Source organism: Camelus bactrianus, chromosome 2, assembly GCF_048773025.1.
Source record: "Camelus bactrianus isolate YW-2024 breed Bactrian camel chromosome 2, ASM4877302v1, whole genome shotgun sequence".
Taxonomy (NCBI): Eukaryota; Metazoa; Chordata; class Mammalia; order Artiodactyla; family Camelidae; genus Camelus; species Camelus bactrianus.
Window position 1 is genome coordinate 70,087,890 of NC_133540.1, and position 144,179 is coordinate 70,232,068.

Genomic DNA, 144,179 nt, shown 5'->3' on the forward strand with positions numbered 1-144,179 from the left:
CAATGAAAATTTGAAGAGTTCTTGTAAAATTATGAATTGTGAGGAAATAGAAATTGGGGTCATTCATTCATCAAATATATATGAGTGCTTACGATGTGCCTGGCACTCCTGTTGAGACTGAGGACACAACACTAAATTAAACAATGAAGTGCCCGCCTTGGTACAGCCTATATTCCACTGGGGGGAAGGGGGGGGTGAAAGCAAACAAATAAAATACAGTAAGTTGTCAGACACTGTGATGAATAAGCGCAGAGCAGGTAAAGATGAGGCTGTCTGAGACGGGTTCCGGTGAGGAGGTGGTCAGCCAAGGATGCACCAAGGAGATCTAGTGAAGTCAGGCAGCAAGCCATGTGTGTATTTGTAAGGATGGTGTACTTGCCCTCAGTTTTCATTTCCTCCACGTGCCTGTAGTTCTAAGACTTTAAAAATAAATGTGTAGCAAGAGGCACACTTCAGCACCTATAACTTTGACTTTACCAACTGTATGCAAATATTTTAAGTTATTTATACACAGAGAACCTATAAAATTCCAAGAATAACTAGAAGTCTTTGCAGACTTGCACATTTTGGCAGGCATATTTCATCTAAGACATAAAGGAAGAGACTTATGTGGAAGTCACCTCATCTCTCATTGGCTTGTGACTGTATCTTACTCATCATATAAACCCAAGATACAGTCCCATACGAGGGCACAGAAGATACGAGAAACCCCACAGAGACACAGCCCAAGTAAGTGATATGAATGAGCTGTACAAAGACTAGAAATGAGATAGTTTTCACTCTTCATTTTAGGGCTTATTTTTATGACTGTCATATTCTGTGCATGTCTAACTGCCTTGTGACCTGTTTTTGGACTGAATTGTTAGTTTCTTATCTGTAAGCTTTCTAGCCATCAAAATTACTCCTAAAATTCTTTCCCTTTTTTCAGTTACCTGTTGAAATCTTTAAAGTGCATAACAAAGTAATTGAATGTTAGCCTCTTTTGCTACAAAATTGAGTTTGGATTGTTGTCACCTTTCTGGCACAGACACTAGAATTTTTGAGATTATGTTTTTACTGTGCCCTTACAGCAATATATAGATTAGAATATCAGCTTAGTTAAAATTCAATGGTTTTATTATAATAGCTTGTATTTTCAATGACTGCATTAAAATCCCCTCTGGGATTCCTGCATTTTGTTGTTAACCAGCTAAAATATGTTGGTATCTAGTAAAAAGAGCTACAAACCTAGGAGAAATGAAATACCCGAGATAGAACTTTTCAAAAATATTCTTACTTTTTATGTAAAGCATTTAATTTTTAAATTAAAAGCTATATTTTCTTTTGCACTTAATGACTATGTGCATATGAGTTCACACGTGAAAATTTCTATCCAGGGTGTTTGTTAGCCATGCATTCATTTGTTCTTCAAGAAGATGTGTACCTTATTTTCCAAACAGAAGTCTAAGTAAGTTATTTATCTGCTGAATCAGGAACTTCACACGACTTTCTTTGGGGTGGAAGGAAACCAGTGGTTAGTGTTTTAGGTGTAAAGGAGATCCTAAGCATGATCAGACTTTTTACTTCTTGTTTCTTTATCATTTCACAGAATACATGCAGATTCCTCTGCATGGGATTCCTAACACAGAATGACAGTGGTAGGGCTCAGAGTGTGAAGCTAACAGGGAATAAGAGACCAGCACGACACTGGAGTTTGCCTGGGTCAATCAAGTCATGTTTATGTGTTATTTCTATGTATTATGTGAAGTCGGGGTTTCATTATGTGTATTTTTCCTCTTTTGTCTCAGAACCACTTTAAAGTCTCGTCCTCGTATGCCCCCATGGTAATGTCTTGTCTGTTGTACACCTGAGGTTCTGTTTCGAGACTCTGTGTACCCCCTATATCTAGTCCTGAACAAACACCACGTTACCATAAGTACAAGGCTTTTAAAGTCTTGCTGTCTGGTAGGTGAAGCCCTCTCTTTCTGTTCTTTTGTTTGGTTGGTTGGGGTTTTTTGGCTGTCTTGGTCTTTAGCATTTCCTTTTTAAGTTTAGGATCAGGTTTTTCTGTAAAGTCTCTTGGATTTTGAATATACACAATCATTTTAATTGCAAATAAGGACAATTTTGTCTCTTCCTTTCCATTCCTTACATATGTTATTTACTGTTGTCTAATCTTACTGAATTAGCGAGGTCATCCAGACCATGCTGAATACTAGGATCATAGGGATCCTTGTTTTTCCTGATACTAAAGAAAAATGCTTCCATTGGTCCTCATTATGTATGACGTTTGCTTTGTGTCTTTTCGTAGAGCCTCTATTAGATTAAAGAAGTTTCCTTCTATTCTCAGTTTGATAAGTGTTTTGGTTTTTTTGGTTTTTTTTTTTTTTTTTTTTTGAGTTTTGATCACAAATGAGTGATTACTTTTATAAATGCTTTTTTAAAAAGCATTTATTTAGCATCCATTGAGAAGATAAGATGGCTTACAGTTGTTCTCTTTTAACCTATTGATGTAGTATAGGATACAGATGAATGTTTTGGTGCTGAAATACCTTGCATTCCTGGGATAAACCCTATTGTGCCATTACATGAATGGTCAGGACACTCATGATGGTTGTTCTCTTGCTCTCTACATCCCCTGCTCTGCCAGGTCTGCCTCCCTCACACGACTATCCAATCCTCTTAATTAGATGGGCTGAATTAGCAACTGCCTACGTGCCTGTCCCCCGCCCCAATTACTGGTTTCCCTGTAACTGATAAGCCAACCTGTTATCAATTCCCTTTATAAATGGTAGCCTCCTCCTTCCCAGAGCAGTGAAGCGTGTTGCCGCATCCTGCTTGTCGTCTGCCGTGCACGGTGGGATGTTGCTCCAGGACCTTTCACTTCAGATGTGTGAGATCCCCTGTCCAGTAACCACTGATGTCTCTGTCAACGTCTCCGGGCTCTTTCTTCAGTCTCGAGGCTGGGCAACTACAAGGCTTACCAGCCTGCGGGGTGCAGCCCAACATTACATTTAATTTTATACACTAAATTTGAATAGCTAGTACGTTTTTTAGGATGTTGTCAGCCGAGGGAGGCTGAAGAGGGATTCGAGGAGGTGAGCTGCCCAACTGGAAGAAGGCGCGAGGAGTGACGTGGAGCGCTTTACCGCAGGACGAGTGGGTGCTACGCGCGCGGCCAGCCCTCAGGTGTACGCACTTGCCCTTTTATAATGCTAGGGGCGCATGCGCATTGTTCATAATGCGGACTCATGCTCCTAGCGCATGCGTACAGTTACCTCTTACCAGGTGTAAGTTATTGTGAACTTTGGCCTGGGCCCCACGGCCCACTCACTTAAGGCTCCCGACAGATGTTTATATCATATTTATAAGTGAGATTAGTCTATAATCTTCCTCTTTTAACATCTTTGCACTTCTGTCGTCTTTCTAGTCTTTGAAACTACTTCTAAAAGATAAGGATTACTTTGCCTTGAGGATTAAGTAATATTCACCTGTAAAATCATCTGGGCTTGGTGTCTTTCATGGGTGTGACTAATTACCGATTCCATTTCTTTACTCATTATCAGATGCAGGCTTTCAGTTTCTTTTAATTGGACTATGTTAATTTTTGTGTTTCTCAGGGTTTCCATTTAAGTGTTCAGATTCTGTGACAGTTATTTGTAGTGTTACCTTATGATTTTTAATCATCTATTTTATTTGCTATTATGATCCCTTTTTATTTGTAATTTAAATTATTTGTGACTTTCCATATATTTTCGTCTTTAGCAGTTTTACAAAAGGTTTGCAATTTGACCTTTTTAAACAATTTGTAGAAAAGCCTGCGGGGTTCCGGTTTCCAGCAGTATGTCTCTCCACTCTCCCATCTTGCGTGTGTGGAGGATTTTCATTCCCCGTTATTTTGAAGAAGCTAAACTCCTGGCTGACCACGGCTTCTCTCAGAATTCTGAGTTCTGTTCACGGCATTTTGTTTCTATTCATTTTGGTCCAGGCTAAGTTTATCGTGCTCTTAATTCTAACTTTATATTTTCTTTTTATATAACTTTTCACTTTTGTGTCCCTGCCACAGAAAAAGTGGATGAAAGAACGTGGTCTTTAGGATTTGAGTCCAATCAAACGACACAAGGCTGGACTCTCATCTCTGTTAGGGAGGGAACTGTCCCTCCCTCACTTCCTGCCTCCTTCTCTTCCTTTTTATTCTCTTTTGTTTTTCAACAAATACTATGTGCCAAGCACTGTATTTTCACTACCATCTCACAGGTGAGGAAAGTGAAGCCAGGAACAGGTGACTTGTCCAAGGCCATCCAGATAGTGAGTGGCAGGGGTTACTCCAAAACCACGCATTCCTTTCAATCAGCCTGCTCTACCCTGAGCTTGATCCTCACTGGGAATGAATGCTAACTTAACCCGTTTAGTCCATCAGCCTTATGAAATAAAGGCTTTAGCAAAGTGAGATTACTGTACCAGATACATTGCTAAGTGCAGTGAGGGGAAAACTGTTCTTCCGGACACGATCCTCTCTGCTTATCTTTAGACTGTATTGCACATTTCCTTGTCTGTTTTCATTGGCCATTGAAACATTTACTTGGAATTCCTCCTGTTTAGTTTTTACACAAAGGCTTATAAAATCCTGAAAGGATTTTTAGAATTAGTAAATATTTCCAACAGCGTTTACCTTTAGTACTTATTTTTCATGTTATAAAATGTGCACATGTACCCTGAAGGACAAGTCTTCAAGGGTGACGTTTTGCAGCTATAAAAATCAAGAAACTGGACTTCTGCTCAGTAGAAAATATAATTATGCAAGTAAGTACAGAAATATGATGTACAAGTACAGCTTTATTCATGAGTTATGACTGTTGAAAGGATGTTCTAGAGGGAAAGATAAGCCTGTCAGATGTCCATAGGCCTGTGCCAAATCTTAAAGATCTATTTACTGAGTAGACAGCTGCCAACCCGTGTTAAGAATTTTTAAATGTTTCCTTTACTTGAGTGAAATACAATATAAAATAGCATAATTTTGCAAATTAACAACAAACAACCCCTTCATTTTTATGTAGAATTATGTGATATTTGACCAAATGAGAGAAAGTTATGTTTAATTTTTAATGTTGATCATATGGACACAAGTGAATCTATATACACATAAAATGTTTAAAGAAAAAATACATAATTTCTTTGGAAGCACTGACCTACAACATAAAAATCAATTAAAAAATTGTGTAGAATGCTTTTCAAATAAAGAAGTGCAACTGATAGACACTTTTTCTACTCTGAAGACTATTTTTGTTCTTGAGATTTAAAAAAATTGACCAAGGAATTGTAACAATTACATTTTTTACATCCTACATCAGTGTTCCCTTTATTTTGATTATGTAAAATGTTTACTTTTTTTCAGAAGGAAACTTGTTACTTTATATTTTTTATTTACTATTTTTGTCTTGTGTATTTACCACTACTTATTTCTAAGCTCAACATTTCTAAGAAACTTGGAAACTGGTTCCATTTCTGATGGGCACTTCATTTAGTGTCCCAAATGTGAACTTCCTATATGCATATTTCTCCCTCAAAGGAATTTGGGGCTATAAATCTTGGAGCTTTGTTAGTTTGCTAGTGAATTCTTCTTTCTGCAGAGAACATTCTCTCACATATTGATACAAGTGGCATGTGCCACATTTCACTTGGGTGGGGACTAGAGAAGCTAATGGGAGAGGACAGGACACGGAATGACTAGGGTCTCTGTCTCTAAAAGGAGCACCACCTTCACAACATCTAGGCGTGGAAAACCCAGGCTCAGAGAAATGGGTTTCTAGGAATCGCCATCACCATCATTTCTTCAGCCTGAGGGGGTCTAGATAAGCAATCAGACAAGTCATTTCCGGTCCTCCTCTCCACAGATGGATGAAATATGCATGTCCGTGAAATAGGAGCTTGGCAATCTAGATTTTTATGATTTGCATTTGATCTTTTATGAGATGTGATTTCAGATGGAATTTTGTTTTGCGACTTGAGCCCAACTTTTCTTTTTATGTAATATTCTGTTAATATCTCTGAAAATATTTCCTTAGGAGAGAATAAACTATTTAAACTCACCACTTTAAATAAATGTCATTTATGATTTTTATTTACTTAATACTATAAATATTATTTATTTGCAGTGTGCTGTATTCATGGTGTTTATTCTTGACCGTAGAATGAATTCAAAGTTATTATTAATAACTAATAATTATTAAGTGTTTAGCATTGTGCTAAATGCTTTACATGTGTTACTCATTAACCCCCAAATCCACATTAGTATCTCTGTTTATAAGAAGTGGGCTTTGACATTCAGAGAGATTTTGTTGACTAGCCAAAAGGTACACAGAAACTAAGTGGAAGAACTGAATTTCAAATGAAAATGTTTCTTTCTCAGTTGCCTAATCATTATAAAATGACAATACATCCTACTCTTAGTGCTTAAAATCATTCACTGTGTGTAGACAATGGAAATGAAATTATATGAATCACAGAAAACTCACAAAATTATAATGACCTCCGTTAACCAATATCGCCAGTATTAGCTAACTTTCTGAAATGTAAGAAAAGTTTGTTTCCTTTCTTCCGTGTTCCTCTGTAGAGGGAATAAAGAAACATGCTCATCGTTGTCCCATCCCACCAGAGGTCCCCAAGATGGGAGTATGTTGTATGGTGCAAGCAACCCAATAAACCCCAGCGCCACTGATGCAGTAAAGGAGAGAAGACAACACCATTGCCATAAGCCTTTGAATCCTAGAGGGAAAAGCAACAAGGGAGGGAAGGGAGGGGATAGCAGGCTGACATAGCTCGTTCCCATGCCTGTTGTGTGTTCCCTGCCCTTGCAATCCCTACCCAGCTGTTCTCACAAACTCAGCTGTGTCACCAAAGCAAAGGACAAACCAAATGTCAAACACCACTCACAAGTGGCAAAAAGCTGGACAAAAACATCTTAACATGGAAAGCTTCTGACTCCATCCTTTGAAGGTTGGTGTATTGATACCCTCTTAGTCTTATGTCTTTCTATAAATAAAACTTGACTTTGGTTATTTCCCTGGAACATTCCAGCTAGTTCTTAAACAGAGAGAGCCATGATCTTATTTCAGTCGAGTTTTCCCCATATGTTATTAGGATCATGATTTATAATACTCATTTTGAAATATCTTCTAATTATCTCCAGTTATCCCAGAAGATTCCATAAAGTTTTCAAAAAGTCCCCCAAGAAAAATGTTGAGACATCTCTAGAGGGATGTTTAAATAATCCTTCTATTTTTCTCTTTCCAGAATTACATCATGCCAAACTACAAACTCATTTACTTTAATATGAGGGGGAGAGCAGAAATTATTCGGTACATATTTGCATATTTGGACATAAAGTATGAAGACCACAGACTAGAACAAGCTGATTGGCCTGAAATCAAATCAAGTAAGTAGCACAAACAGTAGTTCATGAAAATGTATGTAGGGAAAATGTTTCTAGACCCTCTTGTCTTTCCTCAGGGAAAAGAAAAAAAGGTTTTTTAATCTCATGTAGCTTTACATTGAGAAGCAGCAGTTCAGGAAAGTTAAATAAATGCTATGTGACCCAGAAAATTCTATTTGAGCTGAAAACACAAACCTGACAGAAAAGGAGTATAAAAATAACCCAACATGAAGCCCCAGCAGCAGAGCTGAAGCGGGGGAATACTGAAGGCAAACTTGTGATCATTGGAATTGGATGGGCTTGCTACAGATGTGGAAAATGATTTGACAACGGGTCAGAAAAGCTGCTCTAACAGAAAAACAAACTCAAATGCCTTAAATAACAAGGAAATGAAATGTGTCACATAACTGAAAATCCAGAGGAAAATCTAGGTTTCAAAGGATGGCTTTATCTGTCTTCCTGTGTTGGCTGCATCACAAGGCTGGCAGCAACATATGCCTGCTGCAATTCCAACCTCACAGCATGCAGCCGCAACACTGAGCCGAGTTAAGAGGAGGCTCTGCTTCCTTAAGTGTTCCCAGAAGGATGAAGAAAACTTTTCCGCAGAAGACCTCAGCAAACCTCTTGTGTCTCACTGGCTCAATTGGGTCACATGTCCATTTCTGAACCCATCACTGGCAAAGGGGGTGGGAAGAAGCTTAGAACCATCTAGTCCAACTCTGAAGCTGGAGATGAAACCAAGTTTCATGAGGCCTGTGACTATATGAGAGAGAGGTGGATACCTGAATAAAACTGGGATCTCTTTGATCAGAGGAAAGAACAAATTTACAAATTGGCTAGGTAACCCAATGAAACATGCTACTTAGCACTGAGAACAATGAGGAAGAATTAGAAATATGATTACATTAAACAACAGGGTGTGGTTCTCAGTAAGTTGTAAGTCATCTAGATGCTTGCCATGTTACCTAGAAATACTAACTAAAAATTATATATTTAAAATTTATATTTTGAAGACTAGATGATTAAAAATGTACATAAAGATGAAGCTGAAGAAAACAGCTGTTGAGTACTTGTAGACTATCTACGGCTGGCAGATACTCTCCAGACCCTATTGCATTTAATTTCTCTAGCAGGTCTACATGGGATGTGTTATTGTTTGCATTTTACAGTTGGGGTACCTGAAGCACACAGTGTAGGTAACTTTTCCAGGTTCGCAGCTGTAGCAAGGTACAGCTGATTTTCAAACACAGGTCCATTTAATGCTATGGCCCAAGTTATTTGCACTAGATAATGCCAGTAACAATCATATAATTGATATATTATCAATCATGATAATTTATATATTAACAAAAAATATTGCCACATGACTTTTGGAAGCATGAATTCCTTTGAAGTCATTGCCCCTGTAACTACTCTTTATCTTATCAGAGAACTCTTCTCTGGTGGGATAGAATATCTCATTTCCTGTTCTTCTGAAACTTTACCATTAATATCCAAGCATTTCTCCTGATATCAGAATTTGTACATGAGCTTTTTAATTCTATGGACATAAAATAGGTGGAGTATTCATTTTAGCCATTAATTAAGTCAAGATGGATAGCAAGTTGTGGAGATCTTACATATGACAAAGTCTGCCTTTTAGTTTTTAGATATAATTTGTTTGAGTTATTCATTCCCTACTCTACCTTAACTTTTCATTATGTTATTAAAAATGGATCACTGCATTTTCTTAATATTTTCATAGATTCTTAGAGTTGAAAGTGATCTTAAAGTTAGTGATGGTTAAGATATAGTTTCAAACGCTTTAACAGACATCCAACACAAACAATGCTTAAAGAGAATAAGAATGTATTTCTTTTGCATACAAGCCCAAGTTAGCATAGTGGCTCTGCCCCATGAGCTCTCAAGAACGAGGCTCCCTCTCTTCTGTTCATTTGCCACCTGTACTGGGTTCTTATTCACACCATGTAAATAGTTCACTCTCCTTCCGAATCCCAGCTCATGGAAAGTGTGAAAGAGAGACGAGAAAACACCTCTTCCTCCCAGCAAAATGACCAGAAAGTCGCCCACATCACTTCTGCTTGTATTGCCCTGGCAAGAACTTAGTCAGCTAGTCATATGCTACTGCAAAGGAAGCTGGGAAACATTGACTTTATTGTGGATAAGCATTTGCCCTGCTAAAAATTCAGGATTTTATTACTTTGAGGAAAAAAAATCAAAAAATAGATATTGAAAAGCAGTTTCTATTGCAAATTATATCTGGTCTCATCTATTTAATTTAGGAATACTCTCTGGTGTTTGAAGCTCTCTGTGACATCCCTCCTACTGTAATCTAGAATATCATTGGATATTTCTATTAAAAAATTCTTCCTGGTCAAACCTAGTAGGTTGTGCACAGGTTTTATATTTTCTCTCTCCTTTAATAATATTAAAGTACTTTTTGAGAAAAAGGCACCCCTCCCCCACCAAGAGATAAAGAAATCAACCTTAAATATGAGAGCAAAATTCTGGAAGCTAGAAAGCAGGTCAAGGAATGGTAAGGTGACTTAGTAGGCTAGTGATGCTCAAATATAAGCCTGGAAGGGGAGAAGGAAAGCTGAGTGACTCCAGAGATGCCCCTAAAGGATCAGAAATTGGTTGCAACAGATAACTCTAAGAGCTGAGCTGATGGAGGACTGCCTAGAAGAATGTGAGGAAGCAGTGTGACAACAAGATCCTCCTGTCTCCCTGGCAGAAGTATGGAGATCACTTTCAAGAGAGGATGGACCAGAGGATTCTAGGACACCAGGCATGTCTGAGGACACAGTGCTATAGGGAAAGTGGCATTCAGTGGAAGTCCAGAAGGAGAAGCCGTTTCCCCTGCTCTACAATCAACTGAAACCAGGCTGATATCTCTCAGGCAGGAAATAGGAGGAATTCTCTCTGGGAAAACTGACCAGTCCAAGAAAAATGCCTAACAGATGGGGAGATCTCAGTGAAATGGTCCAGCCCATGTTGGCAAGCCCTTCTCATCCACCCTGAGATTCCAGTTAGCTTTTATTTCTTTGTTCTTTGAAACAGAAATGGCAAGTCAAAAATTAGTCCATAATGTGGAAAGCTTCTAATAAAACAGACCTAAAAGCAAACCTCTCTGAGGGTGTCAAGGTGATGTAGCAAGAAAAAAACTTCAAAAATATGAAATCCTCAGAGAGAAAAGAGAAGATATTCTATACTTTCTTAACAAGAACAGGATGCTGTGAAAAAGAATGTTAGGGGATTAAAAAGTTCATGAAAATTAATATTTGACAAAAACAAATCAATACAATGAAAAATAAGGAACTCCCCCCAAAAGTACAATAGGGAAAAACAAAAAAATAAGAGAAAAAAGATAAGGAAAATTGAGAATCAATCAGTTTAGGAGGTCCAACATCTCCATGAAATTCTGGGAAGAGAGTATAGAAAGCAGAAGGGAGGAAATCTTTTAAAAGAAACTTCCTTATCCAAACAGCTTTCATACATTGGTCTTGGACTTTAAAATGTTAATTCATGGATAACAAACTAATATTCCTCTCACATCCAATTGTCTGAAGAAATTTAGTATCTTCAAGACATCATAGAAAAAAAGCCACTGCTATGTAGTCCGTTCAATGAAAATGCTCTGATTGAGGATAAAGGTCTTTGGCTGAACTCAGAATTGAGTCCCTAGCTAACTCATGCTCATGTATACTTCTATTTAGATACCGACTTCTGGAACTTCCTTGATTGTTTCTCTGGTCATCATTGTGAAATTCAGTTCAGCCTTCCTACCCCTGACTCCTCTTCTTGATTAAAATTCTGTTTCCCATGGACTATCTGAGATCTGCAATTACATTTTGGTCCAAGGCGCAACTCTCTTCTCTTGCTGGAGTGTTCCATTTATTTCCCCTGGTTTGGGTTTCCTCACCATCCAAGTAAAACAAGCTCCTGTTAGACTGTGTCTGCCATTTTATGTGTGGTGCCTCTAGAGGAACACAGTGTTCCCGGCATAAAAACTGCACAGAGCAGAGTGGGACCATCACTTCTGGCACAAGCCTTGACATTATTTTGAGACATTTTACCAAGATCACAGTAGCTATTTTGGCAGCCAAAGCACACTGAGACCTTACATTCAGCTTCACTAAATCTCTTAAAGCTTTTTGACAGGTGTTCCTGTTAAGTTACAATTCCAACACCCTGAAATTATTTTTTTTTGGAACCAAATAAAGGACTTAGCATTTGTCTTCTTAAATTTCTTCTTGCTAAATGCAGCCCAATATTCCAATTGTTGGCAATTATCCCAAGCTTGGCTCAACGTTTCCAGTAGCTGAAAGCTTACCATCTCATAAGAAAACACATTCCATTGTCAAAAGTTCCAATGGTAACATTATTTTTCATTTTGAGTTAAAATCAGTCCTTTCAAAAATTACTTCTTGGTTCTAGTCCTGCATTTTACAGATAGTCAGAATAAGAAAAGTTTTTCTTCCATTTGATAACTATGCCATATTGGAGGTGGCTTTTATGTTTCACTTAGTTTGTTCTGTCTTCTTCAGTGGAAAGTGTTAAATTTTTCATTCAATCCTCATATTAGATGGTTTTCAGACCCCTCTCTAATTTGGATACAGTCCTCTTGGCTTGCTCTGATTTTTAATGTCTTTCTCAAAACATGGCTCTTAGAACTAGAAAACAGCTGAGCAAAAGTTCTAACTGACCTCAGTTTGGATCTCACCTTTACCAGGTGTGTGATCTGGACTATTTATGTAACTTCTCTTCATCTCATTTCCTTACCTATAAAATGAGATAGTAATTAATTCCTACTTCACAAGGTTGTTGTAAGTACCAGAAGACCTAATGGGCATGTTAAATATTTAGTATGATGCCCATGAAGAACCACCCCCAAATGTTAGGCGTATTAATTCTCCCCCACTTTTTTTTAATGGGGATACTGGGGATTGAACCCACCGTGCTAAGCACACTCTACCACTGAGCAATACCCACCTCCCCCTGCTAATTCCCTCTTGATCACATACTTTGCTTCAAATAAGGGATCACAATTCATGTCAGCTTCATTTGGGACTTTGTTTTGTGCACTGCAGTATCTCAGACATTCAGAATAGTATGTGGCCCACTTATAGATAAATACTCAAAGAAGTTTTTATTCCTGGTGTGAACTCTAGTTCATCTTGAACTTACTCAGTACATATGAAAGACACCTGAAGTTTGATTCTAATAGCTGTGTCAGTGTCATAGGATTTCAAGTGGAACTTTATTCTTTTCTGTCTTTCAAAAATAATTGTATGTCCCAAGCTAAGCCACTGGTTAGGGAAATTGTGATGATTCATATGGCAAAGTATCTATCATTAGAAAGATGGTGTTTCATTGATATAGAGAAATTTCAGAAAGGTATTATCGTATGAAAAATGGTTTACAAACACTATATACATTATGATTTTGTTTTTATACATATAGGGAAAAATAATTAAAATATTGAAATGGTATAATTATGTAGTGCTGCGTCCAGCGCAGCTCAGGGCCGTGTCTGAGGACAGGTGACACAAGACTTAAGAAAGAGACAAAGTAAAGAGCAAAGATGGGACCAGGGGACTCAAGATCTCGTGGATCTAGAGCGGTGCGAAAGCCTGGTCGAGTATACAACTCAGAAAAAAATGCGATCAAAGAGGTGGGGCTTTAGATATTCCACGCCATAAGCACTAAGTTCTGCCTGCTGGTTAACTGATTAATTTCAGGAATTAATTTCCTTCCAGGAGCAATCACCCTCCTCAGGGTATGCAAATTTTCTAAGTCTATCCTGTTATTGCCTCTGGGACATCTTGAGATAGCAAATACTTCCCTCGGGTTAAACAGCATGCTTTCAGGCCAGGACAAAGTTCTGTTAATGGATGATCTGGCTTTCCAGGACCGGCCATTGTTTTACCCTAAGGAAATATCTGCCCTCCTTCATGCCCTTATGGTCAATCTCGGGATTTCTCCTTACAAATTTTCTTTAGCATAATAGATGTTATAGGTCATCTACTGCGTAAACCATTAAAACAAAGCAAGCATGTGCATTTTAAGCAAGTAAGTGTGAATATAATATTTTAAGCTCATGGAAATTTAGGTGTGGCTTGTTTTCTAGTTGCTTGTTTTTCAGCGGCTTGTTTTCCAGCAATGTGGTAGAATTATTTTTATTTATCTTATAATTTTTCTATACTAAAGAATAACAAATTACTTTCTGACAAAAATATAATAGGTTTAGATAAGAAAAAAAGTAAGATTTACAGATAAAATAATAACACGCTATGAGTCTGTCCTATATCTATCCAGATACGCTATTACCTTACTATGTATGTCAAATAGTCACTCATCAAAATAATAATTTGGGCTAAATTCTTTACCATAACTCAATATGTAAATCAAACTTGCCATATTTCTCAGACTGTATTTTTAAAGAATAATTTGATCTCTGATAGAAGCCAGAAAAGTTAATGAAGCTTTAAAAGAAAATATTTTCAAAAGTTAATTAATAAATTTATGAGATGATATATAGTATGATGTATAGCGTCACCATGAGCCTGGTTTCTAGATCTGGTTCTGTCACTAACTCTGTAACAGATCTTTGAACGACTCACTTTACTTGTAAAACATAAGGATTCCACTAGAGGGTGCCCAATGTTCCTTTTAGAATAAATATTCAAGAATTCTGTAACTTAAAATCATGCTTTGTTTCCACCATTATCAGTAAAATGGAAATATTCTGTCTTGATTTTGCTCTAGAAGTTGACTCTTTGCTCACTTTATTTTAAGCTCTTCCATTTGGCAAAATTCCCATTTTGGAAGTCGATGGACTTAACCTTCACCAGAGCCTAGCAATCGCAAGATATTTGACCAGAAACACAGGTAATACATTTATTGTGTTTAAGATTTTTGATAACTGAAAAAAAGGCATATATTTAATATTCATTAAATAACTTTATTATTTAACCCTATACTACAAAGAATAGGATTAAATGGGATTAAATGCCAGAGAAGTATACTTGTACTATTGCTATCAGTTTAATTTTCCATGAGTTCCCTAGACAATAATATAATTTTATTTTATATGACCTACAGACTCTCCTGAACTGCACTTCCTTGCTCCCAATCCCTTGTTGGAATTCAGCTGAAAAATTAGACATGTCTGAACCCAAACTTTTGCTAGCATGTCTGACTTCAATTGTAGGTTTTTAACCTGGAAAAGCAACATAACCATAGCTATGAGCTTGGAAGATTATTCCGGCCATGCTTTCTATCAGTTTGGCATGACTGCAGGGATGCACATATGGATGTCATTGAAATAGTCCAGACAGAAATGGAAAAGAACAAGGAGTAAGGAAAATATGAGAAAGTTTGTGAAGACAGCATCATCACAGGGCTAGAAAGCAGGGTTTGGCGTGTGGAGGGCACTGTTTTGGAGTAGGAAGAGTGAGGGCCAGGCAGATGGCAGGTTGGACATAGTCTGTTGTTCTCATGGCTCCTTCTTTTCCTCTTCTTTATTTAAAAAAAAAAATTCCTTTAACTTGCGATATCCTTTTCATTGTCTGTCCTCTCCAGTTAGCCATAAGTGCCACGCAGGCAAGGGATTCACCTCCTTTGTTCACTGCTGGAGCCACTGTTGGGGCCGATGCACAGTTGGAGCCCAGTAATTATTTGTTGAATGAATGAGGAAGAAGAGCTGGTTTGCAGTAGGACAGGATGACTGCACTTTGGGATTTGCTGAAGGAAGTTCAGGGGCCAAAAGGATACACAGAGGATTACCCAAAAGGAGGCTGAGGATATGGACCTGGAATTTAGGACTAAACGTGTTGAATACAGAGTCATCTGCATAAAACTGACTGAAGCCTTGCGCGTGGAAGTCAGAGTAGGGAGTAAGGATGAAAATGAGTGAAGAGAACCTATGATACAATTCGGAAGGACTTTCCAAGGTCAGAAAGAAGAATCAGCTTTTGAACATCACACACTCACAAATATAGATAGTTTACAGAAGAAATCAAATTACTGAAGCATTTTCTTTCACTTTTAACAGCTTTCTTGAGGTATAATTAACATACAACTCACCCATTGTCAGTATATAGTTCCTTGATTTTTAGCAAATTTATACAGTTGTACAAAAGCAACCTATCTTAAAATGCTTCCACACTGAAGCATTTTAAATTGACACCAATGGGAAAATATTTGGGAAGACCAATGATTCCTTAACAAAATGATAATCAATGAATGACAGAAAAAAAAAAAAACTCCTCTATTATTTTAAACTTAGTTTCCAAGAAGAAAACAAATGCTCCTGACAAAAATTATCTGCAAAATAAAAATAATTCCTTCTACAAGATAAAAGATAACAGGTTATTCATTGTAGTATTGCTTGTACTAGCAAAAGACTGGAAACAAACCTAATCTGTTGAGGATCATAAAATAAATTTGCAGCATTTCTGCTTAAAGATATCCCATGTAGCTGAAAAAAGAGCAAGGATGCCCTTAAGGGACCTGTAAGAAAGGCTCTCTAGGACATATGGGGGAGGTGCGTATTGAGTGGGATATATATTCTTATTTTCACAAAGAAACAATGGAAGAATACAAAATAAACTAATGAAAGTGGTTACCAGTATGGTGGGTAAGGAAGCAAAATGAAGTGGGCGGGGGCAGGGGTGGAAGTTAGTCCTCAATGGATACTATTTTATATTGTTTTGAATTTTTGAACCATGTGAATATATTGCCTGTTTAAAAAGTTTTACTATAGTAAGTTAAATTGAGCATATTCTTGGTCTTAAAATGGCCTCTCTCTATTCCATAGATTTGGCTGGAAAAACAGACTTGGAACAATGTCAAGTTGATGCAATCGTGGACACGTTGGACGATTTCATGTCATGTTTTCCTTGGGCAGAGAAAAAACAAGATGTAAAAGTAATGTGATCAGTTTGCTATTACTGCTATTAATCATTTCCTCTTGCCAAACATTATGTTAGGTGCTTTTAAAAGTTCCTTTTTTAAAAAAATCAAAGTAAGACATACCATGGTTTTAAAATATCCAATTATATTAAAAAGTTTCAAACAAAGTACTACAGTGATTCCCAGTCCTACCTCTTCATATTAACCCTTCCTCAGATGCAACCCTCATTTTAACACTTTCAGCTGTTTCTTTAGGATTTCCATATCTTCATATTTCTATAGGATATGTAAATATGGCTTTCTTTGATTCACTAATTTTAGGTCATTTCAGTAGACTAAATTAATGAGAATTTATTTCTTATGTAGTCATTCTCTCTGCTCCTCTTCCCCCAAACTCCCAATATAATATTAAAATTTTGTGGTGAAATCCATGTTCAGTCATTACATTAATATGCCTATACAAATAGTGTGCAGAATCGTGCATGGTAGTATACTTTGATTATATTTCCTTTCTCACTTTCTTCCTCAAATTAGTAATTGCCTTTTTTCACTTGCTTAATTCTTCCTACTTCCATTGCTGAACCTTCCCACACTACTCAATGCCTGCCGATATAATTTTCCACCGAGTAAATGATACCAGGTAACCTATTATTTCCATTATTTTCTTGGAGCTGGCTGGCCAGAGATGTCCTTTTCCCTTTGGAGAGCTGTCTAGGCTTTTTGCCCAGCTGTCATCATTGGACTTCCCTTCACTGCCATTCCAGGAATGTCTTTCTCTTGAGCTGGAGTCCTGTTTCCTGGATGCCACCCTCTGTTTTTATTTACTCCTTTGTTTACTTGGGGCACATCCCCAGTGTTCGTATCTCTTATCATCAAGCCTTCTTCACTTTAATTTTGGAAACTTTCGTTATCCTCGTCTTCCAGATGAAGAAATTAAGGTTCATGTACTGTAAATAACTTGCCTAAGGTTATTTAGCTGGTGGGTGGTGCACAAGGAATTCAAATCCCAGACACTCTGACTCAGCCTCCACGTTCTTAACCACCGGGTGTAATGCCACGGGGCCAGCAGCCGTTCAAAACAGCTGTGCACGAGTATTTACGTGCATGTCATGGTTTAAGACCTATATCCAAAAGCCCCAACACAAAACAAGTGGCAGTCTTATCAATGTACTTAAGCATATTTATTCTAAATACTGTTTGTTTAATAGGACCCTCTGATTTGAATAGAGATATTTGGAACATAAAAGTATTCACATGTACTGATTCCTTGACATAAATGTAAGGTGTGTGTAGAGACACACACACACACACACACACACACACACACACACACACACACACTCACACACACACATCTGAGTAACCAGAACAAAGTCTTACATAAAAGCCCAGCTTTGATGATAGAAATACATTTGGGCTCTGGAGTCAGACTGCCAGGCTTGAATCCTGATTCTCTTTTTACCAGTTGTCACTTAACTCCCTATCAAATTTTCATTCTTTGTCTGTAAAGTAGAGAGATCACAGAATCTGCTTTGAAGTATGTTGGGAGGATGAAATGGTTGCATAAGTACCTGTGGCTAAGTAGAAAGTGTTCAATAAATATTAGTTGTTATAATTAATACAGTGTTATCATACCATTCAGTGCTCATTGTTTTTATTTGTCAGTCATGACATTTATATTTCACATATCTTTATAAATGCAGAGACAAGTAGATGCATAATCCTCAATTTAGAAAAAAGTATCTAAAGCTTTTTGTTCCACATGGGCTTGCCGATCTCTGTTTCTCTGCTTTGTACCTTTCTGGGGCAGAGGCTCCACACCAGAGGCTACCTCCCAGAGGAAAATATTCTTTGAATGTTTATGTTAAGAGGAATGCTTAATGTTTGAATTACAATGCTGTTACATACCACCTACCTTAAAAAAAATTCGCAAGACATAATCCAAGTTCATGAATAAACCATCAGAAAGCGGGACATGTTGCAGAAATATTGCAGATAGCTTGGCTATCTGATTATCTGATTAACAAGAAGAACTTGCAGTAGACAATGAAACACGCACACTTCTTTTGTATCGCATCAGCTTGTCTCTCCGTAGTGGGTTGCTTTGCTGCCACCTTGTGGTCAGGTAAAATTTTTGAAAGCAGAATATTGATGCAGTAAAGAAGAATGGATAGTGAAAAAAGTCCTCTTATTCTATGTGTTTAAAAAAACTACCAAATACACGATTATAAATGTTTCAGTATTGGTTGCTAAAATTCTATTTCCAATTAACATTTTAAAGTTAATTTAAATTTAATTTATAAGGCAAAATATGTCTCTCGGCATTGGTCACATTGATAATCTTTGCACTTGGCACTAGTGTTTCTGTGGTTAAACTTTGCATCTGTTTCAGGTTCCTCATCTGAAGAACAGGGCAGGGGGTGGTGGGTGGGGAGATGAAGGATGAGCAGGATTGAAGGAATGCTAGTGGCCCATTTCCAATACTAAATGCTTTTAGTACTGTGAATTTTAAAATGGTGCTTTGGAGAAATACACAAACCTCCCTAATTCTGCTAAAGATCATTTGATAGAATACTATAGCAATGACTTTTCAGGGTGACAACCTCCTGCCTTATAATGCTCTGGAGGAGGTAGGAAATTTCTGAGTCCACCAAGTTAAGAGTCCACCACTAGAGTTTATCAGAAAATGCACTTTAAAAAGGATGTATAATTAAATTTTATCTTCTTTAGGTTATTTTGGTGAGTTTTAAAATGATTCTTAAATACTAATAATTATGCTGTTTAGCAATTACATTTCATTAGACTGAGATGATTAACCAGACACATAAAGAGAACCTGGCTAAAGGAGAAGTCAAGAGTGCAGAGAAATTTCTATTTGGAATTGCATATACACAGCACTGGTGTACTTTAAATTGTGGAAATGCACATTAGAAAAAGTAACAGAATTACCCAGGTGAGTATTCAGGAGTTTTTGGAAAGCCGTCCAGCAGCTACATCCTGCTCTGTTTAACTCCCCCCTGTTTCTAGCTATTCTAGGACAGCCAAGCTGGCTGTTACCTCCCCAACTGATGCTCAGCTGAGCTGTGGGAAGTGCCACTTGCTTCTGGGCCCATTGCACCTCAGCTCACAAATTCTGTGTAAGGGGCTGAAGGACTCGCACTATTTTATTTAGAACTATGAATATATTCACCATAGAGAGAGAACCTTATATACAAAGGAGGTATAGAACCGTGGAGAGCATATAAAATCAAAATAATGACAAGCTTCCAAAGCTCCAGTTTGTGAAATCTGGCACATGTATGTAAATATATGGTGATTCTTTAGCAAACTGTGCTCTACAAATAAAAGACAGTATGTTATAGTAATCTATATTACCTGGCTAAGTCATAATACTAACAGGAAGTAAATCAGCAAATTGGTGAGAAACTTATCCACTAACTGACTTACCTCAATAAAGGCTGGATTTTATTATAGGCCACTTATGAATATTAATTAATGTCATATACATGTTTTATAATTTTTTTCAATTTGGCTTACATTTCACATCCATGATACAAACTAGCCCAATATAAACAAATAAGTATTTCTTACCAAGAAAGAGGCCATGAATAAATCATTTGGCCATCAGAGATCCAAGTAAAAACATAAAGATAACTTTTTAAAATAGATGTATCTGTAAATTTTCTTCTGAGGATATTCTTTGATTTGTGATGATACCTTACATATTATATTAAAAGTGGGGCATCCAGATGATGGATTTTATAGATGATATTCAAGGCAGACAAATCTCACACTAAGGCACAATGTCAAGAGAGGAAATCCAGAAAGCACCGAGAGCGTAACGATTTATTATGAATTAACTTCTGTTAAGCACAATGGTGAGATGAAAGACTGCCAAACTGGGGGAATCTAGCCTTATAAATTAAAATTAATTTCTTTATCTTCAGTTACATTATTTTACTTTAAAGAGAGGGAGGCTAAAAAAAGGGGGAATTTTAGAAATGTAAAAACATAATGGAATAATTTTCATTAACAAAAATTAAGATAAAAAGCATGTAAAGATTTTATGGATGAAATATTTAGTCATTATATGCAAAGAAACTATAAGAACTGATGATAAAAATATTTATTTTTTAATCCATGAGTAATAAAGGGGGAAATAAGGTCTGTAGAGAATCAAACCTGAATCTCTATGACATACATTTTAAAAAACAACCACCCACCAATAACATGTAGCTTCTCCTCTTCTTTTTTGAACTCACGGGAAAATGAAGATGGAAAAATCTACTTCCTCTTCAAATCGTATTATTTATTTTTCTTCCTATTATCCTTCAAGTGGTCTTTTTCTCTCTCTCCTAGGATCAGATGTTTAAGGAGCTACTTACGTGTGATGCACCTCATCTTCTGCAAGATTTGGACACATATTTAGGGGAAAAAGAGTGGTTTATTGGTAACTCTGTGAGTATGTTTTACATCTTAAAAAATACAAGTTTATATCTTTATCTATATATCTATATCTATATCTACATACCAAAAACTTATAAAACCTTATTGAAAAAAGTGTTGCCCATAGGGAGGAGGGAGGAGCTTAGCGAGTAGGGACAAAGGCTAAATTTCTTGGAATAAACATTTTTGGTGGACTTAACTTTGGAAACACAAACTAAAATATTTTATATAATTATATAACAACAAAATCATTTAAAAAAGCTGTCACTGCAAAACAAAAGCAAAGTGAAACAAATGAGATTGTGCCAAATTGATGCACAGTCTGTGGAGAAGTACCTGTGTACTCTTCTTAGTAAAAACTAGTTTAAGAAAGATTATTATTTGTAAAACACAATGATTTGAGTAGACATCTCATTATAGATATTCTGTCAACAAAAAAGAATAATCATACACCATTTTTGGTTCATGATGTACTTTATCTTAGGATAAAGAAAAAAAGCATTTTGCATCTCATTTTCTTGAAAAAATGACCAACCTTGCTGTTCTGGGTACCCTAGGACCCAGATTCTGGTCTCTGAATACTAAAAAGAACCAGGGCTTCTTGAAGAAATAGCTCATTCTCATTTTGGGGCAGGAAATGTAAAACATGAGCTGGGAATACTTTTTCATACCAGAACCAAATAAATTATCAAAACAAACAGACAAACAAACCGACTGGGGTTGTATCAAAAGAACTCAGCAGCCACCTCAAAGAGATTCCCACTGGCCAAACATGGGACAACTCAAGCTTCAATAAGAATGCTAGCTGCAGTGGATTAAAACAAATCAAAATGAATTAATCCATGAGTGTATGATAATCACCGCCACCAAATACACACACACACACACACACACACACACACACACCTCAAAACCAAAGATTCTTTGGTGACTTTTAGAAGATGCTATGGAGCCAAATTATTACAGATTTTCCTCAATTAACAGTAAGGTTACATCCCAATAAATCATTCATAAATTGAAAGTATCTTGAGTCAAAAAATACACATAACCTACTGAATATCATAGCCTGGCCTAGCCTACCTCAAATATGCTCAGAACACTTACAGTAGCTTACAATTGGGCAAAATCATCTACACAAAGCCTATTTTATAATAAAGTATTGAATGTCTCATGTAACTGGTAACCACTAGTTTGTTCTCTGTATCTGTGGGTCTGCTTCTTTGTTCTGGTTATATTCACTAGTTTGTTGTATTTCTTAGATTCTGCATGTAAGTGATACCATACAGTATTTGTCTTTCTCTGTCTGACTTCTTTCACTAAGCATAAATGGTTTCAAACCCATCCATGTTGCTGTAAATGGCAAAATTTCATTCTTTTTTGTGACTGAATAGTATTCACCTGTCAATGGACACTTGGGTTGCTTCCATATCTTGGCTACTGTAAATAATGTGAACATTGGGGTGCATGTATCTTTTTGAATTTGTGTATTTGTTTCTTTCAGATATATACCCAGGAGCAGAATTTCTGGGTCATATGGTAGTTCTATTTTTAGTTTTTTGAGAAAACTTCATACTGCTTTCCACAGTGGCTGCATCAATTTGCATTCCCACCAACAGCGTACAAAAGTTCCCTTTTCTCCATATACTTGCCAACATTTGTTACTTGTGATCTTTTTGATAACAGCCATTCTGACAGGTGTGAGGTGATAATACCATTGTGGTTTTGATTTGTATTTCCCTAATGATTAATAATGCTGAGCTTTTTTTTACGTGTCTGCTGGCCATCTGCATACCTTCTTTGGAAAAATGTCTATTCAGGTCTTCTGCCCATTTTTTAATCAGATTGTTTGTATTTTTGATGTTGAGTTGTATGAGCTGTTAATATATGTTGAACATTAACTCTTTATGGCTTATATCATTTTGCAAATATTTTCTCCCATTCAACAGGTTGCCTTTTTGTTTTGTTGATGGTTTCCTTTGCTATGCAAAAGCTTTTAAGTTTAATTAGGTCCTATTTGTTTATTTTTGCTTTTATTTTCTTTGCTTTAGGAGACAGATCCAAAATAATATTGCTACAATTTATGTCCAAGAGTATTCTATGTTTTCCTTTAGGAGTCCTATCATTTCCAGTCTTATATTTAGGTCCATAATCCATTTTGAGTTTGTTTTTATATGGTAGTAGAGAACATTCTAATTTCATTTTTTTACATATAGCTGTTCTGTTTCCTCAGCACCATTTATTGAAGAGATTGTTTTCTCTCCATTGTATACTCTTGCCTCTTGTTGTAGACTAATTGACCATAGTGCATGGGTATATTTCTGGGCCCTTTATGCTTTTCCATTGATCTATGAGTCTGGTTCTGTGTCAGTACCATACTGTGTTGGTTACTGTAGATTTCTACAGGAGCATAGCATGGTTCCTCCAGCTCTGTTTGCCTTCTCAAGACTGCTTTGACTATTTAAGGTCTCTTGTGTTTCCATACAAATTTTAAAATTATTTGGTCTAGTTCAGTGAAAAATGCCAGAGTACTGTTCTGAATTAAGAAAGTTAAAGAATATAACAAGGTGAAATGCATGGTCCTGAGATGGATTCTGCTTTATCTTATAAAGAACATTTTTGAAATAGAAAAGTATTGATTGGGTATTAAATAAGATGAAAATGTATTATCACAGAGAGGCAGAGACTGAATCAAGTTACAAGAGTATGTACTGTAAGATCTCATTTTAGTGAAAATACACACACACACACATGCATAGAAAAATACCATGCACAGAGGTATTAATATGAGTAACCTCTGTGCACTGGGAGTCTGTAACTTTCTATCATATACACATTCTGCTTTTGTAATTACAGATTATTTTCACTTACACTACTTATTATTATTTTTACTGAAGTATAATTGGTTTACAATGGTATGTTAATTTCTAGTGTACAGCACAGTGATTTAGTTGTGTATATGTATATGTATATAGTCCTTTTCATATTTTTTCATTAGATGTCATTGCAAGGTATTAAATATAGTTCCCTGTGCTATACAGTGGGACCTTATTGTTTATCTATTTTATATGTAGTAGTCAGTATCTGCAAATCCCAAACTCCCAATTTATCCCTTCCCACTGCCTTTCACCCTTGGTAACCATTGTTTGTTTTCTATGTCTGTGAGTCTCTTTCTGTAAATAAGTTCATTTGTGTAATTTTTTAAGATTCCACATGTAAGTGATATCGTATCAATATTTGTCTTTGTCTGGCTTAGTATGACAATCTTCTGGTCCATCCACGTTGCTGCAAATGCAACGCAAATTCTTTTTTTTATGGCTGAGTAGTATTCCATTGTATAAATATACCACAGATTCTTTATCCTGTCATCTGTTGAAGGACATTAGGTTGCTTCCATGACTTGGCTATTATATAGTGCTTCTGGGAACACTGGGGTGCATGTATGTTTTTGAATTAGAATTCCCTTCAGATACATGCTCAGGAGTGGGATTGCTGGATCATAAATCTATTTTTAGTTTTATAAGAAATCTCCATGCTGTTTTCCATAGTGGCTACACCAAACTACAATCCCACCAACAATGTAGGAGGAGTAAACATTTCTGAACACCCTCTCCAGCACTTTTCATTTGTGGACTTTTTAATGATGGCCATTCTGATTGGTGTGAGGTGATACCTCATTGTAATTTTGATATGCATTTCTCTGATAATTAGTGATATTGAGCATTTTTTCATGTGCCCATTGGTATGTCTTCATTGGAGAAATGTTTAGGTCTTCTGCACATTTTCTGATTGGGTTATTTGTTATTGAGTTGTTTATATATTCTGTAAATTAAGCCCTTGGCAGTTGCATCGTTTGCAATTATTTTCTCCTACTCTATAGGTTGTCTTTTCCTTTTGTTTATAGTTTCCTTTGCTGTGCAAAAGCTTCTAAGTTTACTTAGGTCCCGTTTGTTTATTTTTGCTTTTATTTTCATTGCCTTGGTGCACTGCCCTAGGATAACACTGCTGTGATTTATATCAGAGAATGTTTTGCCTGTTTTCTTCTAGACTTATGGTGTCCTGTCTTATGTTTAAGTCTTTAAGCCATTTTGAGTTAATCTTTGTGTATGCTGTGAGGGAGTGTTCCAATATCATTGTTTTACATGGGGCTGTCCAGCTTTCCCACTGCTTGTCATACACTACCTTCAGATTAAGAAGTTAGGCCTTTTATGTTCCAATGAAAATTTGCTTCCTTTAAACTAGGTAACTTGGGCAGACTTCTACTGGGAAATCTGCAGTACCACACTTTTGGTCTTTAAACCTGATTTGTTGGACATCCATCCCAGGCTGGTGACATTACGCAGGAAAGTCCAAAGCATTCCTGCCATAGCTGACTGGATACAGCAAAGGCCGCAAACCAAACTCTAGGTGATGCCTGCTGACTCCAACTTCATTATTCTTCACAGCATCACTCCCAAAAGATGATAAGCTACATCAACGTGCCACATAATCTACACACTTCCCTCCCCAGTTCCATCAAGGTTTTGACTTTTGCATATTCTACTTATAAAAACAAAATAAAAAAGGAAGAGGAAACCAAGAGTTTTGTTTCTGGCACCTTTTTTTTCAGAATAGCTTCAAGTCATTTATAACTGAGGAAAAATAGTTTACAATACGGGCAGGCCTTGCTTTGTGCTGCTCTGACATGCATGCATCTCAGTCACAATGGTTTAGTTACATAACACATTTTCTCCCCCAAATGGTTTGTACTTCAGTTAGTATAGCATAACTGTGACTAACACATAAAGTATAAATTTTGCTTCTAGCTCTTCAGTCCACAAATCACTATGTAAATAACAGATGTATATCACAACCAATCACGTCACTTCTTTCAGAGTTTGGTAGTCTTGGTCACTGCACATCTGTCATTCACACACAGTCAGCAAAGTGTGTAGTTAAACTGCTTGCTTCTCAGTGAAAAACCCACTTGACACTTTACAAAAGTGGATAATTGAAAAAGTTATCAAGCCATGAAAAGACATGGAGGGAACTTGAATGAATATTACCAAGTGAAAGAAGCCAATATGAAAAGGCTGCATGATTTCAGCTATACTAACATTCTGGTAAACGCAAAACTACAGAAACAGTAAAAAGATCAGTGGCTGCCAGGGGCTTAGGGGAAGTGATGAATAGGTATTGAGAAATTTTAGTGCAATAAAACCATTCTGTATGATACTGTAATGGATTCATTTGTCAAACCCATAAAATGTGCAACACCAAGAGTGAACCCTAATGTAAACTATGGATTTCGATGATTGACAATGTGGGTTCACTGATCATATCAAATGTGCCATTCTGTGTGCAATGCTGATAGTGGGGGAAGCTGTATCTCTGCACGGGGGCAGGGGTACATGGGAACTCTGTACTTTGTGCTGAATTTGCTGTGAACCTAAAACTCCTCTAAAAAGTAAAGTCTACTTAAAAAGAAAAAGAACAGAGATATTTCACAACATTAAAAGAGTAATAAAATGTTGGAAGCTGATCCAAATTTAGGATTATGACATTTGTTAAGATATGAAAAAAAAAAGGCTAACTTGCTAGTTTTACAACAAGAAGGTACTGTTCAAACTACTTTTGATTAATTTTTTACAAAAATGATATCTCTTCAATGTTTCTAATATTTCACAGTGTACTGAGTATTGGTTTTTACTACTTTGTTCATTTACTTACACATTTATAACTGACATTTTATATGTGCTGATTAAATTTTAAAGGTCACTGAACAATCATTTTCCCCAATGATTATTATTATTTTGCACAATTTCAACTTGCACTCATTTTTACAGTCCTGGTCTACTGTGGAAAGCAAGAACTGCCTGTATAAACAAGTCATTTGAACAGGAATAATATTTAGTTAGATTACCCTCAACCTATTTTAAAACATAATTACATTGGAACATCAAATTTTAGTTCAGTTTATGTTAATATTACTAATATTGAACTGTCTAATCTTAGTATATCATATCAGGAAACAGATTAATAAAATAGATGATCTTCTACATGAAATGCAGAGCAGAAGGAGAATGTAGTTGAGAAGCCAAAAATGGGGAGAGAGTGTGGGAGAGGAGAAAGGAAAGAAAAAGGAAAGTCCATATAAGTATGATCTTGTTTAAGGTGTTTTAGTTCCTCCCAACAATGCTCTATGAAATTTGGAAAAAAATGTTAAATACCTTATACATTATTAAGGATTACACACAAAAACAAAATGTATTTCCCAAGTACCTTACTTCTTTGGATTAATTTTCTTATCATTAATGGCTGTTAATAAATGTTGATCAGTTGTAAGCGACTCTCACTGCAAAGTACTCAATCTGTCATCAAGACAACTAAAGAAAAAATTACCTTTCACAAAATAAATTGAAATAATACGCTAGATAATGAGGTAGAAACATTTCTTCCCTCTTATGCATGTTCTTTTTCCTCCACATAATTACATTCTGGCAAGCCTTAATGAAAATAGAATTTAGTAACAGTGAATAATTAAATGCTTATTTAAATTATAAAAATAAGATAATCATTCCCGCTTGTTTACACAAATCCTAATTCAAATATAAAATGCAACCACAGCAGGTTTCATAAGGAAATATTTCAATCATAGCATCATCATAACTTTCAGGTCATCTTTTTCCACTGAAGAACAACACACTCCATTACCCTATCCTGTACCTAAATTTAATATCCCCTCGATGAGCAAGTAAGCAGGTGTGAGAGAGAATGAATAAATCAGAGAAGTTGAATTGCATATTATACTTACAATCAGGAAAAAAAAGTACCTTTAAGAAGAGTTAAAAGAATCAATTTTTAAATTTTATGGACCATTTAAGTGTCTTTTGCTTAATGTCACATTATCCAATATAATGTAATGTAATATAATATATATTATAATACATAATATAATATAATATAATATAATCCAATCTCCTAATATTCCTATCTAACCACTACACAATAACACCAACAACTAGGAACAACATTAATGTTTCAACATAGATACCTACTAGTATAAAGTTACAAGTCTACAGGGTCAGGAATACAGTTATAAAAACACATATGTCCTCTGTCTCTGTGTGACTTGTATTAAAAAATAAAAGTTGCTTCAGTTGGCCAAGATATTACTCCAACAACTGTGGCTTCATATGCTCTCTTTACTGATAATGGATTATTGTGATGTTTAGAGACATCAGTCCAATAAAGGGACTAATGAGAACACATCCAAACTATTAAGTTCCAGTTTACTGAGAAACGGATGATATTAAGCACACAATATCATCTCATCTGTATTCAATATAATGTATTTTTAAGGGTAAAGGGAGGGAGGGTTAGAAACTATTAAAAACGGGTGTGAAAATACAACTTATGATCACAAATATTTTTATTAAGCCCAAAACATAATAGAGCATTACTGGGAGAACCAGTATGTTCAGTATATTTTCAAAATTGGTAAGTCTACTGAGTTGTGAGTTTTCAGAGTCTATAATATCTGAAGAAACACTGTAAGAGAGCTTCACTAACCTTCTAATGCCAGAGGATTATATTACCTTAGAAACTCAAGAAGTCAAGATGCCTTGAAAGTATAATCTCTAACAATTAACAAATCTTTGATTTATAAATAAGTTTATTTATAATGATATTTACATAATAAAACAAAACACATGAAACTCACAAGTTATACAAAGAAACTGATGTATAATAAAAACAGCAATATAGACTGACAGGCAAAAATTTAAAGAAAGATTTAATAAAGAGTTAAGTATTAAGTAGACAACTTTACTTCTAAATTTCACTTTGTCACCCACACTGAATTGGAATTGAACAATGGCTCTCTCTTTAGGAGGTCCTGTACTGGAAACTCTGGAAACTGGTAAATTATATTTTGATAAGAATTTAAAGTTAATGATCTATTTCCATGCAGTACCTAATGCTGCCTTAATACGAAGTCACATTCAGTCTGCTTTGAAGTGAAACAGCTTGTTAATCTGTTCTGCCAGGTTAGAAAAAAGTCACAAACATTTTGCTGCTGTTGGAGACGTGGCAGGAATATACTGTTTAGAGAGTAAAGAGAACTGGAGCAAAAATGACTGGGCAACAGTTTCAAGAGAAGCAAAAGCCAGGAGAGGGAAATCAATGAAAACATGCACAAGAATAGGCAGAGTAATAAGCACAGTTAGTGCAGTTGGGAAATGAACAGAAGGAATTAATCCATTGAGCAAGATAAAGGCTTCTTTAATTACTTACTATTCACTGGAAAACAACTTAGTGCCTACCCAAACAAATTCGTTCTAACAGAAGTACTTGGGAGGACCTGGGGGTGTTAGTATATGGAATGCCACCTTAAATTCAGGTTGAGTTCTTGTTGACAGTGGTGAACATCTGTTTCAAATAGCAATAAAATGAAAGCTATATAATCTATACAGCTGCATCCTTAAACATAATAAAAAAAACTTCAAATGAGACAAGCAAAAACAAGACATAAGCATTGTCAAATAAGGCACATGTAAAAATCTACACACATTATCCAGTGAAAGACAATATATATATATATATTTGGAGGTAGAAATAATTACAAAAATACTGACATTTCTAAAGCATTAGCATATTTGTTACAAACAGTCACCAACTAATCCCCATTCAGAAAACTGTTTTTTTTGTAAAATGATTATTCAACATCTTCAGGACTACCTATTTGTGGCCTTTTTTTTTTTTTAATTTCACATGTAAGCATCTGAAGAATTCAGTTAGTGGCAAAAAAGTTGTCCATACTATGAGAAATGTAATATGGAATTTATAAAAAGTTATAAATGTTCATAAACCCCACGGTCATCATAATGTAAATGTCCTTGAGTGCACCAAGTTGGTATTTCCTCATCAGTTAGGATTTAACAATTCTTTATTTCACAGGCCCATTGACGTTTTTAGTAATGTGGCTATATCTGCTGGCATACTCCCTTCGTCACCTGCAGGTCAGAAAGTGGTGTCAAAAGTTTGATAGAAATATCTTATGAAATAATTTTTTTCTCTCAAATTTTCCCTACTTTTGTGAATTCTTAATCAGCTTTCAAGGCCCAGTGTGATTCAGTGTCACTTCCTGCTAAAACCCTTCCCAAATCCCTATCTGTATTAGGGTTACGTCCCTCGAGCTCATCTTTACACTGCCAGCACAGCACCTACAGGTTATGCCGCTGATCTGATACACAGATACACAGAGATACGCAGATCTAGACCGTCTGGATCATATCCTAGTCATACAGCACACGTTTACTCCTCAGGTTCGCTAAATAAAAACATTCATGTAACAAACTGAATAGTGACAATGAAGACAACAAAACTCCTTCGTTCCAACCAAACAGAAATCATTTCACCTACACCCTTATTTTCAGTCCAAAGATACAATCATTGACTCTTTTTTTCTTTCCCAGTTAAATGAGACCCCAGAATCTAGACACTTATCCAGGTGTCTCTCTCCCTCTCTCTTTCGTTCACACACACAGACCTCAGTTATAAACTAAACTTGTGAGGCTACTTTCATCTACTCTTTTCCTTTCAGTAAAAAGCATGCATAGGAACACATACTGCAAAAATTCTCAGGGAATTCACTGACATGCTTGCCTCCAAGTTTGTCCACAGACTTGAAAACAGATTCAATTTTAAATTGAAATCCCAATTTAATATTAAATAAAAAAGCAAGATGAAGAAGACTGCATGTTAACTTGTGTAAAACAGAGAAAGAATACATATACTTACTTTCATCTGCATAAAATAACTGGTCACACACTGAAAAAAACCCTAATGTGTCACTTTTATGGGGAAGCCAGGTAATAGCGTGGGAAGGGGGATTTTGTTTGCCTTTTTGTATCTTAGGAATTTTGAACTATATGAACATATTATCTTTTCAAAAATATTTAAATAAAAAAATTTAACTTTTAATACTTTAAAAATTACTCTCTTCAAAAAGATGGAGTTGGGGAAGGGTACAGCTCAGTGGTAGAGCACGAGCGTAGCATGCAAGAGGTCCTGGGTTCAATCCCCAGTACTTCCATTAAAAAAAAAAAAAAAGATAAACCTAATTACCCCCCACCAAAAGCTTAAAAAAAAGAAAAAAAAAAGGAAAAAAAACATGGAGTGGAAAGAGTTCCTTCACTTGATGGTTCTTTCTTGTTAGTACCCAACTGCTTCAATCTGAAATTACGAAATTTTTGAATAAATGCATTTTATTACACTCTGGCACAATTAATTGCTAGTCGAAATGAAATTAATGTAAATGTTAAAGAGTTCTTAGTAAGTTAATATTATGCCATGTATTTTAAATCTTTGGATTCATAAATACTACTTATATAGCAAGTACATCATAAAATTGTGGATAAAGTTACAGATCCAATTTTAATTTCTGGGGTGTTTTTATGTCAGAGATAAGGAATGGAAGAGACAGACATTTTCAAAATCAAACTATTTATGTCAGTTGTGGCAAAATGAACTTAGTTATTGTAGCACATTTGAAATAAGTATGCCTATCCTCTTCTGTGCTATTAAATTGCAGGCCAGTTGAGGACTAAGACCACCCTTGTTATTATCCCTTTGCTAATTTGATGTCTTTCCATATAAATAAATATTAAAGTTTATGCTTACAAACAACTTACCTTCATCTACTGTGGTCATGTCTTGTTCTAGTTTCAATTTCTGTTGATTAATTTTTAGCATGGATTCTTCAATCGTCCCCAGGCTTATTAATTTTATAACTAGTACTTCTCTAAAGAAAACAAGATATGTTCATTGGTTACTTAATAAAAAATTATTTGATATATATAAACTACATTCATCACCAATAAGAATAATTTGAAAATTGTATAACAACTATATCTATAAATTTAAATTCTCTTTTCATTCAAACTACTTGAGATTGACATTTTCTGAGTACATCACTTTAAAATATCCTTTCCTATTGATGCAAGAGATGAGAAAAAGATATTTAGTCTTTAAAAATTACTGGTAAAATTGTATTACAACAAACAGTTTGGGGTTCAGGTAGGTATTCCATTTTAAAAAGGAATATGCTTTGCTTATCAAGTTCCATGAAATAATTTAGTACAAAAAGAAGGTGTAGAAAAGTATACAGATTACATGGAAGGTTTTAGTTCCACAATAAGTACTGATAAACATTTGGTTTATAAATAACATATCAATGTCTTTTGGAAATACAGTAAAATACTCTACGAAGAAAACACTGGTTGTCTGCTTACATGTGAAAATAAGAGCTGAATTATAGGTATTGTCACCTTTTAATGTCTTGTGACCAATGTCTAATTTAACCTTCACCTAAACTATCTATAACTCACATAATCCTAAAGGTAACAAGGTAACAATAGTATGCATTATTACCAAGTCTATTTGGGTCTTACATGGTCTAACAAGCAAGTTTTTTCAATTTCTAATCCTTTTCAAAGGGGCTGCACCATTGGTAATATTTCATTTTCACCAGCTGCAGAACTATTTGGACTGGGAGGTGGGAGGTTATTTTGTTTTAATTACTAGAATTTGAACAGGTTACTTAGTGGGGTTCATATTCAACACCATTGGTATAAAATACAGTAGAAGCCATGTTTTGCTGAAAATATAAAACCTAAGGGCAGGATTATCTGACAGACCATATTCCAATATTCTATGCAAATTAAACTGGCATTCGATTAAAAATGTATGTCAAGGGAGAGTACAGCTCAGCAGTAGAGTGCATGCTTAGCATGCACAAGGTTCTGGGTTCAATGCCTTAGTACCTCCACTAAAAAATAAAATAAAATAAAAAATTGATTAAAAAAATACATAAAGAAACCTAATTACCCCCCAACCCCAAAACAAAAACAATAAAAAAGAATTTCAACTGCAAATACTTACTTAGTCTGGCCCACTCTATGGCATCTATCTTCTGCTTGTTTGTCATTGTAAGGATTACAGTCAATATCATGCAGTATAACAACATTAGCTGAAGTCAGGTTTATTCCTAGGCCACCAGCTTTTGTTGACAGCAGAAACACAAAGATATCCATATCGGTGTTAAACTCGTCAATTAGATGAATCCTGTAAAATAATATACTGGGTTAAATCTCACAAAAAGGTATATAATTAAAACTGAAAACAATCACATCACATGGAAAATAAACTTGAAGATGTAAATACATGCTCATGGCATTATTTATTTTTCCTGCAGCTGTTTTATTGAAAAGACCTACCCAATTCACCAACTTTTTTCTATACCATTTATCTCCCTATTGATTCTTACTTTTAACTATTCAGATTTGATTAATCCCTAAAGAACTATTTTGTACTTTGTTTAGTGACTTCTGGCTTTTCTAAAGTCTGCATATGGCTTTTGAATCTTAACCTTTTCAGAGTCTATCAGCTACAACTCATAGACAATGTACCTGATGAACTAAGAATCTCAGTGTCAAACTATATTGGTGTATAATCTTTAGCATGACTTCTATTCTTATTTTAATGCAGGAAAAAAATTTTACTCTGGCTGATAAAAAAAAAAACCAAAGATATAATGCAGTTTAAACATACTAAAAAAAGCATTCCTCCCCCACCCCCCAATCTTTTTAACCTTTGGGGATTAAAAAAAAAACAAAAAAACCTAAACTTATTCAATTACCCTTAAAATATAAAAAGCCCAAGATTTTAAAATAATCTTGGTTGAAAGATAAAATGCTTTAGACTTAGAATGATTTTTAAAGGGGAAAACATTGATATACATATAATTTTAGCAGCTGTTTCAAAATATATTTGTATGTAATTTCAGATGAAAATTAAAGTTTTCTCATCTTAAGGTAATGAATAACTTAAAATAACCAAACATAAGACTCAAAGCAATACAATTCTATCAAATACTCTAGACATTTAAAACTCTAACATGTAATCTGTTTTGAGGGTAAAGTGGAGAGATTTTCTGAAACTAAAGTAAAGTATACCAACCTTTCAGATATCTGAGTCTTTCCATCTAATCTGAGGTACCTATGCTGATGATGTTTTAAGAGAACCTCTAAAATATCCAGCATCATGGTAAATTGGCTAAATAATACAACTCTATCACCCTGTGGAAATACATACATTAATTAGATACATTAAAAAGTTATCTAATGAAAAATTGCTTCTTTAATTTAAAAAAATCAAGTAATCATAGCTAAAATAAATTTCTTATTTTAGATTATATATAAGTAAATTATCTTCTAAACTTCAGACCTAAAATTTAATTTTCAGTTTTGATTTTTTAGAATATTTGGGAATAGCTACAAACAGTACTATTTGGATTGTGATCTTACAAATTTAAGCTAATTCACATATAAGTTGTAGTATTAGTTTACTTTACAAAGTATCTTCAAATACTAATTTTGAAGTAATACAGATTGTCACCTATGAAATATTGACAAGATTATTTTTTAAAAACATCAATATAGATGTATTCTACTAAATTCTATTAAATGGAGGAAAAGTATTCAGGAAATATGCCCAAATATATCCAAAAAATGCTCAAAATGCTAGTTTCTATAAGACTGTAGAACAGACATAGACTAAAGCTTTAAGAAAATCAAATCATGCCAGAACTGTTTTAAAGAAATGTAACTAATTGGGAAGACACAAAAGGAGGAGCATTCTTCTTTAGTACCTTCTGTTTCAATTCAGACAAGATGCATCCTAAAACTCGAAATTTTCCAGAATCTAAAATCAAGTCCATGTCTAATTGGAAATTATTAATGTGTCGATACTGTTTACAAAGTACATGTAATTCGAAGTCTGTCATAACTTCCATATCTTCAAAGATCAGGTCAGGGTTAGCCTCACAATGTGTAGGTTCCTCAAAACAAAACAAAATAATATACACTTCAAAATGAAGGTAATTTATACCAAAATCAGAACAATCTGATAAAATTGTTCACATCTGATAAACTATCTCAATCATAAAATATTTTAGTGCAACAGATACAGCAAAGGAAATTAATATTTATTTTTTAGGTACAATAAAGGGGAGGGGAGTTCTTATTGTCTTAGAAATAACATACTGAAAAATTTACAGATGAAATAATGTCTAACATTTGATCCAAAATTGTTCTGGGGAGAGTTCTAGATGAAACAAGAGCAGTAACATTGCAGATGATAACTGTAGAAAAGGGGTGAAGGTTATGCGGGCAGAAAATTTCATTATACAATTCTCCCTACTTATATATGTCTGAAAATCTCTGTAAGTTTTAAAAAACATTTACAAAGCAAATGGTTGCTTTAAACACAAAGATCTATAAGGAGAAATACAAGCAGGTGCTATGGGAGAATGAGACAAAAATAGAGGGTAACGGCTAAGACTACTGACAAAATTCAATAAAGAAGAAACAAAATTAAAAAAAAAATGGAGAAAAATGACTCACTACCCAGGACATATATTCTGAAGGATCTTTTGGGTGAAAAATAAATAAATGAAGTGCTCTATAGAAGTCTAGATCAGAAGCTGGCAAACTTTTTCTGTGAAGGGCCATTTAGCAAATATTTTTTAGGCTCTGTAAGCAAAAATGATCTGTTTTACAGCTACACAACTCTGCCTTTATATTGAGAAAGCAGTCAATACAGAAACAAAAGGGCGTGGCCATGTTAGAAAAAAACTTTACTTGGAAAAACAGCCACTGTTCTATTGCTCCTGAGGTAGACTGTCACTCCTCATTGGCTCTTATGTCTCCAAAATTATTTTGAGCTTTGTCTTAAAAATGTTTTCCTTAATATGTGGTTAAAGGGTTAATATGCTCATTAGGTTCAACAGTCTGATTTTTAGACTGACAATGAACCTCATGTTTAACACTGTTAATAAAGACTAGTGCTAGCAAAATGTGAAATTCTTACCTTTAGCATAAGCTGAGACATTTCCTTGAGTTTTTCAGCTGTGTAATACTGGCGATGTAATAAAGGATGATTGGCCATTTTTCTCAATTGCATCATGACATTGCACATTTCTGTGTTTTTTTCTGTGATCCAAAAAGTACACATTAAAAAAAAAAACAAAACAAATAACCAAGCTGACAGCTGTTTGTTAAAATACATCTCAGTGCAACAAGAAGTTTAATAATTATTTCTTCAAATTCCAACTAACTTAAAAAAATGAGCAAATCTCACTATCATATAAGTAAACAAAATGTAGCCCCAGTACAGGATTATTTTTTCACATAAAATCGTGAAAATCAAGTTATACCCATGTTATTGATAGATTTTTTCAATCTGTTGAAAAGACCCAAATAGAGTTGCTCCTGCTTCTCTGACATTGCACACAGCTCAATTCGATCTTTCTTTGGGGGTAGTTGCTTGAGAACCTGAGAAAGGAAAACAGTTAAAGCAAATAAATTCAAATAAAGAGGAAAAGATATTTTAAAAAAGCAATCATAATAAAAAATATGCAGATAATGGTTACCTCTTCTTTTACTCTTCTGAGAATAAATGGTTTTATAATTTGTTTTGCATGTGCTATTCTCTCCTTTTCATATATACTTTGCTCATCTGCAGATTTCTAAGTAAAATAAGAACATGTCCTTTTAAATTATTCATTTAAATGATCACAATAACATTACACAACCTGAAAATCTCCCTCACTACCATCTGTAGTTATTTCCCACAGAAACTCAATTTCATTCGAGATGAAACTTCATATTTGAATTCTGGGCTATAATCTACTTCTTAAAGCTTCATATTTATTTTGAGGCTTTGTGACATGTAATTGTGAACTCTGCATAGGTAATGAAATTAAACTGAACTAGGATGGTGTTCAGAAGTAATAAGCTGATAAGTCGTTACTGATTACACAGATAACCTTCATGAAAAAAAGGTGTGTGTTTAAGCAGGTAGGGATGAAGGGGAAGAGAGAGGAAAGGAGGAAGAGAGAGACAGACAGTAAAAAACTTGTGTTTATGTGTTGAAAATGGCCCGAAAAGAAAGCTAGTGCAGGTGATGCAAATCATATCATCTCAAGAAATGTGACAGTTCCTGTTATTTTGGAGAAGTGAAATTTTATTCTGTGATGTAAAGGAGTCCGCCATACGCTATGATCTGCTAGACCATCAAGCGGGAGGGAATGTGTTAGTGAGAAATTAGAGAGGCAGTTAGTTTGCAGTGGAAGATTATCACATAGAATTCTTGTAAAACACATGTGATTTGAGAGAGAGAGTAAGAATCTAATAAACAATGCTATAAGGAAAATTTGAGAGTTCTTGAAGACTACTTTTTCTAAGCAATAGGGAGAATATTAATCAGATTTTCTTCTAAAGAGTATTTCTTTACCGTGACTTTCAAAAATTGTTACTTTTGTATTTACAGAGTTTTATTTCAAAATATATTTCCTAATATAGGAATCTTCTAGATATTCTACTTTTGCCCAGTTCTATAGTTTACCTATAAAGAAATGCTGATTTTTAATGAAGAAGACATAGTAATCAAACTTTCCCCACATATTATATATCTGAGCCATCCAATAATTTAAAATTGTCATTCTTCAAAAAATTAGAATAATAAAAACCAAAACTTTTAGACACTGATTATAGAAGTCACCTATTTAGTTCCCATTGTATTTCAGATGACTTCCCAACTCATCCAAGTATAGGGATATCAACTACTTAAAAGTTATTTCATAGCACGTATGTACCACAAAAACAAGAAAAAAAGACAAAATAGGAAAGTGGCCCAGGTAAAACACAAAGTAACATATTTGAGAGAAAATATGAATTTATGCTTACTGTCTTAGAAGAAAACATTCTTCGTATTTCACTGGTGCTACTACTGAACATGTGTGGCATAACAAAATTCAATAGCGACATGAGTTCTAACAGATTATTCTGCACAGGTGTGCCTGTGAGCAGCAAACGGTTATTTGCCTGTGAACAGTAAATTTTAGATTAGTGGTTTTTTTTTTAAGAGCCACATCCTTCTTGTCTATACCACTCAGTGAGGAGAAAAAGAAATTAAAACTATTATTAGTAATGTAACATTCTGTTGAAAGGTAAGTAATTTATAAAAATTATCATCCATGTACTTTAAGGTACAATGTGTAAAACTAATACTCTCATTTTATAAGTAGATAACTGATGTTCTCATATTACTTTTATGAAGTAATGAAAGAAGATAGATTGTATCTGTATTCATAAACTTTATCTTATAGAACAAAGGTCGGCAAGTTGAAGCTCATGAACTGAGAACGGCTTTTAAATCTTTAAAGGTTGTTAAAAAAAGAAAAGAGAGAAAGAAAAGAAGAAGTGACAATAGCTGAATGGCCACAAAGCATGAACTGTTCACTTATCTGGTCCTTTACAGAAAAAGTTTGCTGTTCCCTGATATAAAGTAGTATATACATTGAAATACATAATTCAAAATTTCATCATAATTGGAAAAATTCACAGAACACCCTTACATTAATTGTCATAAGGTGCTGGTAGCGGATGGAGCCCATGTTCTTCAGCATATGCCCCTCATCAAAAATTGCATAATTAAGTTTCAGCCGACGAAACAGACTACGGTCATCAGAACTGCTGATTGCACAATTATACCTGTCACCAAAAGGAAAAACAATCTCTAAGGTTATACCTTTAAGAGTGTGGACTCAGGTGAGATGTAATATTTTCTAAAATTATTTTTACTGATAAACTTCTAATAGCCACTACCTAAAAGATACCACTAGACACAGTTGGTATTCAAAGAAATAATGATGTACTTATAGCCAGTAATTATTGATATACATGTAATTAGGTTACAAAAGTGGCAATTTATAGTTAAAAGACAATTTATATGTTATAATGTAATTAGACAACTTCTACACATCTAGGAAGAGGCCAGTTTGGGTATAATTTATATGTAATCTGCAAGTGTTATACACTTTGCCAATTTATGAACTGTTGTTATTTTAAGAAGCACGGAAAAAAAGGACACGAAGCTAAGATATTTCTGTTAAGACTATAATATCACTGCATTAAACTAGTAGAGTGAATCCAAGAAATAATAGTTAAGAGCAGCCGGCAGTAGAAGACTATCTATATATGAAAATGGAGTCCACTTTATTAAGAAAAGATGAATTTTGGATGAAATCTTTTAATCATGATCTCTTACAGAACTAGCAAAAAAACTGCTATCATAGTAATTATACACCAAACTGAAAAATCCTGAATCTTCAACATAAGTCATTCCATTACTTTTGTTGCATAGTTCTTAGCATATACTTTTCTTCATTTTACTACTAATATTTCTAAACATAATTTTTTTTAATACTTACGTGGTCACAATTACATTATATTCTTCATATTTACTATGAATGTTATATCTAATCTGTTTACGTTCTTCTTGAGAACCTAGAATTTAAAAATGATACACACGTATTGATTGTATTTATTGTACTTTACTGTATGTTAAAGTTTTAAAGAAATTTCCAAAGCTAAAAGCAAAATGACATTCTTACCATAGTAACAGAGTACCTTTAAAGTGGGGCACCATAAATTAACTTCCCTTAACCAGTTATCTATGAAACAAAAGAGATATTACTCGCATCTGCTACAACAGGGTATATGTGTGTAATGAAATGAACACTAAAGTTTGACAAGTTCTATCAAGAAATTTTCTTTTATTAAATAATACAAAATGTTTTTTAAAAATCACAGACCCTTCACAATTTTATTCCTGATGATTAAAATGACTTTGAGATTTTGAGGCATCAATGAAGAGCAGAGGGCCAAATATTCTATTTATAGTTGATTATTAATTTCTAACTTAAAAAGTGATTTCTTTTTTGGTTATGTTCATACGTACAAACATTCTCTTACTCCGATCAAGCAAGAATGAAACAGTAATCTAAGTGGATATGAACTGCATACTTTCTCAATAAATGTTTAATTATAAATTTAAAAACATTTAATTTATCTGAAATTAAATTAAATAATTTTAAAATAATTTTAAAATATTATAAAACAAATGATCTTATCAAAGGGTATTTGATCTATAATAACTTATAAGCTGTATAAATTGACTTATACTGGAGTTATTTTCTTTAAAAAGACTATCCAGTACAATCACACACACATATACATACACAAAGGAGGGAGAAGTGTAAGGAGACCACAGAAATTGATATTCACCTCCCCAAACTAAGAAACTGCACATACACACAGTTTTTCTTCTCCCAATATAAAACACTTATTCAGTCAAGCATGACTGTCCACAGTAGTACAAACCTATAGTTGACGCTGGAACAACGATCAGATGAGGACCTTTATTACCCTCCTGATACAGGTATGCCAGGAATGCAATGGCTTGAATAGTTTTTCCAAGGCCCTTAAATTAAAAGTTTAAAATATATTAAATTTTGAAACAAATAAAAAACCCAAATAAATACTGGAAAAATTAAAGAAAAAAGAATATTTCTGGTTTTATTATGATTCCTCATAATACAACTGAGAATTTCTACCATGTTCTTAGTTCTCAGTAACACATAAAACATATCATAATCTCCAGATGAGACTACAATTTAGTTTAATGAGTAGGATGTATCTCAACTGCTAGTTAATATGTGATACACATTAATATGGATGACCTCTGCTTGCATAAAAGGATATAACTGTTAATATAAACCAAAGTTTAATACGTACTGGATGGATAGAGAATGATGTTCCAATGACTACTTGGAGTTGTATATATACCTATTACCTAGCAATTTCACTCCTAAGAATATATTCAAGAGATGAGAGTGTATGTACATAAAAAGACTTGTGTAAGAATGCTGATGTACTTTTATTATAACAGTCACACACTGGAAATAACCTAAATTGCCATCAACTGGAGAATAAACAAATTGCAGCATATTTATACTATGAATTACCACATGCCTCCCTTCCCCTACCCCACAAAAAGAAAAAGGAAAAAAAAAGCACCAAACTGCTGATAGATGTAAGAACACAGATGAATCATAGTAACTTTATGATGCACCAAAATGAACCAGGATCAACCAGTATATACTGTATGGATCTATTTATATAAAATTCAAAATCAGAAAAAATTATTCTGTGGCGATAGGCATCAGAATAGTAGTGGTGGTAATGACTGAAAAGGAACATGACGGAACTTTCTGGGATGATGGAAATGCTGATCTCAGAGGCATGTACATACGGGTGTACATATACATATAAAGTCATTAAGCTGAATATTTCTGTATTTTATTTCAAGTAAATTATACATCATTAAAGTATCATATTAAAAAAAAAAAGGCTATCGAGGAGGTGAGCTCCTCAGGAGAGCTAAACATTACCAACTGTTAGGAACTGAATTGCCCCCTACCCCAAATTTACACCAGGGATGTGTGCATAGAGAAAAAGCCACATGAGGACACAGCAAGGTGGCCACCTGCAAACCAAAGGGAGCGGCCTCAGGAGAAACCAAACCTGCCATCATCTTGATTTTAGCCCTCCAGCCTCCAGACTGTAAAGATTTCTGTTGTTTAGGCCACCCTGTCTCTCGTATTTTGTTATGGCAGCCCTGGCAGACACGAACTTATTACAAATATTGTCCTTTACAGGTTACAAAAACAGTTTCACATAATATACCTTATTTGATACCAAATATAATCTTATGGTACAGAAGTTACCTATGTTTTATTAATATTGACTCTGAGAGGTTAGGTCATTTGGTAAGGATTAGACAGCCCATGAAAGACAGAGCTGGGACCCAGAGCCCAAATCTACTTCCCAAGTCCAGTTTCCACAACTATACTATTCTATATGTTATATATAATATCTAACTATTTTGAAATCCTGCATGTATTATTCACTTTTCTATCAGAAAAACAGCATCTTTGTTTTAATGGAAGTATGAGGTCTGTGTGGGAACTGCCTTAAAATACTAAAGATTACTTTACTAGAAGCTAACTAGAGAACAAGGGTTATTATTTTTGCTATTTTTATTTTGCAAATCTAATACAAAATGTAATACATATATATTTAATAAACATTTTCTCCACAGAACATAACTCATTTTTAATAAACACTTTTTAAAAAGTATAGCTAGAAGAAGGAGGGTAAAGTTTAGATTAAAGGTCAAGTTTCTACATGACAATACCTAGATTATTAGCTATGATGAACTTCCTAAGTTTAGCTTCAAGTAAAATATAATTTGGAAAAGAAAAGAAACTCAAGAGACATCTAATAAAAGGAAAATGGCTGAAATGATGTTGATAATAAATGTGTAGATTTATTTATTGACAAGAACATGTATCTATGATAAAGTTTAACAGCAGCTATAGAAAAGCGCATATAGTAAAATCTCACTTAGTGTAACATATGTGTACGTATGTACATGCACGTATGTATGCATACACACACACCCCAGCAGAAGAAAATACTCTACAAAGATATACACCAAAATAGTACTTATTTTAAGGTGGCAGGATTAAGCTGATTTTGTTTTTTTCTTTCTATTTTTGTGTAATATTTAATTTTAAAAACACATATGTTTATTACTTTGATAATGAGAAAGACAATAAATCTATTTTTACTTTTGAGGGGCGAGCAAGGAGGTAAGAACTAAGATAAGCAATAGAAAACCAGAAGGGGTGAGAAAGGTTACAACATACTTTGGTAAGAGCAGTAAACTAACAGGGTCTAGGGAAATTTTCATTTTTTAAATGACGCCAAGGATGCCTTTTAATGACAAATACTAGAAATAGAGTTCTACTTACCATTTCATCTGCCAAAATGCCATTAAGTCCGTGTTTATGTACCAAAGCCAGCCAATTCAAACCAACCTTCTGATAGGGCTTGAGTGACAAACTGGTAAAGAGAGAGTTAACCGAATATTATAGATTTATACTTCTACTAGTTTTCTCTACTACTTTTCTGAGAAAAGGTTTAGGTTTACAATGAAGTACCTAACTCTAATCTTACCTTTTAATTTACTGTTAAGAGCTATCTACACTTAGGAAAACGAACTCAAAACATAACACATTTTTTTGATCTCTCAAGTATTATTTTGTATTTGATTCATTTCTTTTGGCAATAAGAATTACAAAGATTATGTTCATATTTTATCACAATGTAATGCCATCAAAATTACTACATAAATGACCAGAATATTAACTATGATAGATAACATATTACTAACCTAATGTTTATACTAGAAAATTGTACTGAACTGATTTGAGTATTAGCACATGGAGAAACTTAAAGTATTAGGACCAAAACATAAACATAACTTACTACTTTGTCAGACTGACTTAAACCCTTTCTGAATGAATGCTAATCACTTCTCATATCAGTGGTATGTATAACTCCAGAACTTGTAGGCATATTGGTATTTATGTTTAAACTCTGTATAAACATAAATTTGCTAGGCAACAACAAACACCAGTCAGTGGAAAGCAGCAGGGAAGTGTCCAAAATCTTATATAATCTGCAAACACATAAACAGACTAATCCCTTGCTTCGAAGGTAACATGGAAGTGTTATAAAGGGACAAAAACAATATATTTTTTTAAAAGTTTAAGTGGTTAAAAACTAATAGCACTTATTTATTGAACATCTATTACACACATATACAAAGATAACATTTTGAAGTATAACTTCATTCAGTCTTTTAATATCCTATAAAGGTAGCTATTACCATAATTTTAACAGATTAAAAAAACCCAAGGCTCAGTAATTTGCCTGAGGTTGCAAAGCTACAAAGTCTTACAGCTAAGATTTTAACTCAGAAAGTCTCTCTCACTCAAAAGCTCATTCTTATACTCACTAGGACAGCATACACCATATGAACATGAAAACCTAGGACAAGGCCATGCTTCCCATTCTCCAGCTTTTATCCTGCCCCTTAATTTCCTGTTACACCACCCTATCTGCACATAGGGAAGGGGTGTGGACACAGCTATGGGTGTGATAAATGCTAGGAGTCAAATTCTGAAACCACGAAACCTTAATTAGAACAGGGTAAAAGAGGTGGGGTAGAAATATATCTTAATCTACATTTCAACTGCGGAGTGTACAGTCTATAAAACATGTCTCATTTGAAAAATTAAAAGTATAGGCAGGAGAAATCAGCAGTATTGCTGAAGTCTTTACAGTTCACTCTTAAAAATGTCTTTGCCTTCTTGCCCAATACAATTTCTATGCCACTATAGAAATAATAATAAACAGAACATATTATCATAGATACTTTTCAGATCCAAATAAATTCTACTATACTAGTGGTGAGAGTAAATGCTAATCGTGGAACTCCAGACACTATACAATGAGCTTTCCATGCCTCATTATTTAATCTATACTATAAAGTGGATACTATTATTATCATCCCTATTTTACAGATGAGAGTTCTCTGGGATTCAGAGGAGTTAAGCAACTTGCCCAAGGTCACACCTATCCAAATCCATGTCTGCAGTGGCAGAGCTGGTATGTAATCCAGGTCTAATCCAGAGCTCAGCCCTTAACCATGTAACAACATACGTGAAAAAGCTCTCTCTCTGACCCACCTACTCTACAGTCAAAACTATTTTTAAATAGAATTCACTATTATTTTTCTGAGTCCTTCCTAATGCTGTTGGTCACCCCCCACACATTAAGGTTCATATTCCATGAAAATGATGAAACCCGGTAATGCAGGCATATTATATCACTTATAAATGCATCCAAGGGCCAACATCCTAAACCAATGTAAATCTATCACAAATAGCCAAGAAATTAACCAACAAAAATTACTAAATTTCTTTATCACCAACATGTTGAGAAGTAAGTCTATTAAAATATTCTTCACTATACACACAATTTTAAAAAGCAATGAAGAAATTTTGAGAATCATTTACTACATTACCTTTTTCATTCAAATAAAACTGCTTCATCCACAATCACAAAGCAACTCTGGTAGTTGTTTTGACCAGGACATTAAATACTTTTGTTATATTGAAATATTTGTTTTAAAAATATGTGAGTATGTGTGTGTATTTGCTCCTCTGCTAGATTTACTTAAATTACACTTAACGTTTTGTTGCTTAGTATCCCAACAGTGCTACCCATAACATATGCTTTCTCCAGAATGCAGAAGGATCAATGAAAATGCAGTTTTGACTAAGTACCTTTTTAAAAAATTCAATTCACTTATTAAGACAAATTTTTAAAACAGGGCAGCTATATTCTTTCTCTAGCAGTCTCTAATATTTAGATGCCATACAATCATATTTTCCATTTATTTTGACATTCCACAGTTTTCTAAAAATTTTCATGACTGCATATAAACTCCAACCACTAGTTTATACATAAGAATGTAATTTGCTCAGGGTTACCTGAATGATAAAAACAACAGCCCAGGTCTTCTGAATTAGGTAAGCGATCTCTTTTCAATAGGGGACTATAATATCTATAAACTGAAAGTTTTCTTACCTCCCCCTAAGAAAAAAATTGATTTTAAGATTTTCTGAGGTCATGAAAGAAAACGAGGCAGAATGCTACTTTAAAGTTACTTGTTTTGTTAGAGGGAAAAAAATCCTTCCAGACAGTTACTATGATAATCTTTCCAGAGTAAAAATTAAATTGGGTTTAAATTTCCCATCGGAGAAATTACTATCAAAATTATTTTGAAAGGTGAGAAAGGCCTGAAACAGGAAACCAGAGTATGTACAGTGTGCTCAATTTGAGTTTAAAATGCAGACGGTTAGGGATACTTTTTGAAGTAGTTCATGTGACAGAGATTAGGGATGCCAGCTGACCAAAAATTTATGCCCTTTAAGTATAACATGGGTGCAGAAAAGACTACCACAATATTAGTTTGAACTAACAGAAGTATCCAAACTACTAAAATATTTACATCATAGTACTCTGAGTTAGTCAGATCACATCTGCAGCACTGGTCTGCATTTACATCACTGTCAAATGGTTTCACAGCAACTGTTTTAGGAGCAGGTATGAAACCATCCTGTCAGGTTGAGGACGAATAAGATCAGAAGAACCTTGGCAGATTTAGCCCAGAAAAGACAGGACACACATGATTAGATATTAGTTTATACTGAACATGTCAGAAATCGTTTCAGTTAAAACAGGTTAGGGCTGATAAATCTTAGATACACCACTAAAGCTTGAGAGATGGCCACATCTATGATAGGAATAAAGTAGGAGAAATATTGAGGTTTTCTTCCCAACTTTTCAAATCTCACTGTATTCTATTTTAACTTTAGGCAATTTTAGCTTTGATATTTTAAAATAAAGATTATGGATAATGTTTTTGAGATACATATGAGAATTTTTTCTCCCTTGCAAGACTTTATTTTTAACAAGGAGTTACAGTATGTCTGTATTTCTTTTATGTCTAAAAGGCTATTTTCCTTCTGTTGGGATTCTTATAACAGGAAAATAAAGAGCTAATATAATTTTGCTTCAAAATAAACTTTGTCACAAAGAATTTGTTCTGTTAAGCAAAAGTTTAACAGATTATTTATCAGGACAGTGTGACATTTTCCTTTGTGCTAATAAATCCTTTCCCAAGGCAAGGAAAGTACTTTAAATGCTTCTATACTAAGCAGCCATTATGCCTGGCCAGTTTACCAAGTAAAAATTGCTTGTGCAACTTACTTTGGCTAAAAACAAAAACCAAGACAACAAATTTCACCCCCTAAAAGTGCATTTAAATAAACTCTAGAGAGACTATACAGGTTTTCAGAAGTTGTACTTTGGACTAGATCCAATAAGCATTAAAAAAAAAAAAAACAAAAAAACCCAAACTATTTTTCTCATCTATTCAATACTTCATTTAAAAAAATCCTCATTCTAATGGAAAAGATAGCTTATTACCTTATCATACTATTTACAAGTAACAGGACTTTGTGGACGTGGGTTTAAGAAAGAAATTTTTTTAAGTGATGCAATAAAGGACTTGATTTTTTAAAATCCAAATTATGATAAAGTAGACTCAACTGAGTAAGCCTTGTAGAGTGAAGAACTCCCCATATCCAATGCTGTAGAACAAGAAGGAGCAGCTCCAACTACACTTTTAGGAGATGAATTTGCTGGCATGGCCATAGTTCTTTCTATGCAACAGAGAAAAGAGCTTCTTTGTGGGAACTGCATCACGTTTCCCTACACCATCCCATAGCACCCTAGAAGGGCACAGAAAAGATTGTAGCTTACTATTAAAGGCCAGTAACCATATCTTGATTTTTAATTAACCAATGATCAGCAAATATGCTTTGATCATTAACTTAGAAAAATACCAGAAGTATATAAAATCACCAACTAAGGCAATTAATTTTAATGAGACTCTAGTGCTAATCTTATTAAATACCTATCAGAAATATTCTGAACAGATATAACTCATTTTTAAAGTTACATAAAACTGCAGAGTATGGATATACCATAATTCATTCTAACTAGCTTCTGATTTTAGAAACTTGGATTGTTTACATGCTTTTGACTCTATATGCATTATCACAATAAACAATTTTATACATTCTTTAAAAAAGGAAGTACTCTGAACAGTTCTGAGTTCCCAGACCACTTAAAAATAAACAAATAAACTTTTAAAAGAAGTTTGAAACAACGCCCTCAATAGCCCCAAATCATGCAAAATAGGGATGTTTACAGCTACAAAATACCATTTTAGTATGTGCTGGCTGTTGGGACAAATTTTTTAGTGAAAATGATTTAGTGTGTTTATTTTTTGCAAGAATTTTATTGGAAGTAGCAGTCTTGGGGAATATACTTTTTATTAGCATGCTTTTTATAATTTTTCCTTATAAAATCTATTTAATAAAAGTATCCTTTTCATTTTTGATGTGTTTCTACCTCAAAAAAGATTTAAAAATTTGGGCTTTTGAAAGCATTTAAAACATTTGATCACATATATGGGATCATTTCATTTATGATTAAAAATAAATTGAACCAAGACAAATTTTTACATTGATGCAACTGAGCAGCTGACTCTTTGAAGTACCAAATTAAGTAAAGAGGTAGCCAAAACAACCTTTTCAGTTTATGTGATTATGAAATTATCTGTCATCAGAAAAGGAAAACATAGGTTATGTAAGACCACAACATTTCCTCCCTCGAATTTTTAATGTGATAATGGAGTAAAATAATGTGATTTGGGGGTTGGGGAATCAATGAAAAACAATTCATATACCACGTATGTGCTGTTATAGGAAACCTTGGGTTTCCTTTTAAACATTAGTTTTCCTATCACTTCCATATTTAAGTTCCCTAGGCAAACTACAGAAATAAGTTCAAAATTTTTATACAACTGAGTTAAAATAATGAATAGGTGCATACAAGTATTACCTTTGGTTTAGAATAGAGGGTTGTTCTATGTTCCATCCACCTCCATTTCCAGTGAGCATAGTGACTTGCTTTGTCAATTTATTTGAAATATCTTCACATTTGTTCATCAGCCTTATAACTACATCCCTTTCTTGGATCAGTGTTTTACAGTTCCATATCAAATCTTCTGATAAGCCATTTGTTTTGGACATCTTTGTGAACTATGGCGTGAAAAGAAAAATAATTTAACAGTTCAGATCTAGTAAATAGAAAGCCTATCTCAATTCCTTTCTTTGAGAGAGAAAAAAGTTTGTTAAACTTCTACTAATGACCTTAATCAAGTGTGAACAGAACCTGCACTTGAATTTTCATGTTTCACTTTAATAAATCCTACTACCACCTCAAATTCATCGTGTTGAAATAAAATATATCTTTTTCCTCAAAACGCAAGCTTGTTACTTTGTCCCTGGTAGCTATTCTTTTATAGGAGAAACTCTAAATTGTTAATGTCTCCTATCAAGATTTGTCTTCAAAACCTCAGATTCACATCCATTACCAAAGGTAATAGTACCAAATGTAGTAACTTCATACTAGATCGCTCGCCTCCATTTTTGTCACTTCCTGTGACTATGACATATAGTAATATGAATAAGATGGTAACATTGATTGTGCTAAAACATATCTTCCCTATCTATCATCAAAGTACAACCCTTCAAGCTTTCAAAATTCCAATTATGTCACTTCATATTTTACCCTAAACTGAGACTACAACTTCGAAAAATACTGCATGAATTAAGTTAACTGTTACCAATTCAATAATTTGATAAAACTTAAATATAATATCAATTTCAATATAACACTTATATAAATTGGTTCGTGAGACTTTCTTTCAGAATGTATTTGTATTTATTTTTCTAAAGAACACACTGAATACTTTACAATTTAAAAGCTGTAACAGAATTAGAAGTTTCCCATACGGCTAGCTGAAAAAAAAATATACCCTAAAGAACTATACAAAAATACACTTCCAGTGAAAAGATTAGAAAAAAGCCCAGTGGCTATCTGAAAGCTGTTTGTTGGCAAAAAGAAAAATCCCTAGTCCAAAACAGAATAAAGGAAACTAAACTAAAACCATCTGTCAGGCTAAAACCACACATGATTTTGATTCATAATATCTTATTTAGCATATTCTTTCAAGTTATGACAAGAATCTCATTAACAACTTTAAATAATCCCTCTGATCACAGTATTTCTAAGTTCACAGAGAAGCTCAAGCAATAGAAATAGAACACTTACGGGATATAATAAGAAAATTCCATTAAAAATGTAGTTTATACTAACACATACTTTTTACACCTAACCTAGAATAGGCTGCTAAGAAAAAAAGTTTCCAGTCTATTCCAAAGCCATGTTATTAATGTACTGCACGATTAAAAAACAAAATAAACCAAAAACTTGGCATGTCACAAAATGACACTAGGACACATGAAGGTATCTGCACACTATATTTTCACATCCACAATGTGACCTCCCAATTAGTGCTTTCCAGGGAAAAGATTTATACATAAAAAACAGAATATGTAAGAATCTGTGCCTTGAAGACTTTAATGACTTTCTTCTAGAACTTTCAGGTAAAATTTTTTATTTAAAAATGAAACCCTAAAATTATAGGCCAAAAAAATCAATCTCACGTCTATTGTGGGGTGGGTGTATGATATGTATGTGAGTGTAAGAACCAACAAGAATAACCAGGGGAAAAAAAAGGAACATATATTATGTGCCTTGTATGTGCCAGAAACTACTAGGTGTCTTTTGTTCATTAACTCATTAAGCTCTCACAACAACCGCAAGATCAGTCCACCAGTTCTGAATGAGTAAACCAAGGTTCAAATTTCAAGGTCACAAAGCAGGATAAAAGATTCTAAAGTCTATACTCTTTTCACTAAAACTAGTACCGCCATAAACAAAAAAACAAAACTTAAAAGTCAGGGAGGGTATAGCTCAGTCGTAAAGTGCACGCCTAGCATACCTGAGGTCCTGGGTTCAATCCCCAGTGCCTCCATTTAAATAAATAAATAAATAAATAAATAAATAAATAAATAAACAAACAAACAAACAAACAAACCTAATTACTCCCCACCCCCGCCAAAAAAAAACCCAATTAAAAATTAAAAAACAAAAACTTCTTATTTTCTGTAACCAACTATCATTTATTATGTTTTTTTTTTTTCTTAGCAAGTACTACAGGGGCTAGTGAAGGTACCCATTCCCTGTCCTTGTGTGGTTTATAGTCATTTGGAAAGACATGCAGCAAATAATTTTACGTGTAAGGGGAAAAAACAAACTTTTCACAAGGAGACTATCAGAAGCTAGGATATAGGAATCCCTTTCAAAGTAGTAAGACAAGAAATCGGAAAGAACTGTTTTGACTCAAAGAAGATCAATTTAATATGTCAAAACCTAGAGAAGAGATAAAGGTACAGGACAAAAAGAACCAACCAGACATTACTGTTCCCCAATGAAAGAACACATTACTGACCATGTAATGGTACTGGTGGGAGTATTTAACCTTCTAATCATAATTTCCCAGAAAACAGAACCAGAAAAGCCCAGACTGGGAAGCTGTGGAACAAATGATTGGGAGAAAGTGACAGTGAGAGAGTGAGAGAGATGAAACAAAATCTGACATGAGCTGGTAACTGAAGCTGGTGATGTGTACATGAGGGTTCATTATACTATTCTAATTTTTATGTTTGAAATTCTTATGGGGCAACGAAGGAGAGTGCAAAAAAGCAACCTTTACTTTACAATGCTGCAACAGTTTGACTGAGACTTCTAGTGAACTTGACATTCTGGTTATTTTTTAAGTCAAAATTTCAAAACATAACTCCCTGAGGCTTCCCACTCTCTTTACCTCTCTTCCCATACAATCCAATCAACATTAGAGATGATCCAAATTGCTGCTGCTAGTTTAGAATTTAGATCTATCTGTAGTGATACAATGTCCATGAATGTAAGACATCAGTAGACAGATTTTCAAGGAAAAAGTTTCATTGTTAATAAATCTGTTAGAATTAGGTTCAGTTACGAGTGATAGTAAATCCAAAACATCAGGGGTTTAAATAAAACATAAGTTTATTTCTCTCTCATGTAAATTAAGACCACAGGGGGCAGTTCAGATCTGGTAAAGTGGTTACAAAATCAAGGATTCTTCTACTTTGTTGCTTCAAAACCTCTATATGTGGATCCTACCATCACACTGACATCTCAACCAACAGGAAGAAGGGATCCTTTAAAGATACTTTCCAAAAGTCACAGTATACTCCTGCTTACATCCCACTAGACAGGAATTTGTCAAATTACCAAAGGGAGGCTGAAAAAACGTAGTCTTAATACATTGTGGGAAATGTAACCAGCCATAAATCTGTTCTAAAGCACAGATGGGGTTAAAAAGAGAGAGAGAGAAACAATTAGATCTAAAAAAGTTTGATTCCACATGACTAGAACTGATATTGAGGGGTGAGTAGAAAACTACAATTGATTCTTAACATTTCACTAATGATATATACAGCACTTCTAATGTAAAATATTGTGGATATCTGCAGCTAACATTTTTTTAAAAACCGGCTACTGGACAGTTATTTTATTTAATCCTTGGACTTTCCCACTAATTACATCCTACTTACAGATGAAGAAATACAGGAACAGAGAAAGAACTTGCTTTAAGTCATGTAAATTGCTAGAAAATGTCAGAATTGGGATTCGAAAGCAGGCCATCTAGGCAATTTAGCTCCACTATATTATTCACCCATCTCCTAGTAGGTATTTACAAAACCAAGGGGATAAATAAAGAGGCAGGAATGGAACTCAGAAACAAGAGATCCAACACAAGAGAGAAAAACAAGATTTTTCAAAACGCTGGGGAAATGAGATCCCAGTATCACAGTTGATAAGCTGGTCTATAATATGGCCAGTCCAAAGTAGGTCATAAGACTCCAGAAGAGACTTGCTTCAAGATGATGCAACTGATAAAATACTTGAAGTGTCTAAAATTTGACGGGAAATTTAGACAACTGGAGAAGAGTTTAGAGTTGAACTTTAAGTATACAAAAAACTAAGAAAACAGAAAAACCAAGACAACTAATAACTAGAGAGAACACAATGCTGAGCAAGAAAAAAAAAAGTAACCATGTAGTATATTACATGGCTCAGCTATGAAAGGCATTTGCATAGTCTAACAATGTAGATACTGAAAATTATTTTCAAAATTACCACATTAACATACTGTTAGAATTGGGGAACTGGAAATGGGCATAAGAGGTGAGACAGACAGTGATAAGAGAGCTAATCCTGCCAAAATGTTAACAATATTTATGTCATGTCAACAGATAAAGCCTACAACTGAAAAAAAATTTTAAAGCATTGTTTAATATTATCCAGAGATATCCAGAAAGTATTAAGAAACAGACAGAATAAGAGTTTGAGAGAGGAAGAAGCAAAGTTTCGAGTTCCTTAAAGAGGTCAAGCAGAATAAGAATTTAAAATGTCCTTTGAACTGGGAGGGGAGGTATAGCTCAGTGGTAGAGCTCATGCTTAGTACGCACAAGGTCCTGGGTTCAACCCCCAGTATCTCCACTAAAAATAATAAATAAAATCCCCTAATTACCACCCCCCACAATAATTAAAAAAAAAAAAAAAGATGTCCTTTGAACCAACAATCAGTGGATCATTGATGATGTCACAAAAGCAATTTCAAAGGTGGTGGAAAGAGTAGAGGCATCACATAGGAAAGGGGAAGGCTAGCTCTTCAGACAGCTTTTGTAAATTTTTTTTAAGTATTATGAATCATATCAGGAAATATCCCAAAATACCTCACAGTGGTTCTTTTGTATAATATCATAATATCCATTTTCTAGGGAAAAAACTAAATAATTTTAAGCTGCACACTGGTCAAATTTTTCTGATCAGAAGGCTAACATTTGATGCCTTATTTACAGACTTCTTTTCAAGAAACTTTTGTTGAACATTAAGGCAAAATTTTACTAGAAATTCTTAAATTTTTTAGAGAAAAGCAAAACACCTGACTTACTCCAGAGTCCTTTCCTACTTTAAGCAAGAAGTATTATTAACATCAACAATACACTATAGATTAACCTGACTTGTCAATAAAGAATGTACTTTTAAGGGAAAAAAAAAAGAATCAGAAGAAGTAGAAGCAGTTATCTGCAGTGTGGGAAATAGGCTAGAGAAGGGGATGGATATGGATTTTCAGGGAGAATAAGCCTGTAGAATTATTTGTTAACTTAATATATGCATAAATAATAAAAAAAATTAAAAAATATTTAATTTCACAATATCTTCATTAGGTGTGTATAGGGACAGAGAACATGGTGACTTCCCTCAAAGAAAGGTGTAAGAAAAAGTCTACTGTTATGTTACTGTTTTCTGAAGACAAAAAGCATTTAATAATCCTGTAAGTTAGCTTTACTAAAACAAGATTTAATAAAATGTAGAGTATAAATGCGGGATCTACAAGTAAATCTAAAGTTATTGATGAATATACAAAATATGACCTTATGAGGGATAAATTTGGAATTTGAGATTACAGATACACACTACTATAAATAAAACAGATAAACAACAAGGACCTACTGTACAGCACACGGAACTATTTTCTACCTTGTAATAACCTATAATGGAAAAGAGTACATATCTATATGTATAACTCAACCACTGCTATATACCTGAAACACTGTAAATCAACTATACTTCAATAAAAATTTTTTAAAAATATGATCTTGTTTACATAATATGACAAATACAAACATATGCATAAGCAGATGGTTGCTCAATAAAGCCTTAAGTGGCAGGTATCTAGTAGAATTTTAGCTAAACTTGACTTTCTTCTTTGTTCTTGCATGTACTGTTTCAATTGTAGACAAAGAAAACAAGTCATTCTTCAAAAAAATGATAAAGCTATTTTTTCAGAGGGAAGAAAGAAAAAAAAGTAATTGGTACTTACCGGATAATTACATGAAAAAAAAAACAAAACCCATCAACATGGCCCTGATTACTTTCTCTTTGATTAAAAAATCAAGTATTACTTTAAAGCCTTAATCTTTTAAAAATAGTCATTAACTGAAGTACCTATCTCTTGCCACAGTGTGTCACTCTTATAGTAAGAATAATTTTGAATTTCTATAGGAACAGAGAAATTGTTCAAAAGCAGATTTAATTCCCCACCTGAAAAGTAATATTCTTAAGCACAGAGTCCTAATCTTATTCACTGCTATGAAAACCTGGCAGCAGCCTATAAAGTACTCAAAATGTATTTATAATTTTAAGTAAATATTTACCAAAGTTATAAAAATGAAAACAAAGCCTGAATACAGTAATCCTATACCCAAATTTACTGAAGCCACTCTATCACGAAGGAAGGAGTAGGCATTACAATACTTCAAGTGACAAATTTAGACAGACATTTCACAACCACCAGGAAAACACAGCAAAAAGAAAACCTATGGTCTAAATTACTAGTAGATGGGAGCAGCACATGTTTCCATATGAGCTAAACCTGGGCTGCTTGGTTAACAATAAAAAAAAAACAAACTGCATTTATGCTGATCTAAATGTTAAGGAAGTAAATGCACATAAGAAAAGTTTTTAGGCTGAGCCATTTCTGAATAAGCTATTCATAAATCTTTAATTTGGTCAGTATATACTACTATTCTGATTAAAGTATAAAGATTAATATAATACGATTATCATAGACATAATAGCATCCCCACCTTACTCTGCACAAAGCTAGGTAAAAATTCAGTAAGCGGTTGGTGAACTGATGCCATTAAATGTATAAAATCTGGTGATAAAAATCCCAATTTTACCATATTAACAGTACATGTCTTTAAACTAATGATATTTTGACTTGCTGTATTTCCAAAGTCTACATGAATTAATGCTGTGGTTTCTTATGATGAGCATGCACTTTTTGCTCTTAAAGCAGAAAAATAAGTGAATGGAAAACTATGAAAACCTGACAAACATTTAGATTTTAAAAAAGGGTATAAAGCTGCAAACATAAATATCCCTATATAATGCACTTATTTAGTTAAATAACCAAATTTTCCTCATGTAAATAAGGGTGACTAGAATATCTCAGAGCATTTTAATTTTTTAAAAAGTATAATCCTCTGACAGTCATAATAATGATGTTCAATTTTTCAACTTCTGTTTTAAAAGGCAGTTACCATAATTTTCACAATCAAATGAATTTTTTAATAAAATAAGACAATGAAATACTGATTACATTCAATTTACCAATGTTATGGTGACTTCTATTTCAGCAAAAATCATAATTAAAATATATGCAGATACTTGATTTGTTGGCTCAGTATGCACTATAATGAAATATTTATGAATTTTAAAGTTCTGCCAAATCTCCCAATCCTTAAGACTGAAAAAAAAAAAAAAAAGCTTCCACAATAATGTTAAGTGTTTACTAGACATTTGCACACTGTTCTTAATATATAATGCCTTATAATTTCCAGGAAAGTATGACTGAGGGACATAATTAAAACTTCGACTAATTCTCATAGGAATTTTTCTAAAAACAGTAGTTTTGAAAACAAAAGTAAATGTTTTTTTTTTTTTGGATGGGGGAGTGATTCACAGGTACATTACCAAGCCTCTGATTAATAGGGAAGGAGCAAATTGACTTCAGTAAATATACATATTAAAAAAATAGGGAAGGAGCAAATTTATAGTTTTTTTTTTAACCAAAATGTACATAATATGACCTTTCCTTTGATGACTTTAAGATATTAAATTGCTCTTTAAATCAGTTACATTCAAAATTCTAAAGTAAATGAAAGCAGAAGCTTAAAGTTCTAAGCAACTTAAAACTTAAAAGCTTATAAATACCGACTTGCTAATTTTAACTGTTCATTTCCAAAAACTTACATTTACTAACATTTTCAGGATAGCAAAGCCTTATATTCGCTGAACTCAAGTATCAAGTTTACTTCTTAATTATCACATAAAATAATCAACATTTAGATGAATGGCTAGCAAAAATAGTCTCCATATTTAACTTCTAGAAAGGGGGCAAGATGCTATAGGAGGTTTAAGTAGGTAATGCATATCTATCTACAAGTTCATGTCAAGACTAATTTAAACTACGCCAATTAATTAGTAGGGGAAATATGCTTTCCACATGTTAAGTTGCTGAATATTTTTAAAAGCATCTGGCATTCACAACTCTGGTATAATTTATTTTTACTATGAGATATGTGGGCAAGTAGTTACAGTGATTAAACACACTGGTGCAGATAATTGCATTCCTTATTAAACAAATTAAAATCCCAACAAGCCTGAGCAACCCGACTCTGCAATAACATAGGAGACCATTAAAGATTAAAAGAAAGAAGAAAAGGAAGAAAAGAAGAACAAGAAAGCCCTTCAGCAAATACTTTAGCAAATAAATCACTCAGGCAAAGCCGAACAAGTTTTGAAAGAGCCTGCTTTGACAGATGTTCTCTGGAAAAGCAAAGGCTTTAGGCAAAACGAATGGCTTATTTATTTTTTTAAAGGCATGAAATACCAGTAATGGTGTTTCTGTATTTTTCAAGTATTTTAATTTTTTAAAAAATGCTATTTACAACCATTGTTCAGGGACCTTCCTACCCTGACACTTTAAGATACTCATCAAAGGGACTTAGGCTCATACAAATTTGTCACAAGTTTAAAATTAATCACAAAAGCAACTTTACTCCTTAAGTTCGGGAATAAAACCTCCTAAAAATTTATAAAACATCGAGTCACTTCATATTCTAAAGCTGTAAAAAAAAAAAAAAGATCCATATTGCTTTCACAGCAGGGCCTGCTTAGAATTCATGCTGTAAAAACTCACATTCTCACAAAAGTTGAAGCAAAATTTAAAAGACAGAGTCCTTGTATTTTTCTGTATGAATAAGATTTGCTGACTGTTGACATTTATAAAACTCAAAATACAGCTTCTTTAGATAAAATTTGTTTCTAGAAAACAAAATTCCAGAAAATGATCATGCAAAGTGTACTTACCAGTGCTTATGCCTTCCCTTCACCTAACGCTTGAATTCTAGGCTTCCACACACTTTTCTATCTTTCCAATTAAAAACGCTGCAGCCTGCTACACTCCATAAAATGGCCGCGTTGTTTAATCAAGAAAAACATGTTAGAGATTGAGCTGTCACTTATAAAAGAAAAATAAAATAAACAATTGCTTCTTTTGTGGTGAAGCATAAAACACTTAGGCTGGCATTTTGAATCATGGAGCTCCCCTGGACGTTGCTATTGCTCTTCAAGTAGTTGTAGTAAAATTTCTGCCACATTCTCACTTTTTGCATGGTGTCTCAGCAGTAACAGATCAGAACAGGCTAGCAAACAACTCCTTCCTAAATGTAAGCTCTAATTTCTTCTTCTTCTTCAGTGAAATGAACCAAGTTTCTATGCAAAAGAATGAGTGACAGTATGCCCAGCCAATCAGCTTGGGTTTTTTCAGGAAAATCACCCCTTAATTCATTCAAAATTAGGTCATATGACACTATTTGAAATACTATTGGCTTACCATGAAAATAATGTTTGACTCTACACAGGATAAGGCCACCCATCTATGCTTCCCTGGGCTGAAGACACCTTGACTATAAACGGTACTGTGAATTAAACACACACAGGGGAAAAAAAAAAAAAAGAATGTAGCCTTACCAGAGCTTCCCAACTATTAAAGGGCCGGAGTTCTATTATCTTCTGAGCCTTTTTCTGAGAGCACTGAGGAATCAAAGTAAGTTCACCAATTGAAGCATCTTGAAGGAAGTGAAGAATTTTACCTTTATAGCCATCCTCCATCACTTCTTCACCACTACTATAGTCCTCATCCAGTGAACTACCGACATCAGAACCTGAATCATACTCAGAGTCTTCAATAACTCTTTTAGGATTAAATATATTTTTTTTACGTTTCTTGTTAAAACCATTTTGTGGTTTCATGGAACATTTCTGTTTCAGTTTTGTTTTAGCTGCATTTTTAGGATAATTTTGACTTCTTGAAGAAACTTCTTTTCCATTTGGAAACTCACTAGGTGAAGGATATTGCATATCTGTGTACAGAGAAAGTAAAAATAACTACATTAGAGATATAAATTGAATATAAATATAGATATATGACCTCAAATAAGATAAGAAGAATGTTTAAATATATCTACCTTTCTTTTCAATACAGAACTCAATTATGATTTATTGTTGAATCTTGATATAAAGAGAAATACTGAAGTAGAATTAGAAGTTATACAATGAGTTGAAATAGTTTCAAAAACAGATAACCTTTTTTTTAATGAATTAAACTTAAATCCTCATTTTCTAACAAAGACTCCAAGCACCTAAGTGGCAGATGCATATATGTAAGATGTCCCAGATGTTATTTAGCAGTCCTATCCCCAGGCCAACACTGATGGGTGCAGTAAAAGCAACACTCACCCTAAACTAAAACCATCCAAATTAAAATCAATTTTTTCCTCACCATCTCCACTATCCTAGGTCCATCATTACTCTAAAAATCATTTAAATACATTAGTATTGAAAAGCACGACTACTTTATAACTAATTAGTCTATCATAGTCCACAGAGTTCTAAGATGCCTGTGGTTGGAGGTACACTGCTATTTTATGTACCAGCAAGAAAATGCAAACCATTAACCTATAACCATATTTTATTATTTAGAATGTTTATGTTTTACTTACTCAAAGAGCTTTTAGACTTGCACATTGATTATCGTACATTCATTCTTATACATATATAAAAAAGTAAGCAAGACAAATTGATTAAGTGTTCCTCAAATTTTTTCACACTCATAATCTTTCTCTTCTGAATCATTTTTCAGACTCAGAATTGGTGATACTGGTGGCTTTCTTTACTCCACACAATATCATTCTCTTTGCCATCAAGAGCACTTGTTGTACAGCATTTCCTAAAATAATTCATTACCAAACAAACAAAACACCTAAAGCCACTGTGTTGGGCTTGTAAAAAGCTGGTGTTGCAATTATGAAGAGCTAGTCTACTTGATTCCTGCTTAAGGATGTTATAAAGATGTGTGATTCAACTCCTTTCTGCTACTTTTCTCCTACCACTTGGTTCCCAAAGTTAAGAATGTTTCACTATGAGATCAGGGACTTTGTTCCATGCCAGTGATATCCATCTTATATGTTTCTGATACTGGTGCTTTTGATATTCATTTAAGTGCAGGCTAGGACATCTACATTACAATGATTTTAAGACACCAGCAATTGTTAGATCCTTTCTGGCTGAGAGCTGTTTAACTGTAAAAAAAAAAAAAAAAAAAGTTTCCTTTGTACTCCATAAAACATGGTAGTTTAAAAGTAGCCTTAACTGTAACAAAAGTTAGCCAAGTAGAAAAAGATGTTTATTGTTTGATTTTACACTGCACTAAAGAACAGGTTAAACCATTTGGGAACTGGTCATTTAAAACTTTTGTACATCATTATTTCCAACATCTTTTGCAATCCCATTCTCTGATTATTAGCTAACAGGATTACTATTTTTTTATATACTAAAATACAATATATTGGGAAGCATGAAATTTCTATAATGACATAAAATAATTACCTTGGTCTTCTGCAAACACTTTTAAAGATTCTAAAGCCTCCGTGTACATCCATTCATGTTCCTTGAGTACCTCCCTTAATTCCTAGAAATAAGTCATTGATCTTTTTGTTAAAAATCTAAAATTAACTTGTTGAAAAAACCTTTATACTCTTTTATAAATAAGTAAAGCACCTGAAAACTTACTAGAATTCATATCAGATTATTTCATAGTTATTTTTATGTTGCTTTAAAAATGCTTTCTGTGTATATAATTTCACCTCTGCAAACATACAACAATCTTTCTTCAGAGGGAAGGAAGCCTAACTGTTTTTGCATTTCTACTCTGACTAGGAAGTGCTCTGATACCAGAGTACCAAAAAAATGTTTGCTCAATTAAACTTCAACATGCAGCTAAGCTTTTATACTTCAACATGAAGCTAGGCTTTTATAAACTGCCAACTTCAAAGCATGTAATTTGAACATATGTAAAGAACGAGTACAGCAACAAGATTTTGCATTCAGCTCATCAGAATTTAGCAGATGTACTACCTGCACATGTACCTGAATAAATCAATACAAGTGTAAATGTATTCCCAGTGTTGAACAAATAATGTGCTTCCATATACAATCTTGTGATTGAACAAAAGTCCTTTTAGCACTGGCATGCTTGGCATGGGTCTTTACCGACTCTGAAAGCATTTTTCCTATCTAGCAAATAGACCAAAGCTTATGGAATACTACACTGCAATGCATTATTACACTCAAAAAAAACTTCATGAAAAATTTAAAGGGTGAGAATATGAAAAAAGCTAAAACAGGTGACTTGGGGTTATAGATGGCATCATAAATGATTTACATTTTATATGAGTTCACAACTGTTACTACAGCTATGTTTGTTACGATTACAATGCTGATACTATAGCTAGGAAATAAGATAAATAAATAATGTAAAGAATTAACAAGCAGTTCAAAAATATTTTATAATATTGATAAAAAAGAATATTTAATCAGAAAAATGCAGAACTTATCCTAAGCTTTTCACATGGTTGATCTCAAACACTATTTTGTAATATAAACATTTAGCACACACATTACATTCCTATACATGACTACTCACCTCTTTATCAAAATTGGGAAATTCCTTTTGCAATTTCAATACAATACTTTCCTGCTTTTCCCAATTACTGCTAGATTCTGCAGACTCATTTGATTCCTCTCCCTAAAGGAGAGAAAAAAGAGAACCAATTTAAGAGATCATCAGTAGTCTTAAGATAATCACATCTATATTTTGACTTGACTTGGAAGTTACCACATTTGATCAGAAGAATTCAAAAATGTTTCTTTTTGCTCATGTGAAAATTGACAAATTCATATCTTAAGGACAAAAAAATTTTACTGGTTTAAGATCACTGAAAGACCTTTACTGCATATCCAATAACTCATACTTCATACAATGCTCAAAATGAGATAAATGTGCTAAATAAAACAACTAGAATGATCCTCAAATTAACTCAAAATTTTCAAGTATACTGAAGCCTCTTCAAGCTAATGGCAAAACAAACTCATCTATGCTCACGATTTTCTATCCCCCTACAAATTTTAAATACTGAGAAAAAGAAGTCTGCTTTTACTTCGGTCTTGATTGGCTTAAATATTAATTTTCAGTCACAACACAAAAATGACACAATGATAAAGAAACTTATATGAAACTAAATAATATATAAACTAAACATTAATTTGGGAATAACTGTGGCTACTCATACATACTTACCTCCATCTTTTCTGTCACCTAATTTCATTCGAAGAAACTGGTTAAAATTCCACATTTAAGCAAAAGAAGGTTCCTTGGGTTCATATATAAGTAAAATCTTGCATTTTAGTTAATCTAAAAGTATTTATCTACTTTGCTTAGAACTGTACCACATGCTATACAAACAACAGAGAGAAAAGTACAGTTTCATACTTTCTCTTCTACCTCCTTTCTTATACAACAACAATGCTGTTTTTCCCTTTCGTTACTGAAGATAGAAATATCTAACCTGTGAGTGATAACCTCTCTTGCACACAGGAATAGACGAAGTTCCACAAGACAGAGACATACAATGCTACGGAAGTTAGCGGTAGGAAGAAGAAAACTGGATGTGTTTTTGTAATAGTAAGTGGCCTATTTGGGTTGGAGCACAGAGACCATGGATAGGCTATAAGGCTAAAAAATTAAACCAGAGCTAATACTGCTTAAGGCCTAGAGTACTAAACTGAGGTCAGTCTTTACTCTGAAAGCAGTACGATTTTGAGAAGGGGAATAATAAAACAGTAATATTTAGAGAAAGCATTTCAAAGCCCTCAAAAACTTACTGCTGCCTTGCTTTATAGTTGAAGACAGTCAAACTCCAAGAACAATCCTTTTAAAGGTCACAGATGGACAATAATCAGCTGAGGTACAAAAAGAAACTTAGGTGTCTTACTCTAGATCAGTGTTTTTCCACTGCCTAAGTGTTTCCTAAACTTTAGTCATTTATATAAGCACATTCATGGTTTTAAATTAAGTCTAATGTCCATCAAAGGATGACTGGATAAACAAATTGTAGTATTTCCATAACATGGAATATTATTCATTCCTTAAAAAGAATGAAGTATGGATACATGCTACAACATGAATGAACCTCAAAAATATTAAGCTCAGTGAAAGAAGCTAGACACAAAAGGTGACATATTATATGATTACATTTATATGAAATATTCAGAATTGGTAAATTTAGAGACAGAAAGCCAAGTGGTAGTTGCCAGGGAGTAGGGGAAAAAGAAAAAGGGGACAAACTGCTTAAAAGATACAGCATGCTGTTACTGGGTGAAAACATTGTTTTGGAACTAGACAGGAGTGGAAGTTGTACGACACTGTGAATGTACTAGATGTCACTGAATTTTTAATGGTTAGTTTTACACAATGCGAACTTCACCTCAAAAAAAGTGAAAATATTTAGAAAACCGTAAATATCTTTTGAGAATTAAATACACGATAGCATGTAATTTGGGCTCAAATCTGTCTCACTGGGCTCAGGGGTTATAAATTAATCCTATGGTTATTTCTCTGGTTCCAGAAAGCAGAGTGAGACGTGACATATTTGGCACTGACAGAAATCTGACATTAGCTCCTTGACCCATAGAGTAAGGGCCACAATTGTAGAAAACACAAAATCTAAGTCGCAAGAATTACCCCCTGAAGAAGCAGCAGCAGCACCAACACCACATTTCTGAAGAAACTGCAGAGACTGACAGACCCCAGATCCCAATGTAATGTGCCTCCCTGGCCTACGCAAAAGCTGAATGGGTCTTGGAGAATTAGTTTAAATCATCATAAACAAATGAGTGATGACTCCAACCAGATGTGGCAATCCCCAGTAGGAAAATCGTCGCAGAGACCATATGGTTACAAGGGAAGTCATGTCCTTTTCTGCTGACAACTATAGTCTGTTATGCTATAACAGGACACACGCATTTCCAAAAAATGACTGTGCCATGCAAAATCATGAAAATTAAAGCTACAATGTTTGAGAAAAACTATGTTAGAGCTACAACATTCAAAAACTTCATTAGTGACACATTAAAAAAAGAGAAAGAAACCTTAAAAAAGGGTAGCATAATTTTACACATTAAATCATTAAGAGATAAATACTACAATAAATATGGCATAATAAATATGAAGTTTCTTTGGGGATGTCAGCATTGGAAGAGTTATAGCTTTGGGAAATTCTTTTGCAGCTTTCCCATCTGCATTCATGATTCCATGTGTAACAGCTGATAGCTTAGGGATTTGTAACATTGTTTGAAATTACTACAGCAATCACGACTGGCACTAAGAGAAGCCAGTTCTGCAGGATACAGTGCTTTCCATTTAAGGTGTTTAGATATAAAGGTCCACGTGAAAACAGTTGTTCCTGATTTTTTCACCCTTTGGTCTTTAATAAAAATGCTCCATATTTTTTCCTTTTCTTCTATTTCTTTATGCATCTTTTTATTGATTTCATAACATTTTAAGATGATCCAGTCATACACTTTAATTTTTGTGGCACTGTCTCTGACAGTCCACAATGTCGATTCCTTTATGCCTGTATCTATATCACATGTTTTCATTTCTTTCCAAATGTTTGTTTCAAGCTTCTCAATATTTCATTTTCCTTTTGTATGCACTGTGTAGTGTTTTTGAACCAGAATGCTTAGATATGTTTGGGATGCTGAATGAGTGCTTTTTTCAAATAGAAAATTTCACAAACATGGAAGAATAGCATAACACAAACTTGTGAGATAACAAAGTTGGTGAAATGAGGCAGCCAGTAGATGTCTGAGGTATGCTCATTTTATTCTTATGTGGCCTAGTTTAGCTGGGTGCAGTTTTCTGTGTTCATCTATATAGTATTTCTCATGGACAAACTTGTACATAAACAATGCAAAATTCAGGTTATACACAAACTGTTCTCTAACATATTTACTGCATTGGGAACAAACTGACATTTTAAAAACAGAATGAACTAATCTTTTTGTGAAATAGTTGCTGGCTTTGAAAGGGAGTCCTGACAGGACCAGAATGGCTGACTGTGGGACCTCAAGTGACCAGGAGACGAGAGCTGTTATGTGACCTGGGTATCTGATCTCCCAAGACTACCCCGAGGATAAGCAGAGCAACCCATCCTCGAGTGGAAATGCTATATTTGAGACTGGACTTGAGCAGGTTCAGGAAGCATAAGTAAGCTGCATGCACAGATGTGTCTCAGACTCCCATGGGATTTACTTCTCTGCTTTACTTCTTCACCTAATATCTACTGCACTATGGGAAATTCTTTATGATTATCAGATAAAGTGGGAGAAAAATCTTAAACTTGCTTTATAAAGAGTTTACATAATTGTTTGAACCAGCTAAAAATGAACAACTACTATAATATAATCACATTAAGAAAGCAGCCCTATGCACAACTTTGGGAAGTACAACTTGCTGTCTATTTTGTATAAAAAGAAATGGCCAGAGGTACAGATCAATGATATATCATGGACAGTAGCTAAGGAGAAGAATGAGAGTGGAAGATCAGTGACCAGAAGTCTACAGAAGAGGTATACTGTTCAACTTCTTTTGTTGCTGTTGAAGTTTTTCTGAGAACAGAATATAAGAATAACAGTTTTCCATGTAAATGTTAAGCAAAAGGCATCTACTGCAGAGGAGTTTTTTAAAAAATCAAGTGGATAAGATGAGCCATTCTGTGAACCAAAATAAGACCACAGCCACTTGGATGCATGCTCAATAGGTCTATATACAAATGGCCATGGCAACATGCACTGAGTCTGTGCACAGAGATTAACAAGATAAGATTTTCTCATCCCAAGATTTATCTGGCTATTGCTACTGGTGAGTATTCAACCTGCCAAGAGTAGAAGCCATCAATGAATTCTGGTAACAGCACCATTCTTTGGGAGATTTAGTCAACTGTTTGGTGGCAAGTTGATTACATTTGACCTTTCATCATGAAATAGACAGTAATATAACTATTTTGGATTAGCCTTTCCTATCCACCTGCATTTAGTAAAAGCAGTTATGAATAGAATTCTCTTCCTCCAAAATTCCCATGCTGAATAACGCCCTCAGAATGTGGCCTCACTTGGAAACAGGGTCTTTACGCAGGTAATCAAATTAAAATGAGATCATTAGGGTAGGCCCTAATCCAATGCCTGGTGTCCTTATAAAGAAAGGAAATCTGGAGATAGACAAGCACATGGGGAGTACACAGTATGAAGACGAAAGCAAAGATATACAAGCCAAGGAATATCAAAGATTGCCAGCAAATCACCAGAAGCTAGCCAGAGAGGGATGGAACAGCCTTCAGAAGGAACTAACCCTTCTGACACCTTGATCTTGGACTTCTAGCCTTCAGAACTGTGAGACAATGTATTTTCATTGTTTAAGCCACTGTTTGTGTTCCTTGTTACAAGACCCTCAGGAAAATAATGCATCATATGCAGGTATATAGAAAGCTTAATTAAGGAACAGTACACTATGACACAACAATCAATGTTTCTGACCAGGGGAGTTAATTTCACTGGAAGAAAAGCACATCAAATGGATTCAAGTCCATGGAATTCACTGATCTTATTATGTGCCTCAATACCTAGAAGCAGCTGGCTTACAGAACAGCAGTATCACTTAGAGAAAATTCAGAATGTGAACTTACTGATAATACCCTCAAAGCTAATATGCTGTTCAACAGATGTACAAGCAAAGTAAATGCTTTGAATCAGCAATTAATATGATGCTATTTCTTAAATAAAATAGAGATGAAAATAATAGGGAAAAATCAATAAAATCAAGAGCTGGTTTTTTGAAAGGATAAACAAAATTGACAAGCCTCTGGCCAGGCTCACCAAGAAGAAGAGAGAGAGGACCCAAATAGGCAAAATAAGAAATGAAAGGAGAGAAATAACAACTGATACCACAGATATAAAAAAAAAACTGTAAGAGAATACTATGAAAAATTATATACCAACAAATCAAACAACCTAGAAGAAATGGACAAGTTTCTAGAAACACAGCCTACCAACACCCAATCAAGAAGCAACAGATAAGGGGGAGGGTATAACTCGATAGTAGAATGTGTTTTTAGCATGCACAAGGTCCTGGGTTAAACCCCCAGGTCCTCCAATAAAAATAAATAAATCAATAAACCTAATGACCACTGTCCAAAAAAAAAAAAAAAAAAAAAAAAAAAAAACCAGAAATAGATAATTTGAATAAACCAATCACTAGAAGTGAAATAGAATCTGTAATTAAAACAAAACAAAATAATACTCCCTGCAAAGAAAAGTCCAGGACAGGATGGCTTCCCTGGGGAATTCTACCAAACATACATAAAAGAACTTATACTGATCCTTCTCAAACTCTTCCAAAAGATTGAAGAGAAAGGAACACTCCCAAACTTATATGAAGCCACCATCACCATGATACCAAAAGCAAATACACTACAAAAAAAGAAAATTACAGGCCAGTATCTTTGATGAATATAGAAGCAAAAATTCTCAACAAAATATTAGCAAGCGGAATCCAACAACACATTAAAGGGATGATACAGCATGATCAAACTGGATTTATCCCAGGGTCACAAGGATGGTTCAACATAAACAAATCAGTGTGTTATACCACATCAACCAAAGAAAGGACAAAAACCACATGATCATTTCAATAGATACAGAAAAAGCATTTGATAAAATTCTGATCCATTCATGATAAAAACTCTTATCAAAGTGGGTATAGAGGGAACATATCACAACATAATAAAAGCTATTTATGACAACCCACATCCAACATAATACTCAATGGTAAAAAGTTGAAAGTCTTCCTGCAAAAATCTGGAACAAGGATGTCCACTCTCACCACTTCTATTCAACCTAGTATTTCAAGTCCAAGCCACAGCAATCAGACAAGAAAAAGAAATAAAAGGGATCCAAATTGGAAGGGAAGAGGTAAAACATCACTATACACAGATGACATGATGCTACATATAGAAAACTCTAAGGACTCCACACAGAAACTAGACCTGATAAACAAATTTAGCAAGGAATCAGGATACAAGATTAACATACAGAAATGTTGCACTTCTTTACACTAACAGTGAGCTATCAGAAATAAAAAGTCAAAAACGATCTCTTTTAAAAGTGCATCAAAAAAAAAAAAATCTAAGAATAAACCTGAAAGACTTATATGCTGAAAATTATAAAACACTGGTAAAGGAAACTGATGATGATTCCAAGAAAGAGAAAGATATCCTATGCTCTTGGATGGGAAGAATTAATATTGTTAAAATGGCCACATTACCCAAGCAATCTACAGATTTAATATGATCCTGATCAAATTATCCAGGACATTTTTCACAGAACTGGAACAAATAATCCTAAAGTTTATATGGAACCACAAGAGATTTGAATTGTCAAAGCAATCCTGAAGAAAAAGAACAAAGATGGCAGTATTACTGTCCGATGTCAGACAATTATACAGAGCTACAGTAATCAAAACAGCACAGTACTGGCACAAAAAAAGATATACGGATCAATGGAACAGAACAGAGAGCCTAGAAATAAACCCATACACCTACAATCAATTAATCTTTGATAGAGGAGGCAAGAATATACAATGGAAAAAAGACAGTCTCTTCAATAAGTGGTCCTGGGAAAACTGGACAGCTACATGTAAAAGAATGAAATTAGAACATTCTCTAATACCATATACAAAAATAAACTTAAAATGGATTGAAGACCTAAATGTAAGACACAACACTATAAAACTCCTAGAAAGGAACACAGGCAAAACATTCTGACATAAATCGTAGCAATGTTTTCTTAGGTCAGTCTACCAGGCAAAAGAAATAAAAACAAAAATAAACAAATGGACCTAATCAAACTTATAAACCTTTATTCAGCAAAGGAAACCATAAACAAAATGAAAAGACAACCTATGGAATGGGAGAAAATATTCACAAATGATGCTACTGACAAGGGATTAATTTCCAAAACATACAAACAGCTCAGATACCTCATTATCAAAAACAAACAAACAAAAATCCAATCAAAAAATGGGCAGAAGACCTAAATGAACATTACTCCAAAGAGGACATGCAGATGGCCAACAGGTACAAGAAAAGGTGATCAAAATTGCTAGTTGTCAGAGGAATGCAAATCAAAACTACAATGAGTTATCACCTCACACAGGTCAGAAAGATCATCATCAAAGTCCACAAATAATACTTGCTTGAGAAGGTATAGAGAAAAGAGAACCCTTCTACACTGTTGGTGGGAATGTAAATTGGTGCAGTCACTATGGAGAACAGTCTGTAGGTTACTTAAGAAACTAAAAATAGAGTTACCTTTATGATCCAGCAATCCCACTTCTGGGCATGTATCTGGAGAAACCTCTAATTCAAAAATATACACGTACCCTAATGTTCCCAGCAGCACTATGTACAACAGATAAGACATGGAAGCAACCTAAGTGTCCACTGACAGATGAATAAAGAAGATGTGATATATATATAAATGTATGTATGTATATGTATATATACACACACAATGGACTATTACTCAGCCACAAAGAGTGAAATACTGCCATTTGCAGCAACGTGAATGGACCAAGAGATTTTCCTACTAAGTGAAGTAAGTCAGACAGAGAAAGACAAATATCATATGGTATCACTTACATGCAATAGAAAAAAAATGATACAAATGAACTTATTTATTTACAAAGCAGAAACAGACTCTCAGATATAGTAACTTATGGTTACCAAAGGGAAAAGGGGGAGAGGGAGAGATAAATTAGGAGTTTGGAATTAACAGATACATACTACTATACATAAAACAGATAAACAAGGACCAACTGTATGTAGCACAGGGAACTATATTCAGTATCTTGTCTATAATGGAAAAGAATCAGAAAAAGAATATATGTATGTAAAATTGAATCACTTTGCTGCACACCTGAAACTAACACAACATTGTAAATCAACTATACTTTAATTAAAAAAATTTTAAAAATACATGATGTTATTTCTCACATAGCCTATATATAGGTATATAAACTAAAATGTGGGCCTAGTCTCTCAGACCACAGTTGTTCCTCACACCTAAAAACTTACAGAATCTTTACTTCCTACCATTATTAGTTCTCTCAAGGGAAGAATACTTTCATGGAAGGACACAACAACTGTCCCATTAAATTAGGGTCGAGACTGTCACCTGCTATTTAGGGCTTCATATACCACCAACTGAGGCAAAGAAAGAGGTTACTGTGCTTGTTGGAGTGACAGATTTTGATTTTGATTACCAAAAAGAAACTGTGTTTATTCATGTGTTGTCACGAATAAAGACAGGGAAGACTATGTCTAGATTCACTGGGAGGCTTCTCAGTAGATATATTTATAAAGTAAAAGTTAATGGGAAACCAGAGTAACCCAGTAAAAGCATAACCACTATTAATTTTCGATAAGTAGTTAAATATCAAGAGAGTCCTCTATTTCAACAATTATAAGGAGCTGTCACTGGGGAGGAGAAAATGGTACTGGCAATGGTAACAGTTGTTTTACATAATTGTGTACAACCGTATGTATGTATAAATTTTATAAAGTAAAATTTAAATTAAAAGCAAATTTTCCCAAGAAGTTACTTTACCACACCACTAGGATACCTTTTAAAATTAATTTTGTACTTCAGAGATAAGTAATAATACTAGATTAATTAAACAGAAAGCAACAGCAGTCACAAATAAAATGCAAACGTAAGTTCTCTTAGTTGTGAGAGAGAGGATTGATTCATTGAGGTATATTTTCAGGTTTGATATCCACAAACTCAACATATTCTGTGCTTAAGCAGATGATTTTGATACTGCAATTCAAATGTAACTCACAAGATCCAGTCTCTTCTTTTTTATAGATTGGTCATCATTATATTCATCTTCCTCATATGGCTCTGAAGAAGAAGATAATTTTCTTTTCCTGGGTCCACCACCTTCTAAAACAGAGAAGGACGTTAAAAGTTTGTACAGATATTATAAGAATCATTAATGCAAAACAAAGGCAAAAGTGTTATTATAATGAAAATACTTGTAGATAGTTCTCTTGATATCAGGCCCAATGCTATTTCTACAATAAATGTCAACCGAATTGAAAGAAAAGTAAACAGACTCTTTTCAGTTTTTCAAAAGTAGAAATCACTTTAAAAATGTAGTATTTCTCCAGTATTAAAAAGGTTATGCACCAGTGTCACTTCAAAGTTACCTGCCTCCAGCAGTACATTAAAAGGATCATACAACATGATCAACTGAGATTTATCCCAGGAACGTAGGGGTTTTTCAATATTCACAAATCAATCAATGCAATACACCACATTAACAAACTGAATAAAAACCACATGATCATCTCAATAGATGCAGAAAAAGCTTTTGATAAAATTCAACATCCATTTATGATAAAAACTCTCCAGAAAGTGGGCACAGAGGGAACACAGCTCCACATAATAAAGGCCATATATGACAAACCCAAGTTAACATCATATTCCTTGGTAAAAAGCTGAAAGTATTTCCTCTAAGATCAGGAACAAGACAAGGATGCCCACTCTTGCCATTTTTATTCAACATAGTTTTGGAGGTCTAGCCACAGTAATCAGAGAAGAAAAAGAAATATAAGGAATTCAAACTGAAAAAAAAAAAAAAAAAAAGTAAAACTGACTGTCACTGTTTGCAGATGACATGATACTATATATAGAAAATCCTAAAGATGCCACCAGAAAACTGCTAGAGCTTATCAATGAATTCGGTAAAATTGCAAGATACAAAGTGAATATACAGAAATCTGTTGCATTTCTATACACTAACAATAAAATATCACAAAGAGAAATTAAGGAAAGGATCAAAAAGAATAAAATACCTAGGAATAAACCTACCTAAGGAGGCAAAGACCTGTACTCCAAAAACTAAGACGCTGATAAAAGAAATTGAAGACAACACAGATGGAAAGATACACCGTGTTCTTGGATTGGAAGAAACAATATTGTTAAAATGTTCATACTACCCAAGGCAATATACAGATTTTTTTCACAGAACTGAAACAAAAAAATTTTTAAATTTGCACAGGAACACAAAAGGCCCCAAATAGCCAAAACAATCTTGAAAAAAAATGAAGCTGGAGGAATCACACTCCCTGACCTCAGACTATACTAAGCTACGGTAATCAAAATAGTATGTATGGTACTGGCATAAAAACAGACACATCTATCAATAGAACAAGACAGGAAGCCCAGAAATAAATCCATGTGCTTATAATTAATCTACACCAGGCGTTAAGAATATACAATGGAGAAAAGATAGTATCTTCAATAAGTGGACAGCTTACTGGGAAAACTGAACAGCTACATGTAAAAGAATGAAATTAGAACAATCTCTAACACCACATACAAAAACTCAAAATGAACTAAAGACCTAAACTTAAGATCAGATACTCTAAAATTTTCTAGAGGAAAATGTAGGCAGAACAGTCTGTGACATAAAAAGCAGGAATTTTTTTTTTCAATCCATCTCCTAGTGATGGAAATAAAAGCAAAACTAAGCAATGGGACCTGGTTAAACGTAAAAGCTTTTGCACAGTGAAGGAAACCATAAACAAAATGAAAAGACAACCTATGGAATGGGAGAAAATATTCAAAAACTATGCTATGGACAAGGGATTAATTTCTAAAATATACAAACAGCTCATACAGCTTAATATTAAAAAAAAAAAAATCCAAAAATGGGCAGAAGACTTAAATAGGTATTCTCCAAAGAAACATACAGACAGCCAACAAGCACATGAAAAAATGTTCAACATCACCAATTATTAGAAAAATGAAATCAAAACTACAGTGAAGCATCACCTCACACCAGTGAGAATGGCCATCATTTAAAACTCTATAAATAATAAATGCTGAAGGAGGTGTGGAGAAAAAGGAGTCCTCCTATACTGTTGGTGGAAATATCAATTGGTGCAACTGCTATGAAAAAGAGTATGGAGGTTCCTTAAAAAACTAAAAATAGAGTTACCATATGACCCAGCAATCCCACTTCTGGGCATATATCCAGATAAAACTGTTCAAAGATACATGAACCCCAATGTTCCCAGCAGCACTACCTACAATAGCCACAACATGTAAGCAACCTAAATGTCCAGCAACAGATGAATGGATGGATAAAGATGATGTGTTACATATATACAACAGGATATTACTCAGTCATAAAAAAGAATGAAATAATGCCATTTGCAGCAAAATGGTTGGACGCAGAGATGATCATATTAAGTAGTTAGAGAATGACAAGTATCATATATCACTTACATGTGGAATCTGAAAAAAAAAGATACAAATAAACTTATTAAAAACTAGAAACAGACTCACAGACATAGAAAACTGCGGCTACCAAAGGGGAAAAGAGTGGAGGGGAGGGATAAATTAGGAGTTTGGGATTAATATATATACACTACATATAAAGTAGATAAACAACAAGGACCTGCTATACAGTACAGGGAACTATATTCAGTATTTTCTAATGACCTATAATGGAAAAGAATCTGAAAAAGAATATATTAAAAAGAAGTCCTTATGTTGAAAATTGTCCTAATAAGCCAAAAATAGTTTCATGTCTTAATGATACAGTATCTTGAAGGATACCTTATCTTGGTAAGACAAAGCTATCATTCTACACATTACCTCTAAAGTGTACTACATTAAAGATGAAAATGACTGACATGACTGTCCTGTCCATTCTAAAAGGAACCAAGAAAAGTTTACTTAAAAAACAAGAAAACTCTGATTTCTTCTCTCCTTGTAGTTTGCCTCTTGACTTTTTAAAAAAATATCAAAGTCTAGTACGAGAATGAGAAGAAAAAAAACTCAGCTAAAGTTCAAATTTAATGAGGACTGTAAAAAATTCAGGAGGGCAACTGTTATGCACGTTTTGTTTCCATATATATTCTCAGTGCCTAAAATAGCATCTGGTGCCCAGCAGTGGGTGCACAATAAGTATCTGTTAAATTAATGAATAAAGTTGAATGATGTAAGTTGCTGAGGAAAAAAAAGATTAGATACTACTGTGGAATAAAGTTATTCTACAAATTTTTCACTGGGAATACTGTGGAATATTGATATACTAAGAGGACAAGAAAGAATATCTAAAATTTCCCAAACCATTTAGCAACTCAACAAATGTTAACTGAGACTACCATTTTTCAGGAACTTTTAAGAGTAGGGATACTGTAATGAGGAAGACACAGTCAAGTTTTTCCGGTACCATTTTCTATCATCAGATGGCCCTTAAGAATAAATAAATGCTAACATGTACTATGTACTTCCTATGTGCCACTCACTATAAGAAGAAATTTACACTAACTTTGTCACTTCTTCGCAACAACTTTGAGTTTGGTACTATTATCATATTATTTTATTTGCTAAGGAAACAAAGAAGAGTTAGGCAACACTGCCCAACGTCACACAGCTACCAAGTAGAAGAAAAGGAAGAATCTTAACACTCAATGTAGGCAGCACCCACTAATCACACAATACTGTTCCCTTGCTCAAATTGGTGAAAATGAGAGGTTTAAAAATACTTCATGTGGATAAAATAATATCATCTTTGGAATCCACTCCAATACAATCCACTTAGGGGGATAAATATGAAGTAGATGACTGTTGAAGAAAGATGATGGGCCCATGAGAAATATTGTACTATTTTCCATTTTTGTGTATATTTTTAAGTTTCAAAAAAATTAAAAACAAACAAAAAAAATCCACCTACGATAATGGGCACTTATTTATACTGCTGATGAAAGCATAAATTGGCAGAAATTTTAAAATTAAAATTGAACTATATATTAAAATTTAAATGTGTATACCCTTTTGATTTAGCATCCTAGTTTGAAGTTTAGCCTATAAAAATAACAACATAAAGATTTACTTATGCCATTTGCAGCAACATGGATGGAACTGGAGATTGTCATTCTAAGTGAAATAAGCCAGAAAGAGAAAGAAAAATACTATTATGATATCACTCATATGTGGAATCTAAAAAAAAAAAGACAAATGAACTCATTTACAAAACAGAAAAAAAGACAGACATAGGAAACAAACTTATGGTTACCAGGTGGGAAGGGAGTGGCAAGGGATAAATTGGGAGTTTGAGATTTGCAGATATTAACTACTATATATAAAATAGATAAACAACAAGGTCCCACTGTATAGCAAAGGGAACTATATTCAATTTCTTGCAGTAACTTATAGTGAAAAAGAATATGAAAACAAATATATGTATGTATATGTATGACAACTATTACGCTGTACACCAGAAATTGACACATTATAAATCGACTATACTTCAATAAAAAAAGATTTATTTACAAGGCTATTTACTTTAGTTCAATAATAATGAAATAATGTAAATGTAAATGGTAATTAATAGAGAAACAGTTAATAAACTAATCCTATGCATAGTCAGACAGGAATGCTATGAAGTAGCTGACTGTACTGATAAGTTATCCACGATAAATCATCAAATGACTTTTCTTAAAATGCAAACCAATACTATAATTATATTTTGTAACCTAATGTGTGTGTTTTATAATGGTGTGTAGGTTTGCTTTCATCCCTTAAATACATTTTTGGTAGAAGGATTACAGGTTATTTTTACTTGTTTGGTATGTACAAGTTAGAACAAAAAATCTAGATAGCATTTATCAAAGAAAAATTGGAGGTGCTTTTATAATGCAAGTCCCTTCAAATGTATTTAGTTTGTGTTCTGAGCCTGGAACAAAGCATACATATTTACTATATGAAGGAATGCTGATTACCAGCTAGGACTTTCCTCAAGACATTATGTTCCTACTGACTCAGGTGTACGTAAATAAAGCTACAATGCAATTAGAAAGGACACAAGAGAATATACCTCCCAAAACATCACTATAAAGAGATCTGATCTGTAGAAAACAAACAAAATTACCAATGAAAAACTGCCTCCTTCCCTTTTTGGCAGGGTGGGGGAAGGATCAACCCAGAAAATCCAATTCCCAAATAGTTGTATGACCTCAGATGAGTCACTTAATCTTCTTAAACTTCAGTCTTTTCATCTAAAAAACCCCAAAGCTATTAATAGCTCCTAAGGTTCCTGTAAGAATTCATGAAGGAGTTTGGAAAACTGAGGAGCAATATTAAAAATGAGAAGATATAGTCAACATGGCTTGAAACTACGTCAGGCATACCTGCATCACCAAACATCAGCAAGGCAGCAGCAATTGCTCCATCCATAGTGCTTGTTGATTCAATCAACTAATAAAATGAGAAAAGATTACTATTTTAAAAATAATACTCTAAGAATTATTTCACAAAGTTACCAAAATATTTAAGAACAAATGCTTTAAAAATACAAAGTGGAGAAATATGTACATAACAGCTTAAGTTCATTAAGTCCTATGATAAATTTTCAGAAAATGTTGTTTATCTAAAAAGTCCAAATTTATCTGAGCATATCTTAAAATGTATTGGATTTACTTATCATCAGTATAAAGGGAAAATTAAAACACAGTCCAATATGACAGTATAGTCAAGATTTTTGTTATTTTAATTGCAAGGTTGTACACTGAAGTCTCAAAAACTTCCTACTTACAAGTGAGTCCAGGCACTGTGTGGGGGATGTGTGTGTGTGTGTGTGTGTATGTGTGTGTGAGTGAGAGAGAGAGGGAGAAAGAGAGAGAGAAAGAGAGCAGGGGAAGCAAGGAGAGAGAGGATACAGTGATAAATATTTACAACGAACCACAATTCTGAAATAATATTTTTAAAATCCAGTACTTCTAAGATGAGTGGGATAAAGGGCTCTTGATTTTTTGCTCTATTTCTAAACTGCTTGAATTTGTTCAAGAACATAATATATGGCTTACATAATTAAGTTTCAATATCCTATTTTTTTTTTATTATTCTGTAACATTTCAGATTTCAGAAGACACTGGATATCCTATGATCTTCTTGTTAAGTTTCCTACATTGCCAATGAGTTACTTGTTTTAAAAAGATCTTAGCTTAAAAAATAAGCTTTTTTGTATTAAATAGCCTTAAATTGGGAATGCTCTTTTCTATACTAGTTTTCCTCATATTGGATCCTCAGATATCCTATAAGCCCCTCCTCATTTTCAAAACAGCCAAAGCATATTCTTATCAAGCCTAGAACTATATTTATATTTTATAACTTCCTGAATTATTTTATATGGATCTAAAAGCCTCTGTAGAGTGATTTACAAATGTCACCTTTAAATCTTTTGAAATAATGAGAGATCATTTGAAATTCAGATTACTTCAAGACAGTGCTCTGCTTTGGAGTAAGTGATTTGCTAAATTCCCCAAATTTCAGATTCTAATGAAATAAAAATACCAAGTCCACGTATCAATGTTATTTTCCCACTGTAATTATAAAATTAGAGATGTTTCTACAGGAAATAATCCCCTTGAGCTACATGAAAAATTGGCAATCAAGCTAAAGTATTTTTAAACTGAGATTTGTTTCTTTATGTTGAATATTTTAATATTTCACCATGTTTATTCTGTTGAAAGCTCTTTCCAACATTGTAAATGTTGCTACGAGTGACTACATTCTTTGTTTCTATTTCTAGAAAAAAAATCACATCATGAGGCAAATAATACTACCAGCAGGAGAAAGTGTAGATCCAAGATACCATTAAAGTTTCATAATTTAGCTAACAGAAAGAAGGTATCAAAATGATTTAGGAAAAAACAACTCATGTTAAAAATACCAGAGAACAATAGGAATAATATAATCTACACTTAAGAGTTCAAACTAACAGGCCTAGGACCACCCTCTGTTCAGAAATGTTTTATCTGGCCTGAATATTTTTTATCTTTCTGTACATTAGTTACCATAAAAAGGAACAAAGTACTGATACAACATGGATGAGCCTCAAAACCTTATGCTAAGTGAAAGAAGTCAGTCACAAAAGATCACATAGTACATGATCCCATCTACACAAAATGTCCAGAATAGGCAAATCTATAAATACAGATTAGAGGTTGCCTAGGGCTAGGGGAGAGAAATGGGGAGTGATTGCTAATGGATACAAGGTTTCTTTTTGTTAAAATGTTCTAAAATTAGATTATGGTGATGGCCACACAACTTTGTAAATATACTAAACTCCAACAAATTATACACATTAAGTAGGTGATTTTTATGGCATTTAAATTATACCTCAATAAAGCTGTTAAATTGATGATCAACACTAAATAAAAATCCAGTCTTTTCACTGTATTTGAAAAATCTGAATTATCTGATAAAAACAGGCTGTCAGTGACATCACATGGTCATATACTGCTGAAGCTAAGGAGCAGCTACCCCTTTTAGAAAGGGTATGCACCAGTGTTCACCACTTCAAAGTTACTTGTCCAGCCCATACAAATATTCCTAAGCTTCAGACTGGGGGAGGGGAATTGGGGATGGTGGTGGTGATGATAAGCACAAAGGTGAAAAATATCTGAACCCGCAATGAAATGATTCCCTTAAGATCATTCAACTACTAAGTGTCAGAGATAGGGATAAACTACTTACTAATCTAATCTTCAGTGACTTAATCTCTGTAAAACTCAACTGAATAGTCAATTTTTATCTGCTCTATAGTAAGAGATAGGTACCTATTACATACCTATTATAGTCCAACTACAGCCACTCATTTTGTTTCCATAGGTCAATCAGTATTTCTCAGCAAGGGTGCTACTGGCAGGACAATTCTTTCATTCTACAGGACTGTCCTCAGTGTTGTAGGGTGTTTAGCATCCCTGACCATATGGCACTAAATGTCAATAGCAACCCCTTTTTACTATGGGGAGAGAAAGAAAAAAAGCCTCCTGACATTTCTGAGTTTCCAGTGGGAGATGAAGGTAAGAGGGGTGTCCCCATTTTAGAACCATTCAAACACAAAAAATTCATAACCTATGAGAGATATTGAGAGAAGATCAAATTATATTATTTATAGGTGAATAAACCACACTTACTGTAAGTTAAGATTCTCAACAAGTAAATCCCTGGCATTTGCCTTTATTATATAAAAGTTAATAATTATCTTCAAAAGCTATCTTGAGAAAAGTGACTATCCACAATATATACCATTGGATATAGGAGACATTTTAATCATCATTACAGCTATAATAACCAATTACTATAAAAGGGTATATAACCTTAAGTAAATCACTGTCACTTCTCTGTGGAAAAAGTTCCTTCAAGGTCTGAAGTTTAGCATCTTTAAGGTCTTCCAATTCCGAAAGGTCTTCCAGTTCTGAAATATCATTATTATTTCTACCTGCCATGGTAGGAAGGCCTTGGGACTCTTCATCTTCAGATGGCTCAGAACTAAAAATATTTTCAGAGAAAAAACACAGTATTTTAACGTATTACCAATGTTATTTCATTATAACTGTGTATATGCATTTATATAAAATACAGTATCTCTATAGTTCTTTTTAATAATAAATTTAATCTATACCTGTCAAAGATTAAAACAACTTTTTTCATTTCAGTATGACTGTGTATATAAATTTACAATTCCAAAGTCAATATTCTTTGAAAATATCTCAAATTATCTAGTCTGGGATAGAAAAGAACAAAAAAACCTGCACTGATTTTCTTAAGATCCATACTCATTTATTGCATGCTCATCTTCTCTTTCCTACTATTTTTTCACTTACACTCTGCATAAAAGGTGGGTGTTGTCATGTTGCTCCACAGAAATTAATGAAGTGTACACTAAGACAAAGATAAAGGAATTTTCATAGCCTACCCAGGTGATCAAAATCAAAGTGTTAAAATCAGATGGTCCCATTTAGCATCAGAATGTCTACCAGGAACAAAACATTTCTTCAATAGACAGTGAGTACTTAATTTTACGTAAGGCTTCATCCTACAACAACTAACTTTAATCTCACTCCATTTCAGTTTATATGTTTATCCTATATAAAAGACATTTGGGGCCAAATTTACTAAACTATCTCCCAAACAAAAAAAATCTCATTTTGAAATTTTGGTTTTCTACCATAGTAAGCATTCTGAAGATCAGAAAGCAGAAATACAACAAACAGGCAGAAGTTATAAAGATCACAGAAAGAAATACACTTAAGTGTATGCCTAGTGCCAGAGACCACAGACTTTATTATGCAGCTAATTCTCTTTTCGGACAGCTCTCTTAGACACTTATCCAGGACCTGTATTTTAGTAACTTCTCTGTATCTGTTCATCTTAGTTCAGCTGTTACCTATTAGGGCACTGGTTATGCATAAGAATTCCCTGAAAGCATATAAAAACAGATTCTGCAGGACTAGGAATATGTATTTTTACCAAGTTTCTAGGTTGACTTCTTGAACTTTGCTCTGAAAAACTGCTCTAAAGTAACAAGGTAAAATAAATCTCTTAACATTATGGCTGTCCTTCAATATTTGAAGACAATTACGTGTGTCTGTTTCCATTATACCCAGACTTCTCATTCCTAATGTACCCAACTCTAAATTTTCACTCTGCCTCACTACATGGACACTTTCTAACTGTTTTGTCTCTTAGTTCACCAAGAAAATGAAAGCATTCACGTTGGAATACTTTCGAAATTCCTGTACTGAATAACCACTTCAAAGGTCCTTATTTTCCTGATCTTCACAACCTTATCCTAGTGATCAGATTGATCACAACTCTGTAAGACAAACTCAAGTGACTCTTGATGTAGTAAGTCTTCATGCTGACCAAGAATCTTAGCATGCCTTGGACTTAATGTCCAGTTACAGGAAATACAAACGATAAAGGAATAAATTCAATACCATCATGAAGAGACAATCAGAAAAGTCTATTTTCTTTAAGAAAACATTTGATTTCTTTAAAAAGTTAAAATCCTTAAAAAAAAGAGGAGGAGGGGAGTTGATTATTTTAAGATCAAAAGAAAGGGAAGAGTCTTAACATCCACTTGTAGTAGATGCTCCTTGTTTAGATCCTGGTTTGAAGAATCAGCTACAAAACACATGAAATCTGAATATAAACTGGGAATTAGATGATGTAAAAATTTGTTCACTGGTAACAGCATTCTTTTTTTGGAAGGGGGATATATAGCCAAGTATTACGGGGAGAAATGTTGGGGACATCTACAATTTACTTTAAAATATTTCAGCTAATAATAGTAATCAATAAAACAATGAAAAACAGGGAAAACAATAATTATTAAATACAGGTGGCATATATATATGTTCATTATTTATTAATTTTCTTGTATGACTGAAGCTTTAAAAATAAAAGAAAAAATTCCACAAGAACAAGAATTGACCACTATGTGTACTTTTATCCAGTCGCAGATCAACCAAGTTATCCCCTTCTGTCAAAGCCCCCTCTGTGTTAAGGGATTCTAGCCCTTTCTACTTCCTACAGGGCCTTAACTATCTATTATCTTCTCTTCCAATCTTTTCTCTCTCCTTAAACTCTTTCTCCTAAGCCTATGATGTACTAAAGACTGCATTTCATTCAATGTGCCAGAGGTTCTAGGCACTGTGGACACAGCAGTGAAATAAGCAAATTCTCCTGTCGACTTCACAAATGTTGTAAGAGTGACTTTCTATTTCCTCATTTCCTATGTAGTTCTTAATTTACTGTTTTATATCCTCTGCCCCACCACTTTGGTGAAACTGTTCTAAGGGCAATGATATCCTCTAAAACATCAAGTGTGATTTGAAAACAAAACAAAACAAATTTTTCATTGGTTATCTGTTCCTTTGTGGTTCCGTACATTGTCGCTCTTTGAAAATCTGGCCCTATCCGAAACTTCACTGTGTAAAGGTTCTATTACTTCTGATTTTCTCTGTATCTCTTAGCCTGTTCTTAATCTCTGCAGAAGGCTTTCCTCCTTTTTTCACCTTCTTGAATTGTCAGTATTACCTAGGATTCTATCTTCAGACCCTTCTTGTCTATTAATGCTTCCTGAAAGATTTCATCAACTGCCAGTTTCTATTATCTGTATTAGTGGTCCTCGAGTCAGGGGGCAGGGCACAGGCGGATTCCATCTCCAGAGAACATTTGGCAATGTCTGGAGACATTTTTGATCGTCTTGACTAGGGAAGTGCAACCTAGCATTTAGCTGGTAGAGGACAGGGGGTTCGCTAAACATCCTACAACGTAAAGAACCGTCCCTCACAACAAAGAGCTACCTGGTCCAAAATGTCAATAGTGTCAAGGTAAGAAACCCTGATAACCAAAAAGACCTATGCATGGGTACTGATTGTAACTACGGAACATTCATATAATGCAGTACTATGGAGTTGTTAAAAAGAATTAAGTATTTTTATGAGCTGACATGATTTCTAGAATATATTTATATACTGCTAATAAAACAAAGAATAACTGTGTGTAGATATATTTGTATCTATACATACACAGCACAAGTTATATAGCACTATCTTTTGTGTAAAAAGCAAGAGAAAAAAAGATACATGAAAGAAAAAGTATGAATAGAAACTAAACAAACTGGTTAATTCTGAGATGGGGTGAGGGACGGGGCTGGAAGGAAAAGTGATAGGAAGTTAATTTAACACTTCTCTAAGCACATTCTACACAGAGTTTTGATTTTTGGAACCATGTTAATATTTTAAATATTTAAAAGTAAAATTTAAAAAAGGGACAAGGGAAAAATTTTAAAAGGAATACAAACAAATTAATGAACTGATCTTTAAAAGAAAAATTTAAATAAATAATCCAAATACTTTAACCACATACCCTCAAATCTTGAACTCTTAGGGGGCTTAATGGTCAAGTGGTATGGTTACAACAATTCTGAAACTATTTTATGTATACTGGATGATTGAACAAATTAGCAAATATACTAAAACTGGTGGAAGCAGAGCTGTCACTGTCAGAGAAGGAAATTTGGATAGGCAAGGAAGAGCCCTGTAGCGGTAGATTACAATTAAATATATCATTATAAACTCCTGATTTTAAAAAACAACAACAAAAAATTCTCCCCGTCTCATATATTTTAGCCCATTTTGCTGAAAAGGCAATGACATAATCCCCTGCTTCACCCAATAGCAAAGAAAGAACACACCTAGTCCTCAGATTTCCAAATACTATTCCCTTTAAAAGGAACAGTGATATTTGGAGAAATGGCAAATTCTAATTTCAGGCCTTGAGTAGGGGAAGTACTAGTCTGGAACATCTTGTGCCAGAAAGGAAAGGGTCAAAAAATGACAGGAAACTCTCCAAACCAGAGTCTGCTGAAAGGGGTCCTCCTCTGCCAAAACTGAGCAATTTGAACATCAAAATGAGTAACAGTAGTAATAGATTATAATCCATTGAGCAGAAAAGTACCTACAATTCCATTTTTTTATTTACTGTACTAACTAAATATATGAATAAATGAATAAAGGGAAAAGGGAAAACTATCTATAGTAGAACATCAAATAATAAAAGTATAAATTCTAGAACGCCAGTTAGAATACCACATTTCACAACTACTATTGTAATAACTGACGCACGCAAGAATCATCAATAGACGCCACAACTACTGAAGGGCAGTCTGCTGAGGAGGAGGAGGATCGTTACCTGTCTTAAAAGTGACTCGTCACAGATGACTTGATCATTACAAAGGGGAAAATGGTTAACTTTACAGAAGAAACCCGGCAGGTTTCTGAGTGGATAAAGTTCACTTCACTAATTATCAGTGTGCCTCCTAACATGACACGCTGAGGAGGACACAAAATCACTTTTGTAGCTCATGCCACTTAATCTAAATTTAATCAAGAAGAAACACCCAGGATGTAGAAATAGAGACATTCTAAAAAGAAAAATGGCCTGTTAGCTTCAAAGGCCAATATCATGAGAATCAAGAAGACTGAGAAACTTTCAGATTGAACAAGATTAAATACACATGACAAACTAAATCCAACATATTGCTGGGAAAAATTTTACTATAAAGTACTATTCAAAATATGGTCCATGAAATGAAACTGTTTAGTTATCTGTCCATGGTAAGATAAGAAAGTTAAACCAGAAGGAAAAACAACTACATTACTAAAGCACATTGCTTAGTTCAGCTGATTTTTTTCCCCATTACAAGACTTTCTTGGTCAAGAAATGAGTACATTGATTTATATTATAGGGCACACTTGTAATTGACAAACCACTACTCTGAGTGGCACCACTATCAAGAACATTATTGGGAAAACTGATAAAATTTAAATATGGACTATGTATTAGCAGTATAGTACCAAAGTTAATTGGTATTTCTGAATTTGAAATGCTACTTTTGTTATGTGAGAGAATGATCTTATTCTTAGGAGGTAAATATGAAATTATGAGAGGGAAAGGTTTCAGTAATAATTCTAATCATTATTTTATGAAGGTGATAAATGTGGGGAAATGTTAACAATGGGTGAAACTTTTTAAAAGGACTGTGGACTTGCAACTTTTCTGTAAGTCGAAAAGTTTTTCAAAATAAAAAGTAAAAATTGGAGTGCTAATGTATCAATTTTTCTCAGGATTTACTGCACAGGACCTTCACTAATTTTTTATTTCAGAGTGAAGTTCAGGATAAAGGCATGTACATTGGGGCCTTAAAAAGTTCATTTTAAGAACTCATCTTAGCAGTGGACAGTTGATCTCTTGCACCTTTCTGCAACACTTCTTCACTTAGCTTCTGATGACTTTTGACTTTTCTCTTATCTCAGTGACTGCTTCTTCTTAGAACCTTCTACAGGTTTCTTCCCACCTTCCTGTTCTTAGAATCCATAGCTCCCCTGGCTTAAGTCCTTAAACTAAGAGATCTTCTCTTTTCCAGCTATACTCGTATCTCTTAGTGATTTCATCTAATCATGTACATTTAAATATCAAATCTATATCCTGACAATTCCTAAATTTAGATATGGAACCTAGACCTCTCTCCAGAACCCACATATCACAAATCCAGTTGCCTACCTGACATGTCTACTTAGATGTTTAAGAGTCTTCTCAATCACAGAATGTCCAAGACTGAACTGCCAATCTTTCCTTCAAAAGGCGCTCCCCCACCATACCCACGAGAGTATTCTTTATCCCAGTTAGTGTTAACTCCATCCTTTCAGTTGTCCAAGCCAAGTATCTTAGGGTCATCCTTGATTCCTTTCTCTCCTATTCCATTTGAAATCTATCAATAAATCTTCTGTGTTCTATCTTCGGAGCATATCCAGAACCTAAACCACTTCTTATCACTCCCACAGGCTAACTACCATGGTCTAAGCTTCCATCATTTTTGCCGTTGGTTATCACAACAGCATGCATACTTCTAACTACTACTCTCCTACAGCCTCAAAGACTTTTAAACATGCAAGTCAGATTATTTTACTCCTCTGCTCAACATGCTCCATTAGCTTCCCATCTCATTCAGAATAAAAACCAAACAGCCTATGGGCTTAACATGAACATGATTAAGCCCCTTCTCTATCCCACTCTTCATCTTATGACCTCAGGTCCTTCACTTTGCATTATTACCCCCCTACTTTCCTCAAAAATACCAGGCATATCACTTCAGGGTCATTAAACAGGCTATTTATATTCCCAACGCCCCTCCCACTACATCCATATGGTTCCCTTTCTTAGCTCTTTCACGTCTTTGCTCAAATATCTTCTCAATGGAGCCTTTCCAACTGTAGTCTTTAGGAACCATGCCCTTAACCCTGACCCCAAACTCTGTATTTCCCTTCCCTTTTGCCCATATTTAACATATTGTATTTTTTATTTATTTACTGTCTACCTAAGTATAATACAAGCTCTGTGCTAGCTCACAAAATGTGTCCCAAAAATGTTAAAATGATTTGATTCTAGGATTCAAGAACAAAACATAAAGCAGTTATAAACAATCAAAGGTACTTGTTAAAATAACTTCCCTATCTATGGAGAACTAAAAAATTAAATCTCTGCTCTCACTAAACTTTTTCTTGAAGATCAGTTATCCAGAATCACACACACACACACACACTCACACATACATACACACACATGTACCTCTCTTTATCTCTAAATTAGGAAAAAATGAGCAAGCTGCAGTCAGGAAAAGGCAAAAAAAAAGGGGGGGGAGTCATCAACATTTTTCAGTTTGAGTAACTTTTTCTCAAAACAAATCTTATACACATAAATAGAATGAATCTATTAAGTTGCTTACACTATAATCACTGTGTCTTTGTTGAATTTCTTCTCTTGAACGGTACTGGAGCAATTAGGGGAAACAATATCTTCGCTATCAGAAGACAAATCAATATACTGTATTCCTCTTTGATTCTTGAAATATGATATACTTGGTTTTCTTTCATTTTCTGGAGTTTCTGGAACACTAGAATCTTCTGCAAAAGAGAAAAAAGAGAAAGGTATTTTGAGGACTTGAAAATAAAACAGATTTGTTTTTGATAATTATAGTCATGTGCTAAAAATCTTTAGCTTCATTCACTGTTTCCATCCTAAAACCAAAAATTCCTCCCACTTTTTAAAGAACAAATTAATAGTCAACCAGTGCTGGCATTAAGTGATTTCCCATTTCACAGGTTACTTACCAGCAAGACCTTAGTAGACACTGCAAAACAGAGGTTTGTATTTAACATTTTAACCCTTTTCTCTTTGTGCTCTTGTTTCCTAGTACCCAGTTCTTGCCTAAGAGAACATGGAGACACTAGAGCCCAAAAGACTTGAATTTCTATCCCATCTCTTAGTTAAGTTAGTGAATCTCTTAAGTCTCAGTGTCTTCATCTGTAAAATAGAGATAGTAATAATTACAAGACTAATGTGCACATAAAATCAGATGATATATATTAAGCACTTAGTTCAGTAACTGGCACGTAGCCAGTACCCAACAAACATTAGCTCTTATGCAAATACAGGAATTATGGGCAAAATTATGTCCCCTCCAAAATGTTGAAATTTCAACCTCCAGTACCTCAAAATGTAATGTATTTGGAGACAAGTCCTTCACAGAGGTGACTAGGTTAAAATGAGGCCATTAAGTTAGTGACCTAATCCAATATAACCGATGTCCTTATAAGAGAGAGACACCAAGGAAGTGTGTTCATGAAGGAAAGGTAATGTGAGTTTAGAGTGGGAAGGTGGCCGCCTGCAAACCAAAGAGAAAGGCCGTAAAAGAAACCAAACCTGCCAACACCTTGACCTTGGATTTCTAGCCTCCAGATATGGGAGAAAATAAATGTCTGCAATTTAAGCCACCCAGTCTGTGGTATTATGTTATGGCAACCCTAACAAACTAATAAAGTTGGCATCATCTGTCTATCCAGAACAGATGAGTATAGTATTCCACCATGGTTTTCTCTCTCCAAGGGCTGAGTTTCAAAATTATTCTCCCCTATACATTTGAGGAGAAGAGATCAGATTTAAGGAATTCATATTAAAGTAAAAGTAATCAGTGCCTTGTTTAGTGAATACAGTTGTCCCTCAGTATCCCTGAGGTTTGTGGGGATTGGTTCCAGGGCCTCCCTGCTTCCCCCACACACACCAGAACTGGTGGATGCTCAAGTCCCTTATATAAAATGGCATCTATTTGCATATAACCTATGCACACAGCTAGATTACTTATAATACCTAGTATCAGTGTAAATTCTAGGTAACTAGTTGTAAATACAAATATGAAAGCTGTAATAAATATGAAATACGAAAGTTGTAATAAACAGTTGCAGTATGGCAAGTGCAAGTTTTGTTACTTGGAACTTTCTGGATTTTTTTCTTTTAATATTTTCCATAGTAGTTGGTTGAAACTGTAGATGAGGGAACCTATGGATAAGAGGACCAGTTGTATGTTTTAAAAAGCAATGACCACATGGATCTTTAATTCAAAGGTGCTGATTTAAAAAAAACAATAGCTATCATTAACTGTTGTTCAGTATCAAGTCCATAAGTGAAACACATATTCAATCCTTACAATGACTCTGAGGGCACATTATATCATAATTTTATAGATAAACTAAAGTTTACAGAAAGCAACTTGTCCAAAGTCATAGGAGAAAGCAGCAAATCTAAAATCCAAGACCAAAAGTCTAAATCCTGACACCCTAAAACTCTTGGCCTCCCCCCATTAACTGTCATGAAACGATAGCAATCATTATTATAAGGCTCTTGAGCCATATTTGTAAGTAACATTAACCAAGACCTACATAACCAATTGCCTGGAGGACACTAAAAATACATTTTTTAACTTCCTGCAATGAAGTCCTAGCAACACTACTGAAAAGCAAATCACAAAATTATTTGAAAAGAACAATTTTATAAATGCTGAGTGTGCTGTGGGCAAAAAATTTTGCTTTGGAACCAATCACAGCTATGTTAACTGCCGTATGTATAAAGCCACTTACAAATTCTGGTTATTATGTAAAGTAATAAAATTACAATCCAATTAGCGTAAAACAAGTAAGAAGTTACTATGGAATCTGCTTTTTTACAGTGTTCCTGATATACAAAAATCATACATAAAACTAAAAATTTAGATCTTTACTGTATCAAAAGTCTGACCTAAAGCTAATGCATATGACTTGAACAGTTTAACAACAGTGTCCTGGTTTCTTACACTTGAAAAGGGCTATTGTAAAATGATGTGGATTGTCCACTTTTCTTTAAAAAGCTTTTTCATTCAAAATGAAGAATAATTTTTTCAAAATTAGTCATTCAAATGTCTTATGCTTAGGGGGGCTCTAAAAATCCTATTAGTGAGTATAAGGAGAACTAGAGTTTCTTGAACTTGATTATATATTCATCTTTTCTTTTGATTTTTCTCCCCTTATGATATACAGATTATAGTACAAAATATATGGTGAAGACATACCAATTTTTAAAACTCATGCTTAATATGCTTCATTAACAAGACAGTAGAAAATAAAGGAAAAGCTGGGCTTACTCTCCTACATGTACTCAATTACTTAGAACTTTTATTGAATATGTAATGTATACCATCAAGATATATACATTAACATGTATACCACACTGAATCAAGTGGTATCCCCATAGCCTGACTGGTAAGTGACTAAAAGAGGAGGTGGTTTGATAATATGGGGGAATGAGGGAAGGTTACAATATAACAACATTCCTCAATCTAGGACCTCCTTTACTCTTAAAAAATGAGGGCCCTGAAGAGTTCTGCTTATGTAGATTTTGTCTATGATATTTATATTAGAAAACAGAAACTAAAAAAAAGTTTAAATATTTATTTATTAAACAAAGTCTTTACATATTAACATACTTTATGAAAACTATATCCCCTCCTTCCCCTACCCCCCAAATTCAGTGAGAAGAGTTGCATTGTTTTACATCTGTGAAAATCTCTAGTTTAATAGAAGACAGCTAGATTCTCATGTCTGTGCAATTAATCTGTTTGCAGTATATTGCTTTTGTCTTGTAGTATATTATTTAGGTTTATGAGGAAAATCATGCCTGATCATAGTTAAACAGGGGAGGGAGAAATATTTTCATAGCCTTTTTACGTGACTGTTGTTATTCTGTGATACTAAATCCATATTTGACAGATGGTAGTTTTTCTAAAGGTTGCTGCAATGTGGAATCTGAAACAACATTAATAAACTTTCACATTGTTTCATTGAAACCCACTGGTCTATCTCGTACTTTAATAGGTCTTTAACCCATGCATTTTTTTTTTTTTAGTATGTGTGCACTGGTCTTTTGGAAAATACTGGTTCATTGAATGATTAATGCAGATCTTCTAAATGTTGACAAGTCATGATATTTTATTTTAAAAATTATTTTCATTAATCTCACCACTGGTTCTAAATATCTAGAGATTGTCAAACTCACAGCTGTGGATATATTTTCCAAAACTTTTTCTTTGAAACTGGAATTTTATCACTTGCAATAAATGCTGTCAGTTGTCTTCCTTGATACCAGTTCATTTTTGAGAAAATATCTGCTAAATACCTAAATCTGCATAAATGTAGTTTGCTGGTCATTCATTCTTTCAAGTAAAAATGGTGTTCTGTAAAAGAATGACAAGCTGAGATCACAATTCAAAGCAACTCCTCAAATGCTTTCTCTTGAGACAACTACTGTACCTTGGTACACAGCAGAGGGTAGTTCACATTTTGTTTCAAAAGATATTAAGTGAAGTCAGACAGAGAAAGTCAAATACCATATGGTATCAATTATAGGTGGAATTTTAAAAAATGACACAAATGAATTTATTTACAAAATAGAAATAGACTCACAGATACAGAAAACAAACTTATGGTTACCAAAGGGAAAAGATGGGGAGAGATAAATCAGGAGTTTGAGATTTACAGATACTAGCTACTATATATAAAGTAGGTAAACAAGGTCCTACTGTACGGCACCGGGAATACGAAAAAGAATACATATGCATAACTGAACACTATGCTGTGCACCTGAAACTGATACAACACTGTAAAAAAAAAAAAAACCAAGTAATGTTTTAACATTATTATGAAATAGTTTTGATCTTAGGGACCGCTAAGGTTCACAGATCACACTTTAAAGACTAACAGAATATAGTAAGAGCTTATTTATATAAAATACCAACTTTCCAATATAGTCAATAATCTAGAATTAGAATAGTGCTCAAATGCTTAGATTTATTTATTTGAACTATTTTTGGAAGTAAACAACAAAAAATAATAAGAGTCAATAGCCAAAAAGATATTCCTGATGCAATGATGCTTTCTGATTCAAAGCAAACACTTTTAAGCAGCAGCACAAAGGAGAAAGAAGAAAGCAAAAAAGCAAAATATTAAAATGAAGGGAAGAATGGTGAAAAGCAGAAACAATTATAAAAACACTGGCTACTATTAATTCTGACATTTGCTGAATGCCTTCTCTTTTTAAGGTACTGTACCAGGAGGTAGAGGATATTAAAGAAAGAAAGAAAAAAAAAAGGCAAATTATAGTTCTACTTGCCCTAAAGAAACTAACAATAGGAGCTAAATAGCCATGTGCATAAGTAGCTAAATGAGTCATAATTTGTGCCATGAGAGCGGAATAAACAAAATACAAAATAAAGAAACATGAGGGGAAACAGCTGGTCTTTCCATATAAAAACAGTAAAAAAAATTCTATGTTTTAGAGGCAGAAGATGATTATCTCATTACCAAAGGCAATTGGAACCTACATTATTAGCCTATGTAAGAAGATCACAAGTTTCCACACAGTCATTCCAAATGAAATTCCCCAACAGTAGCATGTATGAAAAGATAAATCTTATATCTCAAATTTTCCGGTATGCTTTTACCCAGTCTCATATCTAAGTCTACCATGAAACAAAAGAAGCATTTAAACCTGCCACTGAGTCTACCTTTCCAAGTGGTCCAAGATCGAGGACCACTCAAAAAACAAACAAACAAAATCACTACTAGGAGACCATGATTTCACACAGAAATAGTCTAAATCAATTTGATAATCCACAAATAAAGGTGATCTCCCAAAGAAGAATGAAAACACATAAATCTTCATACCTGTTCTGCAGACTTATGTAAGTGTGCCCTTTTTGATATTCTAATTGTATATTGCTCTACATGGTTCAATTCTCAAACATGGCAACTGACTTTCAAGAGGCAGTTCCTTTGAATACCTAGTAAAACACATCATATATTGTCCCTTTGAATGGTTTACTGCCAAAACTATAGATTATAAAATCTGGACAGTCTTAATTTGAACGTCACAATAGATAGGGAAATACCTTTAATATCTTAGATAAATCGAAGTATCTCTGAGAAAAGCTCTAGAAAGAAGACGAAGAATGCACTGAATACAAAACTTAAGAGTAGTTTCCAACACATTATTCTAAGATAAAGTAAAATGAAACATTTCAGGTTTAATCCTGAAATCAAAAGGAAAATGCAAAAAATGGAAAGGAAAAGAAAGTCATGCTATTAATAATGCACAAAGCCAAAGTGTTAAGCCTGAAAGTTACTTTTTAATAACAGAATTTATATCTACAATAAAAATGTAACTGACATGTGCAAATGCATTCTAATTATGAAATGCATAAACACTGCAGGATATATAGAGTGAAAAGTCAACAGAGACAAATATGAGGCTTTAACTCTCTTGTCTACTTAACAGAAAAGAGAACAGAAAAATAATTAAGATACAGAAAGGTGCTCTTCAAACATTTGTGACTGGAACTCACTGTAAGAGACACATTAGACTTATGACCCTAAGCACAGACTGCTAGATAGATATATATATAACTGGAAAAAAGGTCTAAGATGGTTTACTGTGACACTTTGATAATCTTTTATTTATTCTATTCCAATTAAAAAAAAGTTATATGCATGTAGTCAGGATCCAAGAAATTGACTTATGATGCATTTGTTATCCACTTTGAAAAAAATGGTATAAATAATAACTCATTATTATTTGACATATAATTAAATCTATACTTAGACTATGTCTTTTTTTCAAGTACTCTTAGAACTTTTACAAAAATTGCGTAGTAGGACAAAAAGAAAATTTCAGTAAATAAATAAAAAGAAGAAATTCTACAGACCACATTCCCTGGTCACAAAAAGTGAAATTAGAAGTAAATGTTAATAAAAACATCAAAGAAAAATTTCAGTCACTTGGAAATTTAAAAAAAAAAAAAAGAAGAAAAACCAAAGAAATGACTTCTTTAAACTTTCACGTTAAAGAAGAAAAAAACAAAACACTAAAATCTACAATAAAGGTATATCTTGTTTATTGTGCTTTGCAGATACTGTGTTTTTTACACACTGAAGGTTGGTGGCAACCCCGTGTTCAGCAAGACTACCGACACCATTTTTCCAACAGCATCTGCTCACTTCATGTGTTTGTGTCACATTTTGGTAGTAATGCTTACAATGTTTCAAACTTTTCCATTATTGTGATATTTCTTACGGTGATCAGTGATCTTTGATGTTACTCCTGTCACTGTTTTAGGGTGCTACCAACAGCATCCATGTAAGACGGCAAACTTTATTGATAAATGTTATGTGTGTTCTGACTACTTGACGGACTGCCAGCTAGTTCCCCCTCCTCCTCTCTTCCGGCCTCCCTACTCCCTAAAACATAACAATAAATTAGGCCAATTAATTACCTTCAATGGCTCCTAAGTATTCAAGTGAAAGGAAGAGTTGTACATCCCTCACTTTAAATCAAAAGGTGGAAATGATTAAGGCTAGTGAGAAGGCACACCTAAAGCCAACAAGGCTGAAAGCCAGGCCTCTTGCACCAGTTGGCCAAGTCACGAATGCAAACAAAAAGTTCTTGAAGGAAACTGAAAGTTCTACTCAAGTGAACACACGAATAAGAAACAAAACAACCTTATTGAAAATATGGAGAAAGTTTTTCTGGTTTGGATAAAAGATCAAACAAGGCACAGCATTCCCTTAAGCCAAAGCCTAATCCAGAGCAAGGCCCTAACTCTCCTCAATTCTATGAAGGCTCAGAGAGGTGAGGACGCTATAGAAGAAAAGTGTGAAACTAGCAGAAGTTGGCTCATGAGGTTGAAGGAAAGAAGGCATCTTCATAATGTAAAAGTGTAAGTTGAAGCAGCAAATGCTGATGTAGAAGCTGAAAGACCCAGCTAAGATCATTAATGAAAGTGGCTATACTAAACAAGAGATTCTGAATGTAGACCAAACAGCCTTCTATTGGAAGAAGGTATCATTTAGGGCTCCCACAACAAGAGAGGAGAAGTCAATGCCTGGCCTCAAAGGACAGGCTGACTCTCCTGTCAGGGGCTAATGCAGCTGGTGACTTTAAGCTGAAACTAATGCTCATTTACCATTCTAAAAATCCTAGGGCCCTTAAGAATTATGCTAAATCTACTCTGCTTATGCTCTGTAAGTGGAACAAAGCCTGATTGACAGCACATCTGTTTATAACATCACTTACTGAATATTTTAAACCCACTGTTGAGACCTACTGCTCAGGAAGATTCCTTTCAAGATATTCTCAATGACAATGCACCTGGTCACTCAAGAGCTCTGATACAGATATGCAATGAGATTAATGTTTTCATGGCTGCTAACACAACATCCATTCTGCAGCCCATGGATCAAGGAACATTTCCAACCTTCAAGTCCTACCACTTAAGATATACTTTTCATAAGGCTATAGCTGTCATCAATAGTGATTCCTCTGATGGATCTGGGCAAAGTCTATTGAAAATCTTCTGAAAGGATTCACCATTCTGGATGCCCTTAAGAACACTCATGATTCATAAGAGGTCAAAATATCAACATTAAGAGGAGTTTGGAAAAAGCTGACTCCAACCCTCATGGATGACTATGAGGGGTTCCAGATTTCAGTGGAAGAATGAACTGCAGATGTGGTGGAAACAGCAGACAACTAGAATTAGGAATAGAGCCTGAAGATGTGACTGAATTGTTGCAATCTCATGATAAACCTTTAACTAATGAGGAGCTGTTTCTTATGGATGAGCAAAGAAAGGAGATCCCTGACATGATATTTACTCCTGGTGAAGACAGTGTGAAGCCTGCCGAAATAACACAGGATTTAGCATACTATATAAAACTTAGTTGATAAAGCAGTGACAGGATTTGAGAGGATAACTCCAATTCTGAAAGAAGTTCTGCTGTGAGTAAAATGTTATCAAATAGCATCACATTTACAGAGAAATTTTTTGTGAAAGGAAGAGTCAACTGATGTAGCAAACTTCACTGTTTTTGTATTTTAAGAAATTGGCACAATCACCCCCACCCTCAACAACCACCACCCCATCAGTAAGCAGCCATCAACATCAAGGCAAGACCCTCCACCAGTAAAAAGATTACAACTCACTGAAGGCTCAGAAGATGGTTAGCATTTTTAAGCAATAAAGTATTCTTTAAATTAATGTATGCACATTTTTTAGACATAATGCTATCGCACACTTAACAGACTATAGTGTAGTATAAACATAACTTTTACGCACAGTGGGAAACCAAAAAATCCACGACTTGCTTTACTGCAATACTTGCTTTATTGCGGTGGTCTGAACCAAACCCGCGCTCTCTCTGAGGTATGCCTGTAATGATGACATTTCGAACATAAGAAAAAGGATCCATCAATAAATGGTTTTGGGATAAGTGACTAGTAAATGACAAACAATGAGTGAAGGAGGAAAATGGTACCACCCTTTCTTTAGTCTTTGTAACAAAATTAATTCTATACTTTATATTATGACAACTGAGCACTAACCCTTTTACTAAGTACAAACACTAGCAGACATTAAGGAACCAGAATTTCTAATCAAAGGTACAGCAAAGATTCACATTTTGGCCACCCACACTTAAAAAGGAATGAGTATCACCTGACAGTTACAGAATCATGACGTTAAAATGATACATTTGGCTTCATCATTCAAAGGATTTTACCCATTTTGCTGTCTGCAAGGACTTCAGGGAACATCTAGACAAAGGACATGAAGTCCAAAAACGCTGACATCTTAATCAAGACCAAGATCATACAATCCGTATGTGGCAGAGCAGTGCTCTCTGGTAATCTTTTTGATAACTGGTATAATTAAAATTTTGTTCTCACTTATTAACAAGTTACTTTTGACATTACGAACATACTGAAATGGAAATGACTTTAGAAAACGCCATCTAATTTTATCAGAGAAATTCATCAAGCATATACTAAAACATTCCCCCATTCCAACTTCAAAATAATCTCTGAACCCATCTATTTTTATCTTTCACTCCTCCTCCCCTGGGTAAAATGTGCCTTTATTCCTTTTCAAAGTTAAACAATCCCATCCCCTTAATGCCTCTTTTCAAATACCTGCTCCTCCCACCCCATCCTTTTCCTCTCCACTAGTTTCTTCCCCTTGGCCAACAAATATGCTCAATTTTCAATATTCCTCAAACATCTTTTCTTGACATTGCTTCTCCGTCAAGCTGCTTCTCTCTTTCCTTTCTTGGAAGAGAAGTCTTCACCTTCTTAGCTTTCTACTGAAACTGCTAAAGGTCAACAGGAACTTTAATTTCCAAGGAAAGTGGTCTCTGATCAGTTCCCATCCAACTTGACTTCTCTGCAACATCTGATATTGTTCACACCAACCTGGAAACTCTCTCCTCTTTCTTTAGCTTCTGGGCATTATCATTCTCTGTCTATTTCAGTCATCCTTTATATCTTTCATTGGTTTCCCTTCCTTTGTTCATCATTAAATGTTGATGTTTCTTACTATATACCTTGCTTAGGACATTTTTTTGATAACTTACTACAAGCATGACTCCAAAGTTGATTTTCCAGGTTCTGACCTGAGAAGCTCTTCGAGCTCCAGAATCCAATGCTCAACCCTCTAATAGACCTTGCTACGGAAATATGAGTGAAAACTCAAATTCAACGTGTTTTGGTATCTTCCTCCAAATCCTACTGCCTAATTACGTTGACAGAGCCAATCACTCATATCCAAGGAAAGTTACCTTCAAATCCTCCACCTTTAACTGATCATCAAATACACAACATATAAAACTTCCTTAAACTGCTTCCTCTGCCATCCCTAATGTCATTTCCCTACATTTAGGCTTCAATTATTGCAACAGCTTCATCAATGTTTTTCCCATACTAAAATGCTCCATATCATATACCAAATAAAGTCCATCCTCCCTGGCATAGTATACAAAGAAAGGGCCCTTACAACCCAGCAGTTTTTGTTTCTAAATCTTTCCAGCTTCATCTAAACTGCCCTACACCTCCTCTTCCATAGATAACCTCACCTATTCCACACACATACCACACTCCACGGCAACATATATTTTCATCCCTTATTCACTGAATAAGCAATGATTCACTGTTTAGGGTCCACTCAAAGTCACCCTCTCTATGACTTTTCCTGATCCTCTGCAGGAAGAAGGGATAACTGAATCATTGTGAATTAGACTGTGGTCTTATACTGTTTAGTATCTTCCCTTATTATGAGTTATCTCATTGTGCTACTTTAACTATATATATATATTTATATGTCTTTTCCTCTTGGTGCTCCTTGAGGATCAGGCTTAGCTTAATTTTTTATTCTTTATGCATAAAACATAGTAGGTTCTCTCCTCTCAAACTCATTTGCCATTGCTTTATTCCCTCTAAACCTGCTATGCTCCAAGAAAAGTAAAAGAAGAAAAGACAAATAAAGTGTAAGTAATAACTACTGATAACTCTGGGCATTGAGATAGTAGAATAAACCTAGGCAGGAGAGGTGCCCACAGGTTACATGTATGCCCTCAGATCCAAAGGTGGGATTCAGGAAGCCTGCCTTGTATCAAAAGTAGTTTCAAGTATCCATGGCTAAACAATGACTGACAGCTATGTAACCATTTCAAGATCATATAGTAGAGGAGGGACATTAAAAAAAAAATGTACAAAGTACTAATATCACCTAATTATCATCCAATACTCCTCTTTCAACACATACTTCCTGAGGACCTACTATACAGCAGTCACTGTTTTGAGCAATGGGGAAGGATAGGTGAACAAGGTCTCTGCTCTCACACATCTTACATTCTAATAAGGGAGACACAAATATATAATGTAATGTTAGATGGTGACAAGATACTATACAAAAAAATACAGTAGAGTAAAAGGGAGGGAGTTGCTACTTCGGAGACACTGGTCAAGAAATGGCCTTCTACAAAAGATAACACTTCACTAAACTCTAATGAAACAAAGCCTAGTCATATGCAGATATCAACAGAAAAGCATCTTAGAGGCATAAGGAAGAGCAAATGAGAAGAAGGAAAAGACTGAATGATGTTTGACATATTCAAGGAACACTGTGTTTGTGGCACAGTAACTAAAGGAGAGTGGTAGGAAATAAAATCTTGTATTAGGCAAAAAACAGAATTAGCAGAAAAAGAGTGATTATAGGTAACTTTAACTATATACAATTTGTCCTATAAACTGACTTAGACCCTAAAACTACTATAAATAAAACAAATATTGCATCATCCCAAATAATAACAAAATAAGTTACCAGTTGATGATAAAGAAAGTAAGGTCAGGGTATAGCTCAGTGGTAGAGTGCATGCCTAGCATGAATGAATCCTGCGTTCAATCCCCAATATCTACATTAAATAAATAAGTAATCAACCTAATTACCTCCCTCCCACAACAAAAACAAAAACAAAATTTTAAAAAGGATCAGATTTCCTCTAAAAAAAAAAAAGGTCAGTATTCATAGCCCACTGATGATTTCCCAATATATCTGGTCTAATCTTAATTCCAACTTCATTGTCTTGTCCTCTCCCCAAGGTCCAGTGCTCAATTCAGCACCCCCTCTCCCCCATGCCAAGTTGCTTTTAGTCTAGTTAAAAGGCATGCAGGACCTTTGATCTCATTTGAATTTTTAAAGGCATGCCCAATGTCTTACAGTGGGTACTTAATACCTATTCTGATGTACAAAGCTATCTTTTATTCCCCAATTACTTTAGCTAAAATTATTAGCATTCATTTTATCTCATTCGCAAGGATCTAGTTGTAAAATCTCTCCCTTTCTTATTTCGGAATCTCTCATCTCTCCTCCTTCTCTCTTTGTACAGCCATCATTAAGTGTGGATTATAAGTGGTTCCTAAATGATTTCTCTCCCATCAAACCCTACCCTGTAACAATGTATAGTACTCATGACTGTTAGACTGACTGTTTTTACAAAACAAGTTTCTTTCATCACTTTACCCTTTTAGCCTTTAATGGACCCCAAGTACCTATATTGTAAAGTCTAAACTTAGCCTTAATTTTTAAGAGTCTCAAAAATCCACAGTATCAATTACAATAATCTTTTCTGAAAACAAAGCTCTCTACTCCTAGTAGGATGAATCCTCACCACTCCCAGAACAAACTTGATTTTCCTATTTCCCAAGTGTCCTCAAAACTGACCATGTGATTCCTAAAGGCAATCTCAGTTTCTAAGAGGAATTAATGTATGAAAAGTCCCAATAAACAGAAAAGGAGTGAAGTCTCCCCAGACAGGAAAAAAAATGTAAAGCAGAAGAAACACTTTCTGATTAGAAAAGGCAATTAAGAATTCCACATTACTAATAGTGACAAATAACTAAGACATTTCATTGATTTCCAGTTTATGAAGTGCTTTTATTTTAAAGATTAAAAAATTGTGGATCTCAGATAATCTAAAAGTCTTGTCCAACATCCCATTTAACTAAAATGAAGCAGAGGCTTATAAAGACTCAAAATTCCATGCCTATACCCTGACCTTCCCTGCCCTCCCCAACTACGTAGGAAACAGATTAAAATATTTACTGTTAAAACCTTAAAGTACCCGGATGTCTAGACATTAACTACAGCACATTATGCAAATCAAGTATCTGTTGAAACAGTGCATACAGGGATGTCACTCCAGTGCTTAAATCCTTCAGTGGTTTGAAATCAGGTTGAGTTCAGAAGTCTTCAGATAAGCAAAGCCTTTCAAAATTTGACTAATTACCACTTAATCCAGCCTACCAAGTATTTTAAAATGTTATTCTAGGTAACTTGCAGGAACTCTGCCCTCACTTGTTACATTTAAGTAGAAGAATAGCAAACAAAATGGAGATATTAAGAGAGAAGATATATATTACCAATTTAGTCAGGGTCACAGTAATTTAAAAGCTGCTTATGAAATACTGAGTTTTGCATTAAAAAATGGTATTACTGAAATAAACATTAAAATAAAGCTTCTAATATCCCTTTCACTCTTCGTAAGAAATTGTATAATGTAAAACTTTTAGTTTATGCTCAGGAATTAGACTGTTTGGATTTGAACTCTGGTTCTACCAACTTCCTAACAACTTAACCTCCATGGGTCTCATTTCTGCAAAATGTAGATAATAATATCTTGGAAGGACTGCTATGTAAATTAAGTGAGAGAATGTGAAGCACTCAGCACTATGCCTAAAACACAGTAATAGTTCAAATATATTCTAATTGTTAACTGTCCAAAAAACATAGATTAAAATGGGAATGCTGATTTTTGGCCTGGCAAATTCTATTTTCCCTGACAATTTGCTGAGGAGGTTAAAAATGGTTGATTCACCATGAAGAATACCGATTATTCATTTGCACTTTAAAGATCTCCAGGAAGTCAGGTGACTGGAAAAATCTGAATGTGATCTGCTCTTCATTTGTTCGTAGAGGATGACTTCAGGTACTCTGCATAAAGTCTACCTCACAGAAGATGATCAATATTTTTTGGAGGAATACTGGAATGAATGTAAACGTCTGGCAGCAACAGACTCAAAGTCTATCACAGGACTGAATCACCTAGATTTTCCAGTAGCAACCATTCTGACCTAAATTCTGATTTTAGTTTCCATCATTGGGCCAGATTCTAAGAACTCATATAAAAGTGAAACAACTATGGATGGATCCTCAGTTCGAGGTACATGGTGCCTATCGCAGTCCCAAAGCTATATTTAAAAGGGCATAGCGAAGGACAATGCATCAGTACACACAGCATCAAGAACAAAAATTAGAATCTCTCCCTCTTGATGCTACATCAATTTGGAACATTGTAACTCACCTGTTTTTTCAGTTATATCTGAATCAGGGGTGCCTGCCCTGCTAACTTCCCCTTCAGCATTCTCCTCTTCAGCACTAAGAGAAATTGGTGAAGAAGGGCCAGCCTGGGAGGGTTGAGGGGTTGCTTCAGGCGCTTCCTCAATCTTACTCCTTTTCTCAAAGCGAAAACGGTCCAGGTTGAAAAGATTCATATTGGTAGAAACCACCACCTCGTGGGGTTGAGAGCTTTAACTGAACTAATCTGCAGGTAGAAAATAAAGAGAAAAAGAGGCCATGAAAACAACGTAAAATACAAAGCCACAGCAGTTCATTCCCAAGGCAATTAAGAGCCCGCAAACATGCCAGTGGCTCGGGATGGCTATTATGGCTGCGCCTCATTGTTAGGCCACAACAAACAGAAGGTGGACAGGGGTTATCTTTTCAAAATTTTCCATTGCTCTTTTTACTCCCCTTCGTACCCCCTCCCTGCCCCTCCTTCCTCGAACCACACGCTGACCCTCGTGCAACCTCCTCTTACCCCAGCACGCGCAGGCACGTTCCCCACGCTAACCCCCCGGCGGGCCGCGCGCCCGCCCACAGTGAGAGGCTCCCTGCACTACGATGCTCCCTGCCTCGGGAAAGGACGTGCCAGGGCCCGTGCCTCGACACTGCAGGGACACAAAGGGGCCAAAGGAGGGGAGCGGCGGAGGCTGTGCTGGCGGGCACCCGCCCGGAAGTTGACGCGGCGCGATCCCAGCTGAGAGGAAGCTGATAGGATCAAGAAAACACGGGGAAGGTTCAGAAGGAAGAGCGTGTGGCGGCATCTCTTTTAATGCTCGCTCGCTTTCTGTTATTCTTCTCTCAGTACTTACAGTCTTGCAGCCTCGGTGCGATGTAACAAAGGTTGGGAAAAAAAAAAAATTCCTGGCGTGGAGCGACGGTAGCCGGGCCGGGACCTTCTAAAACAGCACGGAGAAGCCCGATGAGCGCGTAGTGATGACGCAACACGCAGCCTAGGCTTTTCGCTTCCCCAGCGACGTGCGAGTGGAAAAAGTCTAGGCGCGCGCTGTTGTCATGGTAACCCGTACCCGCCTCTTTGCCTTGGAAGCGCGCTTGTGGCCTGTTTCTCCAGGTTAGGCACAAAGTTGTTAAATAGAACAATGGTAAATAGCACAATGACGATAAGTAGCATAATAAGAATATTTAATATAATATTTTCTATATTATAATCTGTAATATTTACATAATGTGTAGACAGTGTAACAATATCGTTCTGAATGTTTTATGTGTCTTGTCAACCCTGTTTTTACAAAAGAAGGAAACCGAGGCCTGCAGATGTTAAATAGTTAACTGGTAAGGAAGGAAAAAACCCCGGGATGTTGAATTTCAAAGCATCTGAACTGCTTTCCCACTGTTGGCTGGGTTGCACCTAGAGTAGAATGACAATTCACATATCTTGATAAAACTGTCACCCTATGAATATTTACTCTCTTTGTCTAACGACTAAACAGGCAATTTTCTGAGTTGTAATTTGATCATCTGGTTGGCATTTCTCTTAGAGAAGAATTACTATTAATCGTTATTCTGCCAAATACATTTTGGTCATGGTAAACTTAAATTGGCATTCTGTTTTATAAATCAGTGTTTTGAATTGTATGACAGGAGTTCACAGTTTTTTCAAATGTGGGCACATCTATAAAATTAAGTATCTGGGCCCATAAAATTCAGGATCAAAGGCTACACAATTGGGATTTCCATTGTACCTATTTTTGTTATCCTATGGAATGCCCTAGATTTATGCATGCGTGTTAAGTGATGTGATCAAAGGATGCATCAACTTATAAACAGTTAATTATTTTTGGTTATGAGAAATATTTGCTTCAAGATCTAAGCATTATAAATACAACTAACAGAATGTAAAAATAAAATATATTCTATCATCCTATTTTGAAAGTGACCTGGAAAGCCAGATTGAGTTTAGAATTCCTATATGTCAGACAGAATGTGGGTGATTCAAAGAACATTGGTTGGCACATGTATCCTGCCTCCCCTATGTCATTTCCTCCCCCTTAGTTTGATACCATTAGGCACTTTGTGATCATGCAAATGGATATCCAGCTCAAATGACCAAGTCTGACCCTACCTAGGATTGGCATAGTTTTAAAAAAGAAGTATGCTCTCTTAAATATGAATTTTAGATAAACAATGAACACTTTTTAGTATAATTATGTCCCATGCAATATTTGGAATTATTCATACTAAACAATTATGTGTTGTTTGTCTGAAATTCAAATTTAACAAGGTGTCCTGTATTATATTTGGCAAATCTACTCCCACCCCACTGCTTCATCACCTGTTTGACCTAGGGGCCTTTTTGCTTCATATTGCGTCTAAAGATACAGATGCTAGAAGCATTGTTGGCCCTCAATAGAAAAGACCTGGGGAAAAGTCACTGTTAGCCATCTTGGAGCAGTATGAGGAGAGAATTTTAGGGACCAGGTACTCAAAACCTTTTTCTAAACATCAAGGCACAGGTTCTGAGTGAATGTGTCTCCTTCACAGATTCCTTGCCCTTTGGGATTGGATATAGCTGGAAAAGAGCCAAGCCTTGTCTTATAGATGGCTGTCTTCTTCCTGCAACTTGACATAGTCTTCCATTTGTACTTGTCTTGTGTCCAAATTTTCTTTCTTTCTTTTTTTAAAGAAGGATACATCCTATTGGATAAGGGCTTACTTAATGACCGTACTTTAACTTAATTACCAGTCTAAAGGCTCTATCTCCAAGCACAGAGTCACATTCTGAGATACTGGGAGTTAGAATTTCAACATATGAATTTTGGGGGAAACATAATGCTTGCCATAATAGGGGCAAGAGAATGGAAGTTTTCTCCTGCTTGGACCCTGAAATCTTCTAGAATGATAGCAGGAGTTGGGAGTGAAAATCAGTCCTCTGATTTTTCTTCCTTCTGACCCTAAATATTATCATTCTCCAAAGATCAATCCTTGATCCTCTGCTTGTTTCAACCTGCTCTTTCCCAGAGTGTACTGATTATGGTGGTAACTAAATATATTTGTCAAATTTTACTCAACTATAGACTTAAAAGGGATTAATCTTATTGTTTATAAATTATAACTCAGTAAACCTAACAATTTTTTAAAAAGTGACTATAAACAATTATTGATATGGGAGAAAAATTTAAAAACTACTTTCTCCCCTGTAGGAACTTACGAGGTTTGATATACACTGTATATATATATATATATACATACATACATACATACATACATGTAGTGTGTATGTGCTTCCTATCTGTGTCCACTGGAAAGGCCTAGAAACTGATTAGCCCATACATATCCCTACCTCTAATACTGGTGATCCTGAAATATTACTTACCACTAAAGGAAACCAGGACTTTTTGGAAAAAGGACAGATGCTAGTCTGGGACAGGAAATGTAGAACGAGCCTGGAATGTCTACATATGCCAAAAAGCAAGGAAACTGTCAAAGATCACTAATATCATGTCAAAAAGATTCAGGAGTCAACTTGAAGAGGCTCCCACTACTGGCCAAAGATGGTGCAATTTGGAACTTCAATAAGATTAAAAATTGCAGTTACTTAAAAGCCATTAAATATGTGTAAATCCATGAGTTTTTTCTGATAATTAACAAAGAAACTAATTGTCTTTAGAGAATGAAAGGAGACAACTCATTATCATGAAAACTAGTAAGAGTGGGAAAAGAATCACACTTTTAGCCTGCCTTTTCTCTATATAGGGCTCTACTAGGTAATCAAATAATAGAGGAAGGAAAGCATCTCTTTAAAAGTATTCCAACTAGTAAATGAGAAATAAATGGTAAAATTTGAGTCACTGAATAAGCCTGGCTCAAATTTCTAACCTACAAAATCATAAGATATAACAAGATGGCTAACTATTAAATGTGGGGGTTAGTTTGTTATGTAGTAATAAATAATTGGACCATGTCCAAACATTTTCCTACATTTTTGTCTCAAGTGTACTGATTCTCTCAAAATTAAAATATTCCTTATTTTCTCTTCTTTAAATACTGAGACTCAGAAGCTATCTAGAAATCTTAGGCTCATTTCCTGTTCATCTCAAGTTTAGATCAGTTGAATCTAAACGTCAACATTTGATAGACTTTGTTTATATGTTGTCACATTTTTCTCTCTACCTTCTTTGCCAGAAGAATTATTTCCCACAATAGTATGTAATTCTTCTTTTTCAGTAGTATAAATGTGATTAGAGGCGCCTCGTCTTTTGAAATATACTTAGTCACATAAAGGCATTATCATTTCTAGTTTGTAGTATGGTGTTTTTTATGATTCAACATGGTAGATAAGATAAAGTTCCTAGAATATAGGCCATAAAATAAAATTTTGTCAGCAGGACTACTCAGATGTGGTGACTAAGATTTCAGAAATAAATGATTGTTTCAAGGGTCATTATGGGGATATAATTCACTTTTTAAATTGAAATATTCATGTGGGGCTGCTATAATTTTAAGTGTCAGTTTGACTGGGCTGAGGATGCCCGGATAGCTGGTAAAACATTATTTCTGAGTGTGTCTGTGCGGGTCTGTCTGGAAGAAATTAGCATTGGAATTGGTAGACTGATAATGAAGATTGCACTCACCCATATGGGGTGCATCATCCAATCCATTGAGGGCCTGCATGGAACAGAAAAGGTGGAAGAAAGGCCAACTCACTCTCTCTGCTTGAACTAGGACATCCATCCTTTCCTGCCTCTGGACCTGTTCTCAGGCCTTCAGGGGACTTGAGTCTTGGACTGGAACTACACCACCGGTGTTCCTGGACCTCCGGTTTGCAAGAGGGACTTCTCAGACTCCAAAATTGAGTAAGCAAATCCCTCATAATAAATCTCTTTATATATATATAATATTGTTTCTGTTTCTCCTTAGAACCCTGATTAATACAGCTGCACAAATCCTGTTAATTACCTGTTAGTTTTGAAATGGGCTCAGTGAAAATGTTTGCTGGAATCCTCATATTTCTTCATTAAACAGAAGGAAAGGCTTTGTGGGAATTTTATTGTTATTTCTTTTTACTTTATATTTACCAAAATAAACCTGTGAAGCAATTTGAGGAAGGAACAACCCTTTGAAATTTGAATTGAATTGAATAGGAAACCAAACAAAATAATAAACAGCAACAGAGATTAAAAATGGGATTTGCAAATGTGAATCCCTTCTTAACTTGATATCTTAAAAATGTAAACCATACCTCGTTGGTAATGGAAACTTGTATAAGTTAATCTTACCTCCCACACACAAATATGAAATGGAAAAGACAAGATGCCAAATCATAAAATTAAATAGATCTTTCTTCCTTGGTAACAGGAAACTAAGACAATATTACCAATTTGTAAGCAAATACGTCTTTTCCCAGATTAATCATTCTTAATTTAGGGGGTAGAAGGGATGGTAATGAACCTCTTTTGAGAATCTGGTTTTTAAAAAGCTATGGAATGCCTTCCAGGAAATTGCATGTGCACACAACAGATTGTGCATAATTTCAGGAAGTTCATGGACCTCCTGGTGCTCTGTGGGCTTCACATTAAAAAATTCTGACAAAGGGATCTTCAGTCCTAATAATTCTGGTGGAAACCATGGAGATACCATCCCTGTATGTGCCTTTTAAAATTCAAAACCTCTAGTATCTACCATTACCAATTTAGGGGATTAAAGATAGTGAGTATTTTTCACCCTTTTGATAATTACCTGCTCTGTTTTGTTAACTATGATAATTGCTTTTCTGGAAAAAGATAGGATTTAAATTCTAAATAAAATACATAATTCTTGCTTTTCAGTAACTTCCCATTAAAGAGCAAATCTCACGTTGTATCTTTTCCTTGCTTGATTTTTTTTCATCCTAATTTTTACCCCTTCTTTTTCCTACGTATGCATTTCTTACAATTGTCAGGACACTCTCAACTAAAAACTTGAGTTTATACACACATACACACATGACCTTACTTTTTCTTCCAATGTCCTTGTAATTCAATTTCTTCACAGCATTGTGTAATCACTATTTTGTTGTCTACATCTACAGTGTCAGGAGGATGCTTGATACTTTGACTCATTCAACTCACAAATTCAAGTCCAAATTTTACCATATCTGTACTTGCAGCATCTCATTTTTGTTGTATTAATTCCTACCTTGAAGTCATCCTTTTATATCTGCCACTCTGCAAATGTCATGTTTCACAATATATTTAAGTCAAACTGGATCATTGTTATCAATCCTGTATGTATTTTTTTCTTCTTGAATTGGTTTTTACAGAGAGATTCTAAAAGAAAGTTATTTCTTTCCTTCAGCCATTTCAAATTCTACAAACATTAAACATAATTCACAATTTTTCTTACTGCCAGATCTACTTAGACTTAGTCAAAACATTGTTTTGAGGGTAAATTACATATTAATATTTTACATTTTTATGCAGTGTATTTTGTCTGTGGGCTGTTTCTACTTAGGTATTTGATACTATTATAAATGCCTTACATTGTACATGTCTATATTCTTGAAAGTGGAAGCATTACTGAACCCAAAACAGGGGCCTTAATAACTAATCATGGATGATATATTTATAGTCATATAATGAGGAAGATGAACTCTTCATAAGAAAGTAATAAAAATTACAAAGTCATTGTGAAATTAGATACCTGTGTTTAAATCACATCACTTTTGTTTACTAGCTGTGTGATAGTCTCTCAATTTCCTTAACTGTTAAATAGGGAAAGTAGTGCCCACACTAAAGGGTTTCTGTGGATTAAATTTGAAATAATTAATGCTTAGGGCAGGACCTGGCCAGTAGTTATTACCAAGTAAATATTCGTTATTTTTTGAGTAGAATTCATCTTACCTAGGGCCTAGACTTTCAGTAAGCAAATTATGTGAATGATCACTTTTAATTAAAATTATCCTTATAAATTCTATAAATCGGTCACAAATCATAGTATATATAGATTTGTGTATAGTACATAACTCCCAGTAATTTATTTATTTAATCATTATCATATGCCTACTCAGTACCAAAGGACTATAGGAGGTGCTAGGAAATATAAGAATGAAAAAGACTGATGTGATTTTTGTATTTCCTCAGATAGCTTAAAGTCTGTCAGTGAGATAATTAACCATAAATTACAAAATAGTGCCATTTATGCTATGATAGTGAAAGTAAAGTGTGTAATTCAAGACAAGCCCTTATGATTTGGTGCAGAAAGCTAGGGAGAAAGTGACAGCTGAGTCTGGAAGGATGAATACAAGTAAACCAGTAAAGAAGGTAAAGTAGTGACCGGGAGGGAGAAGCTTGACATCCTTGAGAGGCCATATAAGGGAGTATGTACTTAATCCCCTGGGGCAGAGGAAAGGCTCAAGGTTTACTGAGCAGTTAAGAAAGTTAACTCTAGTGTTTATAAACATTGAATTGGAGTGCAGCAAGAATGAAGGCCTATCTTTACAAAAGAATGACAGCAAATAAATGTAGAGGAATGATAAGTTTGTTAAACCACTACTTTGCAGCCTTGAAATAATAATGTAGGCAGGAATCATTAATGGATGACGGTAAAATGAATGAGTGAAAGGATAGTGAGGAGTAGGATTGTCACAAGTTATTCATCCCACAGGTGATTTGCTAGTTATAAAGGGAAACATGTATCCTTACAATGCAGAGATCTGCTGAACATGACGTTATGTGCTTCTTGACATAATGCGATAAGGGGTTGTTATGGGCTGGATTGTGCCTCCTCGAAATTCATTTTTTGACATCGTAATCCCCAGTGTCTCAGAATGTTACTGTATTTGGAGATAGGGACTTTAAAGAGGCAATTAAGATAAAATTAAGTTATATGGATGGATCCTAGACCAAGGTAGTAATAGTGGAGATGAAGAAAACAAGATGGATTTTGAAACAAAATTATAAAATTGAATTGGCAGGATTTGTTGATAGATTGAGATGTAGTAGGAGGCAGGGTGGCATGTTGTCTGGGAAGAGGAGAATTCTGGAATAAACAGTGCTGTAGATGTTGGTTCCTCTGAGACGGGGAACAAAGGAGGAGGAGAAAAAACCAATTTGGGGGAAATGATGATATCAACTTTGGATAATGACAACCATCAATCAGGATTTCTAAACCTACACCACATTATGGTGTAGACTGCTCAAAAGGCCACTCATTTTTCCCTAGATGATATTTTAATGTAGTTCATAATCAATTGTAAAATCAAGAACTATGCCAGGCATTTACAAATACATTGCACATAACAATTGTCACACAGTCCAATTAAATAATTGTCACTTTTTTCTCTGAGCCTTAGTTCCTCACTGTAAAAGAGGGATAATACTTAGTCATATTATAACAAATTGAAGAAACTCAGAATTGTGGTGTATCCCAGATGCCTACTCCAATGCCCATGTATATAATAAGTACTTAATAAGTACATGTTGAATTGAACACATACATCACTGAAATTCCCACATGTTCACTTCTCATTCTACCAATAGACAAGCTTGTGCTATGACCAGTTACAATAAAGTTATTGATTTGTCCATGCCTTGAGATAAGAATTCAGCATAAAACTAGTAAAACATATTATGTTTATAAAAGACATATATCAATTCATTTGATCTTGACTATAACCATGAATATGTTATTTTTACATGTTAAAATGAAGAAATTAACTCTCTAAAGGATCAAATAGCAGTGACTTAGGCCATTTTTGCTGGTAGGAGGCAGAACTAAGACTGGAAAATAGACATGGGCTGTTTTCTTCTGCCCCACAGGTGCTGTAGAAAATGCTGAGTTTAAAATATGAGTGAGAAGAAATGAAACGTGAATTTTATATGATCCTATACATTGCCCCAGGTGATGTACAGTGACACTCTACAAAGGTTTTATGTTTCACTTTTAATTTTAGGCTTGTGCTTTTTCTGAGCAGAGACTGAAATTCATGAGGGATGAGATGGGTGCTGTATAAACACACTTGCACAGACACATGTCATCTTTCACTGCTATTAGAAGTAATAAACATTTAAATTCATGATCTAAGACAGATTTCAACTTAAGTCTTTATAGAGGGAAAGATAGGTTAGCAATCCATCACAACTCTAACTCAAAATCAGTTTAATTTTTTGTCAGATTACCACCATTTCAAAGGTATTTAAGGGTAACTGTCTAGATAGATAACTAATCTTAAAACACATGTAAAAAGATCAAAGATCTAACATGATGAAATGCAGCATAGACAAAATATTTTGTAAGTTTTACAGGTTCAGAATTAGGCTTCATTTGAAATTTATATAGCACACCTGGTCTCTCTTCCTAATATCAATATTTCTGAGACATTGGAAAACACTTTTGAGTTAGTGTGTAGGAAGGATTATTTTTATGATTTGTGAATGATTTGCACTATGTTAGAATCAGTATCAAAGTTGTCTCTGAATGACAGAATTGACCAGTCATTTTTCTACTTAGGCGAAGTAGTTAGAATAATTTAAGGAATTCCTAGAAGTGCCTCTGTTCAGAAATCATTGGCTTACCTAAAATGCCCAAGTTTTATTTGTGCTAACCATTGCCCTGGTTTAAGATGATGCTTTAAAAAAGTAAATACTCCTAGAAAGGAAATTAGGTCTCAGGTAAATGTGTCATCTTGTGTTTGTCATTCATTCATGGTCACTCCCTTATTGCTGTGTTGTTCTTCACAGTACATGTTTATTGAGGTCCAATTTACATACAATAAAATTCACCCCTTTTAGGGTGTATAGTTTGATGGGTTTTGACAAATACACGTGGTCACATAACCACCAACACAATTAAGATACACGTTTTTATCACCTGCGAAAGTTCCCTCTTGTCCTCCTGTTGTCAGTCGTCAGCCTTCTTCCTGAGTCCCTGTCAGCCACTGATTTGATTTCTGTCTCAATAGTTTTGTGTTTTGTAGGCTAGTTACAGTGCTTGGTGCTCAAGATGCAGAGGCAGTAAGATCTAGTCCCTGCAGTGAAGGATCTTGTCGAGTGGTGGAGACACACTTGTTAACAGAATATTACCACAGGGTGAACATAGTACAGATATACAAATGACATACTTTGGTAGCACAGAAGACATACAGGTGACTTTGTGGATATTGGAAAATGCTACATTCAGGAGATGATCGTTGAATTGGGTTCTGAAAGGATGAGTTGGGATGGGACAAACAAAGAAGATGGGGTAAGACTTTCTGACTGGAAGCAATATCAGCACATGGGCATTAAATGAGGAATGTTTCTGTGTCTTCTGAAAAGGTGGTGAAGATAAGTGTGGCTGAAATAGATCCATTCGACGTATACGTAGGAGTCAGTATTCCATTCGTCATGCATTTGTACCCCAACTTCAGGCATCCATTTCCTGGATAGTTAATGAAATAAACTATCATTAGCACTTTGTCAGTGGCTATTTCTGTTGTATATCTTTGCAGTTTAAATTTGATTTTAAATTACATAGAGAAAGGCTTGAGTTTGAATTGTCCAGTATTCACCAGTATTAACCAGTAAGGAGGTTAACTGAATTTGAAGTGTTTGAACATGAGGCAGTTTTTGTATTGGAGAACATTTCTTGCTTCTATAAAAGTCATACCTGAAGACCACTTCTGTGGAGCAACAAGAATTCTTAACTTGGTGTCAGTTTATTCCTTCCAGTCTTCCTTTCTCTAACTTATTTCCTATTTCCGTTAGGAATGCTTTTGCTTTGAGAAGCAGAAAAACTAACATGACTTAAATCATAAGCCTTTTACTTAAAGTTTTCTTTGCAAGAAGTCTACTGGTTGTTGGTCTCACAGTTGATCAAATATATACAAGATCTTATGGTAGCTCACAGAGGAAAAAATGTGACAATGAATTATATATATATGTTCATGTATAACTGAAAAATTGTGCTCTACACTGGAATTTGACACAACATTGTAAAATGATTAGAAATCAATAAAAAAATGCTAAAAAACTATATCATCAAGGGTGCAGATTGTCCTAACTTTTTCTCCAACATTCTTAGCATTTCATCTACATATTATCATCTTACGGTTGTTTGTTAGAGGACTGCACAATTCCAAACATCACATCCACATTTAAGGCAAGAAGAGAAGGGAGGGCAGTGCAGTGAGCTCTCTTTTTCACTTATTCCCTTATTAGAAAGCCACCCAAAAGATTGCCCCTATCAGTTCATTGAACAGAACCAGGTCACTTGGTCAGTACTCTTAGACCAAAGGGAGGCCATGAAAATGAGAACTTGGTTTTCCTAGCTCTGTAGTAGAAAGTGACAAAGAAAAGAGGCGATTAAGAATGCTTTTATACTGTCAATCAACAGTGTTTGCCACACATTCCAACAGTCTTTTTTTTTTTTTTTTGATTCCTATATAGCAAAGGAAATTACTACCCTTAAATTCAAGAGTTTTAGGTGTTCTCTCTGTCTGCAGTATCTCTCCTGCTCCCATCTCTTCCTACCAGAATCGTCAAGACTCTTCAACACCATTTCAAATGCCAACTTATTATCCTGAGTTGGATAATATCTTTCACATCTTCAATTCCTCCTGCTGCTTTAACCCCACAACCTGGTCTTCCAGGCTCCAATCCATTCTCCAAAAATATGACATCAATTTTGCACGCTTATGTGGCTCTCCATTGCTCCAGGAAAAGGTACAAGATCTTTAACCTGGCTCATAAAATTCTATGTTCTGGCCCTTGATCTTTGAGTCCTCTCCAGTCTCATCTTTAGTCTCTACCTTCCTACCCTCATTGCAGTCTTACTGAACTTACAGTTCCTCCTGTGCACCGCTCTCCCTTCCTAGTCTTTACACAAACTGTTCTCTTGCCCTGAAAAACTATTCCTTGCATTCTGGTGATGTCTCGACCCACTTCACTTAGCTGACTGACTTTCTTGCTCTCCCTCAATCCTTCTCAGTGTTTTTTAGTTCATACAGTGTTCTTCTATCAGATGTCATTTTCACACTGTATTATAATGGCTATTATAATTCTCAGTCACTGCTCATAGTTTCTAAGATGCTGCATGTTAGTCTGTTGAAGTGTTCTTTGAAATAGATGCTCTATGAATATTTTGGGAACAAACGAATGAATGACTTGAGCTCAGACTGAAACTCACTAAGTTTAACTGGATTGAATGGGAAGTAATTAGGAAATATATAAATATATTTTTAACAATTTGGTATACAAACACCTTTGATATTTAAAGTTGAGTTTGGGAATTAAATTATAGGGGGAAATAGATATCAAAATGTCATTGGTTAAATGTGAGCTCTTAGTGAAAATTCTGGAAAAGCTGTGTTAACAGCATAATCCCAAATCTATTTTTGCCATATTCAGCCTACTTACTTATTTGATGAAGGATCTCAAAAGTGAAGGGAAAAATCATTATTCCAGCAATGATTTGTCATTACAGGTCTGAACTGCCAGAGGCACCAGGCCACCCAAAATCTATATAGCATGAGTCACAAACCAAACAGGTCTTTACTGTGTCTGAATTCCAGTTCCTAATCATGAAGCTGACTGTGAACGTGACAGCATTTAAAGATAAAAGAACTGATTCTGCACAAGGGACATTTTGTTTTGCATATTTCTGTATATTGAGGAAAGAGAGTCATAGAGTATAAAAGATATATTAAAATTATAAGATATATTATAAGTTCACAATTAATATATATTCATATCTAAATAACCTCTAAGCAATAAAAAATTAGAATCATTTTTAAAGCATTTTCCCTTTCAAAACATTTTATATTCCCTATAAAATAAGTAGCAGTTGGACCGATGGATGGATTATGTTGTGGTGCATGATAGGTGCACAAATATTTGTTGACTGTATTGATTGGCTCAAATGGGTATAAGGAAGTCGAGGTTCTATGTTCCAGCTTGAACTGCTTGAGAGTAGGTAAATCACTTCACCTAATTCTAGACTAATAAATACATAAATTGTATGATATATTAGAAAATGATCATTGCTTTTGAAAAGAAAAGGGTAAAGCAAGGTTGAGAAGATCAGGAGTAGGGATGTGTGGTTAGGTGAGTGCATATGCTTGACATATATGAGCAGTCAATAAAATACTATCATTATTATTATTCTGGTTCTTATCTGAAGATGAAAACATTAAGTTGAATGATTCCTAGTGCTTGAAAAATATTTGTGTTCCATTTCAGGATTTTGTGGCTAATGGGCTCTGTTGTGAACTTCTAAGTTTTGTAAAGTTATTGTACTTCTGTTTGTTGCTTAAGAATTTTTTGTGTTTATCTTCCTTGTGATTTCTGTAAAACAGTATGACTTTAATAATGTAGGGATTATCAAATTAATTTTAAAAATACACTGACTTATTTAAAATACCATAAACTCAAATAAAAATTTTGGTATACTTAAGAAGAAATATATAATAGTATGAGAGAGTTTTTTGTCAGGTCAGTTTCCTTTAAATCTTATCTTTTGGGTCTTTGATTCATGATTTTTTTAAGTTTTTCAACAAATACTGGCACACAGCCTTATCCTAACACATTCCTGTTTGAAATGAACATAGTTCCCATTATTGTCTTGGAAACAAACATTTACAGCACATATGTTAGGACCTGTCCCCAAAGATTGTTGAACATCATTAGAAGCAGGTGTTTTGCATTGCTATAAATTGTAAACTAGAATCCATACTATCAGTCCCAGATGAGTTTCTACATGAATATTAATTTTTTCAAATGAAGGGAAGAAGAAAAAGAAAAGTCCTCAAATGCTTAAACCAGCTTAATCATCTATTAGAGGACTTGAGAAAGGGTGATAAAATGTATGTTGTTTCTATAGCAATCTTACTATTCCTTTGCCTGCACAGGTATCTAGATTCCAGCATAGTAAAATGTACTAAGTTCTAAATACTCTGATGTTCTTATAATCTTTAACTCCTTCTATTCATTTTAGCTGGTGTAAATTATACTTTTATGGGTTCCATAAGCTTTAATAGAAAAATTTTGGTATTTTAAAATAGATGTGTACTATTATCCACACGACAAATTAGCCTCCAAACATAGTCAGTTAAAACAACAAATATTTATTATTTCACATTGTTTCTGAGGATCAGGAATCTGGGAGTGACTTAGCCAAATGATTCTGGCTCAGGGTTTCTCATGAGATAGCAATCAAGTTTTTATCTGAATCTGCAGTCATTTCAAGACTCAAGTAGGACTGGAGGATCCACTTCCAAACTCACTCATGTGGTTATTTGCAGGCTTCAGGCCCTTACTGATGAGCCTGGCTGTGGCAGCTAGCATCCCCCACAGCAACTGATCCAAAAGGAGAGTGATTGAAGTGCCTTTTATAACCTCGTATCATCCTGCCATGCCATCACTTCTGCTGTATTCTGCTGATCACACAGACTAATCCTAGTACAATTTGGAATGAGAACTAGGAGGCAGGGATCACTGGGGGCCTTCTTGAATCATTGGATATATATATATATTATATTTATATATATAAAATTAATTGTTTAATCTTCCTAGCTGACTGCCAAATTAGAGTCTAAAGACATTACACCAAACTTTTTTTTTTTTTTTTTTTTTTTGGTGGAGTGTTTGGGCAAACAACTATTTCTAACCATTTTTACCAAGAGACCAGGTTTGGATTGGCTTTTCCCTTGCAGAAAGATTGTAATACAACTTTGACACATACATCATTAAATTATCAGAAAACACTTTAAAAATAATCCTAAAGATGAGAATTAAAGGAATTTTATAATCTTATGAAGAAATTATAAAAAATTTAAACACAAAGCTGAAATTAAAGGAATAGTAATAAAACATGTTTGATAGGAGAAAGAAAAATCCAAAGCTTTTCTTTATTGAGATCATTAAAACAGAACCTGACCACCAAAAAATGAAAGAAAACAAAGGTATACAAGGTTAGACATAATAAAGGAGATATTACCTCAGATCAGGAGGTAGAAAAGAAATTATGAGACCATTATGTGAAACTTCAAATTTGAAAATGTGGTTCCAAGTTTGAAAACCTAGGAAAAAATGGATTATTTATGGAGACCAATGGTTTTCAAAATGTGGCCCCTCAGTGAGCAGCATTAGTATCACCAGGAAACTTGTTAGAAGTAAAATTTTCAGACCTGCTAAATCAGAAACCCTAGGAGTGGGATGTATGAATCTGTGTTTTAACAAGCATGCTACAGTATGAGAGCCACTCAAAGAACAATTGCCATAAAGGTGATCGGAAAAGTGATTTAAACTCTGACATTAAAAAAGAGACTTGGATCAAGTGAGTTCACAGCTGTTTTATCTAACCTTTCAAGGATACATCAACAGTTTTAGAGGAAATTTCTAAGCGTTAGAAATATATTGGGGGTGAAAAAAAGAATGATCACAGAGGAGGATGTGATTGGGTGACTACATCAGGAATTTTGGGGAGTGCTAGTGATGTTCTGTTTCTTGACCTGAGTGGTTATTTGCTTTTTAATTATTTTTAAGCTGGACATATGTATAAATATAGGTAGGCTGATTGATAGATCATTTATGTTCTCTTCTGTGTATTTATTCAATCCATATTTATTTAGTGCCTCCTATGTGAAAGACACTGTTTCAGGCACTTGGATACTTCAATAAAAAAAACAATGTTCTCTGTCTCATGGAGCTTACATTATAGTGGGAAAATATCAGTAAATACTGTAACAAGTTTTATCATAGTTTAAGGTGACAAGTCTATGGAAAAAAAATAAGGTCGAGTAGTTAAGGGGACAAGGAGTGCTAGGATGAAGGTCTCATTGTTAAAATGAGATTTTATCAAAGACTGGAAGATGAGGTGGTGAACCAGAAGAGTGTCAAGGAGAGGCCAAGTGAACAACTAGTGAAAAGCCTTAAAGTAGAAACATGACTGGTATTTTAAGGAAGATCAGGGAGGCCAGTGTAACTGGAGCAGAGTGGGTGGCAAGAAGAGAAGTTGGGAAAGAAGGTAGAGAGCTAATTGGACCAGATCCTGTAAGGCCTTGTAGGCCGCCGTAAAGTTTTCAAACAGAGTGTAAGAGGGAGTAATTGTAGGGTTTGGTTGTAGAAGTTATATGCTCTGACTTACATATTTGGAAGTATCACTCTAACTACAGTATTAAGAATAAACAGAAGGGTAGAAGCATGAAGACCACTTAGGCGGCTTCCATTGCATTGCTGACCATTGCAGTAATTTAGGCAAGAGATATTGGATTGGACCAGGGTGACAGCAGAACAGGTGATGAGAAGTAGTTGGGGACGTGTTGTAAAGGTATAGCCAACAAAATACCCTGACAGAGTGAAAGTGTGGTATGAGAGAAAGAGAAGGATCAGGGAAGAAAAAACAATGCCTCATTGTTTTTGATCTGAGCAACTGAAGTATGGAGTCACCAGCAACTGAAATGAAGAAGGCTGAGGTTTTTTTTTAGAAGATGAATGTATAGCTTGCAATTAAAAAGTTTATTAAATAGCACATATAATATTATATATTTTTGTACAATTATAAATGTACATACACACATACCAGGGAGATGTATGAAAGGACGGGCTCAAAAAAGGCCAAACTTGGAAGGGTCCTGAAGTATCATTCTAAAGAAAAAGTGAGGAAGTACAGAATAGTGAGTACATTGGGCTTATGTGTCAATAACAGGGTGGGAAAAACAATATTTATTTGTGTTTGCTTATATGTGCGTGAAGTACCTCTTAATTTTCTGGTGTCATTAGTTGCTTATAGGAAGGGCAACTGACTGGCCAGGGGACAGGACTAAAAGGCAGGTTGTTTTACTGCCTACTGTTGTTTATCTGCCCAACACTGAACCATGTGCATGTATTATCTGTTCAGAACTACTTAATTAATAAGTAAAAATCTTATTTCTAATGTTGGTGAAAATGAAAGGAAGGGTGTATTCTCATATTATTAATAGAAATGTGAATTACACAGCTTTTTTGGTAATGCAGTATGATGTCAATTATAAATAAAAGTACATATATAAATATATATTGTATATATAAATGAGTACAAACAGATACACACACACACACACACACACACACACACACACACACACATACATACACACTTGAACTCAGCAATTCCACTACTGGGATCTATATTACAGAAATAAAAAAACCAATATGTAGGAACACAGTACAAGAATGTTTATTGCACTATTGAAAATAAGATGACTGCTTGCTTATATGCAAGAAACACAAAATGTAGGACAGTATCTCTATAACCCTATATTTTGGCAAAACCACACATTCGCACTCATATATGTATGTGTATATTAGTATTGTATATACATGTTTATGTATATTTGCATGTGATGACCTGAACATGGGGATAAAAATGGAAGGCTATGTTAATTTGAGAAGAGGGGCAGGTTAGAATACTGGCTAGAGGATGGACTATAGAGTCAGACTGCCTGGGTTCAAATGTGTCCCTGCAACTTAACACCTGTGTGACCTGAGGCAGGTTACTTTATCACTGAATATGTCCGTGCCTGACTTACTGCATGTGGACAGTGTGTCCACCATATGGGATTGTTGATATGTATAAAGCACTCTGAACAGTTCCTGGTAATGGTAAGTGTGTAAAGTGTTAGTCCTAGACTTTTTTTTCTATAACATTGGTTGTTGCTGCAAGATGAGGGAGGGATGTGGGGAGGGCAGCAAATACCAAAAACAAACAGTCAGCACTAGGGAAAAAAATCTAATGATTTTATGAAACAATTAATACATTTCTATAAAGTTACATACATGTGTGTATGTATACATACATAAAAAATTGGCATTTTCTCTAACATGATTTATAAGAATAAGGAGAAAAATGAAAGTAATTTTTATACATTAAAGGTAATTAATATATGTTAAATAGAGTTATAGAAGCAAAGGAGTGTGCCACAAAATTCAAAATTCTGGAATGTCACTAAAAAATCAGGATTAATCTGAGATTCCTAGTGAGAGTTGGTTGGTGGGATTCTTTTTACTTCATTCTTTTATGTTTTGTTTTGTGCAGTCAGATACGGGCTTACATAAGAACATAACAAAAAGAAATGGAAACTCAATGAGTCAGAGTGAATTTGCTCAGCTCAGATCCTGTGATAAATGCTCATGTTATTTTATTCAACCATATGTAAGCATGTACATCCATATATTAATATACACATATATATGAGGTGGATGTCATGGTTTTGCAAAAATGGGATTATAGAGATATTTACCTGCATTTTGCATTTCTTGTCAGAATTACTGCTAGAATGCTTTCCATGTCAATAGCTCTAATTCATTGTTTTCAGTAATTGCATAATATTCCATGGTGCATATATGTCATACCATTCTTTCTTTTTAAAGAAATCTTTTTGGGTTTTTTTGGGGGGGGGTAACTAGGTCTATTTGTTTATTTATTTATCATTAATTTTTTTAAATGGAGGCACTGGGGATTGAACCCAGGACCTCATGCATGCTAAGCACACATTCTACTGTTGAGCTATACCCACTCGCCCTGTACCATTATTTCTTTAAAGGAGAACATTCCACAAAGTGAGTGTTTTAAAGGGTTGCTCTTACTCACTGTCCTTGACCCAGTTGCACCTAGAAGCTCCTGGGCAAGAGAACTCCCCATGATTGCTTCATAGCAGATCTAATTATTGCTTTGGGATAGCTCTTTTTCAAGTGGGAAAAGAATCAAGTATTTGGAAATAATAGCTGAAGTCCATAGGAATCATGATTATAAGGATTTTGGAGGTTTCTTGGTTTTGAGAAGTACCTTAAAAAAAAAAACTACTCAATCTGTCTAAAACACAGGTCTTACCTTGTTGTTTTAAAGTTTAAAACTCGTTAATGACTTCCATTGCCCTTAGAAGATCCAAAGTCCTTAAAACAGCTAATTAGGCACATCAAAACCTTTTTCATTTTCTCCAGCCGTATCTCCTTCTTTGCACTCAATTCTTAAACCATTCTGAACTGTGGGAAAGTTACCTTGGAAGCTTGATGGTGTCACTCATTTCTGAAATTTTTCATATACATTTTTTCTTTGAACTACCCTACTTGTTGCTTCCTTGATTTCTGTTCATTTTTCAAGCCTTAGCTTTGACATCACCTTTGAAATGCCTTAGCCTGACTGTGGTGCCTTTTGAGGTCTCCCTGCTCTGTGCTCCCACAATGCCTATAATATTTTAATTATTTATTCAATTATACATTTTTCCTGAACTTCTATATTCTGGAGGTAGTATCTGTTGCGTATTTTCACTGCCTGTCACATGAGGTGCTCAATAAAAATTTATTGAATGAATGAATGCATAAAAAACTAAGGCTGCTAAGAAGAATGTAAGTAAAGCTGATCTGGAAACCTGATTAGGCCCAAGGATGTAACAGTAAAAAGTCCTGAGGAAATGAAGAGATGATCTGTCCAAATGGCTAAAGGTCATCTTGAGGTCAGTGATTAGCAATCCATGCTAAAGAAAATTTTAAATCTTTCATAAAATGATTCAGCAGTATTCTGTAATTAAAATAACCAATGACAGCAACATTTTATAAATATGGTCCAAGCAGAGGCCAAAGTATTAATATCACATTAAAACATTAATACAGAGCAAAATTCAATACAATTAGTTTTAAATCACTTAAATTATAGAAATACAAGTACCATGAAATAAATTATAAGACAGTCTCCATGATAACGTTTCCAAGAAAGAAGACCAGACTGTAATATATAAACATATAGTATTTAAAAAATAATCTTCCTTAATCAATTAGATAAATAATTGACTTACCATCTTCTCATAGTATGATTAATAACAATTATTTTTAGTAGAGGATATATGTTCTGTAATATTTCATAAACATGTTGTTAAATTGTTAATAACTCATGTTTTTGAATTGTTAATACATTTTCGTTCACTTAAACATTGAATGGATAAAATTTTTGAAAACAGCTTTATTGATATGTAATTCACATTTCATGTAATTTACACATTTAAAGTGTACAATTAAATATTTTTTACTATATTCGCAGGGTTGTGCAACCATCACCACAATCTAATTTTAGAACATCTTCTTCCCTGAAATAAACCCTGAGCCCATTGCTGTTGCTTCCCATTCCCTTCTCTCTTTCCTCCAGCCCTAAACCACAGCTAATCCACTTTGTGTCTCTATAGATCTGCCTATTCTGGACATTTCATGTAAATGGAATTATACAATATGTTGCTTTTTGTGTCTGTCTTCTTTCACTTAGCAAATGCTTTAAAAAAGTTTATCCATTCTATAGTATGTATCAGTATTTCTTTTTTATCATCAAATAACTCTATATTGCTTAGTTATACCACCTTTTATTTATCCATCAATTGTTGGACTGAATAAACTTTAGAAAGCATGTTTGAGCAAATTACCCTAATCCTTAGCTACAAAAGAGTTTACTGTGAGAACAGATCCATCTATAATGTGGAATTAAGGGTATAGCTCAATTGGTAGAGTGCATGCTTAGCATGCATGAGGTCCTGGGTTCAATCCCCAGTACCTCCAAAGAGTAAATAAATCAACCTAATTACCTCCCTCAAAAAGTTTTTTAAATAATCAATTGATTACCAAAACACACTCTAATCTGGGTTGGTTTAAAAGAGTTTGTGTGATAAAAATTTCTGGGACAAATACTTTTCTATACAAAAACTAAGATTCTGTGGTTTCTAAGATATGCCTCTTCACCTCACAGAAATGATGTGAGGACAAAGTGATATAATATAATGACCTGTGTGTAATGTTTTAGGTTCAGATTGGAAGCTAGAGTGGTTCTATCCTGCAGTTCTTTCAGGCTGTCCCACCACTCCTCCTATTAACTGCAGCAGATCCTCCACTCCCTAGATTCTTCCTCAGTTTGGTGATCCTTGAGTCCACTCCAGATCTTAGGTCTTCCTGTACTCAGCCACCATCTGCCTTCTCTACCCAGCACTATGACTCTTTGACCTTGCTAGATAAAGTTCCCTGTGGTGTTGATCGGTGCCTCCAGAAATATTTCATCTTCAATATTGCTGGGGGAATCAGTGCCAATGGAAAATCCTTTTACAGTCTTAGGACTTTACAGTCTTAGGACAGTTTTCTTTTTCTTTCCTGTTTTCTTTGTCAGGTATTTTAAACATATTTAAGCTATCTTCAGATACTCTTTAAGTCCTGAATGAATCACAATGAATCACACTCTGCAGAATTATTGAGAAAATTCTCCTGAATAAGGAAGAATTTACCTACTACTTTATCTACATTTAAATCTACTCTTGTATTTCAATGTTCTTGATCTGTGTTCTTGATTTCTATCTCTTCAGGGATCTTGTTTCTTCTCTTGTCTACAGCTTCATCATGTTCCTATTTATTCAGTCATTAGCTCTTTTAAAAGAAGTCTACCCAGATTCTTTCTTTTCCTCCTTTTACTCTTCAAACCACTGAGTTTATGGATCATTTCTTTAAGAGCCAAACATAAAACCCTCACCTTCCCTTTTCTCGCTCTCCTCACTCCTCCCTGGATAGGGCACAGAGAAGCTAGTCTGTGCTTCCCTAACTCTCGTCTGTGTATTTTCCCCACTAAACTGTAAGACAAGAATTTCTGGAGACAGGAATTATGTCTTCTTATCTTTGACTCACCAGAGACCTCGTTTGTTCTTGGCACATAGTTGCTGAGTGGAACGTAGGGTTGAGGAGGGGAAGCTGCCAAATCAGAAGAGATACTTAGCCTTGCTTAAATCAGATTTGTATATGTTATTAATACAAATATTTTAGAAATTGTATGTTGTATGGGAAGTTCACAGAGAATTGTCAATGTCCTCACTGTCCATGATATGTTTCTGTTTATCAGAGTTCTCTTAATAGCTTTGCCTGGTATTAGCCAACAACAATATAGTATTATTAGTCCTAATTTCAGTTATTTAAAAAAAATGTTGGCCACAGCTTTACTTCTTTAATTTGAATCTGGCATCTTGTAGGCAAGTGGCTTTCAATTGGGGATTCACATCACTTACTGATGAAATTTTGTGAAGTAAAGGAAGTAATCATCATACAGATGATTAAGACCTACTCCAGACTTACAGAATCCTTTTACTTGATATTCTTGATATAGTCTTGGTATATCTTCTAACTCTATATGCTTAGTGTATTCATAGTATAGTATGTCTCAGAATTATTATATACTGTATCCAAAGTTTTTTTCTTATAAAGATTGTTTAGTCATTTTCATAAATTAGATGTGATATACATGCTTTTTTGAAAATAGGTTAATCATTATGTTTATAGACATTTTTTTCTGGATTGATTTTATTGTTTTATTTTGCATACCACAGAAGCAACCAAATTTCTCTGTCAGTTGCACTGTTCTTGTTAAGAACTCTTATCTGACCTTTCACTTTGGAAAAGTATTAGTAATAGTTCAACCACAGTCATTTTAAGTGTGTCATATACAGATAGTTTCTTGTTTTTCTCTAATGCTTCCCTGAAAGCTTTTACGATCAGCTACAGGCCTGAATACTTCATCAGCAAAGGACTGTCTCAGTGCTCTGTGGAAAAGGATGATGCCAGGTATTACTGGGTACAGGCTTCTGGTGGTATTGCTTAAAGAACTTTGACATCATACCAGTGAGCTAAGTCAGGGTTTCCAGAACTCAAGTTAAGAAGCAGAGGGTGTAAGAAACTGCTAGCCCTAGATCAAGCAGTGTAAGAATTAATTACATAGGATTAAATGAACTAATGAGAGATGATTATAGTGTTTGTTTGGAAGATTGTTAATGTTTAACAATTTAGTAGACTCTGCTTTTTAAAACAAAAATAAAACACTTGTAAATGATCTTTTTCTTCCCGTTTAGCTCTCTAGAATTTGGAAACTATTATAGAGTATGCTTATTTTAATACCAATATAGTTATTTTCCTAGATTCAAAAATAATCTGTCTTCTTTGTTACCAGAGCATAATTGGAAACATTGGTCATGCAACTGAGACCTTGCTTGGAGTGTCATATTTGAGAATGATGTTCGTTTAATCTGTATAACCAGGTACTTTTAAGGAAATAAGATTGACTTTATGGAGCAATGCTTACAAATTCCTGCTGAGAAAACTAGCCTGGTACCTGGCTATGGTGTTCCTTGCCTTATAGGTGACTAAGGAAGTTTACTTCCTGGCAAGCCCAGACACCTTAAGATATTTGGGGGATTTTGAGAGTAGAGGAATTATCCCAAATTTATAGCTACTGCTGGTGAAATCTAATATCAGTCTCTTGACTTGGCTTCCTAGTCTCAAGAGGCCTTTAAAAGTCTGATCTGATATTTCACATGAAATTTCCAGCAAAGCAAATTTAACAAGGCCCAGATAGTAAATTACCGTTTTCACTACACCTATGTAAATAATCAGGCTAACTCTAATTATGCCAGTTTTATTTTGTGATCAAGAATAATCTTTGTTATTATTTTTGAGCAAAAGGTAGGTAATGTAGAAATTTTGTGCTTCAGTGGAAAATTGAAAACATCATTTATAGCACACCCTTACCAGTTATCAGATGTAAGCCTAGTTCATGGTTTCCATCTCTTTGCATATCTCTTTGTAAATTATAGGTAGCTGATTAATATGCAAATTCTGTCTTGTCTGGCCGAGATTTAAATGACTTCCACCCCATTCCCATGGAGAAATCAATTTGGGTACCTACCTGTAAATTGGATTTGATTTAGTAACACCGATAAATTTGCCAATCCCTACCAAGTTTTAAATTTTACAAGTTTCCTTTGACATCTGGCTACCGTTATCCAAACTGTTTCCAGTTTTTCTTCCTTCTGCCTGACTGCATTATGGGGAACTGACACCTGACTGCTCAAATCCTCAGGACTCTAGGCTGCCTAGCAGCCGACCCTTTCTACAGAATCAGAAGAAGCTTTTCCGGCTGAAACCTGATGACCTGATATAAACCTCGAAGGACTCTGCAGCAGTCCATGTGTGGGCTGGATTTCTCCCTTAACAAGTGGTTGTCTGGACCACCAAGGAAGTCCAGAGAAACTCTTGGGCTACATGTGCCCTTATTATGTAAGGTGAAGCCAAGACTGTGGACAGCAACACCAAGAGCATTGGCACCCTAGCTCAGAGCGTGAAACTCAACAAGTAGTGCTGCACAACCAAAAGATTCTCCTCAGCAACCTCTTGGAATCTCCTGGACTGGTTACCTACTTGGGGAGAGGGAAATTTCTCTCTACCCCTCTGTGTTTTGGAACTGGACTAATAATAAAATTGACATAAGATGGAGTAACAGGAGAAAAAGAAACAGATTCTAATTCCTGCGCATGTAGGTCTCAGAGAAATGGGACCTAAGAAGTGGCCAAAGCAGGTAGCTTTTCTATTTTTTAGACAAAGAAACAATAAATTTTAGATTTTGGATGCTTAGTTAAGAATCGAAACAAAGTTTGGGCTTGAGACAGTAAGTTAAAGAAATAACAAGGTTTGTTTATACAGGCCTCTCTCCAGAATTCCCTGTCTCTTGTGGTAAGTGTCATTCTACCTCCGGGCGCAGGGAGTGCACCTTTCATATGAGAGATTTCTTTCCTGCTTTCAGGGAGACAGGGAGGAAGGTCAAAGTGTCCCTCTGGCATTAGGTCTTCTTAAGTAACTTTAATTCAAAATAATGTCATGAGGCACACTTTGGGGTGGCCTGCCCAGGGCCCCAGTACCCTCAAGTTTCAACCCTTGGCTCTTTACCTTAATATAAGCTTTTATAGTGACATTTCTCTTTCCTTTTAAGCATCCCTCTTTTAAAATGTGTTGTCATTAAGGCCTCCAGGACTCTAAAACAATTGACTTCTCAACAAATGACTCAATTGATTTTACAGGAATAATGCCAACTAGAACCCTTGAGAGACTATTTCTCAGACCTTGCTTCATCCCAGTCAGGAGGTTGATGATCAGCCCTGAGTTGTTCAGGATGAATGACATTCATTTGTCTTGAACAATTGTCATTGTCTTGATATTGTGGAATATCATCTGAGCCCTGAGTTACTGGAAAGCAGTGACAGCCAGGACCCTTCTGCCCTACTCTTTTATGTTCCAAGAAATGGCTGATATTACAAGACTACGTTAATGTCACATACTCCTAGATAAGACCCATCCCCCTCCTCCCTCAGTGAATCCTGGTTTATCTCTGTAAAACCCTAATGCCGTTTCTTTTTCCCTGAGATGTTCCTTATTAATGAATGATCCCTCTACTACAGTAGCCTGAATAAAACTATCTCCTTAATTGTCAGGTTTGTTTTACCTTTCACACTAGGGTTAGTTATATGAGTTTGAGATCAAAATTGTGGTAGAGCTGAAATGTGGCTTTGAAGAGCAGGACAGTTGTAACTGCTTAACCAGAATGGCAGCCCACTAGCTTAAAGAATGTTAATTCACCTTTATTAAATTCACTGTTATTGAACACTTTTGGGATTAGGAGATCTGTATCAAACAAGGGAGGTAGCAGTAAAAATATAATGATTTAATTCCTAAAATAAGGTAGACCGTGAGCATCCAAAATGCTACATATCTGCCCTGAGATTTTAAAAAAGAAATCAAGCAAAAAACTTATTAAAGAACATATATAAACTGGGTGTCAGTATGTCCTAACCAATTCTGTGCTGTCTCAGTAATTGCCTGCTATAAGGTATTGTACTAGAAATTGTAATTGAAGCTGATTAATTGATTTTGAGGCATTTAAGTTGATTTCCATTAAAAATCCACTCTGAATTGAAGCATTATGAAGAACTACCAATACATGAAAAACATATGGCTAGAACCTCTAGAGATATTTGATTATCCCTGAGAGTTGTCACACAGATCTTCTTGCTTCATTGTTATCAAAAAAAAAAATTCATGCTGCCTGCTTTATTTGGATTGCAGATCATGTGGCCACGAATAGAAACAACTTGTATGTTTTTGGACTAGATAGTAGCCAGCAGATGTGAATCAGAGCCTGATGCAGGTACTGAGGCTGAGGTTCTGTGGACTGGCACTGCTTAATGTCTGCTTCCTGCAAGATAGATAACCCTATCCAAGGTCTTCTAGAGATTCTCCAAGGACAAAGCAGCAAAGATAGCTTATCCAGCAGTAGGAAACCCAGAAATAGTGTGAGCTTGGTGTTACTCATGCACGTGCCCCAGAGGTGGAACATGAAATACCGGGATCTGGAAGGCTGCAGCTGTTTACTGATAGTTGTGCTGCCATTGTCTTCTCAAACGAGATTAAAGAATGATTTGAAAAGTGGGAGGCAGCCTGGAGGTTGTAGAGCCAGTGAAAGGCAGCCAGTAAATATTTTAGCTCCACGGGAAGCAAACTAGATCTTTGAATTTGAGTGCAAACAGTAGGATTATTTGAGAGACATCTAAAGGTAAGCTAAACATTTTAATGTACCCATTCTTCAACAAAGGCTGGGATCAGAGTTTATGGGAAAATCATTTCTATAGCTTTAGCAGAATGAGAGGAAATGTACGATACAACATGAAAAAAAAAAAAACCCCAATGATGTCAACAGTTGTAAAAGAATCAGTATAACTTCAGTGTGCTAGGTCGCGTTTAAAAAATAGGTGGAGGTCCTGTGTTATTGAAGGGTTGAGGCAGAAGAAGGAATCAGACAGAAATGAAGAAATGAGAGGACTCTAGCACTCTGAGGGACTGCACTTTTAGCCTATTTCTTTTCTAGTAATAATTTTCCTTTACACTTAACATAGTAGAATTAGCCTTTTTTGCTGGCTCTTTGAATTTTGTGTATTTGGAATGCTTCTGACCAACTCTTGGCAGGGAAGACTTAAAACTCAGTCATACTTTTCATTAAATGATACTTTTCAGTTTGTGGGAATGAGTGAAGCCCTCAGAAAAGAGCAAGTATACTAAGTGATTCTTTAAATTCAAATATGTTCTCAAGAGCCAGGAGAATTCATAAGACTTTTTATATGCACTTAATTATTTCCTTTAGACTCTAATAGACTGTAGGATAAATTTTTTATATTGTGCAAGAGATTTTTTTTTAAGTAACTTGGATTTCAAATATTTCTGTATCTGTTATATGTAATAATCCCTGTAGAAGGCATTTCAAAATTGTGTTTAATAGGCTCAAAATAATTTCAGACTTAATTTCCATGGTTTAGAAGAATTTTTCTTCCTTGGATTTGCCTAAACTTATAAAGCAATTCTTACCACAGTAAATGTGACCACTTAAAAAAAACATTTCCCCAAACAGCATAGTCTGTTACATTTGTCCCTATGTTCAATAACAGTAACTACTCTGAAAGACTGAAATATGGAAATGTTTATTTTAAATATCCAGCTACAAGACATTTTCTGTAATAGAACAGTATTTTTCTGCATCTACCCTTTAATTCAGTGTATCTATTAGGATATAGATAAGTTAGATAAAGTGCATAATTAAAACATACTTTAGAGATACTTTAAATTAATTAGAAAAGTTAATATCTTGTCTTTCATATTTTTCCAGTTGTTTATTTCCATTGTAACTTAAGTTTGATTTAAGTTCAGCACAGGTATAGACCATGCCTGTGTTGCATAAGGCTGTATCTTTAGTATCTAAAACAGAAATTGGCACTTGGGCACCTGAAAGATATTTGCTGAATGAATATTTCCAAAACAGGAAAGGGTAAAAAGATAACATTTTAAATGCCTTTGGTTTTTCTTTTCTTTCTTTTTTTAAATTGAAGTATAGTCAGTTTACAATGTTGTGTCAGTTTCTAGTTTATAGCATAATAGCTCAGTCATACATATACATACAAATATTCATTTTCATATCCTTTTTCATTATAGGTTTCTACAAGATATTGAATATAGTTCCCTGTGCTATACAGTATGAACTTGTTGTTTATCTGTTTTATATGTAGTAGTTAGTATCTGCAAATCTCAAACTCCCCATTTATCCCTTCCAACTCCCTTTTCCCCCTGGTAACCCTAAGTTTGCTTTCTATGTGAGTCTGTTTCTGTTTTGTAAATAAGTTTATTTGTCTCTCTCTCTTTTTTTTTTTTTTTTTAGATTCCACATGTGAGTGATATCATATGGCATTTTTCTTTCTCTTTCTGGCTTACTTCACTTAGAATGATGATCTTGAGGTCCATCCATGTTGCTCAAATGGCATTTTTTATTTTTATGGCTGAGTAGTTCCATTGTATAAATATGCCACAATTTCTTTATCCGGTCATCTGTTGATGGACATTTAGGTTGTTTCCATGTCTTGGCTATGGTATCTAGTGCTGCTATGAACATTGGAGTGCATGTATCTTCTTGAAATAAAGTTCCCTCTGGATTTATGCCCAGCAGTGGGATTGCTGGATCATATGGAAAGTCTACTTTTAGTTTTTTGAGCAATTTCCATACTGTTTCCCATAACGGCTGAACCAAACTGCATTCCCACCAGCAGTGTAGGAGGGTTCCCTTTTCTCCACACCCTCTCCAGCATTTATCGTTTGTGGACTTTTGAATGATGGCCATTCTGACTGGTGTGAGGTGATACCTCATTGTAGTTTTGATTTGCATTTCTCTGATAATTACCGATATTAAGCATTTTTTTCATGTGCCTATTGGCTATTTCTGTGTCTTCATTGGAGAATTCCTTGTTTAGGTCTTAGGCCCATTTTTGGATTGAGTTAATTTTTTTTATTATTAAGTTTTATGAGCTATGTATATTTCTGGAAATTAAGCCCTTGTCAGTCTCATCTTTTGCAAATATTTTCTCCCATTCTGTAAGTTGTCTTTTTGTTTGCTTTGCTGTGCAAAAGCTTATAAGTTTAATTAGATCCCATTTATTTATTTTTGCTTTTATTTCTATTGCCTGGGTAGACTGACCTATGAGAACATTGCTAAGATTTATGTCAGAGAATATTTTGCCTATGTTTTCTTCTAGGAGGTTTGTAGTGTCTTGTTTAATTCTTTAAGCCATTGTGAGTTTATTTTTGTGTATGGTGTGAGGGAGTATTCCAGCTTCATTGATTTACATGCAGCTGTCCAGTTTTCCCAACACCATTTACTGAAGAGATTAAATGCAGAGGACAGAAATTTTGTCTTTAATCTCTTTTTCTTCCTTTCTTCCCTCCTTCCCTTACTTCCTCCTTTTTAAAAAAGGAGTATATATTAGGTAAGCAGAAATATAATTAAAATAATTTTGTGAATGAAATTCCTGTCCACCTAAATATAAACTTTGATTAAGTTAATACATTATTTGATAAAAATTAGAGAAAATTTAGGCATTCCACCTAATGTTATAATCAGAAAGAAACACCAGTTATTCCAGAACAAATTAGTAGACATTTCTAAGACAAAAGCTCAGTTATTTTATCTGTTTTTTTTCCCCCTACCTCTGACATATTCCTCCTTTCTAATTGTGACATAGTCAATTGAGTATTTTAATCTCTGGGTTTTTTAATACTCACACCTACTTGTATTTAAAATAACATTCAATTTACTAAAGTCATAAATTTCAAATATAATCATGAATTTCACATTTTTATCTTCCCAAGTACTTCAAACAACTAATCAAGGAAGGCTTTAAACACTATAAATCTTGGTAAGCATTTAACTGCTGCTTTCAGACTTGATAAATTTAAATTTAAGAAGTTTACTATTGGATTTTTTTTTTAATACTTGAAAGAATGTTTATAAACAAATGAAAGTATTTTACAATTTTCAACTTGAAATCACAGGTCTAATATCAGTCAAATTCACCTATACATTTCAAATTAAATTCATAAGTTTAACAGCACTTAAACATTTCATATTAAATTACATATTTAATTTGTTAGATCATCAGGAATGCAGTAGTGCATGCCCACCATTGTTGATGCCTGAGATGGTTAGGACTTGGAAACTTTACCTAGGTACAGATTCTCAAGGGACCTGGACACAACTTACAGGATGATTTCCTCTCAAGTCCTGGGTTAAAATTATTTTTTACTGTAATGTGACTTTCATATCCATGCCATTTTTTGCCGCCTGGTGCATTGCATTGGTAATTTCTGTCAGACCTTTTAATTGCCACGTCTATATAGCCGAGATTCTGCACCCCTATCAGAATTACAGCAAAATTCTTTACTGCCTTATTTGACAGCACACCTATTATGTCTTTTATTTTTTTATGTGTCTTATTGACTACTTTCTATAGTCATTTCTTGACAAAGCTTACTCTCAACTTCAGGTGTACATGCTTATGAATTCCTCAGTACCACCTCTAGACTGCCTTGCTGGGCTTTCTAGAAGCAAAGATCTGGGAGAGTTTGTTCAGTGCTTTCTGGAGTTGCACTAGGAAGTGAGCAGGATGGCACAATTTGGTGTTAGATTTCTAGCAGCATCTTTTCTTAACATTTTGAGACTCTTCCTTTCTGCAAAGTACAGGCTTAGTACTCTCTTGTTTAAATAATTATTTTTATCTTCCCTAAGGATAGCCCTTGTAACAGAAGTGTTGGTTGCCTAACAGTCTTAAAAAATAATCTTCCTAATGGCAGTTCCTAAAAACCATTTAAAGAAGCTAGAGATCTGATTACCCAAAGTTAAGAGTCATGGTAGACAGCATGCCATTGGAAGAGCAATTGGATATTGTTCAGACTATGGAATCTCTTAAACATAAAAGAGATTTCCACCTCTCTATTTCATTCCATTTGAAGGACTCAGCATTTAAGTGATTACAATCTGCTGAATAATTTGAGACAATAGAGATTAATGTTGATCCTTGTATTGTTCTGAAGATCAGATGGGGTAATTCTTGTGTGAGTGCTTTGTAAATTATAAAGTGGTATGACAGTTGTAAGGTGTTATCATTTAAATTCTAACATTTATTGAGCACTTACCATAGGCTAGGCATTGTGCTAAGGGTTTATATGGCTTATATCATTAAATTATGTGGTTGCCAAATCTAGTTGCCCTGCAGATCTACACACATTCATGGTCATGAGCTCCCCATTTACAGATTATGAATCAGAAGATGTGGCATCATATCTGGATATTTACATCTTCCCAATCTCCTAAGGGATTACAATCTGAAGTCAGGTATTAGAACTGATGTAGTTTTCAGAATAACCCTGAGAGAAAATTACTAATTACTATTTCCATTTTTTCCCTCTTCATTGTAGAGCCCCAGTGGGCTATAAAAAATTAAGTATTTTCCCTTCTCTGAAAATTTCTATCATTGATAAGTCAGAATAACAAATTTTTGTTATTCCTAGGAAATGGAATGGAATTCTGTGTCCTCAAAAAGCTTATAGTCCAGTAAATACTAATGTAAATACCAAAGTCCAGTGAAATACTAATGAAATCTTAATACTAATAAGGGCTATGAAAGAGGCAAGTTTCAGCTAAAGCATTGGTGCAAAGAGGGAATGATCATCTCTGGAGAGAGTGAAGATTAGGGAAATTTTCACAGAAACATTCAAGCAGTCCAAGCATATGTATAGGCAAGGACTGTGAACCAGCACTGCATATTGAAAGAATAGCCATAGTTTAATTTGGCTATGGGGTAGGGTGTTTAACGGAAAAGCAGGGCTTTGGAATCTGACAAACATAGGTTCAGATTCTGGTTCTGCCACTTGACTAAGTGATCTTGGGTAAATTCACTTAGTGCTGTTGTCTGAATGTTTGTGTCCCCCCAAAATTCAAAAGTCAAAATCCTAATTACCAAAAGTGATGATTATTAGTAGATGGGTCCTTTGGAGGTGAATAGGTCATAGGGTGAAGCCCTCATCAATGGGATTAGTGCTTTTACGAAGAGATCCCGGGGACATGCGGGACCCTGGAACCCCAGGACATGGAGGGGAAATACACGGCTTGGGGGAAATTGTGTTTTATCAGTTGTGTGAGCCATTTTTATCTGCTCTTCCTGAATTGTCAGTGACAAAAAAAATGTGGGGATAAACCAGCCTTTGCACATCCAAACCAGTTTCCTCCCCTCAGTTGGAGGGAAGACCAGAACTTGTCCTGATTTAAAGGATTCACAAGTGACAGCTGACTTTAATACCCACATGGTTACTGTTCCCTTGGTTGTCACTGGTGTCCTTTGATATTTTTAAGTGTTTTACTTTTTACACTTTTTAAAAAATATCCAGTTGTTCAGTAAATTAGGGCAGGAAAGGTTTCACGTGTACATGTACTTTAGCCTTCTGATGCAGACTTTCAGCCACTGAGCGGGGAGGGAGGGCTAGAGGTTTCCAGCAGCATTGGTCCTGCTCGCCTCACCTGCCGTTCTGTGACCTTCGTGTAGCCTGTGGGACGCCACACCTGCTGTAGCCAAACTTACGGCGAGTCCTGAGGCGGCGTGGGGTCCAGGGTCCCCTCTAAAGACGCTGCAGTGCTCCCCCGCCCACGGCTCACGAGTTCCGGGGATGTGCGAAGTTGTAAGAGGACAGTCCTGATTTTGTGTGTGTGTTGCACATCACCACGCACGTCGTTATATTCTTAGCTTCTGAAAATTAAAGAAGTAGACCTAGAAGATTGATAAGACATTTTGCCACTCTGACTTATTTAAGTGAAAGTTGGGTGACTTGCGTGGCCGCGCACTTGGAGGCGGTCAGCACGGAGCGCATGCAGGTAACTGCTGCTTAGCCCACGGGTTCCCGCGCTGCTGCCAGCCGCGAGCCCCTCTGCTGAACCGGGCCCTTTGGGGCTGGGGCCTGGAGGGGTGGTAAATGGAATCTTAACCCATCATGTTGCTTGAAGTAGACAATTCAGGCACAAATAACAGTTAAAACGTAGCCTCATTAAACTGGTGAGGGTGCCTGTTGACAGGTACCCAAAAGAGTCTGCGGCCCAGTACCCGCCATCCCAATAGCCTAGACAGGAAGAGTGAAACGCCCGTCTCCCTGCGTGGCCTCCATCCTGCTTCATTCTCGGGTTCATGTTGAAGGATGGCTTGATCATTTCATGTATTACCAATCCAACATGAAACAGGTTTTGGTTTAATTTTCAAAATATTGTATGTGACACTATTAAAACAAGGGAGGGTAATTTGCCTCCATATGTGTTCTTGCTTTTTGCAAGTTTATTATGCACAGTTCTCTGCCCCTCTCCAGTAAGATGTAGATCACTCAAATACTGGACACTAGTAAGAAAAAAAAATCAGTCTTGAAAAACTTGTAGTAGCCCCAAAGCAGGGGGAAAAAAAAAAGAGAGAGAAAGAGATCCCAAGTGAGGGATTCCACAAGTCTCACCTGGCCATTCTAGCACTCTAGTATTTTGTTATAGCAGCCCAAATGGACAAAGACTTTTCACTTTCTTGAATCTCAGATTTTCAGCTAAGATGACAAAATCTATCTTTTGTAGTAAATGTTAATGGAAACTTTTTATAAATGAACAGACATTCATTTATTTTAACTTGAATATTGTACTGCTACTTCTACTGTTACTATAAGTCCTCTTTATGGAAAGCATCTGGGTTTTATTACCATAGTTAACTCTTGGAGTGCCATGAAAAAATAGGGGAAGTGTGTGAACAGATTGGCTTTCTACCAAGACTACTTTGTCAGTAAGAGAAGAATGAGTAAGAACACACTGGAGGCAAAGAGATCAATTCCTGGACTATTTCTTACACTAGGTGAGGCATGATAAGGATATTAGTAATGATACTGGGAGTGGGGAGAAAAACATCCAGAAGTAATTAAGAGATAGTTTAACATACATAATATCATATACAATTATGTTAAAGATAAAACTAAGCATGAGACAAAATTAACAAAAACTATTCATAAATCTGCAGCAAGGGAATTCTCTGTCGTCACTTTAATTTCAGCAGGCTTTCAGTGGTGTCAGGAAGACATGAGTTCATCATTTGAAAAGAGAATTCTGAGAATCTTTGACTGGGAAGCTTCAATTAAGGAGGGAATTTTGGAAGCAGGGGAGACTTTCTAATTGGTTTTCAGGTATATTTGGCAGTTGTTTGTTGGCCGTTAAGGGGGCAAGCAGCGGGGATCAGTTCAAAAGAGGCAGGATTGATTGCTCCGTATTAAGAGTGGAGGGTTTTCCATGGCTGGCCATTTCCTGAAACAAGCTAAGGCTGATGGCATGCTTTTTTGTAGTCAAATTGTCATCTCATTGTGGTCCTTGATACAGGAGGGAAGGGGGCAGGGCACAACCATTAAAGGAATGACACAGCAGTTGAGGACAGGACAAACTGGTTAGAACCAAGATGGTGGAAGATTTGACTTTCAGTAGACCTTGAGCCTCATGGCACACCCGCAGGCACCATGATGGTTCCTAGGCTGACCGTAAGAGGTCAGAAAGTAAGTGGAGCCAGATTCCTGGAAATCCTTGTCCCTTCCCCGAAATAGTTGGAATAATCCTCCTACTCGTTAGCATATGAAATTACTGAGCCCATAAAACCAAACAACCCCACACCTTCTGGTCACTCTCTCTTGCCTTCTGAGATGGCCTGCACTCTGTCTTTGGAGTGTGTATCTGCTTTTACTTACTAAGCACCCCTACACCTCTTGATCTCTCTCCCTGTCACCTTTCTGAGATGGCCTTCATTCTGCCTATGGAGCATGTACTCTCCTAAGCCATTTTTCCCCTCTAAATGAGACGGACCCCACTCTGTCTATGGAGTGTATATCTCTCTAAATAAACTTGCTTTCACTTTACTATGCCTTGCTCTTGAATTCTTTCCTGCACCAGGCAAGAACCTATTCGACGACACTTATGGGGAGCGACTGCCATGGCAGGCAGTTTCTCAGTTATTTAATATGAAGATCAAAAAAATTTATCCATTTCACTAAGGGGGAAAAGCCCTCAAAATTTTTAGGTGGAAGAATGCAGTAAACATTATTGGGTATCATAGTACTGATGCAGGAAAACAGATGTGGGGCATGAGAAGGGCTGTGTCCCAGGTCTCGGTTGAGCCCCTGGGACGTGCCCCGCCAAGTGTGGGTCCTTGGCTTTGCGCAGGAAAGAATGCAAGAGCTAGCCAGTTGAGTGAAGGTAGATTTATTCAGAGAGATACATTGAAAGACAAGAGAAAGGCCACAAGGTGTGGGGGCTAGGTGCTCAGATTAAAAGTAGGTACACACTCCATAGACAGAGTGCAGGCCGTCTCTGAAGAAGGAGAGAGAGGGGCAGCCGTGAGGCTCCGTGTTGCTGGTTTTTATGGGCTTGGTGGCTTCATATGCTAATAAGTAGAAGGACCAGTCTAAGGGGAAGGGGCTGGGATTCCCAGGAAGTTGGCCATTTCCCACTCTTTGACCTTTTGTGGCTAGCCTTGGAGACTGCCATGGTGCCTGTGGGCATGTTATTCACCATGTTAATATATTACAATGGGTGTATAATGAAGCTCAGGATCTACTAGAAGTTAAATCGCTCATCATCCTGAGCCTCAAGGCCTACTGGGGGTTGAATCTTCCACCATTTTGATGTTAACTGCTGTGGCATTCCTTGAGTGGCTGTGCCCTGTCCCCTTCCTATCTCAGTATCACTGTATGTGCTCAGAGCATATTTTTTTAGGGAAGATTTTTTAAAGATAGGCATTTTCATAGGCATATAGATGTGCCTGACACATATATTGCTGCTGAATGAATTCTCCAAGTCACAATTAAGACCAATATCAATCTTAAATAATTCATCGTATCTGTTGTGGAGTTTTACTCAGAGCTCCAAGAGCAAAAATATTTTCAGATTCAAGTTAGTAAGTATGCGTGATGCACATGCTTCTGGACTAATATGTTGTTAAAAAAGAAGTGGAAAAGAGCAGGATAATTTAAAATTATGCTTTGAAGAAAAATTGGAACCTCTTTAATCTTACATGTACTTCAAATTGCTTTCATGTACTTTGTCTAGGTAATGCAAACTTTTCCATAAAAGAAATCCTGGCTAGAAAAATATGGCTGGTAAAGCAGTTTTCTAAAAGCTGCTGGAGATAAAAAATTAGTAATGTAACTACCCATCTAATTAATTCTGGGCACTATTAACAATTTTTTGCTTTCTTTGGCAGAAAGTATTCTCTTTTTCACTAATCTTGACTAATTTCAAGAGGATTCCTTTTGTTGTATAGGCAAGAAAGTGTTCTTTGCCTCCTTTATGTAACTGAGTGTCTTCACTTAAAGTGCCTTAAGGAAGAAGAAATTGCAGAAGAGGTAGGAGGAGAGAAACAAGAATCTGGCTAAAAGAACTTGCTTTTAACAGGCATATACATGAGAACCTTTCAGTCTAAGAACTTCTGGAGGGTGGGGTCATCCTGGGATTAATGATGAAGAGGTCTTGTCACCTTTGAGCAGGAGCATTTTTTTTTACCTGTGGCTCTGCAACAAAGAGGCTATTATGCTGCTGCTGCTGCTGCTACTGCTGCTACGGCCTTTTTTTTCTTCCCAAAACAGAAGCTTCAAACAATGGCAGGGAAGCCAGGCAAAGGGGCCAGAGGGGTAGTTGCTCACTGAAAATTTCAGTAGCATTTTCAAGATAATTGACTTAATTACACACCCAAACTAAGTTGTTGTAATTTTAAGGGCACCACAATTAACAATGATTTATTTTAAAACATTGTAAGTAGTTCTTCGTTGTTTCCTTTCTGGAAAACAGATCTCTGAGGGAATAACCAGGGCCCGAAATGTTTTGGGTCAAGACTTTGTGAAACAAAAGGCACTCTTGATTCAAAGATGGTGACAGATATTTGGAGTCAGGAATGTAGAGTCATTCTGAGTATGACAAGTAAGAACTAAATAAAATATTTTCTAAGGCTAATTAGTTATATTAGTTATATTTTACATACTACTCTAGATAAATGCAGTTTATTGAGTAGTTAAAAATAGGGTCTCTGGAGCCAGACTGCTGGAATTTATTGCTCAACTTTGCCACTAAGTGTGTGATCTTAAGTAGAACAAATAAAAACCATCTATAATACCACTACTTGAGAAAATACAAAGTATTTACAGTGAGGGATGAAAGCAAACCTCTCCTCCATTAACCATTCTACATTTGATTTGTATCCATTTTACCTTTTTTCCCTCAAAGTTATATACACCAGAATATAATAGTCACATGCATAATGCCAATAATAATTGTTTTCAATTTAAAAAATCATTTAATGAACTAACATGGACAATTTCTAAGTTAGTACATACAAGTTTCTCATAAAAAAAGATGACTGTAGTATTTCTCAATCTTATTAACTATTGGCCTATTAAAACTTTTTTATTGAGATATAATTGACATGTAACATATTGGTTTCAGGTATACAACATAATGATTTGATATCTGTATTCAGTGCGAAATGATTACCATAATATATCTAGTGAACATCTGTCACCATACAAAATTAACTATTAGGATTTACCCTCTTGGCAATTTTTAAACATGCTCTACAAATTATTGACTATAGTCACCATGCTGTATATTGCATCCCCAGGACTTATTTTATAACTATAAACTTGTACCTCTTGACCCCCTTTACCTATTTTACCCACTCCCCAGCACTCCTCCCCTCTGGCAGCTACCATTCTGTTCTCTTTATCTATGATTTTTGTTTTGTTTTATTTCATTTTGTTTACTTTTTAGGTTCCACATTTAAGTGAAATTACGTGGTATTTTTCTTTCTCTCTCTGACTTATGTAACTTTGAGTAATGCCCTCAAGATCCATCCATGTTGGCAAAAATACAAGATTTCCTTTTTTATGGTTGAGTAGTATTCAACTACGTATATTTATATATGTATATATACACATATATATCCCATCTTCTTTATCTATTCATCCATCAATAGACACTTGTTGGAGGAAAGGGTATAGCACTAGTGGTAGAGTGCATGCCTAGCATGCACAAGGTCCTGGATTCAGTCCCCAGCACCTCCACTAAAAAAAATAAATAAATAAAAACCTAATTACGTCTCCCCCTAAAAAAATTTTTAAAAAATAGCTGGTGTCTCAGGCAGTAAAAGAACTTACCAAAGGCAAAGAATGAGACTAGGAAAGGAGTTTATTAGGTTATGCTGCCATAGACAACAGCGGGTCACACAGATGAGAGGTGCCTTTGTGAGCTCCGGGGGTTGGTTGCTGAGCTCTTTTATTGGGGGAGAAGTTGGTGAACATAATGGGTTGGGGGCTGTGTGATCAGTTTGTGCACAAGTTTTTGATTGGGTGTAGGTGAAGTCAGAAATTTGGGGTCCATGAGGGGGCAGTGGGGTTTATCGCTGAAACAAACCAGCCTGAGCTATTGTGAGATTTACCTAGCCACATTACCTAGGGCTATTAGTTTGTTAGGACAAACATGCCCAGTAAATAATGTACTTTATCTGTTGAGGGATGCCAGGCAGATACCTGAGAGCCCGGGAATGGGGGTCATTGGACTTTAAAGGACATCAGTTTGCCCCACAACACTTAGGTCCTTTCCATATTTTGGCTATCCTAAAAAATACTGCAATGAATGTAGGTATATCTTTACAAATTAGTGTTTTTATTTTCTTTGGATAAATATCCAGAAGTGGAGTTTCTGGATCATATGGTAGTCCTATTTTTAGTTTTCTGAAGAACCTCCATACTGTTTTCCACAGTTGCTGCACCAATTTACACTACCACCAGTAGTACACAAGGGTTCCCTCTTCTCCATATCCCACATCCTCTCCAACACTGGTTATTTCTTATCTTTTTGATAATAACCATTCTGTCAGATGTGAGGTGATATTTCATTATGGGTTTGATTTGCCTTTTGCTTATGATTAGTAATGTTGAACACCTTTTTATGTACCTGTTGGCCATCTGTATGTCTTCTTTGGAAAAATATCTGTTCAGATCCTCTGCCCATTTTTTAATATGATTTTTTTTGTTGTTACTGAGTTTTATGAGTTCTTTATATATTTTAGTTATTAACCCCATACCAGATATATGATTTGCAAATATTTTCTCCCATTCAGGAGGTACACTTTTCATTTTGTTAATGGTTTCCTTTATTGTGCAGAAAATTTTTATTTTTAATAGTTATTTCCATATTAATTTTTAAAAGGTTGTGATAGTTTATGCTTTTATTAATAGTGTGTGAGAGAACGTCCACTTCCTCAATCCATATGGATTTTTAAAGATTTTTACTATGAAAATTTTCAAATATATGCACAATAGAAAGTAGTGTAATGAGCTCCCATGGATAAACATCCAGTTTCAGCAATTATGAACTTCATCTTTATCTCCTCCCATTGAACTATTTTGAAGCAATTCCAAACATGACATTTTTCCCATGTAAAACAGATACTTAAATCTTCAATTATCTCTAATTCTGCTTTCTTATAATAATCTATAAACATAATGCTATTTACTCTCCCTCCTATTCTCATCTCTTGAAGTAATATAATAAAAAAAATAGAACTTTTAAGAAGTCCCTTGTATGACTTTAGGAGAGAGATGAAAAATTGAACACACTTTACTTTTTTCTTTCCAAACTTAGGTTTACATTGATTAGCATCCCTGGTCCTCATAAGATGAATACCCAAGAGTGAAATTGCTGAATCATATGGTGGTTCTGTTTTTATTTTTACTTTTTTGAGAAACTTTATACTATTTTCTACAGTGGCTGCACCAATTTACATTCCCACCAACGGTGTACAAGGGTTCCCTTTTTTCCACGTCCTCACCAACACTTTTTATTTGTGGTCTTTTTGATGATAGCCATTCTGACAGATGTCAGGTGATATCTCATTGTGGTTTTGATTTGCATTTCTCTGATGATTAGTGATGCATCTTTTCATATGCCTGTTGGCCATCTGTATATCTTCTTTGGAAATATGTCTATTCAGGTCTTTTACCCATTTTTTAATTAGGTTGTTTGATTTTTGATGTTGAGTTGTATGAGCTGTTTATATATGTTGAACATTAACCCCTTATCAGTCATATCATTTGCACATACATTCTCCCATTCTGTAAGTTGTCTTTTTGTTTTGTTGATGTTTCCCTTTGCTGTGCAACATGCTGGTTTCTGATGTGGCTCTTTGATGTTGCTATTCTTAGAAACAGAGATACTTTAATGAATGAGAAATAAGTTCCCACTCTAGGATGAGATACATGGAGGAGCTGACCCCTGATTTTGATAATAGAAGTTAGAAGAACCCCTGCTGGAAAACAGTGTTCTGGCAATGCTGTTGTGATATACACTCTGCTTACTTATCAGTGCTTTCCAGCACCCTTAACCGTACAACCAAAGGTGGGAGGGGTCCAGTAGCAGCCAAACCATGATCTGTGATTAAAAAGAAAAAACAAACAAAACATTAGCATCACAACCATCACAGATCATACCCTTCCTGAGGAAGCAGTCCAGGAATTAACTGCCTCTTTCTACCAAGGAGGAGAGATTAGAGGGCACCAGAAATTGCAATGACTAATTCCTTCTTCATCCATCACTCCCAACAAAATGCCAGTTTTAATAATCTGGGGGTTAAGTATTCTTAATTTAATTGGCTTAATCCAATTTTCACACAATAGATCTTTTTGAGAGGTAAATTTGATTCTATTTACCTGTTTGAAACCAGTCAGAGGCTTCCCATTGCTCTTAGGATAAATCTGATATCCTCAATGAGGATGATAAGGCCTGATCTACCTTTTCATCTGGAAAGTGTTCAGTTTCTCCATTGTGTTCATTCTGTTCTAACCCCACAGTGGGCTTTTCTTCGGGTTCTCCCAAGCTGTAGTCTCTTTCCTCTCTCAAAATGCCATTCCTTTGATCTGGACCACCCTTCTCACATTGCACCTTCATAGTTGCTCTTTATACTTCAGACTTCAGTTTAAATGTCACTTACCAACAGACCTTTTGGGAGGCATCCCCTTTGGGGGATGGGGGTGGGGCAGGTAATTAGGGTTTTTAAAAAAATTTTATTTATTTTCATGGAGGTACTGGGGATTGAACCTGGAAACTCATGCACACTAAGTGTGTGCTCTACCACTGAGCTATACCCTTCCCCTGGAGTCACCCTGTTTTAAATTAGATCCCCATAGCATTCATCCTTTAGAGATCACATAGTTATGTATTGGTTTTAAACTGTAAGATTTCTCTCTTCTACTTATTTCTCAGAATTTAGCAGATCACCTTACTTCTAGTATGCACTTGGTACTTTTCTTTTTTTATTTTGTTTTTAAATAAGTGAATAATTAAGTGAAGTAACTTTTTAAAAACTAAGACCACAAGGATGACTAGGACTTAGCTGGCAAGGGGTGTGTGTAGGAAGTGGGTATGGGAAAGAGTTTTGTTTAAAGAGCTTTGGAAACTTTCAAAGAGGAAAAGCCATCTAGAATTTGCCATGAATACTGGATTAGAAGTTTGCTTTACTCTGTTCAGTGAAACATAGGACAATTCTTCTTCTTCTTCTTTTTTTTTTTTGTAAAAAAACTGTTTTTCTGATATATTGCCATATTTAGTTATTAAGCCAGGATCATTAGAGGTGTAGAAAAATGAGCTAGATAAAAATCTTAGTGGGATTAGTATTGGGGATACTGTTATGTGCAGGTGTTGGATAAGGTGACTCACTCCCAGCCTGTGATGTTCTGACTCCAAGAAGTAAATATGAAGAGAGTAGAAATCAGGATGAATATAATGCTGATAAGATCTGTTACTTTGTTGAATAAAGGAAAACAAATCACTTTTAAAAGTGTATTATGTTTTGAACCCCAAACATTTTTTCTATGCTTTTTTGTTAGTAAAGGTGTTAGCAAATTAAGGATAACAACCTGCAAATAATCATTGACTAATCACAATTTTAAAGGCAAGTATTTTGGCAAGTTAATGTGAAAAAAGCCTTACAAGCCAATTGTTATTAGAAGGTACCTTTTGCTAAAATATTTCACTTCTCAGCTACTTCCAAATCTGAAAAGTCTATTTTTAATAGAATTAAGTCATCATAAAGCACACATTACTATATATAAAATAGACGAACCACAAGAACCTACTGTGTAGCACAGGGAACTATATTCAGTTTCTTATAATAACATATAATGGAAAAGGATATGAAAAGAAAATAGATATATGTGTGTGTATATATATATATTTATATATATATATATGAGTCACTTTGTTGTACACCTGAAACTAACATTGTAAATCAACTACACTTCAGTAAAAAATTAAAAAAAAAAATAGAACATAAAAGATTTGAAAGCATGTTAGTCCTGAATTTAAATTTCAGACCCATCACTTACTGTGGAAACAGGATAATTTTTTTTAACAGCTTGATTGAGGTATAATTTACATACTACAAAATCTACTCATTTTCAGTGTATGATTAAATGATTTTTTTTTTTTTTTAGTAAATTTACAAAGCTATGAAACCATTACCACAACCCAATTTTACGACATTCCTTTCACCCTCCAAAAGCTCCTTTCTGTCCATCTGTAGTCAACCCCCATTCCCCAGGCCCAGGCAAGCACTAATTGATTTTTTGTTTCTGTAGGTATGCCTTTTCTAGGCATTTAATATAAATAGAATCCTCTGATATGTGGTCTTTTGTGGCTATCTTCTTTCATATAGCAAAATATTTGAGGTTTATCTGTTCAAATATTTTGTTTCTGTTTATTGCAGAATATAATTCCAATACATAGACATACCACCACGTTCTGTTTATCTATTTACCAGTTTGGATTATCTAAAAATTTTCCACCTTTGGCAGTTACACATAATGCTACTATAAACATTCATGGTCAAGTCTTCGTGTGGACATGTGCTTTTGCTTCTCAGGGGTACATACTTGGAACTAGAAATGCAAGTTGTAGAGTAAGTTCATGTTTAATTTTTAAAGAAAATGCCAAACTGTTTTTTTAAGTGGCTACAGTTTGAGAGTTCTAGTTTCTATATCCTCTCTAACACTTGTCTTTTTTATAGCCATCCTAGTGGGTATGAAGTGATTTTAATTTGCATTTTCCTAATAATTAGTTGACTTTTTTCGTATGTTTATTGGTGAAATGTCTATTCCAGTCTTTCACCTACTTTTAAATTGTCTTATTTCTTTTTTCTGTCATTGAGTTTTTGTTGTTTTTTGTATGTGTGTGTGTGTGTGGATTCTTTGGAATTTTCTACATATCAGATCATGTTGCTTGTGAATAAAGATAGTTTTTTACTTATTCCTTTCTCATATACTCTTTCTTCCTTTTTTCCTCTCTCTTTTTCTCTTTCTCTCCTTCTCTCTCTCTTTCTTTTCCTTGCCTGTTGTTTTAGTCTGTTTGGGCTATGATAATAAAAATACCATAAACTGGGTGGCATAAACAATATATTTCTCATAGTTCTGAAATTTGGAGCCAAGATTAAGGCACTTGGTGTCTGTTGAGGACCAGCTTCCCTATTCATAGACAGCCACTTACTCTCTTGAGTATTCACAGGATGGAAGGGCAAGGTAACTCTCTGGAGTCTCTTTTGTTAGGGCACTAATCCCTCCCAAAAATCCATTTCCCAAAAACCCCACCTCCAAATGCTATCCAACTGGGGATTAGGTTTCAACATATGAATTTTGGGGTGACACAAACATTTAGTCTCTAATACTTTATCACCTTTCTTAGAATCTCTGGGACAATGTTGAAAAGAAGCGATGAGAGCAGATATCCTTACCTTGTTCTTAGGAAAGCATTCAGTCTTTTAGTCATTAACATGCTGTTAGCTATAGGTTTTCATGGATTCCTTTTATGAGGTTAAGAAACTTCCCTTCTATTCTTAGCTGTTCCCTTCTATTCTTAGCTGTTGAGAGTTTTTGTTTTTGTTTTTTTTATGAATGAATTTTGTCAAGTACCTTGTATCTTTTAAGAGGATCATGTGTGTTTTGTTCTTTATTCTATTAATAATATATCACATTAATTTCTGCTTGGATATTAAGCCAACCTTTCATTCTGTGTTTAAATCCCACTTGGTCATGGTGCATTATCCTTTTTGTATTTTCCTGGATTTGGTTTGCTAAGATATTGTTGAGGGCTTTTGTGCATATATTCATGAGGGATATTAGTTTGTAGTTTTCTTACGATGTCTTTGGCTTTGGTATCAGGATAATATTGGTTTCGTAGAATAAGTTGGGGAGTGTTTCCTTCTCCTCTGTCTTTGGGAAGAATTTGGGAAAGATTGATATTGTTTCTTCTTTAAATATTTGGTGGAATTTATCAGTGAAGCCATCCAGGCTTGAACTTTATTTTTGTGGGAAGATTTCAAATTACTCAGTTTCTTTATTTGTCATAGGTAAATTTAGTTTTTCTATTTTTCTAAGTCAGTTTCAGTTAAAAGCATTTTTGTCTTTTTTAGGAATTTATCCATTTCATCTTAGTTGTCCAATTTATTGGCATAGTGTTGTTCATAGCATTCCCTTATGATAATTTAAATTTCTGTAAAATCGTTAATGATGTCTCCTCTTTCATTTCTGATTTTGGTAATTTTTTTCTCGGTCAGTTTTTCTTTTTTTCTAACATAAAAACATTCATATAGAATGTG

At 34.9% G+C, this 144,179-nt stretch overlaps 2 protein-coding genes and 1 non-coding gene across 7 annotated transcripts; 2 read left to right on the forward strand and 1 right to left on the reverse strand.

Annotated features, from left to right (window-relative positions):
• The first annotated feature begins 560 nt into the window (after positions 1-560).
• On the forward strand, positions 561-25,351 carry HPGDS (hematopoietic prostaglandin D synthase). Its single transcript, XM_074343809.1, has 6 exons — positions 561-729; positions 7,273-7,414; positions 14,210-14,302; positions 16,233-16,342; positions 20,687-20,785; positions 25,013-25,351. Exons 2-6 carry the CDS (start codon positions 7,282-7,284, stop codon positions 25,175-25,177), a joined length of 600 nt encoding a protein of 199 aa, XP_074199910.1. The 5' UTR covers positions 561-729; positions 7,273-7,281; the 3' UTR covers positions 25,178-25,351.
• A 3,055-nt stretch (positions 25,352-28,406) lies between these two features.
• SMARCAD1 (SNF2 related chromatin remodeling ATPase with DExD box 1) lies at positions 28,407-100,768 on the reverse strand. Of its 5 annotated transcripts, none has more exons than XM_045515697.2 (24): positions 100,642-100,768; positions 99,792-100,031; positions 85,466-85,643; positions 78,489-78,660; positions 75,516-75,582; positions 70,148-70,248; positions 60,836-60,937; positions 59,740-59,821; positions 57,823-58,214; positions 48,103-48,302; positions 42,531-42,621; positions 40,036-40,135; positions 39,267-39,326; positions 39,084-39,159; positions 38,229-38,364; positions 37,558-37,695; positions 36,243-36,338; positions 36,027-36,144; positions 35,681-35,802; positions 34,461-34,649; positions 33,770-33,888; positions 32,693-32,875; positions 31,444-31,553; positions 28,407-29,763 (listed from the first exon to the last, which is right to left on the reverse strand). In XM_045515697.2, the coding sequence occupies exons 2-24, from the start codon at positions 99,979-99,981 to the stop codon at positions 29,702-29,704; spliced, it is 3,084 nt and encodes a 1,027-aa protein (XP_045371653.1). In that variant the 5' UTR covers positions 99,982-100,031; positions 100,642-100,768; the 3' UTR covers positions 28,407-29,701. The 5 variants fall into 5 exon arrangements, with proteins under 5 accessions (XP_045371653.1, XP_010951850.1, XP_010951849.1 ...); XM_010953548.3 differs by having other exon boundaries at positions 70,148-70,251; XM_010953547.3 differs by lacking the exon at positions 100,642-100,768 and adding an exon at positions 100,308-100,575 and having other exon boundaries at positions 70,148-70,251.
• TRNAT-AGU (transfer RNA threonine (anticodon AGU)) lies at positions 52,645-52,716 on the forward strand. Its single transcript has one exon. It is a non-coding gene; the product is annotated as a tRNA-Thr (tRNA).
• Positions 100,769-144,179: the final 43,411 nt, after the last annotated feature.

What these genes read in the sequence shown, in the direction of transcription:
- SMARCAD1 (XM_010953548.3), bottom strand. Translation starts at nt 99,981, where the DNA reads ATGAATCTTTTCAACCTGGACCGTTTTCGCTTTGAGAAAAGGAGTAAG. An exon ending in GAATGTTTTCTTCTAAGACA is followed by an intron (nt 36,339 to 37,557) that starts GTAAGCATAAAT and finishes TATTTTACTTAG; the next exon opens with AAATCTGCAGATGAGCAAAG. An exon ending in CATGACCACAGTAGATGAAG is followed by an intron (nt 29,764 to 31,443) that starts GTAAGTTGTTTG and finishes TCTGACCTGCAG; the next exon opens with GTGACGAAGGGAGTATGCCA.
- HPGDS (XM_074343809.1), top strand. Translation starts at nt 7,282, where the DNA reads ATGCCAAACTACAAACTCATTTACTTTAATATGAGGGGGAGAGCAGAA. An exon ending in ATATTTGACCAGAAACACAG is followed by an intron (nt 14,303 to 16,232) that starts GTAATACATTTA and finishes TCTATTCCATAG; the next exon opens with ATTTGGCTGGAAAAACAGAC. An exon ending in AGTGGTTTATTGGTAACTCT is followed by an intron (nt 20,786 to 25,012) that starts GTGAGTATGTTT and finishes CCTTTAAACTAG; the next exon opens with GTAACTTGGGCAGACTTCTA.